This window comes from Pan troglodytes, chromosome 9 (genome assembly GCF_028858775.2).
Source record: "Pan troglodytes isolate AG18354 chromosome 9, NHGRI_mPanTro3-v2.0_pri, whole genome shotgun sequence".
In the NCBI taxonomy this organism is placed as follows: Eukaryota; Metazoa; Chordata; class Mammalia; order Primates; family Hominidae; genus Pan; species Pan troglodytes.
Window position 1 is genome coordinate 62,366,604 of NC_072407.2, and position 135,517 is coordinate 62,502,120.

General features: G+C 38.3%; 2 protein-coding genes across 7 annotated transcripts; both read right to left on the bottom strand.

The window, feature by feature from the left end:
- Positions 1-30,822: 30,822 nt before the first annotated feature.
- On the bottom strand, positions 30,823-42,178 carry MS4A6A (membrane spanning 4-domains A6A). 5 transcript variants are annotated; one of them, XM_016920958.3, is made up of 7 exons: positions 41,982-42,178; positions 40,427-40,587; positions 38,677-38,811; positions 37,075-37,131; positions 34,217-34,423; positions 31,837-31,938; positions 30,823-31,062 (listed from the first exon to the last, which is right to left on the bottom strand). In XM_016920958.3, exons 1-7 carry the CDS (start codon positions 42,049-42,051, stop codon positions 30,967-30,969), a joined length of 828 nt encoding a protein of 275 aa, XP_016776447.3. In that variant the 5' UTR covers positions 42,052-42,178; the 3' UTR covers positions 30,823-30,966. The 5 variants fall into 5 exon arrangements, with proteins under 5 accessions (XP_016776447.3, XP_009458696.3, XP_016776448.3 ...); XM_009460421.4 differs by having other exon boundaries at positions 41,824-42,178; XM_016920959.4 differs by lacking the exon at positions 37,075-37,131 and having other exon boundaries at positions 41,982-42,176.
- A 16,763-nt stretch (positions 42,179-58,941) lies between these two features.
- On the bottom strand, positions 58,942-99,918 carry MS4A4E (membrane spanning 4-domains A4E). Of its 2 annotated transcripts, XM_016920962.3 has the most exons (8): positions 99,830-99,918; positions 86,809-86,968; positions 85,489-85,624; positions 71,803-71,846; positions 65,808-65,909; positions 62,950-63,056; positions 62,118-62,186; positions 58,942-59,039 (listed from the first exon to the last, which is right to left on the bottom strand). In XM_016920962.3, exons 2-8 carry the CDS (start codon positions 86,950-86,952, stop codon positions 59,021-59,023), a joined length of 621 nt encoding a protein of 206 aa, XP_016776451.3. In that variant the 5' UTR covers positions 86,953-86,968; positions 99,830-99,918; the 3' UTR covers positions 58,942-59,020. The 2 variants fall into 2 exon arrangements, with proteins under 2 accessions (XP_016776451.3, XP_009458694.2); XM_009460419.4 differs by lacking the exon at positions 85,489-85,624 and having other exon boundaries at positions 71,803-71,859.
- Positions 99,919-135,517: the final 35,599 nt, after the last annotated feature.

Genomic DNA, 135,517 nt, shown 5'->3' on the forward strand with positions numbered 1-135,517 from the left:
TGACAAATTATAGCACTTCCTACCAGTGAGCATGGACTCTACACTGTTACTTCAAGCCATGAATATGGGGAAATGGCTTCCTAATCGATTAAACTGTTTATATTTCTCCTGAATGAGCTAATCATGCCTTTATTCTTTTTGTGTCCTTGACAGCATATCAGTATTTATATTTTTTAAAAGGTCTTGGATATGCTCACTAACAATAACAGCCATTTTCTTGGTTAATATTAATTGTATCAAGACTTTCCTACTTCATCCCTTAATCAATATCAATGGTCATTAAAGATTTACCTCTAAGTATGCGGAATAGATATAAGATGCACCTGCATCAAAGATGATATAATCTCATGAAAGAGACATCGGGGTTTCTATGAGAGTTACTGTACTTAAATATTTACAGTTATAATGGCATTATAATGAATTCCTAGGCATGTTCGTTATTTTTCTGTAGTTGACATTATCATTCTTAATTGATGAAGGCTAAGACAGTAACTTGTAAGTCAAAATAAAATTTCAAAATCAAATGAGTTAAAATATATAGTTACAAACATCAGAGAACACAAATAAGAGCAGGACAGAAAATACTGGTCATAGAGTAGAGTTAATTGGTAGATTTTCCTAATCAAAGAAGGTAGATTGCTGTGAGTTGATGGAATTAAGAAAGAAAAGAGAGAAAGCAAGAGTCAAGTATTTTATGATAGCATATGTAAAACTGATAGTTTAAACAGACAGACAAATAGAAAATATTTTGAGACAAGGAAAGGTAGTTGTGGGTACATCACACTAGAACACTATAAAAATATTGAATAAATAAGGATTTTAAGACAACATTAACCAGTTGGCCAAGCTTAAAAAACAGGAACATTTTCAGCCTCTTGCAAACTTTAAGTTTAGTAACAGTCAAAAATCTTCATAGATTATTTTCAAATAAGATTTTTTGTTTTTAAACGGAGTCTTGCTCTGTTGCCCAGGCTGGAGTGCAGTGGCGATCTCAGCTCACTGCAACCTCCACCTCCTGGGTTCAAGCGATTCTCCTGCCTTAGACTCCCGAGTAGCAGGGATTACAGGCACAAGCCACTGCCCCTGGCTAATTTTGGTATTTTTAGTAGAGACAAGGTGTCACCATGTTGGCCAGGATGGTCTTGAACTCCTGACCTCAAGTGATCCACCCGCCTCGGCCTCCCAGAGTGCTGGGATTATTGGAGTGAGCCACCAGCCCCGGCCTCAAATAAGATTTAATTCTGTTTTGATTAGATGTATGAAGAACCCCCAAATTACTGCCAAACCCATAACTGATTAAAAATGACCATTTTTAGTTAGCTGCCCTGGCAGCACGCTTAGATTGGGAGGGACTTGTTAGATTATCAAGCACTACTCAGAGAAGGAAGAGTAGTTGCTATAAACATGGATAGTAGGTTGATGGGAAAAGAAAGAGCAACAAGGATAAGAATGAGAGATGAAATATTCCACTAGTTACTGAAAGTTGATTCTCATGTGAAGAAGGGGAATAGATTATTGTCTCATGATAGAGTGGCACACTGTTTACATCACTAATACATTTCTATTAAGTAGGATGAATGAAAGCAGCAAGCCTAAGGTTGGGTAAAAGTGATCAGGCTAATTGCCCTCCCACACAGCAAAACAACTTCCTTTCTTGGTAAAACAAACAAAAGACACCAACTAAGTGGGATTGCTAGGATTCACTGAGATTTTACTGCCATACTCTCTTAGGCGGTTCTTTAAAGGTTCATGGATTAATAGATGTATGACCTTGGTTCTGGGTTTAGATGTAGCTGGCGCTAATAGGATTCTTCCCCTGAAGATGGTTATGATTATAGGAAAGCTGGAACATTAGGGAAGGTGGAAAGAGGGGCTTAGCCTGGCAATGGAGACTGAATTAGGATCTCAGAGCTGAAGATATTAAATTGTGGCATAGTCATCAGTTATAGATAGTCATATAAAAACAAAATGGCATTCAGTGAAGTGCAGCAAGTGCAGCATATATAATGTTAATATTAATACAAAATTTATATTAAGATTATTCTTGTTTATGTCCATAGTGCTTAATATAATTATTTTTTCATTTTTAGTTTTTCTTGATTTTTATAATAGTTTGAAACGAGAGGCACAATATGTTCTATCCCCTAGATGAAAAATCTAATATGCAAATGTCTCAAATCATATGGTATAAAGTAGTAGAGCCAAGAGGAAATGTAAGCTATTTTCAAAATTAGTTTAAGGAACTTTACATCAAAGATATTGTTAATCAAAAGAATACTTTCAGAAACTTAGAGAGGGAATACAATGTCACATAAGTACATATGAATATTCTAAGAAATATCAGTAAATTGGCCTAGTAAAAATTAGAAGAAAATTATTTCCATGGAATTTTCCTGTTGGAATCGGCTCCTGGAAAGGATGCCTGTGACAGAGATAATATTGCTCCTCATATACTTCACCTTTTCTGCTATGTATCCCAGTCTCCATGTGGTTAAGTGGGGCCAGGTGGTTAATTTTGGTGACTCAGTTGTGATCAGAAGTGATATATGTGGCCTCCAGGTCAAAGCACTTAGTTGAAAATGTGCCAGTATCCCACTCTCTCTTCCACTGCATTAAACCTGGATTATGCTATTCAAAATAGTGGTGTCAGAGATGGTGGAATCCAGTTGGTTTGAGTCTCAGTGTGATTATATGAAATAGAGCCACTTGAAGACTTACTGGGTTATATGGAATTTGTGACTAATATAACTATGTTCTGAGAAACATTGATGTTTCAGGACTTAGATTTTACTATGGCTTAATCTAGACTATGCTGATTAGGATAAAAGTAGCCACCAAAAAAGGATCTGAACAAGCTTTTGATTTCGTATTTTTTATTTTATTTTTTTCCAGTTGCCATCGCTATGTAACTACGTGACAGAGGTGTATTCTTATGTCTGTGCATCTGTCTTAGAGATTGTAGTTTAAGAGGATGAGTCTCTCTGCTTGAGGTTTTGGTAAAATGAAGTTTGATGCAAGTCTTGATAAGAACCTTCTGAAGCTGGTTTCAGGAAAAATAATGCAGAAATCTGTAAATAAACCAAACTATCATTAGAATAATTTTACCTACATCCTCAGAGTTTTATTATAATCCTGTCCTTTAAGACATACCCTGACTTACAAAGCCTACCTCCAAAATATGCTGAGCTGGTGTTACTTAATACATATTATCCAGATAGTGTATGGTAGAGTCAACTTCAGTCACGACTGATGCTACTAGACTACTCAGTGATTCAGAGATGTGTGTCAGGCAAACATGTTTCCATGTGCATCCGAGTACTCACAGGATTTGTAGAAAAGGAAGACAAAAGAATGTTTATCCATCAGGAGATATTCTAGATGACACAAATAGGGATATTTATGAGGTCATTCAGCCTGGTAATTTCTGGAAATCATGGAAATACGGGATATTTATGAGGGCCAGGAAAATTAATTTATGTCTATTAGAAGTGTGATATATTTGTGTGTGTATGCATGTGTATATGTGTGTGTAATTTCATATCTATCTCTATGCGTATGTGTAAAGAACATATCATAAACAAATATATGTAAGATTTTCTCAGGTATAAGAGAACATTTGTGTTTTCAATAACATTAAATTTATTCTTTTAAAGACACATGAGGTTAAGGCTATGTTTCCTCTCTTAGTCTTTAAAAAAATAACTTGTATATATCTGGACAAATGGCTGTCAATCTGTGGCTATGTTTTTAATTTTTATTTTCATCTCATTATGGTCAGATTCGAAGACCTGACTGATTGACTGTAAGAAGAATTACATTCACAGGACAATTTCTGAATTAAACACTTAAAATAAGTGGATGCTTCTTTCTTCTCTTCCTTTTTCCTGCTGACATGATTGGAGGCACAGTGGCTGAAACTGGAACCACCTCACTGAATCCAGACACGAATTCTACAGATTGATGAGAATAAGGCTGTTCTACCATTCCTGATTTTTGAAGATATCTTATTTTGACAGATTCAAAGATCTAGATTGCAAAAACCTGGAACCATTTGTCATGTAATGCAATCTCCAGTTCCCCTGCACCATCAGGAAGTGGATGGAACAATGGGGCAAAATTCCCATTACTCAGTGGGTAATAAGTAAAGGGCCAGAATGAGCAGAGATGAAAACCATATTATAAGCAGATCTTGCTCTATTTCTTGGGGAGCAAATCTCAATTCCTGCCTAAGAGAATCAAATAAAGTCTATGAATAGGTAACTCCAGGATTACTAATTATTTCTTTGTCCAACTAGATGTTTTTATTCTTTTTAATTCTCCTAATCGATCATGGTATTTTAACTGTGAGTGTGGGAAAGTGCAGACAACATGATTCCCCAAATAACAAGGAAGTGGTTCCAGAATTGTAGGAAAAAATAATGTTAAATCACTAAAAATTTCCTGAGATTGTGCTAAGTATAACAAATGTCTGAGACTCTGGATTTTCTACCTTGATGAGAAAATAAGTGCATTTCCTTTTTGGGGAGAAAGTTGAACATTTGGGTGGCCAGAGAAAAGACTGTGTTAGGGCCAGAGAATGTGGATCGTCTAGCAATTTTTATTCTGATCTTGCTTCCTTGAATAGAGCTCCTGGGTTTAACCTAGACATACAACTGCTCAGTCAATAGCTAGATTGCGTCACCGCTCATAACTGTGTGTGGTTATATGACAAAGATCTGTCCATATGATGCAGACATAAAGGAAAAAGCTTTAGTTACAACTTTCATACGTTAAAAGAAGCCACACAAGGAAGAAAGCAAAGCTATACTCCCGGGTATGGACTACCTACTCCTGAGCTGTTGCAGAACAGGAAAGTAAAATGACAATTTCTTTAAATCACTTTGTATAGAGTCCTAGTTCACAGCATGTTAAATGTACTGGATCACAGTAGTATAATTTATCTCTTTCTTTTTGTCACCCAAGGTGAAGTGCACTGTTCAATCAACACTCACTGTAATCTCAGTCTCCTGGGCTCAAACAGTTCTACCACCTCGGTCTCCCAAGTAGCTAGTACTACAGGCATGTGCCACACATCTGGCCAATGTTTTATTTTCTGTAGAGATGGGGTCTCACTCTGTTGCCCAGCTTTGTCTTGAACTCCTGGACTCAAGCGATCCTCTCACCTCGGCTTCCCAAAGTACTAAGATTACAGGCATGAGCCACTACACCAGGGCCAATTTATTTCTTCATTGGGCAATTGACTTTATATACTTTGAGTGTTTTGTTTTGTTTTGTTTTTTGAGACACAATTTCCTTCTGTCACCCAGGTTGGAGTGCAGTGGTATAATCTCAGCTCACTGCAAACTCCGCCTCCCAGGTTCAAGTGACTCTTGTGCCTCAGCCTCCTGAGCAGCTGCGATTACAGACGTGCACTGCCACGCCCAACTAATTTTTGTATTTATAGTAGAGATGGGGTTTCTCCATGTTGGTCAAGCTGGTCTCAAGCTCCTGGCCTCATGTGATCTACCTGCCTCCGCCTCCCAAAGTGCTAGGATTACAAGTGTGAGCTACTGCGCCCAGCCTACTTTGAGTTTTTTTGAAGTGAATGGCTTACTTTCATATCCTTACCATGCACACAGTGTATCAAGCAAATAAGTGTTCAATAGATATTAAATCAACTAATGAATCAATTAACAAATAATGTTGAATTACTTGGTGTTACCGTTGAGAGTTTCTGAGTATCCTAGGTGTTTATAAATGTAGGGCAAATATGACCAAAATACTGTTTGAGAAGTGGTCCTCAAAAACTATACACGAACAACAGCTGTGCCTCTCTTCCTCTTAACAAATATTTGAAAAATTATATGCAAGATTACTAAATAAAATAATCAATTGCATCCTCATTCTCTCAACTGTTACTCACCCAACTGATTTTACTGCCATCTGCAGTATAGGTGAGTGTGCAGAGAGCAAAAGTAATTGAAAGTTGCAAGCAGTTTAGCATCATCAGTACAATCACAAGGCCCTGTTAAAGAGAACAGAATTCCGTTGGCTGGGATTCCACCTCATGGTCGTATCAAGACTTGTATCCCAAAGCTTCATCTCAGGCCTTTGGAGTCCCCTCCACTTTGCATTAAACAAAATGATGACACGAGTTTGAATCTCAATTCAAAAATATATGTTCTGCTTTTGAAGAAGAAGTGGATTTCAAAAAAATAAAACAAAACACCAACACAAAACAAAACAAAGCAAACAATAACAACAAAAAGCCAGCGTTACTTTGAATTTTAACGCAACAGTGCCTGTATTAAAAAATAGTCTTGGTAACTTTCCAGTATTCCCAACGATCATTTTGCTGAGGGCTTTCAGAGGTTGGAGGGTGGGAGCAGGGAGAGGATCAGGAAAAATAACTAATGGGTACTAGGCTTAATACCTGGGTGATGAAATAGTCTGTACAGCACATTCCAATGCCACAAGTTTATCTATATAAGAAACCTGCACTTGTACCCATGAACTTAAAATAAAAGGTAAAGAAAAAGGCCCGAAGACAGTCCAATGGATAAGGGTCTAGGGAGAAAGTTCAAAAGTTCCTGATTAATAAACACTTTCATGTGCAAAAAAAAAAAAAAATAGGATCTCTTCTCAGACATCAGAAAAAAATGCAGTATCTGCACATTTTTTCAATGGATAGGGAATTCATGGAGAAATGGTAATGGACCCAGATCTCCCTACCGAATCTAGTCTCCTAAATAAAACTAAGAAGTCTCCAAAAGTTAGATGTTTCTGGAAATAAATGATTCATCTGACAGATGTGAAAGTATCTAGAGTCAAGCCAATACTGATTCTCATAGGTAAAGCATGTTAGTTCTTTTCGTTTTGCTTCATGTTTCATAGCACCTAATTGTAGTTTTTAATCTGCATTTTCCTAATGACTAACGGCATCTTTTCATGTGCTTATTCATCATGTGTATATCTTCTTTACTGAAGTGTCTCTTCAAATCTATTTTACATTTTTCCACTTTTATATCAAATGATTATAGATTCACAGGAAGTTGCTAAAGTAGAACAAAAGATGTCATGTGTCCTTCATCTGTTTCTTCCAATGGTTACATCTTATGTATCTATAGAATTGACATTGGTATAAAATGTATGTATAGTTTTATGAGATTTTACAATATGCATAGATTTGTGTAACAATCACCACTATTGAGCATCATTCCATTGTCACAAAATTCTCCTTGTTACTCCCTCTCAATTATACATGAAAAAAAAAGAAGAAAGTGGGCTGACTAATTCTACTGATTTCAACACATATATATTTATAGTAATTAACACTGGTTGGAGTTGTTGGGGCAATAAGCATATTAACGGTGTATGATGAAGAACCCAGATAGAGTTCCACACAAGTATGGCCAGCTGATTTTTTTTTTTTTTTTTTTTTTTTTTGAGATGGAGTCTCGCTGTGTTGCCCAGGCTGGAGTGCAGTGGCGTGATCTTGGCTCATTGCAAGCTCTGCCTCCCGGATTCATGCCATTCTCCTGCTTCAACCTCCCAAGTAGCTGGGACTACAGGTGCCCGCCACCACACCTGGCTAATCAGTAGAGACGGGGTTTCACCGTGTTAGCCAGGATGGTCTCGATCTCCTGACCTCGTGATCCACCCGCCTCGGCCTCCCAAAGTGCTGGGATTACAGGCGTGAGCCACCGTGCCCGGCCTGGCCAGCTGATTTTTAACAAAGGTGCAAAAGCAATTCAATGAAGAAAGAATAGTCTTTTTCAACAAATGGTGCTGGGGAAATTGTATATCCGTATGAAAAATATTGAAACTTAGCCTAAATCTTGCACTTTATAAAAAAATTAACACAAAGTAAATCATGAATTTAAAGTGACAGGTAAAAGCATAAAACTTTTAGAAAAAGACAAGGTAAAAATCTTTGGGTCATAGAGCTTTGGAGGAATTTTTAGATAAGACATCAAAAATATAATCCATAAAATTTTATGATATATTGAACTTTATAAAAATTAACAATGTATGCTCTGATAATAATATTCTGGTAAGGGAATGGAAAGAGAAGCTACAGACTGGGGAAAAAAATGTTCACAAACCATGTATCTATCAAATAGCTAGCATCAAGAGTCTGTATCTGGAATACATAAAGAATTCTCAACTCAACAGTAAAACACCAACATTCCAATTTAAAAGTTGGCAAAAGATATGACATTGATATGCGTATTGCTCCACCAACTCCAACCAGTTTTAATTACTGTAAGTATTTATGTATTGAAATCAGTAGAGTTATTCAGCCCACTTTCTTCTTCTTTTTCAAAATTTGTTTCAGATATTCTAATTCTTTTCATTTCCACATACATTTCTCAATAATCCTATCTATAGCTACAAAAATTTTGCTGAGACTTTGATAGAAATTGCATTAAACTGGACCACTCGTGGTCCATGGCACTCTGAATATATTAAATTGAAAATTCTAGATACGAACAATTAATAAGTTTTAAATTGCTACATTTGAATTTATTTATATCTTTTGGGGGAGACAATATCTTTACTATGCTGGGTGCTCCAATTTATGAACACTGAATGTCTCTTTATTTGTTTTAATCTTATTTGATTTATTTAATCAGCATTTTGCAGTTTTTAGCATACTGTGCTTATGTTGTTAGATTTAGACTTAGGTATTTTTGAACAATTGCACTTGGCTATTATTAATTTCTGTTTACATATTCATTGTTCGTATATAAGAATACACTTTTAAATCTTAATTGTGTATCCTGCAACCACCCTTAACTCACTTAGTCTAGGGATATTTTTGTAGATTCCCTGAGATTTTCCAAATAGACCATCATCTCATATGTAAATACAGTTTTATTTATTTACTTTTTTCCAACTTATATGCCTTTTATTTCATTTTCTTGCCATATCGTGCTAGCTAGAAGTTCAAGTACTAAGTTAAAGAGCAGTGGTGAAAGTAGACATCCTTGTCTTGTTTCTGATCTTAGGGAAAAATCAGTCTTCCATAATTAATTATATTAGATGTAGATATTCTGTATATGCTCTTTATCAAGTTGAGAAAGTTCTCTCCTAGATTTAATTTTCTTAGGGTTTTCAATCATAAATGTGTGTGGAGTTGTGTTAAATTCTTTCTTCGTACACCAATTGATATAATCCTGTCATTTTTCTTCAGATTATTAATATGATAGTTTTTACTGATTGATTTTTGAATACTGAGCCAGCCTTGCATTTTTGAAATAAATCAACTTGGTCATGATGTATAATTCTGTTTGTATAGAGTAGTAACCCCCTTTTCAGCAGTTTCACTTCCCATGGTTTCAACCACTTGTGGTCCATGGCAGTCTGAATATATTAAATTGAAAATTCTAGATATGAACAATTAATAAGTTTTAAATTGCTACATTTGAATTTATAAATGTATTTATATTATTTCTATTTTATTTTTAGTTATTGTTGTAATCTTGTACTGTGTCTAAATTGAAAATTAAAGTTTATTATAGGTATATGAAAAACATTGTATATAGGATCTAGTACTATCTGTGGTTTCAAGCATCCACTGGAGGTCTTGAAACTTCTACCCCATAAGAATAAGGGGGACTATTATTGCTGAATTCTATTTGTGAATATTTTGTTAAGAATATTTGCTTCTATTTCTTTAAAATAATATTTGCATGTGTACTTATAAAGACTACTGGTCTGAAGTTCAGTGTTTTTGTACTGTCTGTGACTAGCTTTGTTATCAGGGTCATATTAGCTTTATACAATTATTGTGAGGTTCTCCTTTGCCTTTAATTTCCTGGAAAATATTGCATATATTGGTGTTCATTCTTTAATAAATTTTTGGTAGAATTCTCCAGTGACATAATCCAGGCCTGGAGATTTCTTTTTGGGGAGATTATTATTATTATTGTTGTTGTTATTAATTCAGTTTCTATTTTGTTACATTTTTTTCTAATAAGAAGATCTCCTTTATTCCTAGTTATACTCTTTGTTCTGAAATCTAATTTGATAGCACTGCAGACATTTCAACTTTCATTTCACACTGTATCTTTTTTTTTCTCCTTTTACTCAAAACCTATCTGTCTCTTTGTACTTAAAGTGTATTTCTTTTAAGCAGCATAGAGTTTGGTCTTTTTATTTCCTTTAATCCAATCTGTCAATCCCTGGTTTTAAACTGAGTTGTTTATATCATTTGCATTTACTGTGATTACTTACATGGCTATATTTAAATATTTTACCTTGCCATTTGCTTTAGATTTGTCCTAACCACTTTTGTCCCCCTTTTCACTATTTACTGCCTTCTTTGGACTAATTACATATTTTTATGATCATATGTTATCTTCTATTTTTGCTCATTAGTTATAATTGTTTGTTAAGCTATTATCATGTGTTTTAAGGTTTATATTGTACATGTTTAAGTTATCATAGTCTATAATCAATTGGTATTATAATACTTTATCTGTAGTTTAAGAATCTTATAATGGTACTCCCATGTCTACCCTCCTGGACTTGATGCTTTTGTTGCCTTACATATCACTTACACATGTGTATTAATCGTAAAAATACATTGTTACTATTCTTGTTTAAAAAGTCACTTATCTTTTAAAGATATACAGAAATGATTAAAACTTCTCGTTTTTCTCCTGATGTTTTCATTTATGGTGTCCTTCATTCCTCATTTGCATCTGGTACTCTTCTGAAAGTTTTAGCATTTTCTTTTTGTAAGGCAAGGCTTCTAGTAATGGGTTCTTTTAGTGTTTGTGTATCTAAAACCATCTTTATTGTGTCTTCATTTTGAAAGATGTTTTCACTGGGGATGGAATTCTACAATGACAATTTTTTTCTCAGCATTTTGAAATTTTGTTATTGTATATTGTCACTTACATTGTTTCTGATTTTAAAAATCTACTGTCATTCTCTGTGTGTAAAATGTGTTTTCACCTTCTGGCTACTTTTAAGATTTTCTTTGGATCACTGGTTTTGAGAAATTTTATTTTTATGTGCTTTGATATAGTTTTCTTCACATATTTTATACTTGGATTCATTAAGCTTCTTGGATCATGTGAGTGTATTGGTTTTATAAAGTTTGGAAAATTCCAAATAAATGAGTACCCAGTACTTCTTCATTTTTTTTTTCTGCCCCATACTGTCTGTAGAGATTTCAATTTCTCTTTTCTCCATTCCTGTAATATCATATCACCTGATTCTGGGCCTCATTTTTGTTAGGGTCAGTAATTTTTGTATTTTTTGTAGAGACGGGGTTTCTCCATGTTGCCCAGGCTGGTCTTGAACTCCTGGGCTCAAGAAATTCACATGTCTCAGCCTCCCAAAGTGCTAGGATTGTAGATGTGAGCCACTGAGTCTGGCCAGATCACTAGATAAGTTCTAAAATGTTGGTTTTAACTCTAAGTAGGCAGCTCAAGACAGGTACCTCAAAGGCCAATCTGCATTAAAGTAGCGAGAGAATACTATGAAGGAACTTATCTTAGAATGCTAAACTTGTCAAAGGGTAACTGTTTCTAACGTATCCTAACAATTATGGAGGAATTGAAAAAGATACATTTATTGTAGTTGGTAAATGCAAAAAAATGCACTCCATATTCAAATGGCTCCTTTTCTTCCTAAAACAATATGAAAAAAGAACAGCATCAGAATACATTAAAATAAATTTAGCAGGAGAGAAGCAAAGTCAAGATGCCCAAATAATTTTTATTTTTTTATTTTTATTTTTTTGAAATCATGTAAATATTTATTTATTTATTTATTTATTTTTTATTTTATTATTATTATACTTTAAGTTTTAGGGTACATGTGCACAACGTGCAGTTTTGTTACATATGTATACATGTGCCATGCTGGTGTGCTGCACCCATTAACTCATCATTTAGCATTAGGTATATCTCCTAATGCTATCCCTCCCCCCTCCTCCCACCCCACAACAGTCCCCAGAGTGTGATGTTCCCCTTCCTGTGTCCATGTGTTCTCATTGTTCAGTTCCCGCCTATGAGTGAGAATATGCGGTGTTTGGTTTTTTGTTCTTGCGATAGTTTACTGAGAATGATGATTTCCAATTTCATCCATGTCCCTACAAAGGACATGAACTCATCATTTTTTATGGCTGCATAGTATTCCATGGTGTATATGTGCCACATTTTCTTAATCCAGTCTATCATTGTCGGACATTTGGCTTGGTTCCAAGTCTTTGCTATTGTGAATAGTGCCGCAATAAACATACGTGTGCATGTGTCTTTATAGCAGCATGATTTATAGTCCTTTGGGTATATACCCAGTAATGGGATGGCTGGGTCAAATGGTATTTCTAGTTCTAGATCCCTGAGGAATCGCCACACTGACTTCCACAATGATTGAACTAGTTTACAGTCCCACCAACAGTGTAAAAGTGTTCCTATTTCTCCATATCCTCTCCAGCACCTGTTGTTTCCTGACTTTTTAATGATTACCATTGTAACTGGTGTGAGATGGTATCTCATTGTGGTTTTGATTTGCATTTCTCTGATGGCCTGTGATGGTGAGCATTTTTTCATGTGTTTTTTGGCTGCATAAATGTCTTCTTTTGAGAAGTGTCTGTTCATGTCCTTCGCCCACTTTTTGATGGGGTTGTTTGTTTTTTTCTTGTAAATTTGTTTGAGTTCATTGTAGATTCTGGATATTAGCCCTTTGTCAGATGAGCAGGTTGTGAAAATTTTCTCCCATTTTGTAGGTTGCCTGTTCACTCTGATGGTAGTTTCTTTTGCTGTGCAGAAGCTCTTTAGTTTAATGAGATCCCATTTGTCAATTTTGTCTTCTGTTGCCATTGCTTTTGCTGTTTTAGACATGAAGTCCTTGCCCATGCCTATGTCCTGAATGGTAATGCCTAGGTGTTCTTCTAAGGTTTTTATGGTTTTATGTCAAATGTTTAAGTCTTTAATCCATCTTGAATTAATTTTTGTATAAGGTGTAAGGAAGGGATCCAGTTTCAGCTTTCTACATATGGCTAGCCAGTTTTCCCAGCACCATTTATTAAATAGGGAATCCTTTCCCCATTGCTTGTTTTTCTCAGGTTTGTCAAAGATCAGATAGTTGTAGATATGCGGCGTTATTTCTGAGGGCTCCGTTCTGTTCCACTGATCTATATCTCTGTTTTGGTACCAGTACCATGCTGTTTTGGTTACTGTAGCCTTGTAGTATAGTTTGAAGTCAGGTAGCATGATGCCTCCAGCTTTGTTCTTTTGGCTTAGGATTGACTTGACAATGCAGGCTCTTTTTTGGTTCCATATGAACTTTAAAGTAGTTTTTTCCAGTTCTGTGAAGAAAGTCATTGGTAGCTTGATGGGGATGGCATTGAATCTATCAATTACCTTGGGCAGTATGGCCATTTTCTCTGAAATTGTGGCAATAATCAATAGCTTACTAACCAAAAAGAGTCCAGGACCAGATGGATTCACAGCCAAATTCTACCAGAGGTACAAGGAGGAACTGGTACCATTCCTTCTGAAACTATTCCAATCAATAGAAAAAGAGGGAATCCTCCCTAACTCATTTTATGAGGCCAGCATCATCCTGATACCAAAGCTGGTCAGAGACACAACCAAAAAAGAGAATTTTAGACCAATATCCTTGATGAACATTGACGCAAAAATCCTCAATAAAATACTGGCAAACTGAATCCAGCAGCACATCAAAAAGCTTATCCACCATGATCAAGTGGGCTTCATCCCTGGGATGCAAGGCTGGTTCAATATACACAAATCAATAAATGTAATCCAGCATATAAACAGAACCAAAGACAAAAACCACATGATTATCTCAATAGATGCAGAAAAGGCCTTTGACAAAATTCAACAACCCTGCATGCTAAAAACTCTCAATAAATTAGGTATTGATGTGACATATTTCAAAATAATAAGAGCTATCTATGACAAATCCACAGCCAATATCATACTGAATGGGCAAAAACTGGAAGCATTCCCTTGGAAAACTGGCACAAGACAGGGATGCCCTCTCTCACCACTCCTATTCAACATAGTGTTGGAAGTTCTGGCCAGGGCAATTAGGCAGGAGAAGGAAATAAGGGGTATTCAATTAGGAAAAGAGGAAGTCAAATTGTCCCTGTTTGCAGATGACATGATTGTATATCTAGAAAACCCCATTGTCTCAGCCCAAAATCTCCTTAAGCTGATCAGCAACTTCAGCAAAGTCTCAGGATACAAAATCAATGTACAAAAATCACAAGCATTCTTATACACCAATAACAGACAAACAGAGAGCCAAATCATGAGTGAACTCCCATTCACAATTGCTTCAAAGAGAATAAAATACCTAGGAATCCAACTTACAAGGGACGCGAAGGACCTCTTCAAGGAGAACTACAAACCACTGCTCAATGAAATAAAAGAGGATACAAACAAATGGAAGAACATTCCATGCTCATGAGTAGGAAGAATCAATATCGTGAAAATGGCCATACTGCCTAAATAATTTTTAAAATGCCCAGAATATGTCAGCAAAAACACACTTTCTAAAGAAATCTTCTATAAATAACTAGAACAATAAAATCCTACTCATTCCAAGAATAGTTACAAATAAAAGCTGGAAAAACAATTTATAAAAATAGCCTATAAAATAAAGAGATAAAAAGGAGGAAAATGCACCAGAAATAGGGCTTTACCTCTGTGAAATTTATCACAGAGCAGCATTCTGACTAGTTGAAACAACTTGTGCAGGCTGGTGGATAGGAGAGGCCACTATTGAGAAATCCTTTAAAGGAACAACAATTTGAACAACAGGTGTTTCTTTAAAAATAAAGAAAATGGAACATTTGTGAAGTGATTTTTTAAAACTAAAATTCCACATGCAATTTTATTGTAGAAACTTACCACAAACTTAGTTGTCTAAAACAATATGTTTATTATGTCACAGTTCCTGTGGTTTGGAAGTCTGGGTGTGGCTTGACTAGGTCTTTTGAGAAGCTGAAATCTAGGTTTCAGCAAGGTTTGCAATCTCATCACAGCATAGATAGCTTTGTAGTAACTAATCTTCCAGTCAACAAACATAATGTATTTCTCCACTTTCTCTAAAAAGAGTCTGGCGCCTCTTCCCCCTTGCTTCCACGGTTCCCTTGTGATCTCTGTGCATGCTAGCTCTTCTTCACTTTCCACAATGAGTGCAAGCAGCCTGAGACTCTCACCGGATGCAGATGCCTAATCTTGAACTTTCCAGTCCTTGGAAGCATGAGCCAAATACACCTTATTTCTTTATAAGTTGCCAAGCCTTAGGAATTCCTTGATAAAAACACAAAAGGGACTAAGACACTTAATATATCTATTGCTATTGATAATATAATTATTTTAAGTCATGTAGTCCTACTTTTTTTATTGTCCTACAGTTATACAAGTGATTTTAATATTTCCTCCATATACATCCTCCTTGCTAAATTCTCATTTTATATCTAATTTTTTTTCTATAAATACATTTAAATTTTCTACACAAAAAATTCATTATCTGCAACTAATGACAGTTTGGTTCTTCTCTAACAATTTATATTTAATTATGAATTGTCTTACTTTACTACATAAAGGACCCAGAATAATCCTGAATAAATGTAGGAAGTGTGTATAATTGTTGTGTTGCTGACAATAATGTAACACTTTTCAGGTTTTATCACTAATAATGCTATTCACTGTAGGTTTAAAATAATTTTCTTGTTAGCTTAGGAAGTTTTCCTTTATCCTTATTTTTAAGAGTTTGCTCTAAAACCATGAATACTTGCTTTTTCGTTCCAAAGATTTGTTGTCATGCATCTATTGAGATTATTATACTATTATACTTTAAACAATCTGCTTCTGTGGTAAATGTGGTATTTAAAGATTAGAATGTTAAAATATATTTGAATATCTGGAATGAGTTCATCTTGATCATGATACATTGTCATATTTTTTCTTTTCATATATTATAACATTTTATTTGAAAAATTATTTCTGGCCCCTTACATTTCATTCATAGTGAGATATGCATATTATTTCCCTGCCTGTATTGAACTTTTATTGTTCTTTTTTGAAGGATCCAAGGACGAATCCACCTCTTTGCATTTTTCAGCTTCCAGAGGTTGATCACAGTTCTTGGTCCCTTCAAAGCCAGCAATGGTGAGTTAAGTCCTTCTCACAAGGAAGGAGAAGAACTCTTCTGCCATTGTCACATCACTCACTATGACTATAAGCAGAAAAGGTTTTCCACTGTTAAGAATCCATGTGATTATACTGGACATGGGAGTGCATCCAGGATAATCTCCATATTTTAAAGTCAGAGTCTACCAATCTTAATTCTGCAACCTTTGACACCCATGTGCCATATAATGTATTCAAAGGTTCTGGGGATCAGGATGTGGACATCTTTGTGGGGCTATTATTCTAAATACCACGTTATTCTTGTCTAAGGATATTGTCAAGGAAGGTGGAAAATAATAACAGGTTATATTCCGGCTGAGGATTCATTGGCAGTAGAAATATCCTGTAACTTCAGTTATAGGGGAAGAATATATTAAAAAGTGAGACAAATAGAGTTGTTGGGATGAGAAACAACCAACATGGATTTCTTTTTCTCCTTTGAAATACTTGTTGTGACATGGAATGATACAAAAATAACCAAACCAAAATAACCCAAACCAACTACCAACTTATTTCTATTATGGGTCTCATAACTTTGAAATGATATTCTGTGTCCTGGTTCTTGGAGAAGTAGGAGAAAGGAATGGCACAGAATCAAAACAATAATCAGCATTATAAAATAAGATGTCTTTATTATACTATATTTTGTCATCAGAGGATTCTTAATGTGTAAACTCCCAAATAGTCAGCTATATATAGTCTCACAGTTGTACATGGTGATTACCCAATAGTGTGAGAATAGGACAAATGTTTTGGAAACCTCAAACCACTGGGATCTGTGGAAATGCCACATCATCATAGATATGTTCAGGAGAGACTACAGATCGTTCGTTCTTGTTATTTGGTACAAAAAACACAACCTGTGAAGAAATAAGAAAATTCTAATTTTCTTATTTCTAATTATCTTATAGTTAGATAAGTAGGAAACTTATCTAAGTATACCAACAGGTATATGTGAAAGTACTGAAATCACTAACCATCAGGTAAATGAAAATCAAAACCGCAGTAAAATATTATCTCACACCTGTCAGGCTGGCAACTATAGAACAAAGCAAGTGTTGGTGAGGTTGTAAAGAAGTTGGTACCTTTGCACACTGTTGGTGGTAATGTAAAATGGTACTGCCGCTATGGAAAGACATATAATTTTTTCAAAAACTTAAATAAGAACTCCCATATGATCCAACAATCCCACTTCTGGGTATTAATCCCAAAACAGTAAAATCGGGATCTTCAAGAGATACTAGCACTCCTATGTTCATTTAATCACTATTCATGGTAGCCAAAATATGAAAATGTGGTATATGCCAACCTAATACATAAATAAAGATAATGTTTTGCTTTTTTTCTTCCAATAATGAAGAAAGGCCTTTTTAAGGCTTTAGAAAGAAGGAAATTCTGCAATATACTGCAACATAAATGAACCTTGAGGCCATGATGCACATGATAAAAACCAGTCACAGAAAGACAAATACTGCATGATTCCAATCATACGAGGTATCTAAAATAGTGTGACTCATAGAATCAGAGGCTGAAATGCTGGTTACCAGGATCTGAGGATAGCAAAAGTGGGGAGTTGCTAATCAACAGATATAAAGCTTCAGTCAAGCAAGATGAGTAAGCTCTGGAGATCCTGTGTACACTATTGTACCTATAGTCAACAATAATATCTTGTACACAAAAATGCTTTAGGTTGCTAATCTCATGTTAAATGTTCTTACCACAGTAAGATATACTATAGATATAGATATACTATTATTACATATATATACACACGTATATATATAAATATATATGTATATTTAAAAAGAGCGGCAGATTAGACAAAGTGTCTAAACTGATTTTGTTTGTTTGTTTTAGCCATCCCTACACCTCATAGTATTTTGTTTGTTTTGTTTTGCTTTTGTTTAGCTTAGAAGTATCTTTTGGTCTTCAAAACCAGTTGCTTCTTATGACACAACAGCCTGCATTTAACCCCCTGAACTTCTCACTCACTGTGGATGCCATTGAGGAAAATGAACGTATATGACCCAGTCATCTTAGCTTGTTGCTCAGAATCCTTGGAAATTATGGTGTAGCTACAGCTGTCAGTTTTCTGTTTTCTCTTCAGCTAGTGTTTCAAATCAAGAGGGAAGTGCTCCCCGGACTCTGAGTCCTTACAACATTTTCCATTGTCCAAGCACACAACATCAGAGTGGTCAGAGAGAAGAGGTTATTTTTTTTTCGGTACATTACTCCTGGCATGGTTCAAAAGCCCAAATCCTGTAAATTTCAAGAGATAGTCCAATATGTATAAGTCCAATGACTCCAGTTAGCTCCATGTTGAGAATTCACAAGGATATATTTATATTCACCTGAATATAAAACCTATTTATATTATTGTATTAGTGCAACAGTACTTACTACAGAAAAAAATGTGTTATAAGTAGAGATACAAATTCTTCTTAAAAAGATATGTATTACTTCCACAGCCATCAGAACTGTGCCTGTTCCTGCTGTGGTGGCACTGACTGTATTCATCCCCAGGCTGCCTTGGATCTGAAAAGGAGAGAAAAAGATTTTTGGAAATATACAGTCTCATGTTCTTTCTGTCTCTGAGAGTCCACAAAATGACACTCAACTCAGCTGATTTGAATTTGGAAATCAACTTGGACAGTGCTCCCACTCTGAAAAAAAAAGGGGGGGGGGCAGGAAGCATCTGGTATAGAGGAAGCCTTGATTACATCAGGCTCCAATGCAGGGATTGTGTTGCACATGGAATGTCACAGCACAGAGCTAAGTCTATCATTCTTGCCTAATTGTCACAGGGGAAAAATTTATTAGGATTACATGAGAACATTTCGAGGGAGCCTCTTTAGAGAACCAGCCAGGTTTGATGTGTCTTATCCTTGCAGCTCAGGAAATGTCTCTTGCTAGAACTCTCAGGCTTAACCAAAAGACACTTACCAGACCCTTGGTCGCTTTCCTTCCAGCAGCAAAGCCCCTGTTACAGACTTGTCCACTGACTCTCAAAGACACTAGCTTTCATATCCAGCATTCAGCAGTTCTTCCTAAATGAGGATACAAACCCAGTGTTGATGATGGTTACGCTTCTGTGTACTAATTATTCAATTCATTTATACCTCTATCGTTTTTCCTGGCTGATTTGCTGCTATTTCCACAGTGCTCCAGACAGAAAGAACTGATTAAAGAGAATCAACTCAGAGCTTCCATCGGCACTCCCTTTCCTAAAATAATCTCCTACCTTCTCCCACTCTTTTGTCAATATTATTTACCCAAACAATTGTCCAAGTTTGGTATCTAAAATTAATGCATAGATTTTCAAGAGAAAATGATGAAGTCATTTGCAGATACCTGAAATTAGAAGTAGTAGAACAATGACTAGTACTCACTGAGAAGGATCCCCGTAAATGATAGTTCATATTAATTATATGGAGAACTCCAACTGTATAAACAGTTGAAACAAAAAGCGCCATTGTGAGACCCAGGCATCGTGTCATCAGCCCAATCAGGATCTGAGCCTCCTGGAGAGTAAAAAACATCCTGTGAGGAGGTGCATCTTCTCAGGGTGAAGGCCTTTCTAACATCATTGCACATTAATTTCTTCCCCACCTCTGAGACTCCAAACTTGAGATATCTTGCAGGAAGATAAAAATGTACGCATTGTCTGTTCTCTTGTCCAACACAGGATACTGCAATTAATCTTACTATTATTTATTTCTATATTTGCCATTACTTTTAATGGCAAAAACCGCAGTGACTTTTGCACCAACCTAATACATAAGTAATGATAACATTTTTGTGTTTTTTTTCCTTCCAATAATGAACAGCTTTATTCAGTCCCTTTTCATTTTGTCAATTTGTAAGGTTTGTTTAGTTCAGGAAGGTTCAGATAGTTTTCTACCATACTCAGTGGCCTGGAAAATGTGGATATCTTGAGGAAATCTCAGTCCTGTCTCAGGAAATGATGCTTTTCCCCTAAGCCTGTGCTCTGGTCTCATGTTCACTCACCCCTAGGACCTGGGGCTGCCTTTTCAGAAAAAGCCTCAAATCCTTCAGTTGCTGTTAGGGCAAGATCCAAGCCCCCAACTAGCTTGGTAGTAAGATGGTCTCTTTCCAAAGAAAGTTTATGATCATTCCCTTGACTGCATCTGCCTCTGATGTCCAGGTATTGCTGTTGGCACCAGGAGAGAAAACGCTTAGTGGAGAGCCACTTTTAAATATTTTCCTTGATCAATATCAAAACGTAGTGGCAAGAGATTTTGTGTCTCTGGAAAATAATATTCATAATAATATAATGATATTTGATTGAAATAATCAAATAATATTCATAATATTTTATTTCCACAACTTTGATTAGGGCAGAGCTGGATTTTTTACTTACATCCTCATTCTCGTATTGACCCAGGCAGTCAGCTAGGACAAATCTGCACTGAACTATAGCTGCCTAATCCTCGGCAAGGGAACACAGTGTTACTGACTTTATGCAAAGTATCTAAGCCTTGATGAACGAAATTTGGACATTTACCTTCCTGCTCAGATTCCAGAAAGAAAGAGAACTGACTATTTGCAGCAAAATTTCAGGCAATATTTTTCCATACCCAAGTTTCCTGTAGCTCAGTTTACAGTGACCCCCATAGGCCTGGCGTTCACATTATCTCCACTTAGACTCCTTCTAAGATCAAACACGGGACTACCATAAGGCACGGTCTCTTCCTACCTTTGCATCTCTTCAGGGCACACCAATGGAAGTTATTGTCCTTTCTGGTGTGTGGACTCTAATTCACAGTCCTCAAAGAGGATGAATACCTGTCTGATGTGTAATTTGTGATGAAACTTTGTCTTAGACCCATGGGCCACTAGTTTCCTGTGATTTATCTCACTCTCCTTGCCAGATAGGTATCTGCAATGTTTTTAAGTTTTGTAATATATCCCTGATATAATAATCTAACTTCACTTCTCACATGCTAACACAGTATCAATGTAAGAGCATATTGTCAATGCTAGCTCCCCTCCATTGCCGTGTCTCCTCAATAGTATGCATGTCTTGCTTGCCAGATTCACTGTTAATAGGACTCATGTTTCTCTGGCTTCACGTAATAAAAACTAACTATAAATTACGAGTGCTTCTGAATTAGGGATCTTCTTAAAAACATGATTTTATTTAATAATATTGTATTTTATAAAATCCTTATTGTGTATCTTATCACATAACAGTTGTAATTATTTAATATACTTTCCCTACTATTACTTCTGTTTTTTTGAAAAACTCTCCTCCCAGTTCATGTGATTTCATTAGACTTGTAACCCCAGGTATGACAAAGTTTTTTCTTATGCCACCGTAACTGGACTGCTCTATTTTTCCATCCTTGTAAAATGGTAACTCCTTAGTGAATGCTTCAGAAGTTTCCAAAAATTCAAGAAAAATATCATATTGTTGGCAAATGTTAATTTATTGTGTATCATATTTAAGGCGTAGGAGAAATGTTTCATAGAACCAAAAGATTGACATCATGTAAACAAACAAACAAAAATCAGTTTGCTACTAACACTTTCCCAATCCACTCTCTCATCTTGGTATTTTTTTCTTTTTCTTTTTTTTTTGCCAAGGACTTCTTAAAATCTTTTCAGGATTTTTCTTATAAAATATTTTGTAATATTTGGAACAAAACAATAAGCCTAATAACATCCTGACATCCACTAACACTTAAACAATTCAACTTGGACTCTAAATTCCCTCTACAAATCATGTTAATTCTATGATTCCTCCACAAGAATTTACATAGGTGAATATCTATACACATATGCATGTTTACATATATATGCACATATCTATATACATATATATGTGTCTTTTAACCTACTGATTTTTTTCTCCATTGTAAGCACTTATTTGGATGTTCAAGACACATGATAATAGAAACATTAACTTCCAAGTTTAATTTTGTAAGGCAAAATTCTCATTTTGTTTCTGGACAAAAATATCTTTTGGGCCTTTATATCAGCCTCCTCATATATTTTCTCATTCCAGGGGAGAAACTGGTTTTCATTTGGTTCTGTCGATCAACCAGAAAACCCTTGGATATCCCATTTCAGAGTCAAAGATATTAACATAATGTTCATTACACTATTGTGTGTGTAATTGGTTAAATTATAGCATAATTTTCTCTTTCTTTGCAACGGAATTGTGTTTTTGCCATGGAAAACATGTTCCCAATTAAGTGTGGTGACTGGAAGCCACTCATTGGTAAATTACAGATGTCACTTTATACCTGGATATATATGTGTGTGTGTGTGTGTGTGTGCATGCATGTGTATATATACATATATATGTGTATCTTTATGTGTGTGTGTGTGTGTGTATATATATATGTATATATCTCCCAGATATCACTAGATAGGCTTTTACCAAAAACAAAACAAAACAAAACAACTGCAGGATGTCATTTTGCAGCACTTTCAACTATCTCCATGGATACAATATGATGTTGTTTCTCTGTCCAGTCCCAGCCAGATGCAACACAAGGAAAACTAGTTATCCATGGCACATGGACCATTAAAGAACACCACTTTCCACAATACCCTTCCGTGAGTTAGTCTCACTGTCACTTTTGCATAGATGCATGCCCCTGTTACAGACTTGTCCACTGACTCTCAAAGACATTAGCTTTCATATCCAGCATTCAGCAGTTCTTCTGAAATGAGGATACAAGGCAAGTGTTGATGATGGTTATGCTCTAGTGTACTAATTATTCCCTTCGTTTACAACTCTATTGTTTTTCCTGGCTGACTTGCTGCTATTTCCACTTCCCTGGAGTAGTGCTAGCTCTACACCTATTTAGGTTAGCAAGTCCTGTTCACTCTTATAAGGTGTCATTGGGGATAGATTTGTTAGGGTGTAACTCAGCATAGTAACCCCACAGAGGGTTCTAATTTCCCCTCAGATATGTGGTCCTGTGGTATTTCTATAATGTGTTATATTTCTAGATTTTTATGTGTATTTCCAGAAAAAAACCCCCGTCTCTACTAAAAATACAAAAACAAGTTAGCCGGGCATGGTGGCGGGCACCTGTGGTCCCAGCTACTCAGGAGGCTGAGGCAGAAGAATGGTGCAAACCCAGGAGGCAGAGCTCGCAGTGAGCGGAGATCATGCCACTGCACTCCAGCCTGGGTGACAGAGCAAGACTCCGTCTCAAAAAAAAAAAACAAAAAACAAAAAAAGAAATTACCAGTAAACAGAGAGCCTAAGAATGAGAAAAAGTACTCACAAACTATACATCTGCCAAAAGTCGAATATCCAGCTTCTACAAGGATCTTTAGCAAAAACCAAAAAAAAAAAAAAAAAAAAAAATCCAATTAAAAATGGGAAAAGGACATGCACAGACACTTCTCAAAAGAAGACATACGAGCAACCAACAAATATGAAAAAATGTTCAACATCATGAATCATCAGAGAAATGCAAATCAAAACCACAATAAGATACCATCTTACACCAGTCAGAAAGGCTATCACTAAAAAGTCACAGAACAACAGATGCCGACAAGGCTGTGGAGAAAAGGGAACACTTACACACTGTTGGTGGGAATGGAAACTGGTTCAGCCACTTTGGAAAGCAGTGTGGTGATTCCTAGAAGACCTAAAAACACAACTACCATTTGACTCAGCAATCCTGTTACTGGGTTTTCCCAAAGGAAAATAATTCATTCTATCAAAAAGACACATGCACACATATGTTCATTGCAGTGCTACTCATGATAGCAAAGACATGGAATCAACCTAGGGGCCTGTCCACAGTGGATTGGATAAAGGAATTGTGGTACATATAAAACATGGAATACTATGCGATCATAAAAAACAATGAAAGCTTGTCCTTGGCAGCAACATGGATGGAACTGGAGGCCATTATCCTAAGCAAATGAACGGAAGAACAGAAAACCAAATACTGCATTGTTTTCACTAGCAAGTGGGAGCTAAATATTGAATACATATGAATGTAAAGATGGGAACAATAGACATTGAGGACCACTCACTCGATGGGGAAGGGAGGGAGAGGGGCACAGGTTGAAGAGCCCCTGTTGGGTACTATGCTTACTGCCTGGGTGATGGGATTTTTGGGACCTCAAGCCTCAGCATCACGTAATGTACCCATGTAACAAACCTGCACGTGTACTCTTTAATGTAATGCTGATGCTGATTATGCATTTGATTTCCCACCATTCAACCCCACAACTTCTCAAGGAACCAGGAAACAGGGTACCATTTTAAAACTTCCAAATTTGTGAAAATAGAAATAAATTTATTACTTGAACTAAGTTCTTTTTCATCAGCTCATGTCACACCAAATCTTTCATGGGACAAAAAGAAACCCACGTTGGTTATGACTCATTGCCTCACCACATATCTACTGACAATGAGCTCCCAGCCAGTGTCAGCCAGGACACAATTGTTATTTTTCTTCTATTTTCTGCAATAACAACATCAAAAAAGGCAGTATGTTACCAAGAATAATAGTACCCAAAGTTATCCACATCCTACTCCCTGGAATCTGAGAGTATGCTATGATATCTGGCAAATGATTTTAAAAGTTGCAGATAGAATCAAGTTTGCTAAGCAGTTGATCTTAACACAGAGTTTATCCTGGAGAATTATGGTGATTCTAATGTAATAATAAGAGTCCTTATAAGTGGAGAACCTTTCCCAGGTAAGTCGAAGAGAGAGTTGAGGATAGAAGAATAGTCAGAGGTGCAACATGAGAAGGACGTGATCTGCCACTGCCAGCCTTGAAAAAGCCCATGAGTCAATGAATGAGACAGCCTCAAGGAGCTAGAAAAGGCAAGGTCATGGATTTTTTCCCTAGAAGCTCCAGAGAGGAAAGTAGTTCTGTAGATAACTTGATTTTTAGCCCAGTGAGACCAGTGTTGTATCCTGACCCACAGAACTCTAAGATAAAATTGTATTGTTTTAAGTCACAAAGCTTGTGGTAATTTGTTACAGGCACAATAGAAAACTAATATAAGCAGTGTGATAATGAGAAATTATAAATCACTCTCCCTCATATATATAGATGTAAGAAACTGAAAAATAAAAGTGGCAAATAGAATAGGAAGATGTATTTTTAAAACATTTGGTCATGGCCAAATTGAACTCATTCCAGTTATTCATATATAATTGGACAATAGAAAATCTTCGAAAATCACTTACTGCAGAAACACATCAAATAAGAAAAAAAGACTTTGTTAATCTCAACAGAGGTATGCAGACAAAGCTTTTGATAAAAATCGATATATACAATTTTTAAAAGAAATTCATGGAGCAGTATGGCCATTTTAACAATATTGATTATTTCTAACCATGAGCATGAACTGTTTTTTCATTTGTTCATGTCGTCTCTGATTTCTTTCAGCAGTGTTTTGTAGTTCTTATTGTAAAGATCTTTCACCTACTTGGTTAGCTCTACTCTTGGTATTTTATGCTTTTTGTAGCATTGTAAATGAGATTGCATTCTTAATTTGGCTTTCAGCTTGAACATTATTGGTATATAGAAATGCTAGTAATGGTTCTACATTGATTTTGTATCTTGAAACTTTACTGAAGTTGTTAATGATTTCTAGGAGCCTTTTGCTGGAGTCTTTAGGATTTTATAAGTATAGAATCATGTTGTCTGTGAAGAGAGACAATTTGACTTCCTTCCTCTCTTTCTATTTGGATGCCTTTTATTTCTTTCTCTTGCCTGACTGCTCTGGCTAGAACTTCCAGTACTATGCTAAGTAGGAGTGATGAGAATGATCATCCATGCCTTTTTCCAGTTCTCAGGGGGAATGCTGCCTGCTTTTGCCAGTTCAGTATGATGCTGGCTGTTAGCTGTGGGTTTGTCATAGATGGCTCTTATTATTTTGAGTTATGTTCCTTTGATGCCTAATTTGTTGAGGGATTTTTAACATGAAGGATGGTGAATTTTATCAAAAGCCTTTTCCACGTCTATTGAGATGTCATATGGTTTTTGCTTTTAATTCTGTTTATGTGGTGAATCATATTTATTGATTTGTATATGTTGAACCAACCTCACATCCCAGAAATAAACGCTACCAAAAATAATAAAATTAAACTTCTGAAAGCAATAAGAAAATGTATTTTAAATGTACAGTAAATAGTCTAATTGGTATTGAGATATTAAATTTTTTAAATAATCAAGAACAGCCTGGGTGTGGTGGCTCACACCTGTAATCCCAGCACTTTGGGAGGCCGAGATGGGCGGATCACGAGGTCAGGAGATTGAGACCATCCTGGCTAACACGGTGAAACCCCGTCTCTACTAAAAATACAAAAAATTAGCTGGGCGCAGTGGCAGATGCCTGTAGTCCCAGCTACTCGGGAGGCTGAGGAAGGAGAATGGTGTGAACCTGGGAGGCAGAGCTTGCAGTGAGCCGAGATCACACCATTGCACTCCAGCCTGGGTGACAGAGCGAGACTCCGTCTCGAAAAAAAAAAAAAAGGCTTTATACTTCCACCCATCTTCTAGTAGTCCTTGAGCTGGAGTGTCTGGGTGGGACACTCTGTCCCTGCAGGATGCATCATCCTTCTCCCTCTTAGGCATTTTCCAGAATTGCTGCTCTGGGGACAATTGCCTCCACAAAGTTAACAGTACTTCACGGAGTTGCTTATCAATTTTCTTTCACGCAACCCCAGCCAAAATCAAATCAATCTACATCTGTGTGCAGGTCACCTACTGGGGATGCATTTTGTCCCAAGAGGTAGCCCCCTGGAGAAGGGAAACTTTCCCCTTTTTTATGGCACAGACTCTCTGGTCTTACCTACAGCCCTCTGCTTCCCTGAGGGCCACCATGGAAGTAGTCATCTTATGTATGTGGCACCCCACATAGAGTTAGGACAGTGGCCAGGGAACCAAAGGCACTCAGGGGCACAGAGCCCAACACAAGGTCCCTCATGTGGGAGGTAAAGTGTTCATCATCTGGCCCTTGGGTAGTCAGATGGAACAGCCTGCCACACACCCATCTCCCAAATTACTCGCACTAAATCTAGATACAACTGCCATTTACTCACAGTTTCTGGTATTTCTTTGGCATCTTTCCATATCATTCAAATGGCCACCATCAGCCGTTCAATTAGGGTGTGGTCGCCTTGCCCTGTGCTAACCACCTGCTCACCTGCAATCACTGATGGAGGGAGGGATGAGTCGTAATGGAAGCCAACTTTTCCATTTCAGAGGCAGAGCAGACGATGCTGTTGGCTCCCTCATCCCAAAGATGAGGCATCGAGGCAGGTAGGGGTTCCCCCAAGCACTGCTGACACTGTTTATCTAATTCCCACAATATAATTGGGGTATAGGCACTGTAAGACATCTGCTCTGTCATGGTAGGGGGTCCCCAAGCCCAACCCTGGGGCCCCAATGACTGTTCCTGCTCTATTTTCTGATGGACCACTGGGCAAACTCGCAACTGATGTTCTTCTTCCTCAGTATCAGACTGAGCAGGAGTCTCTGACTGGGATAGTGGGCCCAAGCCCACACTAATGGCAGACTCTAATTCTCATTCCAAGCTGTGTGTCTGGGCCTCCGGGTTTCTGTTTGTGCCTGGAGGTCCCCTACCTTTGCTGCATCCTGCAGGGACTGAGTGTGCACTTACCGTAGTACAGTCAAAAATGCCCATTGAACTATGCCAGCAAAGGTATTGTCCTCTCATTGCTCTGTGCTTACAGGTACTTCAGTGCCTTCTCCATGCTCACAGGAGACCTGTCCACCACCACCCATGTTTCCACCAAGGCCCATCCTAGCAGCACGGCTGCCATCAGGTACCACAACCCATGCTGGGGCCACATGGCTGACCTGGGATTATTGAGGCCAAGGGCTCACTCATCTTGGGATCCTACTGACTATGCCAATTGACAGGTTCCAACCTGAGCTGGGTTCTGAGGGGAGCTGGTGGACAGGTGGTGGGTAGCTGAAAGAACACTTGGATTGTAGGCAGTTGGGACATGGCTTTATTCTCTCTCCTGTCCTACAGAGTCAGCAGTGCAGTTATATTACTCACAGACAGAGTGGTTCAAAGCCAGGTATGAGCTCACACAAACAGGTTATAGTAAATGGTTACATAATGCATGGGGTTGTGCACCTGCGCTCCAAACCCGCTGTGTCGTACCATACCGGATGTTTACCTTGGCCTACTCCTGACTGAAGCACAGCCACTTTCCTTACAATAATAAATAATTTTTGAAAAATGCATAGTTTCCCCTCACTGATGACATGTGGAGACACTGTAAAGGACAAAGGTAGCAAGTGTGATTTCCTGTGGTCAAGTCAGATACTTCCAGTGAATTCCAGATACCTTGGTTTGCCTTTTTCTATTTCTCTTGGGAGAAAAGTTGTTCCTCGTTATCACCATAAGGTGTCAGTAGAGTCAACTGTGCAGAAATTGGGAAAGGCCAATAATTTTAAAATCTTTCTCCTGCAAAGGGAAGAGAAAACATGTTTCCTACACAGTCTGAGTCATCCTATTTAGAGCATTCTACAACTTTCTTTCTCTCTTTTTTTTCCTTTCTTTCTTTTTTTTTTTTTTTCAAGGTCTTGCTCTGTCCACCAAGCTAGAGTGCAGTGGCAAGATCATGGCTCAATGAGCCTCAACCTCTCAGTTTCAGGTGATTTTCCTGCCTCAGCCTCTTGAGTAGCTGGGACTACAGGCATGTGTCACCACACCTGGCTAATTTTTTTTTTTTTTTTTTTTTTTTTAGAGATAGGGTTTGGTCATGGTCTCCAGGCTCTTCTCGAACTCCTGAACTCAAGCAATCTGCCCACCTCAACCGCCCAAAGTGCTGGGGTTACAGGCAAGAGCCACTGTGCCTGGCCCAGACTTTGTTGAAGAAATGAAAGATTTCATGAGTATAATCAGGTTCCAAATCCCAGCGATGTATTGGGGTTGAAGTTAATTTTAGACATAGAGGGTGGAAGTGGAAGGGGAAGGAAAGTTGGACTATGGAAGTGAAAGCAAAGGGAAGTAAACACACAATAAAACTCAAGTTCACTGAGCATCTTTCATGTGTCAGCTATATTGGTAACTGCTTTACAAAGGTTATCTCAATACATCTTCTATCTCAAGGTAGGCATCATTCTCACTTGACTTGGGCTGAAGGGGCATTGCTACTTGAAAGAAAAGATATCAGTGGATGACATGGCAGTGAGGTTGAGCCTAGGATAAAAAGTGGTTTTGAGTGTTGCCTAAAGGGCTGGATGCCTTCTCTGATAAACAAGTCAAAGCTGAAGAGAGACCCGGGGGGAACTTTGAAGACCAGAAGTTTGAGTGGGTAATCAGTAAGACTTCTAGTATCCAGAGTGCTGTGGTGGTGGTGAAGACATGGTGGCAGGGGGTGAGGAACAAAGCTGGAGTGTGAGTACAGTAGATGAATATACCAATTGTGGACTCTGAGTCATAGTCCTCTCCTGTAGCAGAAGGTGGCACAATGTGATTGATATGGGGGATGTAGATTTTCAAAGGAAGGACTCTCTCTCACACATACACATACACACACACACACACACACACACACATGTTTATCCCCTACATTCTTTTAGGCAGAAGAAGGTATGCTTTATTCTGTGTTCAAATAATAGTTAGTGCCCTGTATATATCCCTAATTTCACTGTCATCTCTGTTTCTCTTATTTGACATAGTGTCTGCTATCCAATAAGTGTCAATAAAAGTTGAATGTCCACAGTAGGTAAATAAATAAAAGAAATGGTGTGTGTCAGTGGGGGGTGCAACGGACAGGGAGAAGACATAATGAATGAGAGTTTGAAGATAAAGCTAAAATCAAAGAATCTGACAGTCCAGTTTCAGCCTGGAAAAAAAACAGCAGAAAAGCTGAGTATCAGGATATCTGATACAGTGGGTATGACCCCTGCTACAGTGGGTAAAAGCAAGAGAAACATGACCAGTTCTTTCAACGAAATGGAGCTCATGTAAAATTGAAATACTTTTCTACGTGTGTGTGTGTGTCCACACATGCTGAAACTTAATATTTACACACAAACAATTGATCTTTCTTGCAATAAGAAAATAAGTATGAACTGGTCAATGCTTCATAAAAAATGAGTATTCCTGGTTAGCTTTTGTTTGCTCATTAGTTTTGTTTGAATATTTGATGGGGAGAAAATGGAGTTCCAATTTGGGTTTATGTCTGTCATTGTTGACTTATTCTGTGTTTAAGGGAAAAAACAACAAAATGAGTGTTAAAACAAAATATGCACTCAAAAATTTTATTTTGAAGCCAGCTACTTTCATATACCCTGAGACTTCATTATATGGGGCTTGCCTTTATGCACTAATGAGTTAAAATACATAGGATAAAACACTAGCACCTGTATAAAAAAGTCTGAGCACCACAACAAATCAGTTAACTCCTGTTGACAATTAAGGGGTACAATAAAAAGTTGTGTCCTTTGCTTCACTGTGATCCATTGAATGATCATTCTGTCTAGTTTTCTGGGAAACATTTTCTAGGAAATGTTTCTGGGAATGATCATTCTGCCTGGTTTTCTGGAAATTCAGGCTATTTGGCTAGTCTAGTAAATGGTAATTTACAGCCCGTGCTTTTGCTGAAGTCAATGTCAGGCAAATCAAGAGATCCCCAATGAACACATATCTTAAATGACAGTGAAATAATGTTTTTTTTTAATGTTCATTACTTTAAAAGCTTACATTTGGGAAACTCAAGCTTTGCTTTTCTATAATGGTTAACTTTTCCATATTATCATAAGAATCAACTTTCTGATTAATATTTCTCCCTTTTTTCTTAAGAAGTCAATAGTTCTTCATATCCACGGTTCTGAGTCATTTTTGAGGACATGCCAGAATTACCGATGTAACTGTGAGGCAGGAAAAGTACACTCTAGAAGAAACAAAATATGTTAGGTCTTCAGACTTCAATCAGGTTCAAGATAGATGTGTATATGCCATTTTTCCAACTGTATACAGAGAATTCTTAGCTAATCCAAGATAAGTAGAGCATATCACCAGGTTCTTCAAATAATTGCAATTTATCACCCTAGTATTCATTCTACACTCTATAATACAATTTTGGATAAATCAAGGCTTTTTAATTCAGTTAAATAAAGCCATAAGTCCATAGGGGTTTGATTCAACAATACATTTTTAATATAGCTTTAAAAAGGCAAAAGAATTTTAAGATCACCAGGGGCAAATGCAGAGCATAAGACATTCACTGGATCCAGTTACGTGTGTAAATGCCCTTTACCAAGTCAATACTATTAAAGAGACTAGTGGTTGTGGCAGAAATTGTTTCTGCTTATAAGGGAGGCAAGCCAGGTTCTAGTGTCCTCAGCAAAGGCACAAACTCATAGCATAATGCCAGGCCAGTCATTTAACTTCCCAGAATCTCATTCCCTTCGCTGACAAAATGGGAAGATTGAACCAGTTGATTTCTCATGATTAACTATTTTCATATCCAGTGAATTTTCAGCTTGTCAGCTACTCAATTGCCGTCTGCTTTTCTTCTCTGTCTTCCATCACAATGCAAATGCCCTCCCATGTGTATCTCGTTATTGGCTGGTTGTTCCTTCTACCACTCTTGGTGACATACTCAACACAGTGCAGGGATAAGATACACTAGGCAAGGTTAAGTGAAGCCGGCCAGCACACTCACCCCAGGGAAGTCAGAGTAAGCCTGTTTCCACCGCAGCACAGCAGTGAGCACAGCTAGGCAGAATTCCAGCAGAGTGCAAATCAACATCAGAGAGAGAGTTCCCTGAAAGTCAAGAAATAAAAGATTGATGTTGCTTAGGTCAGCTGAAGCCTTCATGCCTAGTTGAGAGGTGACCATAGAGATGAAGACCACCTCAACCATTAGAGAATGAAGAAAGGACACCATCAGGAAGATAAAACTGCTCCTCCCACACCTCACAATTGTCTTAATTCAACCCCTTAACTCATTTCCTTGAGAGGAGAAAGGGAGATGAATAGTAACTAAATCAACTAATCTACTTCATACACTTATTTCTTACTTCTTTGAGACATCCATAGTTCTGATGACATTGTTCACTTGGTAAGAAAGCAGAATGGCGTAATAACTCCCAGGACTGAGAATCAGCAGCTCCGTTCCAGTCTCACCTTTACTGCTTAGTAGCTGTGTAAGCCTGGACAAGTCTCTCTCTTTCTCTAGCTCCTGTTTCCTCATGTATCAAACATGCATACTAACATTTCTTTCTCAGAGATTTGTAAGGATCAAGGACTTGACTGTGCAAGTCCTTTGTAAAATTTAGTATTGACATCCCTGTCTATGTATCTGAACCCCTTTGGATTTCTTCTTGATTTTTGTTGTTGTTTCTTTATTGTTTTTTCTTTTTTTTCTTTTTTTTGGGGGGGGGGTGACTGTAAGGCTTAGAAAAAAACAGTGAAGGTAGTAAACTGTCAGAGTTGCTAATCACCAACACCAACTCACAAGGATGAATTCTACCATTTCTGTCCTGAGACATTCTTTGTGCAGAACTGGCCATCTGATAATAAACGGAGATAATTTGATCACATGAAACTTTGGTTTGTGGTATTTACACACAGTTAAAGAGAAGACATAACTTTTTCCATTACTGGAAATTGTTCCAGCAAGCAAACTCGACAGAATCTCTCTTATTTCCAATGTAAAATCGTCCCATCATGAATTTATACTTTATCACTACCAAATTTCTCTGAAATTTCTCTTCAGAATTTTTCCCAAGGTGGAATTGGCTGTGCCAGGTGTTAATCTGTGCCAATTATTGTCAGCCTCATTTACTTGTACTTTTTTTCATTATACCATTACCTTGGGAGCAAGGCCCTCTTTATAATGAGTGCTATACAAACATGACTTTGACCAGAACTTTCTATCTGTCCATCTTCCAGCTGAGTTCTTGGCTTATCTTGTTTTCATGATTGCAGGACAACAAATATTCTGCAATCTCTTTATTCTTTTTTTTTTTTTTTTTTTTTTGAGACGGAGTCTCGCTCTGTCACCCAGGCTGGAGTGCAGTGGCGTGATCTCAGCTCACTGCAACCTCCGCCACCTCCCAGGCTCAGGTAATTCTCCGCCTCAGCCTCCCAAGTAGCTGGGATTACGGCTGCCCGCCACCACACCTGGCTAGTTTTTGTACTTTTAGTAGAGATGGGGTTTCACCGTCATGGCCAGGCTCATCTTGAACACCTGACCTCGTGATCCATGCACCACGGCCTCCCAAAATGCTTGTATTATAAGCGTGAGCCACTGACCCAGCCGTCTCTTTACTCTTATGTTGCCTGTTTTTCTCTCAGTGTGTTGCTGACCATGCACATGCCCCTTAATCTTTCAACTTCAGACATATTATTTCTGTTAGCCAAACTTCATTATTTTTCTTCTTCCAAAGAGATAGAATTCTCCTGCAATCATTCTCAATTACACTCTCCATCTCCCTATATTTCTTATCTCCTGATTTAATATATCACACTTCTTTCAGCTATAACAAAAAGCAACAATAATGTTGCATTCTCACCTGATCAGTATTATTCATTATTGTGATCATTAGAAGAAGAAGCCCTTATCTTCTCATCCCATATTTCCTATCCTCTTTTTCTTAGTACTGAATCTGATGTCTTCTCAAACCAAATTAACTCCTTACCATGCACACATACTGTTTCCTTGTTGGCCTATTCTGATCTCCTGGGTCTTTCTGCTCTGTTTCCATTCTTAATTCACCACTCCATGTACCAAGATTCTCATTTTGATAAACTCATAATTTATGCCTCCAAAATTGGATTAGTTTGATAATTAAGAACCTCTACAAACAGTAAGTTTTAGTTTTTCATCATCAACCTTATTTAACATTTTCAATTCCACTCTATTAGTATGTAATCCCCTTAATCTCATCCCTGTAGTCCCCTTTGATTTACATAAACCTGGCTTTCCCCCAGATGCCCAAACAAGAACCAATAGAGAGATTTTCAAAAGAAAGAATAACAAGAAATCAAGGCTTTTGAATACCTCATAAGATTAGAACATCCCATCTAAAAATACTTACAGCCAGACTGGCTTTGGCTGTATAGCAGTCCGTGGTATAAAGTGAATCATAATAGTAAGAAACATAACTTCTTGTTGGTATATTATTTTTGTCCAACTCACACTGCAGTGAGGCAGGATTTAAGGTGGCCAGTTTGACAGACAGGATAATGAAACCCACCAGGGCAGACAGAGCACTCAGAATGCTTCCAACCAGGCTGCTATGCACCTGAAAGAGAAATGCTGGGTAAGGATCATTGCTAATGACTCATGAATCTCTTATACGTCTTTGCCATTAAATTGTAAGTTATTCCCTTATCTGTCCCCTCAGGAGGTCTGGGATTGATCATTTATTGCTGTATGCCTCTCCAGTGTCCAGCAAAAATCTCTCAATCTCCAGGGTAAATCTTGGCTGAATGAATGACTATACGAACTGGTTCACCTTAAGCAGGACCTCAGTGGTGTGGTAGAGAATGTTACTCTCCTAAATTCTTTCCCCAGGACAGATAGCAGGGCTTTCATGAGGCTTTACCTGCAACATTACCAAGAGAGCGTGACCCAAAGCGAAGGTGGCAACGTACCAGATGCAGTTTCTCTCTCGCTCAACTCAAAAACCCCTGGTGGAAGCATCAGCCACATGGAAAAGATAGATCATGTATTAGCATGGTGCAAAAGTAATAGTGGTTTTTGCCATAAAACCACAATTATGTTTGCACCAACCTAATAGCTCACTCTTGCCTGCCCATTGCTTCTCTCAAAAGCACACCTCTCAAAGATGAGTGAGGGGGTGGTTCTGAGTCTCAGGCAGGCCCTGGAACCTGGGCAGGCATATGATTGGCCACACTGAGTGCAGTATGGGGTGGCTGTGGGCAGAGGTCTAGGTGCAGGCCCAAGGATGGTGTAATGTGTGGGAGGCAGTGGGAAGTACGAGAAAAAGGTCTGAACTGGAGGTCAGAATATTGAGGTCACAGTACTAGACTTGCCTTGGTTTATTCCCTTGGGTAATCAGTTCCTTGGTTTTATTTCCCACTCTGGTTCTCATTTATACATTTATGAAGTGAAGGGAATAGATAAACTGACCTCAGAAGTAACTTCTTTTGTACTCCAACTCACACAGAAAAGAGAATTGAGCTAAGAGTACTCTGAAAGCTATAGTTACAAGTAGGTAGGCTCCAGGGCACACCCCACAGTGGTACAGTAGAATGTTACGTAATCCCACATGGGCACTTCTTCTTTTAGGAACTCACTAGTTGATGCTCTGGGACCCCAATTTCCCAACATAATGACTGAAGTGTACACTCCTCGGCCTCCTAGTAGCCAGTAGTAGTCTTGATGCCTAGAGTCTATATTTCTTAGAATAAGCTAGATTTGTCTTGAGATGGCACTCTTCTTCAGTCTCAAAAAGGGCTGGTGCAATGTGTGACAAGAGTAGAACTCACTAAAGCCTCGATGTCTCTGGTAAGTCTGAGCCCACCCCGAGACCACATCCTGCATCCTTGAGCTTCCTGCATGTTCACTGTGGGACTGTTCTCTGGAGTAACAGGCCCATATATTTCCTCCTAAAAGTTTGAAAGCGCTACCCTTGTGCCAAGCTACTCAGTATGGTTGCCAATAGCCACATAGACTATCTGTATTTAAAGTAAAATTAAGAGAAATTTTTATGCAGTTGCACTATCTATATTTCACATCATCGATAGCCACATGTGACTGCCATATTGTACAGTACAGCTGTAGTGCATTTCCATCATCATAGAAAGTTACATTTCATTTCTATCATCATAGAAAGTTACATTTCATTTCCATCCTCAAAGAAAGTTAAATTAAACAGCACAGATCAGTTAGTAGTTCCGAGTCTAACTGAGGGTTCCAAATAATAATCTCTAAATACCGATGAGAAAAAGAATTGGCATTTTTCTGGACGCCGTTTCTCACTTCCTTGCTGGCTTTGGGAGATTTTTGTAGCCAGAGCTTCCAAATTGAGTCTCGGTGCAATTGCATGGTATGACATTCTCTCACATAATCTCCAACATCAACCCCTTGAGGGATAATGGATTGAGCGAAGACTTAATGAAACTTTAAAGACAAGAGAAGATTCTCCCTATAATCCAGGCTTTGTCTCCCTGCCACTTCCAACTCTAGTTTTTGCTGGAATAAGGGATAAAGATGGGTAAAGCTTTGTTTTTTATTGTTGTTGTTTTGTTTTTTTGTTAGCCAATACAAATGACTAAGGACAACTTTTTAGGGTGCAAGAATTTATACTCAAACAAAATAAAAGTATTATACTTCTGGTGAGATAGATGAAAGGATACAGTCAGCCAGCACTACCCAAAACTATTGAAGTCCTCAAGGAAAAGGAAAATCTGAGAAAGTCTAAAGGAACCTGAGGAGACATCAAGCCTAAATGTAATGTAGTATACTGTAGTAGCCTCTGTGTCTACTTTGGATACCTCACATGAACAACACTTTGACTCATTTTTTTTTCAAGGGTTGTAACACCTGGGCTTAAAGAATGGACCCCAACCAATAGACTGCTTTATAACACTGTCAGCTTCCTTGCCACTGAAAACCTGAATTTGAAGGCCAGTTATCACCGAAAGAACATCATAAACAGGCACAATTTCTCTGTGATAGATTCTTCGGCATGGGCAGAGGGAATATTATAATCCCCTGAATGCAGACTTTGATGTAGGGTACAATAATTGGAGAAATGTGCTCTGAACAAGGATACAGAGGATCCAGGCCCGGCTCCTAATTCTAACAACAACCAGCTGCTCTGGAACTGAGTTTTCAACTTTTCAAAGTAGAAAGACTAGCCTTAAAGAGTTCTGTCTAAGTTTTATTTTGATCCATTGGGTTGTGGGTTATAGCTCTCTTACTCACCAAAAGCTTGGTTAACCTTTTCTCTGTGGCGATTGATAGAGAGCCAGAGATGATAAACTAAGATAAAAGAGAAAATGGTCAGGTCAGGTTCCATGTATGGAGTAACTTCGACGTCACTATCACAATGTTTATAGACAACTCTCATGGGAAAATCCCTGAGAAACCAGTGATCAATGAGGTAAGTTCCATTTAAAGACATAGATTTGTCCCTTTGTCCATATAACATTCAGATAACATCAGAAAAAAAAAAGATAGCAGAAATATATCCTAATAAACAAAAAATATCCCACTAAACAAAAAAAGATCTTAAAAGCCAGGAAATAATTTTTGTTTTTTTAATAAAATGAGACAGTTTTGGTGTAAGATGTTCTCTAGGGAAGGACATAAAAGCAATGGTTAAAAAAAAAAAAGTAGTAATTTTACTGAGGAGAAATCTGGAAAATACTACCCCAACCACATAATCAAGGTTAATTGTGTCAGTGACATTATGTTGGTAGCATGACCCTTGATACGACTTGATGAAAATGCTGCTTTACCTCATCATCATCACCCAAAAATTCATCACCATACTCTAAACATCAAAAAAAGAATCAGACAAACCCAAATTTAGGAACATTCTATAAAATCTCAGCCAGCGCTACCCAAAACTATCAAAGTTCTCAAGGAAAAGGAAAATCTTAGACAGCCTAGAGGACCCTGAGGAGACATCATGACAAAATGTAATGTAGTGTAATGTAGTAGCTTGGCATGGATCTTGGAACAGAAAAAGGTCATTTGGGGAAAACCAATGAAATCCAAATCCAAGTGTAACTTTAGTTAATAAGACAAGAAAAATGGACAAGATACACAAAAAGGTGGACTTCTTGGTGCATCAAATACACAAATGTAAGAAAAACAAATAGCTACTGAATTGCAGGAAGTTGAAGGAAAAAACATCTATGAAAGGGAAACTTACCTATGAGAAAGCCTCCATCTTAGAGAAAGCAGTTCTCTGAGGAAAGGACTACTAAGTCCTTTTGAAACTCCAGACTTGCAGCTATTTCAGAGGAATTTCCTGTCAATCACTGGGCATAGATATCTGCTCAGCCTTACCTGGGAATCAGTCAATGCAGTAAAAGTATTTTCAAAATGCTCAGAGGTGTAAGTTCTCCTTCCTCCATGATCCCCACAAGCATTGGGGGGATAACAGTGTGGTTTCTCTGTGAGTGTGTGATGTCTTCCATTTATGCTCTTTTTTTTTTTTTTGTATAAAATGTTCCTTCCCAACTTTATCCTAATTCATGGATTTTTTTTTTTTTTGCCTAAACCTGGAGAGAAGTCACTAGCTTCATCATAGCTCAAGATGATAACGTGAAAAATAAGATGATCTTCAAAAGAAATGTTTATTTGAGTCTGATAAGAAATTGATCTAAAATCAGGCAACCCCTGTCATCCTACCTGACTCAATCCTCCCTGAACTACACACACAGGAGAACAAGATTCACCGTTGACTCCTTGCTCCTGGCAGATCAAACATAGCAAGGTGGCAGGTGGGAAGTCTAAGCTATTGGCATCTTACTCCCCTCTTTGCCCCATCCTGCCCTCCTCAGAAACTCTACTCACAAAAAAGGGTCCTATGAATGGGTAAGCAGAGTTCAACAGTGTAGAAGTCACTTGGGTAAAATTTGGAGAGAAGGAAGCAGATGCCAAAATGATCCCCAAGCTCAATACCATCATGCCACACAAGATCTGGATAGTCTGTGGGAAGAGAAAGCGAGATTGAGGATGAAAACCAGCATTTGTAAAGACAGGGCCTTTTTGCCGCTCCCATGGCACTAATGCATTATCGCCTTCTGCAAGATCCTAATGAGGATACAAACCCTGTGGAAACTCTGGAGTGAGAAATATGAAAAGACATCCTGGAGGGTGTGCAGCTCTGCCACAGAAGCCACAGTCTCGGGTGTCTGGCAGGTGCTCAGGAAGGCTTCTGCATTTCTGCCTCTCAGGCCCTGGTCTGCTCATGACACTTGCTTCCAGCTCACAGCAAGTGCTGGGATTTGCTTTCCCAGCTCTCAGGACCTCTAAGTCCATGACTAGTTAACTCTCTTTCTATCTCTCTGAAAACAGGGGGCACCTGAAAGCCCCCACATTCTCTGCAGCATTGGCAGTGCAGAAGACCCTCCCCTCATCTCCCAGACTCCACTGGACATGGAGTTTGCCCCTTTGGTCACCTCCTTGGAAACTGCAGTTCACAACCCTATAGCTGAAGTTCTGGAAGCTCTTTTATTTTTAGCTTTTATTTTAAGTTCAAGGGTACAATTGCATGTCTGTTACATAGATAAACTTGTGTCATGGGGGTTTGCTGTACAGATTATTTCATCACCCAGGTATTAAGCCTAGTATCCATTAGTTATTTTTCCTGATCCTCTCTCTCCTCCCACCCTCCACCCTCTGAAAGACCTCAGTGTGCATTGTTCTGTTCTACGTGTCCATGTGTTCTCATCATTTAGAGGCCATCCCCCTTAGCAGACTAACACAGGGACAGAAACCAAATACTGCATGTTCTCATGTATAACTGAAGCTCTGTCTTAGGAGGTAGTTTTCCTTCCTGGCATCCACCTCAGAGATTCACAGCTCTATTATCATTTACCAAAAAGTTTTCTAGACCTTATGTCACATGAGCCTCATAGAAACCCATGTGATTGTACATGAGGCAAGGAAACCAGTCCCACCAGGTCCTGAAATCCAGTCAAACAGAGTGCCTCACCTCAGATCACATAAGTGCAGAGGCAAGTCTAGAAACCAAAACTCTGTGTTTCCCTCCCAATCCAAGATAGATCCCTTCTTTCTCTCCTCCCTTCATGCAATACAGCTTCTTTAATAAATTCTGGGTGAGAGGAGAAACAGACAAACAAAAGGTGAATATCATTTCCATTCTCAAAAACGTTAGGAGAAAAGAGGAAAATGAGTTGAATATTTCCTCTAATTTGCAGTGAGGGAAAAATTATTTGCAAAAAGTCAGTGTGGATTATTAAGCATGCAATTGTGAAATATATACACATACACACAATATGTCATTATTTACCACCATTACTTTTGTAAAAGAAAATATAGAAAAGCACTGTATTGTAAAAATACAAAGACAACAATAGAAAATCAATTCCTCATATTCAGAATAAGGGAAAATATATTTTTAAGACAACCTCTTGCGGAAAAGTTCTGGGACAGTTTTCTCCAAGTGGCTTCTACCCTAAAGTCCCTCTGGCAAAACTTTAGGGTCTCCACACTCACGACAGATGTCCAGAACCAAGACATACATCATCTCTTGGCACTTCCCCCAACCCCTCTCCAACACGTTCTGAATTAGATTTACCCCAATAACTTTGATTTCTGTGTGTAGATGTTTCTTCAGGCTATCCTGCCCCTGGTTGGTGGGTTCAGATTTCTCTGCTTGGGAGAAGTTGATGACATTTGATGGGAGCACTATGATGGTCTCATTGGGAACAGGTTGTGATGTCATGATGGTGTTGCCAACTATGTAAGAAAAAATAGATTTAGCTCTTAAAAAGTACAGAGCTCCCAGGTTCTGGCTCCAAAAACAGTAACTCAGTCTTTGCCAATTAGTCCAGGCTTGGCCGGTCCGTTAGAGAAAGAAACTGATAGTATGGAACAGTGAAAACCACACAATCTTGGTTTCATGAGGATTTTTCCATAATGTTTGACACAGTCCATTATAGATAATAAACACATCACAGGGTGGCAGCAACATGAATCTTGAGAGGTCTCAATGTCCAGAGGCAAATGGTCACACAAAATTTGCAATATGCAACAACCTCCCTTTCCCCTAGTCCTACTGACAACAACTGTATTGCCATATATTTGATGAGTTTTCAGACTAATAAATGAACTCTGCTTACTTATTTCTTGTTTAATAATACTATTTATTAGCACTCAGATATGTTTATCATATTTTACTAGACACATTCTTAATTTTTACCCTGCAGTGCTTTTAATCCTTACAACAGCTCTGCATGTTAGTAAGTTAGTAAAAACATGAAATAAATAAGAAAATGCAAAATAAAGTTTAAGTTATGAATGCAAATAATATACCTGTTGCATATATGTGTGGCCCAGAGTTAATGCTGAAGAAATATTTGCAGTTACCCTTATTGTTCACCCTGGTTCACACAGCTGGGAAGCTGTAAAACCAGTCTTGGATCTCAGCTTTCCTGGAGTCTGAAGCCTTTGCATAAATCTCTAGATCATTCTACCTCTTCCTAATTTCCCACCTGGCATTGCCAGCCTGTGTCTGGGTTTACTCAGGCTAGAGAAACAGCTGCATGCAGTGGTATGAGAACAAGTCTTGGACTCATAACACATAGGCTCGCGTCCTTGGTCCTCCCCACTTTTTAGCATAAAGACCAAGTAGGTTGTGGTATTTGTTGCTAAGCTCAGCTTGGATCCCTTTTCACGGCACCATTCTCAGTGCAGAGACTGCCCAGTTTACAAATGGTCTAAACACATTTGAAGAGACAAGAGCTCTGCTCCCATTAATTACACAACCTTAGGTAAGTGACTCACTGAGTTTATGCAATTAGAATACAGCAGACACAGAGTTAAAAACAGATACTCCTTCCATTTGCCCACTCTATTTCCAAAAGGCCCTAGTGTCTCTTAACTGCTGTCAAGGAGTTTCAAGTTAAATTACTCGTCTAATGAGGTCACGGCAAGGGAATGGTGAGATGAGAAAAGTCTTCCAGCATTACCTACCTGTGCCCGTTGGTTCCAGCTGAGTCCTCAGAAGCTCCCAAGAGGTTTTAACTCTGGTTTCTCAGTCCCATCAACGGTTTCTACTTACCTTCATCTTCTGAAAGTCATCAGCCCTTCCTTATTCCAGTGTTTAGAGCTATACAGGATGTGATACTTACAGATTGGAGATTTGTGAAATGTTCCTGCACTTCCTTTTCTGTAAACTTCTAGCAACTTCAGAAAAACCATGAAAAGAGCCAACTAATAATTGTGAGAGTTCAGGAGTCATGGAGCCTTATGTGTGAATTGCCACTTCGAGACATACAAGTTCCCTGTTGTTAGGCAAGTCTGTTCTTGGAGCTTCAGTTTTCTAATCTGTTAAATAGAGGAGCAATACCAACACTGGAGAATTGTCATAAAGATGAGCAAAAATATTTATAAAAAGCCTATGCTGCTTTGAAGCTTTCAATAACATGTAACTAATAACAGTAATAGTGCTAGTAATCATAATATAGAGAAAGAACAATATTCCATTGTCTATAACTAACCATAATAATAATAATAATAGCAATAATGACTACACTGCTTTAAAGGAACATTCATTAATATATAGCTAATAGTAATATAGAACATAAAAAAAACTTTTAAAAAATTGTTTTTTATATATATAGTTTGTTTGTTTGTTTTGTTTTATCTTGCTTTTCTAATTCCCCAAGTCTTGGCAGGCTGAAAGCAACCTTTCAATACTGATTGCCCAACTGCTGCCTACCCTCAAGTTATCTTCCTCCTCTGGCTGCTCTTTTTCTCTAACAACAGATCTTTGCCCTCCAGAAAGGTTGGGCCCCTCCAGGGAAGCATTGAAATATCGAAACGGAGAAGGAACAAATGGGAAAGATTCAGCAGGACCTAAATGAATTCAGTAAACTCATATGCAGGCTGGTTTTGTGAGGACAGAGGCACTGTGCCCTTTCAAAACCTTGGGTGGCATTCTTTGGAAGCTGACTTCAATGTATCAGGCAAGGAAACCAGAGCCAGTCAGGGCAATGGCAAAGCCCCACCCTGCAAGCTTCCTTCCTCCTTTCCTTGGGGGAGCTTCCAGAATGAACCCAGAAACACAACCTGAACCATCACCGTCACCACAGATGGCCATGGATTCTGCACTTAATTCCACACATTAACTCTCCCGTTGAAGAAAGGAGTTAAGAAGCACCATTTAGAAGGCTGGATTAGTTCTCAGCGTCTGAATGACACAGACATTATGAAATGTAATTGGCTTGTCTTAAGTTCTAACAATAAATCTGAGAGGAGGAATGGACTCACACAGAAAGCCTGGGGAGAGGGTCAGAGTCACCTCCAACCTCGCTCACCCAAGCTCCTGGCGCCCCTTCCTCTTTCGCAAAGTGCCGTCTGTGTTTCCAATGGGTGCCCTGCATCTTTGTCACCCTCACAGCATCTGTGAAACAGTGGAATGCAGCTCTCCTCCTGAGCTTTGATTAAAAAGGAGCCCAGTCTCTTTGGTCTCTTCAGGAGCAATCACACCCCCTTTCCCTTCAGGGGAATGTGCTAATAAACCAGTTAAAGTTGCCTACCTAAGCAAAGGCTCCCTCTCCAGTCTGTTTTCCTCTCTGTGCTATTTAATTTAAAATCATTTCTGAGTTTTAAGGATTATGTGAGACAACACATGTAAGGTGCCTAGCACAGAACCCTTCGGAATGATGGCCTAAAAGTGGTCTGCTGACTGTCTTCCCCACCCCCCAATCCTCCCCCCTCTTTTTTTTCCATTTTGGCTTTAGTAAGCTTCAAACAAGTCTCCTTTCTCTTGTCTTTCAGCTTACACTCATTCAGCCTTTTACATTCCCAGTTTTTTCCGAAGTCTGAATTCTACCAACCTAACTACAAGGGAGAAGACTGATATATCAATAACACATTCTGATTAATGATTTGGGACAGGTTTCTCAAACAAGCTACTAATCCCACTTTGGACTGGGTAATTCTTTATAGTAGGTGGCTATCCTGCACACTGTAGGATGCTTAGCAGACTCCCTGGCCTATGCCAGCACAATCCCACCCTACGTGTAACAACCAGAAACAGTATCTGATATTGTCAAATGTCTCCTGATGGAGGGAGAACAAAATCCCCTCACATTCATGTTGAGAACTACTGACCTAGGAGCAAAAGGGTTTTTGTGTGTTCTGTGTAAAGGCAGGTGTGCTGGAAACAAAACAATATTTTCTTTAAATCAATTTCTCAACTTTCATTTTTAAACTTTTAAATTGTGGTACAAAACACATATAATTCATTATTTTAACCACTTTTTAGTGTACAGACCACTAGTATTAATTTTGTTCACATTGTTGTGTAACAGACCTCTAGAACTTTTTCATCTTGCAGAACTGAAACTCTATACCCATTGAACAACCACCCCTTTCCTTCCTATTCCTAGCCCCTAGTAACCACCATCCTACTTTCTGTTCCATGTTTGCTCTGTCTCTAAGGGAGGAGACCACCCCTCATATTGTCTTATGCACAGTTTCTGCCTCCAAAGAAAGAAGAAGTAAAAACTAAAAGGCAGAAATGAAATCTACAGGCAGACAGCCCTGCGCTGCACCTTGGGCCTCGTTAAAGATTGACCCCTGACCTAACCGGTTATGTTATCTATAGATTCCAGACATTGTATGGAAAAGCACTGTGAAAATCCCTGTCCTGTTCTGTTCTGTTCTGATTACTGGTGCATGCAGCCCCCAGTCACATACCCCCTGCTTGCTCAATCGATCAAGACCCTCTCACGGGGACCCCCTTAGAGTTGTAGGCCCTTAAAAGGGACAGGAATTGCTCACTTGGGGAGCTCGGTTTTTAGAGATGTGAGTCTTGCCAAAGCTCCTGGCCGAATAAAGCCCTTCCTTCTTTAACTCGGTGTCTGAGGGGTTTTGTCTGTGGCTTGTCCTGCTACATTTCTTGGTTCCCTGACCAGGAAACAAGGTGATTAATGGATGGTCGAGACAGCTCCTTAGGTGGCTTAGGCCTGCCCTGTGGAGCATACCTGAGGGGGACTCCAGCCAGCTTGAGTGAAGCAGATCCTGAGAGCACTCCCAGGTAGGCAATTGCCCCAGTCAGAGCAGTGCACAGCAGGCCCTTGTGGAGGATCAATGCAGTGGCTGAACACCATGAAGGAACTGGCACTTGGAGTCCGGACATCTAAAACTTGGTAAGACTGGTCTTTAAAACTTGCCCACTCCATTTAAGTGGAAGCATGGCCTGATCACCCATGGTGTGCCTGTACCAGCACTTTGGTTTTTGTTTTTGACTTGACTTGGATTGCTTGATACTTTGGTTTTGGTTTTGACCTGGCTTGGATTTCCTGACACTCTGATTTTGGTTTTGATTCTGGTTTGGTGTAAACTGCAAAAGTGTGTGTGTGCCCTTTTTACCCATTTTTGTTTTGCAATGTGAGCATGGTGTTTTGTCTTCGGGAAGCATGGGTCAGGCACAAAGTAAGACCACTAGGAGCTATGTTGAAAAATTTCAAGAAAGGATTTAAGGGAGATTACAGTGTTACTATGACACCAGGAAAAATTAGAACTTTGTGTGAAATAGACTGGCCAGTATTAGAGGTGGGTTGGCCATCAGAAGGAAGCCTGGACAGGTCCCTTGTTTCAAAGGTGTGGCACAAGGTAACTTGTAAGCCAGGGCACCCAGACCAGTTCCCGTATATAGACACTTGGTTACAGCTGGTTTTAGACCCCACCCACTCACAGTGGTTGAGAGAACAGCAGCATAAGCAGCTGGCAGAGGCAAGGAAAGACCAGCAGAGAGAGAGAGAGGAAGAGACAGAGAGACAAAGAGGGAGTCAAGGAGAGAGAGAGAGAAAGAAAGAGGCAGACAGAGAGAGAGAAAGATACAGAGGCCAAAGGAAAGTCAAAGAGAAAGACACAGAAAGTCAAAGACAGAAAGAAAGAGATATACAAGTAGTTAAGAAAAAAACAGTGTACCCTATTCCTTTAAAAGACAGGGTAAATTTAAAACCTACAACTGATAATTGAAGGTCTTCTCTGTGACCCTACAACACTCCAATACCACCTTGCTGTAAGTGTAAACAAGTGCGTAGCCTGAAAGCACTGAGGCCACTGACAACCTGTAGACTTCCTATCAAAAATCTTTAACCTAGTAATCTGCGGATGGCACAAATGCATTCACTCTGTAGCGGCAACTGCTTTGCTAACAGAAGAAAGTAGAAAAATAACTTTTAGAGGAAACCTCATTGTGAGCACACCTCACCAGTTCAGAAGTATCCTAAGGGGGAAAAAAAAAAGATGATTTAACACTAACCACTAAAAATTCCCTTAACCCAGCAGGTTTCCTAACAGGGGATCTAAATCTTAATTGCCATACAAAGGTCTGATCAGACCTAGGAGGAACTCCCTTCAGGACTGGATGATAGACGGTTCCTCCCGGGTAATGGAAGGAAAAGAAAAAGCCGTCTATACCAGTTCTAAGTTAATTTGGACTAAACAAAGTCTTACTAATAGCAAAGGATAATTGAAATCCCAAACGTACAAGGTTTTCAACAAAAGTAAAATTTGCTCAAAGTTAACAGTGTAACATGTATAATAGTAACTTCTAATCTTGTGGCCTTAGACAGTCTAATCCACAGACATAAAGGAAGTTTGCTTTGGAAAAGAATGGTTATCCCCCCAAAAAAAGGGGGAAAAAGGGGGGGGCAGAATTTATGTAAAAAGAATCTTATATAGTAAATTCTTGTCCTGAAATAAATTAACTGGTTGTTTAAAGAAAGAAATGTTTGTAATAAGTCAGAAAGTTGAGGCATGTTGAAGAATTGTCTACAAAAGTCATGAAAAAGAAAAAAAAGTTATAAAAAAAGAATTTATGCAAGAAATGCGGTATAATTTAAAAGTAACTAGGCCTCCTGAATGTAAAACTACTGAGAAAATAGTTTATGTGCAAGGTGTGTAAGAAAAGTAAAATACACCTCTGGTAAAAGCATTATAAGGAGGCATAAGAATGTGGATTTTTACCTACATTAAAAGATTTTAAAAATTGTTTTGAAGGTTTAAGCAAGTTTTAAAACGTCAATTGTAAAGGAAATTCTGTGTGTAAACATATTGGCTAAAGTTAAAGGGGTATCATCCAGTTTTTCTGTGAACTGAACATTAAAATAAAAACACAATGGGTTTCTCTTAAAGCATTAACCTGCTCTTTAACAAAGATTATAAAAGGTTAAAAAGAGTCTATAAAAATCTTACCTTATGATCTGACATTAAAAATTAAATAAATATGCCTACTAAGTTTTATTAAAACTAAGTTTAACATTAATAGCACACTAATATAAGGGTGACATTTAGCTTATCTGGTATAAAAATCATACAGGAAGCGTCAAATATAAAAAGCTGTTTGGCTTCTTTGGTCTAAAAACTAATAAAAAATAGGTGCTAAAGGAAATTTCTCAGTAGAAAGGCACCAAGGACTATAAAGTCCACTGTTGACATCCCCACATTTAAAACAAAAGGTCAATTTCTTAAAAATTATATACTTGGTTTATCTCCCACTTTCCTTTCCCTCAAAACTAAAAGTCTTTTAACACATGTGCCACCCCTACAATTTCTGGTAAACCAGCACCAGTCTGAAGATTACATTCTCATCAAAAAGTGAAAAAAAAAGAGGAAATTCGAGCCAGCCTAGGAAGGACCCTACCCTGTGCTGCTAACCACCGAGACTGCTGTTTGTACAGTGGAAAAAGGATGGACTCATCACACCAGTCAAGAAAGCTCCACCCCCTCCAGAGTCGTGGGCCATAGTCCCAGGGGAAAACCCTACCAAACTAAAGCTGAGAAAAATTTAACTCTTTTATCTATTCTATTACTCTTTCTTCTTTCCTCGCTCTATTGCTGACCATCTAGTTATTAACATAACCAAGTCAATTTTGCCTCAAACTATTGCATTTAATGCTTGCCTTATTATACCCTGTGGGGACTTGCCAAGTCAAAGACAGCTCTCTACTTCAGAAAAGTACCTCTGTCCCTCCTGACTCTCCTCAGACTGGGCATTAGTAAATTAGGACTATTTGACTGGGGGAAACTTTGGTAAAGACTCCAGTGTCAACCAGGAGTCTTGCCCCCCAATGTAGAGCTTTTATGCCATAGTTGGTCCAACGTTCTGTGGACCACTAAAGAGCAAGGATGGACTGCCCCAACTGGTTTTTATAATTTCCTAAAATCATACATTCATTTTACTAGAGGATCATAGAAGTTAAAGACTTAAAACAAACTTTGGCAGTTAAGACAAGATACCAAGATGCAAATGCCTGGTTAAAATGGATCAAATATTCCATCTGCACGTTAAACAAAAGCAATTGTTATGCTTGTGCACATGGCAGGCCAGAGGCCCAGACAGTTCCCTTTCCACTAAGGTGGTCCTCCAGTGGACCGTGGGCTGCATGGTATCTCTTTTCCAGGATTCTACAGCCTGGAGTAATAAGTCATGCCAAGCTCTCTCTGCTATATCCCAAAGTCTGGCACCCTGAAGTTCAGCCCCCGAGGGCCATCCAGCTGCCATCTCCCAACACTAAGTTCATTTTGTGTCTCTCACAATAGGAAGGAAACTTAGCGTTCCTTGGAGACCTGAAGGGATGTAGTGAACTTAAGAATTTTCAAGAGCTTATCAATCAGTCAGCCCTTATTCATCCCAGAGCAGATGTGTGGTGGTATTGTGGTGGACCTTTACTGGGCACTCTGCTGAATAACTGGAGTGGCACTTGTACTTTAGTCCAATTGGCTATCCCTTTCACCCTGGCATTTCATCAGCCAGAGGGAGGAAAAATAAGACATTGTAAAGTGAGAGAAGCCCCTTGTGGGTCTTTTGACTCTCACGTCTATTTAGATGCAATTGGATTCCCATGGGGAATACCAGATCACTTTAAAGCTTGAAATCAAATAGCTGCAAGATTAAAGTCAACATTTTAGTAGATAACAGTAAATAAATATGTAGATTAGATGAACTACATCTATTACAACCAACAGCAATCAACTTTTCATGAGTTAAAAGAAAAACTCATGTTGGCCTCAGCCCTGGGCCTACCTGACCTGACAAAACCCTTTACACTCTATGTGTCAGGAAGAGAAAAAATGGCAGTTGGAGTTTTAACCCAGACTGTCGGGCCCTGGCCAAGGACAGTGGCCTATCTCTCAAAACAACTAGCTGGAGTTTCCAAAGGCTGGCCCCCATGTCTAAGGGCCCTGGCAGTGACAGCCCTGTTAGCACAAGAAGCAGATAAACTAACGCTTAGGCAAAACCTGAATATAAAGCCCTTCCATGCTGTGGTAACTTTGATGAATACCAAAGGACATCATTGGCTAACAAATGCTAGATTAACCAAGTATCAAAGCTTGCTATGTGAAAATCCCCCATAACCACTGAAGTTTGCAACACCCTAAACCCTGCCACCTTGTTCCCGGTATCAGAGAGCTCAGCTGAACATAAATATGTAGAGGTATTGGACTAGTTTATTCTAGCAGGCCCAACCTCCAAGACCATCCTTGAACATCAGTAGACTGTGAGCTGTTTGTGGACAGTAGCAGTTTCACCAACCCCTGCAAAGTGACTCTGAAGAGGACGACAAGCCCTGCTCCAGTCACATCCAGAAGCTGACTGGTCCACACATGGCCAAAGCATAAGAAAACTCATCATGGGACTCATTTTCCTTAAAATTTGGACTTGTACAGTAAGGACTTCAACTGACCTTCCTCAGACTGAGGACTGTTCCCAGTGTATACACCAAGTCACTGAGGTAGGACAAAAAGTTGCTATGGTCCTATTATTTTATGGTTATTATAAGTGTACTGGAACTCTGAAAATAACTTGTTTGTATAATGTTATTCTATACAAGGTATGTAACCCAGGAAATGACCTGCGTTATGTGTGTTATGACCCATCTGAGCTTCCCATGACCACAATTTTTGAAATAAGATTAAGGACTGAGGACTCGTGGGGGCTCATAAATGACATGATTAAAGTGTTAGCCAAAACAGAAGAAAAAGGGGTGCCCAAAACAGTCACCTTGAAATTTGATGCCTGTGCTGTCATTAATAGTAATAAGTTAGAAATAGGATGTGGTTCTCTTAATTAAAAAAGAGGCTATATGACAAAAAATAAGTACATTTGTCATGAATTAGGACTGTGTGAAAATAAATGTGGATACTGGTCTTGTGTCATTTAGGCTACTTGGATAAAAAATGAAAAAAAATCCTGTCCACCTTCAGAAAAGGAAAAGTGGCCCTTCCTATACCAGGGATCTGTGTAACCCCTTAGAACTGGTAATAACCAACCCCCTTGATCCTCCCTGGAAAAAAGGGGAGCATGTAACCCTAGAAATTGATGGGGCTGGACTGGATCCTCGAGTAAATATCATAGTTTGAGAAGAAGTTTATAAACCCTCTCCTGAGCCAGTATTTCAAACTTCTATGATGAACTGAATGTGCCAGTGCCAGAAATTCCAGGAAAAACAAGAAATTTGTTTTTGCAATTAGCCAAGCATGTAGCCCAGTCTCTCAATGTCACTTCATGTTATTTATGCGGAGGAACTATACTGGGAGATCAATGGCCATGGGAAGCCTGAGAATTAGTACCTACAGACCCAGTTCCTGATAAATTCCTGGCTCAAGAGAATCACCCTGATAACTTCTGGGTCTTGAAAGCCTCAATCATTAGACAATACTGTATAGCAAGAGTGGGGAAGGACTTCACCCTTCCTGTGGGAAGACCCAGCTGCCTTGGGCAAAAACTGTATAATAGTACTACAAAAACAGCCACCGTGGAGTTCAAACCACACTAAGAAAAATCCATTTAGTAAATTCCCAAAGTTGTAAACCATGTGAACCCACCCAGAGTACCACCGGGACTGGACATCCCCCACTGGATTATACTGGATATGTGGGCATAGACCTTATGCCAAATTACCTGACCAGTGGGAAAGTAGTTGTGTTATTGGCACTATTAAATCATCTTTCTTCCTACTGCCCATAAAGACAGGTGAACTCCTGGGCTTCCCTGTCTATGCTTCCCATGAAAAGAGAAACATAGCCATAAGAAATTGGAAAGATAATAAATGGTCCCCTGAAAGAATCATACAATATTATGGGCCTGCTACTTGGGCAAAAGACAGCTCATGGGGATACTGGGTCCCCATTTACATGCTCAACCGAATCATATGGTTACAAGCTGTCTTAGAAATAATCACTAATAAGACCAGCAGAGCCTTGACTATTCTGGCCCGGCAAGAAACTCAGATGAGAAATGCTATCTATCAAAATAGATTGGCTCTCAACTACTTGCTGGCAGCTGAAGGAGGGGTCTGTAGGACATTTAACCTTACTAATTGCTATCTACACATAGATGACCAAGGGGAAGTAGTTGAAGACATAGTTAGAAATATGACAAAACTGGCACATGTGCCCGTGCAAGTGTGGCATGGATATGATCCTGGGGCCATGTTTGGAAAATGGTTCCCAGTGCTAGGAGGATTTAAAACTCTTATAATAGGAGTTATAATAGTAATAGAAACCTGCTTACTGCTCTCTTGTTTGCTACCTATACTTCTTCAAATGATAAAAAGCTTCATCGCTACCTTAGTTCACCAAAATGCTTCAGCACAAATGTACTATATGAATCACTATTGATCTGTCTTGCAAGAAGACATGGGTAGTGAAAATGAAAGTGAGAACTCCCACTAATGAGTGAGATTCTCAAAGGGGGGGACTAAAGGAGGAGACCACCCCTCATATTGTCTTATGCCCATTTCTGCCTCCAAAGAAAGAAGAAGTAAAAACTAAAAGGTGGAATGAAATCCACAGGCAGACAGCCCAGTGCCACACCCTGGGCCTGGTTAAAGATCGACCCCTGAGCTAACCAGTTATGTTATCTATGGATCCCAGACATTGTATGGAAAAGCACTGTGAAAATCCCTGTCCTGTTCCATTCTGATTACCGGTGCATGCAGCCCCCAGTCACATAACCCCTGCTTGCTCAATTGATCATGACCCTCTCACATGGACCCACTTAGAGTTGTAAGCCCTTAAAAGGGACAGGAATTGCTCACTCTGGGAACTTGGTTTTTGGAGACGTGAGTCTTGCTGAAGCTCCTGGCCGAATAAAGCCCTTCCTTCTTTAACTTGGTGTCTGAGGGGTTCTGTCTGCAGCTTGTCCTGCTATGTGTTTACTTTGGATACCTCATATGAGAGGAACCACAGAGTATTTGTTTTTTTCTGATGGCTTCTTTTTTTTTTTTTTGTGATGGCTTCTTTTACTTAGCATGAGATCTCCAAGTCTCATTCTTGTTGTAGCATATGATAGGATTTCCTTCTTTTGTAAGGTTGATTAATGTTTCATTGTATGTATATACCACATTTGCTTTATTCATCCATTAATGTACATTTCGGTTGCTTCCACCTCTTGGCTATTATTAATAATGCTGCAATAAATGTGTGTACAAATATCTTTACAAGATCATGTAACTCATAGATATTTATTTCTTTAAAGTTAGTTTCTGGAGATTTATTGTGTTCCTTTAGTTGGGCCATGTTGTCTTGCTTCTCTGTATGCCTTGTGATCTTTTATTGAGATTTGTGCATTTGAAAACAACATCAATCTTTTCCAGTCATTACAAACTGACTTTATGTAGTGGAAGACCTTTACCAGTTAGCATAGCTAGAGATTCTGGGGGCCTTTCAAACTTCTTTGGGACGTGTATGTGTAATTTCCTAGTAAAAGAGTTTTGCCTGCTTCTTCCTCTTTCTCCCCCTGGTGTCTGCCTGCAGTACTACAATCTCCCTAGTGGTGAAATAGTGTGCCTGCCTTTGTTCTCCGAGGCTCACAACGTGCTATTCAACTCTGAACTCTGAGTCAGGCAAGACAGAAACCAGTACCTTGGGTAACCCCCACAAAACCCAGAATGCTGGACTCATGGTCTACTCCTCTTGCCTCTTTAAGGGAGAATCTGGTGCAGCGGGATAATTAAGTAATCAGAAAGACAGAGAGGTTGGGGAGGAATTATTTAATTTTTTAGGTGCACCAAACCAGTCAGATTAACATCCAAAGGAATGAGCCCTGAACAAAGAGTGTGGTTACCTTTTAAGCATTTTGTGGGGCGGGGGGAGATCTGTGCAGGAGGAAGCATATTACAGAAGTGAGAAATAAAGACAGTTATTTAATTAAGACATGCATTACATCATTTCTTCCTTTTCAAGAAACAACATGTTTTATGACTTGAGATTATCTGTCTAGTGACCTCGCAGCTGCACAGCTAGAAAAACAATGCTTCACAATGCCTGGGAAAGACAGAGATAAGGCTCACTAGCCTCAGAAAGAAAAACAGGCAGTTAATTTTAAAGGACTCCAGCCCTTTCTCTTCCTTAAGGGAAATTGGGTTTTTTTTTTTTTTTTTTTACATAAAACTGAGTTTTTGCTTACACAGTTTTTAATTTCTTTTAATTCCTGTTCCACTGGAACTTTAATGTTTTCTGTAGTTCAAGTCGCATTGTGCCAGGGTGAAAGAGTGGCTGGAATGAGTAAAATGCGACAACAATTTCTCCTCATTTTGATGCATCTTTTCCTGGCTTTGCATTCACCTAAGGTGCTGCAACCTCTTAAATAGTTTCTAGAGTTCTCACAAAGGCATTGTAGCTCATACATTGTTGTCAAGTCAGTCTCTCCATGGGGAAATGAGGGCCTGAGGCTTCCTATTCCACCACCTTGCTGATGACACTCAAGTCAATTTCCTATTGCTAGAGCCTATTGTGCTGAGAGGTCATCTAGTTATCCCAAGTTTCTGTGTCAGAGCTCAAAAACAGATGCTTATGTTTGACAACAAGGGGTTGGAGAGAAATTTTGGAATTCCTCTAAGCATACGTACAACTCCCTGTGCACATTCTCCATAAAATATCTCTTCTTCCTGCAGGTCCATGAGCAAGTCTGTCTCTCTGGCCTTTCTAGTTCCAAGGATCTCTCCTTAGAGAATAAGGAGGCCTTAACTCTTTGGACCCAAAACAATTATTTGTGCTTTTGTTTCCTAGCTAGCCCTGTTTCCCAGGTCCCATCTGCATCTCAGTTTTCGTTATCCACTTTCCAACTCCTCTCCTTCAGGACCAGAAAATCTTCTATTCCCTAAAGACATCTGTGCTTCTCTTAATTATCATGTTATCCCTTCCATTCCATGATACCTCTCGTACCCCATACACTAGGAACTCTTGTCTTTCTACACATCTTTCTGAAGCACATATAAAATCTCTAGTGAGATATTATTCTTTGGATTGCTGGAAAACAAAAGCTAGAAGCTAGTAAGCAGCATCTCCTTTTCCTTTCTCCATTGGTATATTCCTCTGTCTCCTTCACTTATCTCTCCCTTTGCATATATTATGTTTTTAAAAACATGCCTTTATATGTAATATACAAATATTTATATATACAATTATTTATATATTTAAATGTATTTAAATATACAATTATTTATATATTTAAATGTATTTTCAAATAACATATTTGTGTGTGATACACAAATTATTTATGTATTTAAATATATTTTCAAGTAACTTAAAAATGTATATATATATTCCATGTATATGTGTGTGCATGTGTGTGTGTGTGTATATATATATATGCATGTATGTTATTTAGACAATTTGGTGACCCTGTTAGTGGCACAGTGTCTGTGGCTTCAGAGCTGGAGGTAAGGTGGAAATATTTTCATTTTTTTCCAAATATGAGGGAATACTAAGTAGAAAAAAATTAAGATAAAAAATAAATTACTGGAAGTAAACAGCAAGGGTTGAAGCACTTTGCTGCTGGCATAAGGGAAAAAGAATCAACCTAGATGATAGCTAGCTAATACAGCACTATGTGATTCCTGAGCCCCATCCAGATGGCGACTTTCCTCCTCTTGATGTCCAGCCCCTCCTGGCCAAGCTGAAAGCATCCATTTAAGAGATGAGAGCAAGTTACCCACTGTGTCTGGTGAAACTGTAGCTAGAGTCTGAGAAGGATTAAAACAAGCTATCTTGACCTTTTACTGGGGGAAAATACCACCCTTTGCTGAAATTGACGATGAAAAGATTCAGAAGGGAAACCATAAGGAACTTTCTGAACTGCTTCTTCTGCTAGAAAGAGTGTACTTATTGAAGATGAATTGTTTTCTTAATCTAGTATTATCAGCCTGACAGAGTTATTCACAAGTAGTTAAGTTCCTGGGAATCACATGAGCAGTAGCAATCCCAAGAAACCTGAGTCAGTAAAAAAATAAATTGCTGATCTTGAAGAGATTCAAAGAGGAAGGCAAAAGCATTGTCAGCTTTGTTCAAACTGTATCTCAAATTTAGTTGTTTTTTGTTTTTCTATCCACCAGGCAATCAAAAGGATGTCGCTTTATACATCTTTTCTGTGTTTTTCATACAGTAAACTCAAAATTTAAACCAAGGGACATATTTTAATTAATTAAAAGATTTAAATATTTTCCCTGGAATGTGTACAACTTTGTCTTATTATATTTCTTGTATTTTTTGTTGTGTGAAGAAAAGACATTTGAGCATATATTAAAACTGTCTGGATATTACTATATAAAACATTGGAAAATATCACAAATTAACTTAAATATAAAATAACTGGAATGTGTAGGGTCTTTTAATAGCTACTTCATGAAACTTAAATAAGGTGACTAAAAATAACAGCATATAAAAATGATAATACTTCAATTTTCTGCTTGGATATTTTAAATTAGAAGTATTGATTTAATTAAGTTACATATGTTGACATGCTTAAGTAAATTTTAAATATAAAGAAAGAAATAAAAATGCTAATATTTACATTCATGAGCATCTTTTTAAAGTTGAAGCTCAGCTCTTCCAATTATGATAGAACCAGACTTAATCTTCCACTCTGTACAGTTAAAAAACTGGGTTGGGCCCAGTGGCTCATGCCTCTAATCCCAGCACTTTGGGAGGCTGAAGTGGAAGGATCCTTTGAGCCCAGGATTTCAAGGCTGCAGTGACCTATGATTGCACCACTGCACTCGAACCTGGATGATCTTGTCTCAATAAAATTTTTTAAATCATAAAGAAAACTGGAAAAAAAATAAGCACAACTCTTTCCGGGCATTGGACAAAGTTAGTGCAGGACTTTCAACATTGACAAGTGAAAAAACAAAGTGAATATAATAATTGCTCTGGTTTTATGCCTGAAGAAACTTTCCATACCATGGTAGGGAGAGAGATTTATTCTGATATTGCTGAATTCATAAGACAAAAACCAGAATTTGAGGGCACTGAGACAGCTGGAATTAATGAGAAGAGAACAATAAAGGGGATAGCTCTCCAGAGACAGAGTTCCAGAAATCTGCAAGTATCCTAAATTTGTTGTCCAATACAAAGCTATACCTTTATAGGTTGAAATTTTAAAAGTACAGTCAAGGACTAGCCAGGTAGTTGTAAGCTGTATGATTACCAGGGCTCACACAATGCTGGGAGACATTCAAGTTCCAGTCAGCTGGAATGCAGAGACTTCCATGAATACTTGGGGGATAGAATAGAGAACTCCAGAAAGGTTATTAATAAGTCAATTATTATTAATGCTTTAATAATTAATCTGTTAATAAACAAATTATTAGTAAAGCATACCCCAATTAATAACAACTATAAACCTTCTCATACTGTTTGGCTCTGTGTTCCCACTCAAGTCTCATGTCGAATTGTAATCCCTAATGATGGGGGAGGGACCTGGTGGGAGGTGATTGGATCATGGGAGTGGACTCTCCTTTTGCTGTTCACATAATAGTGAGTTCTCACGAGATCTGGTTGTTCGAAAGTGTGTAGCACTTCCCCCTTCACTCTCTCCTCCTCCTGCTTCCACTGCATAAGACATGCTGGCTTCCCCTTCACCTTCTGCCATGATTGTAAGTTTCCTGAGGCCTCCCCAGCCATGCCTCTTGTAGAGCCTGTGAAACTGTGAGTCAATTAAACCTATTTTCTTTATAAACTACCCAGTGTCAGGTAGTTCTTTATAGCAATGTGAAAAGGGACTAATACACCCTCCCTATCATGCCTTTGTAAAAGTCTCAAAAGAATCAAATTGGTCTTTAAGTTTAATTTCCTGCAAGAAATAAAATGGAATATCTTGTGAAAAAAGAAAAATTTGAGTACTCAATCAAATAAAAATCATAATATCCAGCATCTAATCCCAAATTACTATACATGGCAAGAAACAGAAAAATCACAATAACAAATAGCCAGGAGAAAAATTAATAAAAAAGACCTGTAAATTATAGAGATTACAATAAAAGAGAAGTGCTTTAGAATATGCATTATAAATGTGCATAAGAATTTCAAGAAATACTTGGACACAAAGAGTATAAAAATATAAAAGAGAATCAAATAGAACTTCTAGAGATAAAAGCTACAATATATGAAATGAATAAATCACTGCCTATGAGTAACAACACATTAAGTTTTCCAGAAGAAAATGTTAGTGAACTGGAAGGTGGAAATAGAATCTCTATAATCTGAAGCAAAGAGTAGGAAAAAAGTCTGGAAACATTAATAAAGCATCAGTGGGACAGTATGAAGTAGTCTAACATGTAATCTGAGTCCAAGAAGAAGAGAGCATGAATTTAAAACATATTTGTATAAATCATTGGAATTTCCAAATTTGATAAAAGTATAAACCCACAGATCCAAATAGCCTAACTAGCCACAAGCTGGATGAAGAAAAATCAAACTACACCAAAGCATAACTTAATTAGGTTGCTAAAAATGAGTAAGAAGGAGAACATTTTAACAGCAGAGGGGGAAAAGGACTCATTATCACAAAGATAAGGATAATTGCAGACTTCTCATAAGACATTATGTAAGCCAGAAGACAGTCATAAGACATCATTAGAGTACTTGAAGGCAAAAGCTGTCAACATGGGATTCACATCCTTTGAAAATATTAATCAAAACTTAAGGTAAAATAAAGATGTATTCAGACAACAGACAAAAAGATCTGAGAAAATTTAGTACCAGAAAAATCAATACAATGAATGTCAAAGGAACTTCTTCATGTTAACAGAAAATGAAAAAACCTTGCTGAGACATATTAATGAAGGCCTAAATAAATTAAAAGGTATGTTCTGTTAATGGATTAGAATACTTAATATTGTTAAGCTAGCAATTCTTCCCTTATAGACCTATAAATTCAATACCCTCCTAATCAAAATTCAAGAAGGTCTTTTAGGATTGGATATGTTGACATGCTAATTCTAAAATTTACATGAAATAAAGACTTAGAATGGCCAAATCAATTTTGGTAATGAAGAAAAATAATATAGATATGCGCTACTATAAAGCTATTATACATTTTAATGATAAAAATTAATAACAAGATACAAACCAAAGAAACAGGAAATTTCCAGTCAAGTATTAAGATAAAATGCATCAATTATTTCAGTAGCCACAGCAGTGGCCTGCAACTCGTTTCCTTTCTCCTGGTTTAATTCCTGTTCTTATTAAAGATAAAAGTATATCTCTCTTGAAATCCTTTCCACAGAGTATTGCAAGTTTACAGGATCAGGACTCAGAATCAAGAAAAATAAGAGTTGTGGAAAATGGCAAATTTTGAAAACAGTTAATTTAAACTTAGTTCAACTACAGATTTTTAATGGTCATTGCGAACACCCGAGATGATTCTTCCTGAATCTGTTTCATGCTCTATGATCCAATTTACTGTGTAATGTAAGAATGACACATCACTGTTAGACTGTTAGAACTGTTGATTTGCTCCTGACTTTGCATATAGTATTCAGTATTATTATTTTACAACCTCAAATATAGAAATACCTCTTATAACTGTTATAACAATGACTGAAGCCCTTTGAGGCTTCTCTTACAAGTGGATTTAATTTGATTTTATAAATATAAATTACCTTTAATAGTTGGATGCATGTTTTCTCAATAGACAGCAGTTTTTGCAGCAATTCTATTATAGTACACTTACAAATTGCTCATTATTGATTACCCATTTCTTTATCATTGACTGAAAAAATCACGTCTGAATATTCTTTAATCTTTTATTATCATTACTTTTCTTATACTATTTGATATATAGGATGAGTGAAGAGAAATTAGATTTTAGAGGATAAAGGGGACAGAAATATATGATACACAAATTTAGCTTAGTGTGAAGTCTTCATTTTGCTTCAGTAAGTCTAAGGAAAAACACAAAAATACTGGATCAATACTTTTTAAAAAAATAAACCATTTTTAGTCCCAAGTATAATGACTCTACCTGAATAGCTTGGACTACTTACAGTTAGAAGTTATCAGTAATATCACCTTATATACTCAAGACCTTATGACTTGTTTTTATTCTTCTTATTCACAGAGCAAATTGATGGTTAACCACTGTCACTAATTGCCAGAGCCCTTGCACTCAGACATGTACATACCAGCCAATACAAAGGCAATTCTTGGCCTAACTTCAACCCAGCAGAGCAGCCACTTGCAATCACTAAGCAGACAGAGAATCAAATTGCCTCTACGTCTTATTAATACAAGTTGAGATGATCTAAAGGAAAGGAATTGGTGTAGGTGAGGACCTATCTCTTGAAGATTTGAAGAAGATTTATGGTGTGTGCTGTTGGTAAATTGTTGCTATATTTCCACAACAAACCTATCCTTTGGTGCTATGAATGTGTTTACAATGAAGATTAATGACAGAGTACACATTTTTAAATAACTTTCTGATGTTTTTGTATATAGAATGTATGGGAGCTTGCCATTCAATCTGGTCAGTGGCATTCTAAAATTATCTGAATGCATACACCTGTGTTACACTACATTGGCTTAGATTATAGTCTTTTTCTTGTTCCCTACTATGTTTCTTCTGTCCTAAAAATCCTCTCAGATAGCCAACTGAGAGCTATTACCCAAACCGAAAACAGTTCTAGTTTCCAAATATACATCAAAGCCACTAAGTGACCCACACTGAGTTTTTCCTAAACACAAAATTGATTTATATCATATGCGTGCCCAGCTGATTACTTGTAGGATTATCCTTTCCACCTGACTCCAGGTGCCTGTTCTGCCATGTCATTCTCAATATGACATCTGTAGAAGTTAAATACTCCTCTCTTAGAGAAAAAGATCCACTACTTTATCCCAATTGCACATTACTATTGACAGTGGAAAACTGTCCTACAGTTGGAATCTCATTTTACCTAACTCACAATGACTGGAAAATAGGTTTGAGGGAAGATGACTCCATTTTTAGAGAATCTTAGATTATTCTGGTATTAAATTTGAAACAGTAATATTATAAATTCCCACTTCTAAAACTTCACTGAAGTTAATGAAAATTACCGATTTTCAGGGTAGTGCAGCTTCTTTGTGTCCCATATGGACATTACTCTTATACTTAGTACAGTTATTTAAAAATCAGAATTCTGTGGACTCGCTTATCTGTTTCTTTTCCTGCACATTTAAAAGTATAATAACTGCTTATGTGCTCAAATTAAGACTTATGTTAATCTTTGGCTTATTTTATTATTTTATTTTTACTTTGTTATTTGCTTTTATATTGTTTAATAATTCTTTATATGTCACCTATCAGTATCACTCACCATTCCTTTTATATCATCTACCAGTGTCAATCTTCATTCTGTGATTACAAGTATTAATAATACCTGTAGTCTTTGTAAGAGTACAGGTAAGGTAAGTACTACAGGTAAGGTAAGAGTACAGGTAAGGTAAGTACTATTGTAAATTTTATAGATGAAGAAACTGAAGAAACACAATGATAAGCTACCCACAGCTAGTAAGTTGTGGGGAATTTAATCATGTATGTAAAGAATAATTATCTTGGCCAGGTGCAGTGGCTCAAACCTGTACTCCCAGCACTTTGGGAGGCCAAAGTGGGTGGATCGCCTGAGCTCATGAGTTCAAGACCATCCTGAGCAACATGGCGAAACCTTGTCTCTACAAAAAATACAAAAATAAGCCAGGTGTGGTGGTGTATGCCTGTAAGCCCAGCTACTTGGGAGGCTGAGGTGGGAGGATGGCTTAAGCCAAGGAGGTGGAGGTTGCATTGAGCCAAGATCATACCCCTGCATTCCAGCCTGGGTGACAGAGCCAGACCCTGTCTCAAAAATTAGATAAATAAATAAAAAGAATAACTATTTTTCTTGTAAATGTAGCAAAAGAAGGCAAAGTATTCATGGACATTTTCCTACTGCTTTACATCCTAATCACTTATAGATAGAACCTAGAATAACCAAATAAAGAATAAATTTAAAATTGCATGATATGAAATAAATGAGGCAGCCTTCTCTACAAGTTGAAATCATAATATTTTGCATGAATTGCCTAAAATACTTGCATTAGCTTTTTACAACTAAAAATGTACTAATCTTAGGTTGCTTATGTAAGTGTTAACCTTAAAAAGTTTATGTATGTGCTAATTTAAACCAACAGAAGGCATTCTCAGGCCACTTAAAATAATCTCAAGGCAATATATCAGGATATAAGTTAGGATATTTTACAAAATCCAAGACAGAACAAAGAATCAGGAGATGTAAGGACTTCTAGGATTTAGTATGAGTTCTGGCTTTTATTATGAGTTAGAGAGGAAGCCATTGAAGGATTTTGCCCAGTTATAGCAGTTAATTCTCTTCCCTTGCCTTTATATATTTAAAACGTCAGGGATTGGCCCAACTTGAGGTAAACTTTGACTTGGAGATGCAAAGGATTTTGCTAGGATCTGATCCTTCACTTGGTGCTTCTCAGTTCTGCTCTTGTCTGTGAGCAAATTACATCAACTCAACTAGAGTGAAGTTCTGTGGTAGCTTTGTGACCTAGGAAAAATTAATTGTGTGAATGACTGACACATTTCCAATCAAATTAATCTCATCATTTTCACTTCACTGTCCAAGAAATGATCTCCCTCTCTTTCCTCTTTCCTGTTGGGCTTGAAGCTGTGAAGAGGTAAGTTTGCTGCAATCAGCAGCCATCATGCTACTCTATGAACCCTCTGACAGATAGATGCTCATCCATGAAATCAAGCATTCATTTCATTTCCATTTATTGCTATTTCTGCTTATTTGACTTTCTTTTAAACATACTTCCTTTACAGACACACAGGTATGCCAGTAATAAAGTAGGCTACATGTATTCTCACTGATGTCCCATAAGAGACACAGAACATCTGTGCAATAGTATTAAGGTTCTATATACTACATAATAGTAAGCAACAGTATTAAGGTTCTATTTGGTGGTTCTTGCTAGATTACCTTTCAATCCTCAACCAAGAAGATAGAATGTCGTAATTGACTTTTTCCAGATACTGTCCATCTCTGGAGCTGGAGAAAGTAGACAGGTTAGTGTTGAAAGAAGGAGGGCCTCACATTCCCATGAAAAGCGTGCATGGAGAAAGGTGGATACAATAGATATGTGAGTGTAGGGCAGAATGAGAAATCCTATATACTGAGTTGGAAAATATGAATGTCCATGCAAATTCAATACTTTTTATCTTATCATAATGAAAATATCGCTTCCTCAAAAAGAACTTTCCTGGTTACTCTCTAATGACTCATATTTCACAACCACTACCAACAACCACTCTCCAGCACATTAATTCTTACAGTTAGCTTCTAACAGCATATAAAAATGTTTTGATTAATTGTTTTATGTTAATCTGTGTCCTGTCCCATAAAAGTTTAACCTACAAGAGGAAGGATATTATCTCTCTTATTCACTGCTATTTTCTTATATGCTTAAAACAATGTCTGCCCCATTGTAGATACTTTACAAATATATGCTGAATAAAATGATGAACTGACAAATATAAATAATACGTATATATGTACATATATATGTATATGTATTAATTAAAGCTTTTGAGGCTCCGTATGTACCAGAGTACTAATTGCTCTATCTTTATTACACCAAGAAATTATCATAGGTCTATGGGCCAGACAATATTATTACTATTTTGCTGAAGAGAAATGTGAAGCACAGAGAAATTTTGTGGCATGTTCATAGCTACATAGGTAGTACACAACAAAGATGGGATAGCAAGATGAAAACCCAGGGTCGTCTGATTAGAAAGTCCACATTATTTACCACCATACAGTACTGTCGACATCAACATTTAGTCTCTTTCCATCATATTGCATCTGAATAGAAAGGAGGTAGCACATGAAAGTATTGCTTCTAATTTTATTTTTCCTCTGCAATAAAAAAGCAAATGTAATTAACAAACATTAGCAAATACCATATGTTGCACATTTCCATATGTGACACAGGATACACATTTGATTAAGATATAATTCTGCCCAGCAGAAGGTGGGGGAAAGAAGAGGAAGAAGAAGAAATAGAAAATATAAGTTGAATCTGATCCTTCATATGATTTTTACTCCATGTATACTTTTACTGAAATGATAGCTTGTGCACATGCAAGGACTGACTATGCTATTCCAAGGTACTTTCTATGGGTGAAGGAAAGCAGAAGGAAAAGGAGGGGGGAGAAGGGCATGAATCTCCACTTCATGAAGGAAAAAGCACTTTGGTCCCCAAATATCGCAGAAAAAAAGTCAAGTAAGTGGGAGGAATGTTATACAGGGGAGCAGAAGTATGTGTTTTGCATGGAGACCTCGTTTTAGCAATACCTTTTTGCCCTTCTGCTTCCAAATCTTATTTGCCAGTTTAATGCCTTTATATAAAGTCCTAATGATGAATGAAAATCTTTCAAGTGCTGTTGCCTCATTAAATGCATTATTTATTAATTTAACTTCTAGTACTCTCGATAAAGAGCCAGTGAAATGAGTTGTTGAGTTCCAGGGGAAAAATGAGAACATAATTTTGAATATATATACACACACACATATATATATATATATACACACACACACACAGAGATCATAACTGGATTACATATAATAATGATATCAATATGTCTATCAGTATTGGAGTTGGATTCTGGTACTTTCTCTTGTGGGGTTCTTGTGTTACAGTCAGCATAGATTTCTGGAGCATTCTTCTGTTGATCTTTTGGTGGCATCAAACTGTCTTAAGTGGTGTGGGAGATGCTATTTCTGCCATGTGAGAATTTGATGGTGTAATTAGCACAAACAATCAGAATGCCATAGGTGAGTCACCCAAATCACCACAGAGTGCCCCTTTCCTGCCCACATAAAGTCATCATTATCAGAGTTTACTCTTTTCTTCTCTGATTCATTCTCAATATCAGTCATGTGGGGCTTCTCAGTCATTCTTTAGATCAGGCTAGATTTAGGACGCAACATTCAGTGATAGCTCTTGACCTGAGCTGCTGATGACCACTGCCCTGGTCTCGCAAGAGGACCAATCTTACATGTGGATGACAGTGCACAATACGATGGGCAAACCACGGTATCATGAAAAATATCGGGCTCTTCTTCCAAACCAGGTTGTTCACGCTGATGACATCAACATACCCAAATCATGATTTGCTGGTTACGAATAAAGCATTGCAAAAACCACACTGGCCCGGAATAGCAGGGATCTTCACAAAACTAAGAAAAGTTCTGGTTATTCTTCCACAAATTCAGTGCAACATTCGGTTGGTAGGGCACGGTGGGGGACCAGGAAGAAATAGAGATTTAGCCAAGATATGCCCCAAAGCCACTGCTTTTCTGGACTCAAACCAGGGGATTAGGGAAACAACATTCCCCAGCTTCTATGCAAAGAGCTAAAGGGAACACAGACTTAAATATTATGACATGAAAGTTACTTCACTTGATGAAATTACAAAATCATTGGTAATTGCTGAGAATCTCTCACCTCTAGGGTTTTACAATGCAAAACCCCACTACTAGAGTTAATGCGCTATAGTCAATCTCTCTTCTATGAGGGAGGGTTGTCAGGGAGTGGGATATGGTGTTGCCTGGGAATCCCTAAAGAAGACAGACAGGCACAAAATGATGGAGAAGGGCACCAGAGAAACAATCTCATCAAACTACAATTACTTTATTCTTTGGCTGATGGTTTTGTCTGCCTTTCAGACTTTGGGTAATGAAGCTAATGAGTAGCTGTTGGGGTTTTACTATCCATTTCCTCATTCTGGAACCCTCAATTCTAGGAGGATATCCCACCCCATTATTCTTAGAGCCTCTTTCTTGATTTCTTCTCTCCTTCCATTCCTCACTTTCCTCTCTCTGTGTGATGTTCTTTTGGCTTAACTGCCAGGAGCATCTGCTGCAGGTCTCAGGGTAAGAGAGTGGGCAGGTGGGCACAGACTGATAGAGAAGTCTGAGATCATGACATTCCTTCCGTATTCCAGGAAAAGTTGTTGTAATAGGATAATAGAATAAAACCAAGTACTTTTGGGGACCTCTTCGTTGTGAAATATTTTCTTATCTGGATTCAGAGGTTATGCCCTTTGAGTGAGAAAGGAAGGGGGAAAAGAGCTTTTATTTAGCTCTTGTGCTAGGCAGAGTTCTAAGGTGACACTCACTGACCCCTTGTGATTCCCTTCTCTCAAGTGTGGATGAAACCTGTGTATAAGATGGGATACAAGTCCCGTGTGTAGGACTGATTTGTTGACTTTCAGTTTATAAAAAAACTCATTATTCTGGATGGACCTCACCTCTTCATGTGAATGCTTTATGAGAGGATTAAAGCACTAGAGACTCTGGCTCTCCTGCTGGTCTCAAAGAAAAAGTACATTGTCATGAGTCCTCAACTTAAAGGAAATTAATTCTGCCACATTCACATGAAAGAGAATCAGAAGCTTTAGACAAGGCCACAGCCCCGGCCAACTCCCTGATGACACAGTCATAAGATCCTGAACCAAGGACCCACATCCACTGGGCCCAGACTCTTGATCCATGGAAACTGAAATATAATGAATGTGTACTGTGTTAAGACTATAAGTTTGTTTAACTGATTATACAGCAATACAAAAGTAATACAGATACCTTCAAATGAAGGCCAATACTGACCTCACTGGGGCTACAACAAAGCACTTTACATCCAAAGGCAGAGAGGGACACAGCAATGCAGAATTCCAGCACACTTAAGAGGAGCACCATGCCATCCGTACCCTAGGAGAAAACTCATAACAAGGGAATGTGAGAAATGGAGATGACAAGTGAAAACATTTACCAGTAACCACAATGTCATAAGAGAAAAAGCACTGGCTGGGAGTCAGGAAACCTGCCTCCCAGTGGCAGCCATTCCCTTGACCAATTCTTGATCTGCTGAAGTAACTTCTCACTTTTTTCACTAATAAAATAATCACAGACATTTATTCCCTAGTTCAGTACCTCCCAGTGCTATTGTGGGCACGGAAGATGAAAGTGCTTTAAAATGTTAGGAAGGTAGTATAAAGATAATTGTCATCATATCCTATTGAGTACTAGAAATTCATATCATTGAGAAAATACTATGATTCCATATCTTAGTGATTGTAAGCAGAGTAATGGTCCCCCAGGGAGGTCTGCATCCTAGTCCCCTAATCCTCAGCTTCTGGGGATTTGAATGCAGACCTCCCTGGGGGGACCATTGTTCTTTTTGCACAACAAAAAGAATTAAATTTGCAGCTGAAATCAAGGTTGCTTATTAGCTGGAATGAGAGAATTTTCCTGGATTATTCAGGTGGGTTCAAAGTAATGACAGAATCCTTATAAGTGGAAGCAAGAGGCAGAATAGAGTTCAAGAGAGTTTTGAAGATGCTGCATTGCTTGATTTGAAGATAGAGGATGGGATGACAAACCAAGAAATGTAGGCAGCCTAAAGAAGCCAGAAAAGGCAGTAAAACTTATTGTTGCCTAAGCCTTCAGAAAGGAGTACGGCCTTGCCCACACTGATTTTAGCCCAGTGAGATCCACTTTGAACTTCTGACCTCCAGAAACAGAAGATAACCAAACTGTATTGTCTTGAGACACTAAATGATTTTATATGGTTCTGCCTAATGATTTGTAGTAATTTGTTACAGTAACAATAAGAAGCTAATACAACAATGAACATCAAGTAGGTCAGTCTTTAATCCATCTCCCCAGAGCACTGGCTTTAGGGCTAGTCTTCAGCCAAGAAACATAGTCAAAATTTGGAGAACAATTGGGCAGTACACTTATTTCTATTAATTTTACCCCGGATTGATGCAGGGATTATCTGGTTTAAATATTCTCTCTTTTTCTCTCCATGGTTAGGGATAGTCCCTCTGTTGCGGAAGAGCCAATAGACCAAGAGCTCAGGATATGAGTGAGGCAGACTTAAGGAGACCTTGAGAATATTTGCATTCATTGCTTTTTTATTTTCTTGTGCCTTCAACAGCTGTGGCGGCCTCTGTGTTTCAAACATTGTTGTAGGCACAGAAGATAGAACAGCAAACAAAACAGACAATTCCCCTGTCTTCAAGGATTTTACCATCTAGAAGTGTAGACTAGAAGATGGCAAGCTTTCCGTAAAGGCCAGATAATGTACATTTTAGGTTTTGCAGACCGTAAGGTCTCTGGCACACACATTCAAACCTGTTATTATACACAAAAGCAGCAATACACAATATGTAAATAAATGGGTTCGTTACATTTCAATAAAACTTTATTTACAAAAACAAATACAGGGCTGGACTTCCAAAAAACATAGCATGTATATAGACCTGTGGACTGATTGTGCAGGTGCCCAGGCAAGAATAGACCCGTTGCTTCAAATCCCAGGAAGCCCTTATGGAGGTCCCCTGCTATAAAAACAGGCATAAAAATGTTTACACAATTAACAGGAATTCATCATGGACTCTGGGAAAGGTGATTGAAATGAACGCAGGACCAGCTATGTAATTTATAGACTCTCTTATTAAAATTACATATATATCTTAGCTTGAGCTATACGAAACTGCTGTCTTTCTAGGTTAAGTATAGTTGATCATTGGCAATTTCACATGGTTCTGCCTAATGATTCCAGGTGGTAGACTCTAACTACTTTTTTCTAGAGCTCAACTTTTTCTGGCCTCTTTAATAATTATATGCTTTCCAGCATTTCTATCTTTTTCTTCCAGGAGAACCCAAGTTCCTTTGTGGTAGGGAACTATTCTCTTTCTTATGTCTACCGGGGTGCCAACCCTGTGATGAGGCATACACTATGGGCTCATAGACCTGTGGACTGAACATAAAGGTGCCCAGGCAAGAAGAGACTCATTGCTTCAAATTCCAGAAAGCTCTTATGGAAGTCCTCTGCTATAAGAACAGGCATAAAAATGTTCACATAGTTAATAGGAATTCATCATGGCCTCTGGGAAAGGTGATTGAGATGGATGCAGAACCAGCTACATAATTTACAGAGTGTCTTGTTTAAAATTTTTAAAAATAATTTCAAGATAGCAACAGCAGAGCATTAGACCAAGCACAGGGCTCTTCTAACTCTGAGGTCCTGAGTAACTGCACAGGTCCCATGCCCACAAAATCAGCCCTATGAACCTGGCCAATTCCAGATTTTGTCTCTATCATTGTGCCATTAAAGTCTATGAATGAAGAGAGCCTCATAAACTAAAAGTAAGGTTCTTCTTCGGGATAGCAATAGCAAATAAGAGGGAAATTAGAGACAAGAAGTTCTACAATTGAATCTTGCTTTTGCCAATTTCTAACTGAGTGACATTGGGAAAATCTGTCAAATTCTCAAAAGAAACTTTGTTTTCTTATCTTGAGTGAGTGGCAAGAAATAAAATTACTTACTATAAAAAGCATTAGATATCTCAAGGGAAGTAAATTAGTTTCGCAAAGACACCTCAAGCGGTTATTTTGGTGTGACTACGTAGCCCTCAAGACTATGTGGGATTAGCTAGAAATGAAGTAAACAGAATGCAGTTGATTCTATCTAGTAAGTTAGGAAGAGTGTTGAGTTTCCACATACACATGAGGGAAGGGCACAGTGAGGAAAAGAACTAAGCAGCAAGGCGAAAGGCTGAAAGTTCATAGAGAGGAAAAGTAACCAAAAATTTGGTGGTGTTGAAAATGACCAATAGGCTTTTTAATAATAAAGATTTGGCTGGGCACAGTGGCTCACACCTGTAATCCCAGCACTTTAGGAGGCCGAGGTGGGTGGATCACCTGAGGTCAGGAGTTCAAGACCAGCCTGGCCAACATGGAGAAACCCCGTCTCCACTAAAAATACAAAAATTAGCCAGGCGTGGTGGCACATGCCTGTAATTCCAGCTACTTGGGATGCTGAGGCAGGAGAATCACTCGAACCCAGGAGGTGGAGTTTGCAATGAGCAGAGATTGTGCCACCACGTGCATTGTGAACTGCACTGCACTCCAGCCTGGGCGACAAGAGTGAAACTCCATCTCTAACAACAATAATAATAATTATTATAAAGATAAAATTGTGCATTTTAGTCTGCTGTGATGTGCTGCAAGAACTCTTCCCCCCACACTTACCCAATGGCCCAAAACATCAAGAAGTTTTATTACTTACAAAATATTGTGTAAGTGGCAATTTTCAGAATAAAGCAATTGAGATAGCATTGAAATAAGGACAACTGGTACAAAAAAAGTAGTAAAATTCAGAATGGAGATTGAGAATTTTTCAGCTGCCACATGTTGAGGATAAAAGTGGTTAATGTTGCAAGAACATCCAAAGATGTGGGAAAGGATACTGAGTTACCACTTATAAAATACTGTTCAAGACAATTTTACTTTATTATTTGAGAATAGGTACTGACATCTTTTTTTTTTTTTTTTTTTTTTGAGACGGAGTCTCACTCTTTTGCCCAGGTCAGACTGCAGTGGCACTATCTCGGCTCACTGCAAGCTCCACCTCCTGGGTTCACGCCATTCTCCTGCCTCAGCCTCCCGAGTAGCTGGAACTACAGGTGCCCGCCACCACGCCTGGCTAATTTTTTGTATTTTTAGTAGATATGGGGTTTCACCGTGTTAGCCAGGATGGTCTCGATCTCCTGACCTCGTGATCCGCCCACCTCGGCCTCCCAAAGTGCTGGGATTACAGGCGTGAGCCACCGTGCCTGGCCGGGACTGACTTTTTGACCCCATTTTTAGAGGGGTCTGGAGGAGATAACAGTAGACACTGCATCAATGTTTTAAAATTAAACAGAAAAATTTATGCAAAATGCCCAGCACAGTAACTATTAAGGAGTAGGTGTTCTATAACTATAAGCTTTCTTCCCATTTTGCCTCATCACATATAGAGGAAAAATAAAGACAGAGATGAGATGTGTACCTGACTCCTAAATGAAAGATTATTCTATTTCTCAATCACTTCCAACTTCCAAAGTCATTCAGCAATTAGGGAATGTTAATTATTGTTGTTGCCAGAGCCAGCACTCCCCCAAACTTGCTTCTATGATAATATCTCATGAAAAGGGAAAACACTCACCATTAAAATGGACATAGTCATGTAACAATTACTTGACAACTGATCGTGGTTACAGTAATGGTAACGGAATGAATAAAACGTCAAGCTTATTGCATTGATTAAGATCCCTGATATAGCCAAGACTGAACTGGTGATATTCATTCCTAGACTACCTCCAAACTAGAAAGAAATGAAAATTAATTAAGCAATCCAGCATCATCCTCAGATATATCTCTATTAATTACTTTACACTGCTGTCTACCTTTATCTTGACTATTGCAATAGTCTTCTAACTTGTCTCCTCATAGTGGTTTCAACTCTGATCTCTCGCCAAAACACAAATATGATCCCATTATTCTCCAGCTTAAATTCTTCAGATAATTCCTGTGAGCAGATGAGATAATCTCCAAATCATTTATCAGGGTTTTCAATGATTTTTTACATATTAGCTTGACAGTCATGTCTGTGTCCTTCCCTGCTATTCCTTGCTTCTGGTGCCCGATCTCTTATCATTGTTCTAAACACTGCTTGCCTCTCATGCCTCTCTACCTTTTAAGTTATTTTTCTCGGTTGTGTATTCCTTTTCATACCTTCTCTTCTCATGGGTAAGGTAAGAAGGCTTTTTATAAGTACTAAAATTACACAGGAAAGTGTGAAGAGTGTAGTGTGGCTGCAGGTCCCGGCAGACACTAGGAAGTTGGGTTAGGCCAGATTTGGAAAACCCATATTGATCATGCTCCAGAGTTTGATATTTATCTTTTGAGTGAAGAAAACTCAAATACAGTGTTTAGCCAGAAAAACCCTTGTTGAGATCTTGGCTTTTGCATTTTATTGGCTTTATGAAAGGCTTCTTGACATGAGAGTTACATTTTAAATTTGCTGGTTCTTATGTAATAATTTTATTGTGAATTTCTTATATTGAAAATTCAAAATCGCTTTTGGATACAGTTGGAATTTACTTTTTTATTTTTTTCCTTTTTGAGACGGAGTCTTGCTCTGTTGCCAGGCTGAAGTGCAGTGGCACGATCTCAGCTCACTGCAACCTCCGCCTCCAGGGTTCAAGCAATTCTCCTGTCTCAGCCTCCTGAGTAGCTGGGATTACAGGCACCCGCCACCATGCCCAGCTAATTTTTTTGTATTGTTAGTAAAGAAGGGGTTTCACCATGTTGGCCAGGCTGGTTTCAAACTCCTGACTTCAAATGATCCACTTGCCTTGGCCTCCCAAAGTCCCAGGTTTACAGGTGTGAGCCATGGCGCCCGGCCAGAATCTACATTTTAATCAATCGGTCAATAAACATTATGCCACACCAATACTTTATGTGACTGTTATGGGCTGAATCCCAAGCTGCAGAGTTTTTCTGAGTGATCCCACTTCATACTTGTTCTCAATAATTCTCTACATCTTCATAAAGATTCCCTCATTGACTACCTTGACAAAATATCCATTATTATGTCAGTAATTCTATCATTAGCCTGATTACAATTTTTGAAAGACAGATTCTGCTAAGTAAAATGCAAAATCGCTCCTGATTTTTTAAAAACAAACAAACAAAACCTGTTTTATACCCTGGCAGAATACATTATTGATGAATCCTTTCCTTTTGACACCCCCCAAAAAATATTACTCACCAGAACTTTTGTTGTTCTAATTCCTGCTGCAACTGATAAAGATCCTGAAATAATAAACTAAGAATGAGAGAAAAAAATGGAGATAAAAAGCTTTAAACAAGTATTGGAAATCACAATTTAGTAAACTTTATTCCAAATTAGATAGATATGTATAAACAGGTCAATTATCTTTTCTCTTTTCCCATAAAGAACGAGAAATTCTGCCAGATGAGTCCATCGGATAATTTATCAAGCCTTTCAAATAACAGCTAACTGGAATAGCAAACTATTAAAACTGTTTGAAGACACTGAAAGATAAAGCTTCCAAATTCCTAATAAGAAGTAATTCATATATGGTATTAATATTGAATACAATAAACAAAAAATGTACTAAAATAATTCTCATTGAAAATATGTTTAAAAAGTTATAAAATAAAATAGTAGCACATAAAATTTAGTTCCCAATTATTTGATAAATAGAATATACTACTTCATCTGAATCCATCAATGGGGCAATTATTTTTCATTTAGCCAAAATAGCTAGTCAATTTGTTTGGACTCTCTACCTTATAATATTCCATTATTAGAGTTTTTTTTATTTCCTTTACAAATTTGATCTCAGATGATTCAAAAATTATATCTTAATATAAATAAACTGGACTAATAAAATAGCTCAATAAACTTCTTTAGTTTCCAAATACCCAGACATAGAGATGATTCTTGTTATCTAAATCACCATTGGAAAAAAAAAAAACAGTGGAGCAAATCATCCATCATGTAACATAAAATGCATCATGAACATTTGGGATGTTCCTTCAACTCTACAAAGGTTTTTAATATTGAAATATTCTAATATATGTAATAAATAAATTTAAGAAAAACATGTGTTAATTGCTATTCATGTTTACAGTGTTGATAGGGTAGGACGTTTAATACAATCCAACATTATTAGTGACTTAAACATTATTGGTAAAATATAAATAATTATACTTTCTGTAACATGATAGAACATCTGCCTCAGTCTACAAGTCTTTATCATGTTTAATGATTAAAAAAAGGTAGGACCATTTTATTAAAGTCAAAATCAAGGTAAACATGTAGACTATTAGGTATTACTATTTGGGGTATATTAACCAAAATAATTATATAAGAAAAATAGTTGAAACAAATGGCTAAAACTACTGTTATTTAAGTATGAATAACATATATTGCAAACATCCAAGAATATAAACTAAAAAGTACCATAAACTATTTAAAAAATTCAGTAAAGCACCTTGGAAAAACGTTATATACAGAAATTAGATATACATATTAGAAGTGTGTATGTATGTTTGTGTATTTGAAGATAGGATTGAATAAAGAGACTTCATTTACCACAGGAAAAAATATGTATATAGTATCTCAGAGGAAAAAACTTAACAAAGAATGTCAAACATAAATAGGAATAGAACTGAAGAGGCCAAGGATAATAGAAACTTACAGCTGGCTCTTGGTACTGGTACTTATACTGTAAAAGGGAGAAAAGAGAGGCACTTTGCAGGTGAAGTTCGGAAAAAAAGGTTGAAAGAATAATGGAAGGTAGCAGCAAAAAAAGGTTTTACCAATTTACTGCATTTACCAATCTGGTTCAATGCCTACAAGAGTCTGAGTGATGACTCAGTGGACAAACACAGCTCCTGCAGTTCTTGGTAATCTACTGAACACGTGTGGAAGGCTAAAACCATGTAAGCTGGTTTTCAATGTGATCTTGAAAAGAAAATGGACATGAAAGCAGAAACCTAGGTAGTTACATGGATGTGATTCTGATAATAGAGTGACCCTATTTGAACCCTGATCCTGTACCAAACAGTCGCGATCTTGAGCAAGTTACTTAACCTCTCTTCATCCATAAAATGAAGATAATGAGAAATCCTCCCTCAAAAGTTTGTGGTGATGATGTTAAATAAAAAGTACACATAAAAAGCACTTAGCAGAATGTCCAGATCATAGTAAGAGTTTAATAAAAAGCTATTATTGACATTGGTAATATATATATTATATATATAGGTTATATATCATATGTATATATATATATATATATATATATATAGCAACTTTCCAGAGATGGAACAGCGTTTGCTGTCTGTTATGGTTAATATTGAATGTCAACTTGATTGAATTGAAGGATGCAAAGTATTATTCCTGGGTGTGTCTGTGAGGGTGTTGACAAAGGAGAATAACATTTGAGTTGGTGGACTAGGAAAGGGAGACCCATCCTCAATCAATCAGCTGCCAGCATAGCCAGAATAAAAGGAGGCAGAAAAACATGGAAAGACTAGACTCATTTAGTCTTCTGGTCTTAATAAACTGCCCTTTATGTATATATCTATCCTATTAGTTCTATCCCTCTAGAGAACCCTGACTATCCTATTAGTTCTATTCCTCTAGGGAACCCTGACTAATACAGATTTTGGTACCAGGAGAGGATCTAGAAAAACAGAATATTAAGGATGGAGTTCTTTTTCTGGTTTTGCTCCTAAGTTCACTGGACAAAGTGATGAAATAAAATTATGAACTCAGGGATTCTAACTCTAAGCTTCAGAAGCAGATACTGAGCCTTAAATCTTCTAAGATTGCCCGGAGTAAGAGTCTTATCTTCTGTAGAGAAAGAGCTGAAATTGTGGACAATCAGACATAAGCTTTTATCATGCGATTTGCTGACCTGCAACAAAAGGTGCATGCATAGACTCACCAGGTGTCTACTGTTAAAGCGAGAGCACTGATTGAAAAAGAATGGGACCCTGCAACTTGGAATGGGGATGTGCAGTAGGACCTTGATGAAGCTGGGGACACTGAGCTTGTAAACTCTCAGGGGCCTTTTTTTTGCCAGAAAAAACAGCTTCCCCATCACCAGTAGTGGCAACACCCCCTCCCTAACCCACACTGCCATCAGCCTTTTCACCTTTGTCTAAGGAGATAAACCCTGCACTGCCTAATGCAACAGTGATGTGTTGTGGGAAGTCAGGGACCCCAAACGGAGGGACCGGCTGAAGCCATGGCAGAAGAACGTGGATTGTGAAGATTTCATGGACATTTATTAGTTCCCCAAATTAATACTTTCATAATTTCTTATGCCTGCCTTTACTGCAATCTCTAAACATAAATTGTAAAGATTTCATGGACACTTATCACTTCCTCAATCAATACCCCTGTGATTTCCTATGCCCATCTTTACTTTCATCTCTTAATCCTGTCAGCTGAGGAAGACGTAAGTCACCTCAGGACCCTGTAATAATTGCATTAACTGCACAAATTGTACAGCATGTGTGTTTAAACAATATGAAATCTGGGCACCTTGAAAAAAGAACAGGATAACAGCAATTGTTCAGGGAATAAGAGAGATAACCTTAAACTCTGACCGCCGATGAGCCGGGAGGAACAGAGCCATATTTCTCTTCTTAAAAGCAAATGGGAGAAATATCACTGAATTCTTTTTCTCAGCAAGGAACACCCCTGGGAAAGAGAATATGCGCCTGGGGGTATAGGCCTATAAATGGCCCCCCTAGGTGTGCCCGTCTCTTATGGTTGAGGCTGTAGGGGTGAAATAGACCCCAGTCTCCCATAGCACTCCCAGGCTTATTAGGAAGAGGAAATTCCCACCTAATAAATTTTTGGTCAGACCAGTTGCTCTCAAAACCCTGTCTCCTGATAAGATGTTATCAATGACCATGGTGCCTGAAACTTCATTAGCAATTTTAATTTCGCCCCAGTACTGTGGTCCTGTGATCTCACCCTGCCTCCACTTGCCTTGTGATATTCTATTACCTTGTAAAGTACTTGATGTCTGTGACCCACACCTATTCGCATACTCCCTCCCTTTTTGAAACTCCCTCATAAAAACTTACTGGTTTTTGCAGCTTGTGGGGCGTCACGGAACCTACCGACATGTGATGTCTACCCCAGATGCCCAGCTTTAAAATTTCTCTCTTTTGTGTACTCTGTCCCTTTATTTCTCAAGCCAGCCGACGCTTAGGGAAAACAGAAAAGAACCTATGTGACTATCGGTGCAGGTTCCCTGATAGTGATGGCCTCTCCTCAGGCATTGCCAAGCAAGACAATGTTGATTCTCCTTAGGACCCACCCCCAAGGCCCCTGTTTGCTTCTAGACCTATAACTAAAGTCCCAGCAGGCCCCTAGAGGTGAGGTTCAGAATGCGATACAGAAGAAAGTGTGCTACACTTGAAAAGAACTGCTTGAGTTTTCTAATTTATATAAGCAGAAATCTGGAAAACAGGCATGGGAATGAATATTAAGGGTGTGGGATAATGGTGGAAGAACATAGAGTTGGATCAGGCTGAATTTATTGATTTGGGCCCTCTAAGCAGGGATTCTGCATTTAATGTTGCAGCTTGCAGAGTTAAAAAAGTTCTAGTTTATTTGCTTGGTTAGCTGAAATATGGATTAAAAGATGGCCCACTGTGGGTGAGCTGAAAATGCCTGATCTCCTTGGTTTAATGTAGAGGAAGGGATCCAAAGGCTTATGCAGATTGTGATGAAGGAGTGGATTAGTCACTTTAAGCCTATTCATCCCTGCTGGGAGGGTTCAGAAGATATACCCTTGACCAGTACTTTGTGAAATAGATTTGAGAGGGCAGCACTTGCATCCTTGAAGAGCTCTGTGATTGCCCTTCTCTGTATGCCAGATCTTACAGTAGAAACTGTAGTCACTCAACTACAAAATTTAAATACAATAAAAATAATTGGATCTAGAGACAGCAGGGGCCAAATGGCAGCACTCAGCCATCAAAGGAAAGGTAGGCATAGCTACCATAATGGACAGAAGAGGCAAAGCAGCAATCAGAATAGTCTGACTTGTGTAGAGCTCTGGTATTGGCTAATTAATTACAGTGTTCCTAGAAGTGAAATTGACAGGAAGCTTACCGAATTCTTACTTAATTTACATAAGCAGAAAACTTCCAGGTCGAGTGGACAAAACACTAATTTGAATTATAAAAACAGAGAATCGCAGCCCTACTATCAATTTCCAGACATATGCCATTTTACAGACCCAGAACCCCTTGAATGAAAAGGAGGCCAGGTCCTCTTAAAGAAGGATCCCACTACACTACTGACAATTTATGTTGTTAATCTTTCTCCCATCCTTCCTCAAGGAGACCTCTGGCCTTTTACCAGGTAACTGGATTGGGGAAAGAAAGAAAAAATGATCAGACCTTTTGGGAACTACTGGACACTGACTCTGAGCTGACATTGATTCCAGGGGACCCAAAAAGTCACTGTGATCCTCCAGTTATAGTAGGGGCTTATGGAGGTCATGTAATTAATGGAGCTTTAGCTCAGGTTCAACTTACAGTGGCTCCAGTGGGTCCCCACACTCATCCTGCATTCATTTCCCCAGTGCCAGAATGCATAATTGACATAGACATGCTTAGCAGCTGTCAGGACCCCCACACTGGCCCCTGACTCATAGAGAGAAGGCTACTATGGAGGAAAAGGCCAAATGGAAGCCATTAGAGCTGCCTCTACCTAGAAAAGCAGTAAATCAACAACAATATCCCATCCCTGAAGGGACTGCAGACATTAGTGCCACCATCAAGGACTTAAAAGATGCAAGGGTGATGATTCCCACCACATCCCCATTCAACTCTCCCATTTGGCCAGTGCAGAAGACAGATGGATCTTGGAGAATGACAGTGGATTATCATGAGCTTAACCAAGTAGTGACTCCAGTTGCAGCTGCTGTACCAGTTGTGGTTTCATTGCTTGAGCAAATTAACCCATCTTCTGGTACCTGGTAAGCAGCCATTGATTTGGTAAATGCCTTTTTCTCCATTCCTGTCTATAAGGCCCACCAGAAGCAATTTACCTTCAGCTGGCAAGACCAGCAATGTACTTTTACTGTCCTACCTCGGGGGTATATCAACTCTCCTCTGGCTTTGTGTCATAACCTTGTTCAGGGAGATCTTGATCACTTTTCCCTTCCACAAAATACCACACTGGTCCATTATATTGATGCAATTATACTAATGGGATCCAGTGAGCAAGAAGTAGCAAGCACACTGGACTTATTGGTAAGACATTTGCATGCCAGAGGATGGGAAATAAATATGACTAAAATTCAGGGACCTTCTACCTCAGTAACATTTCTAGGGGTTCAGTGGTGTGGGGCCTGTCGAGATATTCTTTCTAAGGTGAAGGATAAGTTGCTGTATTTGCCCCCACCCCCTACAACCAAGAAAGAGTCACAATGCCTAGTGGGCTTATTTGGGTTTTGGAGGCCACACATTCCTTACCTGGGTGTGTTACCCAGCCCATTATTCAAGATACCTGAAAGGCTTCCAGTTTTGAGTGGGGTCCAGGACAGGAGAAGGCTCTGCAACAGGTTCAAGCTGCTATGCAAGTTGCTCTGTCACTTGGGCCATAGAACCGAGCAGATCTAATTGTGCTTGAGGTGTCAGTGGCAGAGAGGGATGCTGTTAGAAGCCTTTGGAAGTCCCCCATAGAGGAATCACAGCAGAGGCCTCTAGGATTTTGGAGGAAGGCCCTGCCATCTTCTGTAGATAACTACTTTCCTTTTTAGAAACAGCTCTTTCCCTATTACTGGACTTTGGTAGAAACTGAATGGTTGGCTATGGGTCATCAAGTCACCATGCGACCTAAACTACCTATCATGAACTGAGTGCTTTCTAACTTGTCTAGCCATAAAGTGGGGCATGCACAGCAGCATTCCATCATCAAATGGAAGTGGCATATATGTGATCGGGCTTGAGCAACTCCTGAGGGCACAAGTAAGTTATATGAGGAAGTGGCTCAAATGCTCATGATCCCCATTCCTGCCACACTGCCTTCTCTCCCCCAGCCTGCACCGATGGTCTCATGGGGAGTTCCCCAGGATCAATTAACAGAGGAAGAGAAGACAAGGGCCCTGTTTACAGATGGCTTTGCACGATATGCAGGCACCACCTCAAAGTGGACAGCTGCAGCACTACAGCCCCTTCCTAGGACATACCTGAAGGACAACGGTGAAGGAAAATCTTCCCAGTGGGCAGAATGTTGAGCACCTCATTGTGCACTTTGCTTGGACGGAGAAATGGCCAGATGTGCAATTATATACTGATTCATGGGATGTAGCCAATGGTTTGGCTGGGTGGTCAGGGACTTGGAAGAAGCATAATAGGAAAATTGGTGACAAATAAATTTTGGGAAGAGGTATGTGAATGGACATCTCCGAGTGGTCAAAAACTGTGAAGATATTTGTATTTCATGTGAGTGCTTACTGAAGGGTGACCTCAGCAGAGGAGGATTTTAATAATCAAGTGAACAGGATGACTCGTTCTGTGGACACCAGTCAGCCTCTTTCTCCAGCCATCCCTGTCATCGCCCAATGAGTCCATGAACGAAGTGGCCATGGTGGCAGGGATGGAGGATATGCTTGGGCTCAGCAACATGGACTTCCATTCACTGACCTGGCTATGGCCACTGCTGAGCGCCTAATTTGCCAGCAGCAAAGACCAGCACTGAGCCCTCAATATAGCACCATTCCTCGGAGTGATCAGCCAGCTACTTGGTGGCAATTTGATTATATTAGACCTCTTCCATCATGGAAAGGGCAGCGGTTTTTCCTCACCAGAATAGACATTTACTTTGGATATGGGTTTGCCTATCCTGCACACAATGCTTCTGGCAAGACTACCATCCAAGGACTCATGGAATGCCTTAACCACCGTCATGGTATCCCACATAGCATTGCCTCTGACCAAGGCACTCACTTGTTGGCTAAAGAAATGCGGCAGTGGGCTCATTCTCATGGAATTCACTGGTCTTACCATGTTTCCCATCATCCTGAAGCAGCTGGATTGACAGAATGGTGGAATGTCCTTTTGAAGTCACAATTACAACACCAACTAGGTGACAATACTTTCAGGGCTGGGGCAATGTTCTCCAGAAGGCTGTGCATGCTCTGAATCAGCGTCTAATATAAGGTACTGTTTCTCCTATAGCCAAGATTTGTGGGTCTAGAAATCAAGGTGTATAAGTGGAAGTGGCACCACTTACCATCACCCCTAGTGACCTACCAGCAAAATTTTTGCTTCCTGTTTCCACAACACTATGTTCTGCTGGCCTAGAGGTCTTAGTTCCAGAGGAAGGAACGTTGCCACCAGGAGACACAACAATGATTTCATTAAGCTGGAAGTTAAGATTGCCACCTGGCCACTTTGGGCTCCTCTTACCTCTAAGTCAACCAGCTAAGAAGGGAGTTACTGTGTTGGCTAGGGTGACTGACCTGGACTATCAAGATAAAATTAGTCTACTACTCCACAATGGAGGTAAGGAAGTATGTGTGGAATACAGGAGATCCCTTAGGGTGTCTCTTAGTATTACCATGCCCTATGATTAAGGTCAATGGGAAACTACAACAACCCAATGTGGGCCGGACTACAAATGGCCCAGACTAGACCTTCTGGAATGAAGGTTTTGGTCACTCCACCAGGAAAAAAAAACACAGCCTGCTGAGATGCTTACTGAAGGCAAAGGGAATACAGAATGGGTGGTAGAAGAAGGCTGTCATCAATACCAGCTACAACCATGTGATCAGTTGCAGAAATGAAGACCGTAATTGTCATGAGTATTTCCTCCTTCTTTTGTTAAGAACATGTTTGTGCATGTATACATTTGTACTAAGAAAATATCTTCATTTTATTTTCTTTCTTTTTTCTTTACCATGTGACATAAGACTTATTAACTTCATATCGGCATTTAAGTGTTGTTAACTTTAGGTAATAGCATTTGGATTGGGGATTGGTGCATTTTGGGTTGTACAAAAAATAGCTGCATTATGTTAGGCATAATTTTGGCCTTTTGTCTTTATTTTCTTTATTTGAAAATCATGTATGACTTCAGGAGATGTGTGTGGGTTCAGGTTGACAAGGGGTGGACTCTTGATGGTTAATATTGAATGTTAACTTGATTGGATTGAAGGATGCAAAATATCATTCCTGGGTGTGACTATGAAGGGGTTGCCAAGGGAGATTAACATTTGAGTCAGTGGACTGGGAAAGGCAGACCCACCCTCAATCTGGGAGGGCACAATCTACTCAGCTGCCAGTGTGGCCAGAATAAAAGTAGGCAGAAGAACGTAGAAACACTAGACTGGTTTAGTCTCTGGCCTACATCTTTCTCCCATGCTGCATGTTTCCTACCCTCAAACATCAGATTTCAAGTTCTTCAGCTTTGGGACTCAGACTGGCTTCCTTGCCCCTCAGCTTGCAGATGGCCTATTGTGGGACCTCTCCTTGTGATTGTGTGACTCAATACTCCCTAATAAACTTCCTTTTATATATATACACATCTATCCTATTAGTTATGTCCCTCTAGAGAACCCTGACTAATACACTCTCCTTCAAATCTTTCACTTCCGCTGTACACGAGTGAAGGGGAGCAAAAATTAAGCTCTAATATAAAACTCTAAACTGTCTCATTCTCAGTTTTGGAAATAAATGGAAACCCTATAATGCTAGAATAGATTCCTTGATTCTAACATAAACCCGCCTCATAAATTTTATTTTTCTTTTGTCGATAGGTAAAACTTGGTATTTTATTCTCAATTTTACTTTCAATTTGCATCAAAACTCTCTTGTGTTTTCTCTTGGGAAAAGGTTTTTAAACTTAAATTCCAATTCTAATTTTAATTTAATATTAATCATAGTCACTGTTATTAAACTTATGAAACAAAATGTATCAAATAACAATTTAATTTTCTAAGGTAACAGTTTCCTGAGATTTGATAGTCAATAGACTCTATATTAGAAACTGCCTGTTTACCAGCCACATCTCTTTTTCCTTGCTAACTAAACCATCATTTTCTTCAGTTTTTCCTGAGCTAAAAGGTAGTGTAGACTCCTCCCAGCTACAGAGGTAAATCTTAATTAGTCTAAGCCAGTAATGGCAAGTCCATTACCCTTACTGATAGTTGATTTGGGCATATGTATATAAAATATTTATCAAAAATGAGATGTGTCTACCATCTCCCCTCTGATATAGTCTGCTAGCAGTCCTTGATGAAATCCTTACACCACCAAATTAAACAATTCTGGAAATGATAAGCCCCTAATCTTGTTGTGAAACAATCAGTGCTTTCATTGCTTAAGTCATTCCAGTTTGGGTCTTTGGCAATGTGTTGCTGTAATATATCCTAACTGACTTATATAAAGTATTTAATCTGCCTAGCTTTAAGTTTTATATTATTATTACTATTTTAAATATGAGAAAATTGAGTTTAAAAAGGTTAGATACCATTCTCAAATTTACAGAATTACAAGATAGAGTTAGAATAAAATTGTAAAGATCAGGGTATTTACACCTCTATTATGTTATCTCCAATTACATCAAAAAATACCCTGCTCACCATCACTGACCCCCAAATTGTGTACCCAGCATACACAAAAATGGGACGTTCTTCATAAGACTAAATGCAACACGTATCATTTTTATTCCCATGCTAAGGCTCATCAAGGCAATCAGAATCTGCACAACCTAGAAATGATGAAAGCAAAAACTGATTATCCACCACAAAAATGGTGCTTATGCCACTCCCTTTCCAATCACTAAGCTATCCTTATTCTTTTTCATTTGATATAGTCATATGACCTTGATATTCTGTTGTCACTCTTTTTTTCACATAAAGAACCATAAATATTATCTTACCAATATTATCTCTCAGGATCTCTACCACTGTCAATCATTTCACGGTTAAAAGGAGTATGCCAGAACCAGCCCAGAGGTGCTTTTCTGATACCTAGGATGCTACTTCTACCGCAATTGTTTCTATCTTTTGTCACACACTCAGAGAAAAGTGGCCAAGGAATTAGAAAGCAATTATTGTAGCAAGGGGAAGTAACCTGAAGAAAAAGGAGTGTATACAAGGGAAGAAAAAAGGAAGAGCAAATCTGATATTTTCTTGACGTCTGGGGCCTGAGGACATGAACATGAGTAAACAGCGTTCTTAAAATAGGAGAGCTGGAGTACAATTATCTCATGGCATTAAAAATGGGTCAAAAAATTAAAACAACTTATCAAAATTTATGGGATGTAGTGAAAGCAGTGCTTAGAAAAAATTTATAACACTGAATGAATATATTAGAAAATAATGATCAAAATCAATCACCTGAGAGTCTACCTTAAGAAACCAGAAAAAGAAAAGCAAATTAAACTCCAAGCAAGCAGAAGAAAAAAAAGTAATAGTAATTAGAGCAGAAATCATAAAATTAAAAACAGAAAATTAATAGACAAACTCAATGAAATCCAATGTTTTTTTTAAAAAAAGAAAAATACATAAATAAAATCAATAAGCCTTTAGCCAGTCTATGAGAAAGAGAGAGAGGACACAAATTACTCATAAGTGAAAGGGGGAATATCACTGCAGTTCCCATAGAAACTAAAAGGATAATAAAATAATGCTACGAACAATTCTGTGCCCACAATTTGATAACCTTGAGCCAATGAATTCCTCCTTAAAGACAATTTGTCAAAACTCACACAAGAAGAAATAGGCACTCTGAATAAGCCTATAATTATTAAATAAATAAAATAAATAATTAATTAATTTTCAAAACAGAAAGCACCAGGCCTGGAAAGGTTTGGAATTCTACCAAATACTTAAAAATGAAATTATACCAATTCTTTACAGAAAACAGAAAAAGAGGAAATACTCCCTAACTCATTCTATGGAGCTAGCACTATTATCTACCAAAAAAAAAAAAAAAAGTCAAAAACATTACACGAAAAGAAAACTGCAGACCAATATCTCTGGTGAACAAAGATGCAAAAATTCCCAACAAAACATATGCAAACTAAATCTAATAGTGTATCAAGAGAATTATATACCATAACCATATGGGATTTATCCCAGATATGCAAGGCTGACTAGACATTCAAAAATCAATGAATGTAACTAATGACATCAACAAGCTAAAAGGAAGAAAAATCACATGATTATATCAACAGATGCAGGAAAAATATTGAACAAAATCCAATGCCTGTTTATTATAAAAACGTTTGAAAAACTATTAATAGAAGAGAACTTGTTTAGGTTGATAAAGAATATTTATTAATAAAACTACAGCTAACTTCATACTTAATGGAGAAATTCAAAGCTTTCTCACTAAGATCAGGAACAAGGCAGGGATAAGCCCGTCACTACTCCTTTTACCATTTACTGGAAGTCATAGCTGAAATGGTAAGACAAGAAAAGGAAATAAAAGTATACAATTGGTAAGGAAAAAAATAAAACTGCTTTTATTCACAGATGACATAATTGTCTGTGTAGAATATCTGAAAGAATCAACCAAAAACTCCTGGAATTAACAAATGATTATATTAAGGTTGTAGGATACAAGCTTAATACACAAGAGTCAATTACTTTCTTATGTACTTATAGTAAATAAGTGAAATTTGAAATTTAAATTAGCACCCCTAAAAATTAAATATTTAGGTATTGGTATTTGGTGTTTGTTAGGCATAAATCTAACAAACTATGTACAAAATCTATAAGAAAAACTTAAAAAAATAAGTTGAATAACTAAATAAATGGAGAGATATTCCATGTCCATGGAAAGGAAGACTCAACATTGTCAAGACGTCAGTTCTTCCCAATTTAATCTGTAGATTTAATGCAATCTACCTCAAAATATTAGCAAACTATTTGTGTATGTTGATAAACTGACTCTAAAGTTTATAGGGAAAGGCAAAAGACTTAGAATAGCAAAAAGAATCTTGAAGGAGTTGTAGGAGTAACACTACCCAACTTTAGGACAAACTCTAAAGTGATAGTAATCAGGACTGTGTGATATTGGCAAAGAAATAGACAAATAGATCAAGGGAATAGAATAGAAAGCCTAGAAATAGACACAGAAGTATAGTCAAGTGATCTTTGATAAAGAGCTAAGGTAATACAATTAGAATAGTCTTTCCAAAAAAAAAATACTACTTAAAAAACTGGACCTCCATAGGCAAAAATTGAACTTAGACACATACCTTTTATCCTTCACAAAAATTAACTCAAAGTAAATCACAGACCCAAATGTTAAACTCAAAACTCTGAAACTCTTAACAGATGACGTACGCCAACATCTAGATAACCTTGGTTTTGGTGATGAGTTTGTCATTACAATACCAAAGGCACAACCCATGAAATACAGAATTAATCATCTTGATTTTATTAAAATTAAAAAATTCTGCTCTGCAGAAGACACTGTCAGGACATGAAAAGATAAACCACAGAGTGACAGAAGATATTTGCAAAAAACATACCTGACAAAGGATTGTTATTCAACATATACAATGAACTTCAAACTCAACGTTAAGAATACTAACATCCCAGTTAAAAAAAAAATGTGCCAAAAACTTTAATAAGACACCTCAAGAAAGAAGATATGGAGATGGTAAATAAACATATAAAAAGATGCTCCACATCTTATGTCACCAGGGAAATGAAAATTAAAATGGTAATGAGATTGGACTACACACCTATTAGAATGGTAAAAAATCCAGAACATTGAGGAAATCAAATGCTGGCAATTATGTAGAACAGCGGGAACTCTCCTTCATTGCTGACTGAAATCTTCAAAATTGCAAAGTAACAGGGAAGACAGTTTGGCAGTTTCTTACAAAACTAAACATACTCTTACAATACAATATAGTAATCATACTTACCCGAATAAGTTGAAAACTTATGTCCACACAAAACTTGCACACAGATATTTATAGCAACGTTACTCCTAATTGCCAAAGTTTGGAAGCCATCAAGATGTCCTTCCGTAGGTGAATGCATAAACAAACTGTGGTACCTCTAGACAATGAAATATTATTCAGTACTAAAAATAAATGAGCTATTAAGCCATAAGAAAACATAGAGGAAATTTAAATGCATGTTATTAGGTGAAGGAAGGCAGTCTTTAAAAACTACCTAATTTATAATGTTAACTGTATGACTTTCTGGAAAAGGCAAACTATGAAGACGATAGAAGATTAGTGATTGCCAGGGATTGGTGGGATACTGTATGATACTATAAAGGTAGATTCATATCACTATGCCTTTGTTAAAGCCCATAGAACACACAACACAGAGAATGAACCCCATTGTGATTTGTGTACTTTGAGTAATGATGTGTCAACATAGGTTCATCAGTTGGAACAAATGTCCCACTCTGGTAGGGAAAGTTGATAATTAAAAAGCTATGCATGTGTCGGGGCAAGGGGCATATGGGATATACCTGTACTTTGCTCTCAATTGTTCTTTAAGCCTAAAACTGCTCTAAAACCTACAGTATATTTTAAAATAATTATCCATACATTAAAAAATTGAACCTAGTATGTGCCAACATAAATAACATATTTTATGAGAAGTAACTATATTTCTCTCCAAAAAAAATGAATAATGCAAAAAAAGAGAAGGAATCCAAAGAATCCACAGTGACATTTTCTCAGTGGTTTGAAGCTTGGGCTAGTGATAAACCTATATTTAAATGTTCTTTCACCTTCCCTAACCTGTCACTCTTTTAATTCTATATTGTTTTTAGACACGTTCGCCTGAGACTCCAGATGGAAATGCTCAGAGAATAGCAGATTTTTCATCCTCTGAGCAGTAGGCTAAGAAAAGCTGCAAGAAAGAAAGAGTAGCAATATACATCTATCAGCTGTCAGGAAGGCCTGTGGAGGGGGAGTCAGCTAGTGGACAGGTGGGCCTTTTCTTTTGCCGTTCTTCTATACTGAAGTTAAATATAATTATCATGGCTGACCCACAACCCTAGAATAGATCTGAAGTCAATATATTTTAAATATAATTAATTTGGAAGCAGGATGTGATAGAATATTATATATTTTTTCAAAGAAACGGCCTGAAATTAAATACTGATGTTGCTAGGGCTGGTTGATGTATTATGAGGCTGGCAGGACAGTGTATTGGGCATTAGCTCTGATCAAACATGAGTTTACAACACTATTGGTCTTCTCCCAGATTTGCAATTGACTTACCCCAAGGACTTTGGGTTTCCTCTTGAAGAACTTCTCTTGCAATCCTTTACACAGATATGAATGTATGACATCTATGTTTCCCAGCTGGGGCACATCAGGGCCAGCCCCTGGAGTGGTCTGTTCCATTCCTTGCATGCTTGTCATGGCAGCAGAAAAGGTGCTACAATAAGAAATGTAATTTAAGATGAGGTCCTGGAAATGACAAAAGAAAGTCTTGACACTTTGGGGCAGATTCCTCCCTAAGGACAAAACCTGGTCTACATTCCCCTCCAATATTATAACAGTTGTTAGATCTAGGGAACTGGAAGAGGCAACACATTAAGTGGGGGGTGGAGAGAGAGAGAGAGAGACTTAAATGTTATATGATATCAATAATACGCTAGGAGAGAGGACATGTTGACAGAAGTGAGGTAAATTAGAGAAACTTCTTCAACTTCAAATCCCAAGTCTGCTCAGATTTTATTTCTATCCCTTTTAATGCCTAGTCCCTTGATTACAGCCACTTCCCCATGAAGGATTACTTTTATAATAGTAATAAGCTACACAAATTCATCTGCCTTCCAATTTATTGTACAGTATTGTATAGTTCCTCCTTTTATAACCAAAGCACAGCTAAATTCTCAGGGCTGAAAATCTTCCCATGTAACCTTGTATTTTGTCCCATAAGCTCTGAACTCTGGGAATGAAACTTATGGCTCTGAGTCATATTCTTGGCACCACAAATTTAATTCTCTTTTCCTGTTACAGTGCTTTAAATTCTAATTTGCTGGTGCATAGCAAGAATACATAAAGCCATTTTTTGAAATTCCAAGCACAAAGATATTACTTTTATGCCTCTGTCTCTCCTCAGTATAATGATTCCAACCAAGTAATGTGGAGATAGGCTAAAGCCACATGGAAATTTTTACCTATGTGTTTGAATTGATATTCAGATGTTTCATGGCCCACTTCCATAAAATTTTAGGGAAGTGAAGCTTGCTAATATCCTTCAAGTCATAGTTGATTTCAATGGAGCATATTTGCTAAAAAGTCTCAGGTTTGGAGATGTGTGCCCGTTTATTGGTAACATAAATGAAAAAAAGTTATTGTAGTCCAAATTTGCTATGTACAGAAAAAATTCAGATTTCTGTGGAAATAATTGTCATCGTGTATTTATCTTTGATAGATCAATGAAAACACATTATTAGCTATCTAGCAATAAAATTGATTAAAGTTGGGAGAAGGAGGGTGAATTTCAGAGAAAGCTAGAGGGGAAAAGTTAAAATGAAAATAAAAGATTAATCATTTAGAGCATTAATTTTAGTAATGTATACATTCAAAATTATGAAAAGCAGTAAAATAAAAAGTACAAAATTACAAATTATAAAATAAGAAGTTAAGTATTTTTAAAAGAAAGATAAATATAATTAATAATTAATAAGAAATATATAATGTAAATGTGATTGAAGTAGTTAAGATAAGGACTTAAATGTAAGAATGTAACCAAAAAGTCAATGTTCTTATTCTTATCTCATCTAGAAAAGTTCCAAAAACAATTTGGACAAACAGAATTAGAACTCCATTTTGTTATGAAAGTGGGAAACAACGAAAATCTCTATAAGTCAGGTGAAATGAGTGTTAAAAACAAAGATTGCATAAGGATAAATTTGGGGGAAAATGTAGAAAAAGTATCAAAGAAACAGGACACTATGGCCACAGATTTCAGATTATACTTATCAAAGATAAGAGTCTCCTTGAGGTGTACAGCATAAATTATTGATCATAATCCTAGAAATTAAATGCATCAGCTGATACCTATCACTTTCCTGGAGAATTATAGTTCTGAGAACTATCAAAGTTAGTAGTAAAGGAGAAATCCCAACAAAAAGACATGCTTAGAAAGCAGTTAGTCTCTGAATAAGTCTTACATTGGATTCCATAAAGAAGGAAGTAGATATGCTTGATACAAGCCTCCAAGAAGTCCCACAGATTAGGAGCATCTGGATATATATCACATATAGAATATGTAAAAAGTATGGATAATTTATTCAATTGAAAATGAAATCACAAAAATGAAAAGTTAAAGTGCAAAAAGTGACACAATATGTTTGCAACATGGTCTCAAACAAATTTCAAATATAAAATAATGTTGACAGAAAAAATTTTGCCAATGTGTTAAATAACAAGGAATAGCTGAAAATAGAATTAGTCAACTGGAAAAAAATTGAAGAAATCACCAAGAATTCTACAGAAAAACAAGAAAATGATCACAATAGAAGAAAGGTTAAAAGATTAGAAGTTGAGAATTAAAAGGTCTATAATATGTCTTATCAGAATTCTAGAGAATGTCAGCAAGATGGCCAATTAGAAGTTACTAACCTCATCGCCATCAACACACACACACACACACCCCAAAAATGAATAAACAACTACATTCCAACCAAAATAACTAAAGAAGAGCTCCAGAAAACAGCAAAGGAGTAGCAGAAATCTTGTAGAGCACAGAAACCCAGAATGGCTGTAGGAAGAAGGAGAGAAAACACCTTTCTTCCATCACCCCTTCCCCCAGTTAGAACCAGCTCTGAGTCAGGAGGGCCTTCTTCCTACAGGGAAAAGTTAGTGACAGGATCCCAGCAGCTCCCATCACCGCCATAGACACCTGCAGTCTTAACTACTGGAGACACATAGAGTCTTCACAGGCTCTGAGCTCAGCTGACAGAGCTACCTGAAGTCCACATGTCTGTTCTATCCCAGAGGAGGAGCTGACACTGTGCCCTGGCCCCCATGGCCTGAGTTGCTACTGTGCTGCCCCTTCTTGGAACTGAATCACTGGCTAGAGTGCATTCTGCTTCAGGAGTGAGTAGCCATTGCACCCTCCATCTCTGAGACTTAACCACCACTACACTATGCACACGCGGAAGCCATACCTGAGCCAAACTGCTGCTATCTACTCTCTACTCCCTGAGGCCAGGCTCCCATGGAACTGCTCCATGCCCCCATCTTAGTCGCTGGTGCACCCTGCCCCTCCAAACTCAAGTTGAAACTGTGCTCCACTCTCTGGGCACCCATAGCTTTGATTGAGCTATGTCACCCCACCATCCAGGCAAAATAGCTCCAGTGCCCCACCTCCCTGGAACTGACCAGTCCCCTGGAGTCCAAGCTTCTGAGAAATCCTTACTCCCCAGGGGGTCATTTCTGCACTGCTCCAAGAAACCCAAGGAAAAAGCTACAGACAGGCCTAGTCATTCCTGAGGCCTTGCTGCTGCTACATCCAGCCTTACACAGCCTGGCATATTGCCATGCCCCATCATCCCAGGGTCTAGAGTTACCACTATGTGGCACTCCATCCCCCAGGGTTGGAATTGCTGCTATGCCCGATTGTCTCTGGAACCAAAATTTCAACAGTAACCTGCTCCCCAGAGCTCAAGCCTCCAAAGCACCCCTCTTTCCCTGGAGCCTTGATGATGTTGTGCACTGACCCCAGAATCAGTCTCAATTTCATCCCTGCTCCATGGACTTGAGTTACTGAGGTGTACTTTAGAGTTACAGCCTTAGCTTTGTGGGTAACCTGCATCCACCCACAACTGGGTGAGTGAACCTGTGCCATATGCCACAGCAGTTTTGCAAGACCCTGAGCCTAGGACCTCAGCTCGCACTGCCACATTGCCTGGAATACCTGTGCCTGGAAGGCACAAGCTGTAAACCTTGGTGGAATCCATGTGTACAGGCTCACAGACTGCAAGAGATGTAGGGGCATGGCTTTCTCCACCTAGGATCAAAGAATATCACATATAGCTATGGGAGTGGAGCCACTTCTAAGAGCCTCTATTAGGGCAAAGCTGAGTGGGAATGCGGAGTCAGAGCCAACACAGGGAGTCCCAATTAGGGATATGCCTAGTGGAGCCATGGGAGTGGGGCTACCTTTGAGATCTCAGAACTATAGGGCCACTAGCATGCAACTCCAACCTAACAGAGCTGAAGCACGGACTGAGTCCAGCAAAGATATGGGAGCAGGGTCATGTCTGAGGGCCCCAATCAGCACTCCCAGGATTCAGGACATGGAGTCAAAGGAAATTATTCTCCAGATTTAAAACATAATTCTGTTTTCTCTGTTGGATTTTGGACTCACTTGAAACCAGTTATGCCTTTTTCTTGCCTGGCTCTCTCTTTTGAACTGAGACAGTCTATTCTATACCTATCTCACCATTATATTTTGGAAACAAATCACTGGTTTTGATTTCACAGGCTCACAGCTGGAAACATTTGCCTCCAGATAAGTCACACCTTGAATCTCATCCATATCTGCTTCTGATGACTCTGGACTTAGAACTTTAGACTTGATGCTAGAATGGGTAAAAACTTTTGAGGCTATTGAGACAGAATTATTGTATTTTGTATGTGAGAAGAACATGAGTTTTGGAGGGTCGTGGATGAAATGCTATGGTTTCACTGTCCCCTCTAAAACTCATGTGAAAACTTAATTGCCATTGTAACAGTTTTAAGAGGTGTGACCTTCCAGAGGTAATTACATCCAGAGACCTTCATCCTCGTGAATGGATAAATGTCATTATCATGGGAGAGGGTTAGCTATGGCAGGAGTGGACTCCTGATAAAGAATATATTTGGCCCCATCTCTCTCTCTTTGCTTTGTGCACTCACTTCCATCTTTTTCCATGGGATCACCCTCACCAGAGGTTTATGTCATACATGCCCTTAGACTTCCCAGCCTCTAGAGCTATAAGAACTATAGAACTGCAGCAGATACATGAAAGATAAAAAAAATTAAAAGCTTAGTACTTCATAAAATTACCTAACCGCAAAGGGAGACAAGAGATGAAGAAATAAACAAATATCTACAAAAACAACCCCCTCCCCACAAAATAACAAAATGGCACTACTAACTACTTACCTATTAATAATAACCTTAAATATAAAGGAATTAAATTCTTCAATCATAGAGTGGCTGAATTAAAAAAAAACAAGATCTATATGCTATAAGAGTCTCACTTTAGCTTTAAGAAAAAACACAGGCTGAAAGTGAAGGGATGAAATACTCTATGCAAATAGTAGTCAAAGGAGAAGGATTGACTATACTTAGATCAGATAAAATAAGCTTCTAATCAAAAACTGTCAAAAGAGGCAAAGAAGGTCGTCATTTAATGAGCGATTGAGCATACAGTGTAGGTAACAGAAGGCATTAATGACAAACTACCAGAAGTTTTTGAGACAGGGTCTCACTCTATCACCCAAGCTGGAGTGCAGTGGCGTTATCATGACTCACTGCAGCCTCGACCTCAGCCTCCAAAGTAGCTGGGATTACAGGTGCACACCAGCACACCCAGCTAATTTTTGTGCTTTTTGTAGAGACAGAGTTTTGCCATGTTGCCCAGGCTGTTCTCAAATTCACAGGGTCAAGCAATCTTCTTACCTCAGCCTCCCATAGTGCTTGGATTATAGGTGTGAGCCACAGTGACTGATCTTAAACCTCCAGATTTTTAACACGGACAAAGTAATTAATTGTTGGGCTTTCAACAGGGAAAGGACACTTGCAGTTTCATAGCCTTCTTAGGGTTCCTGTTCCCTTTAGATCTTCCCACTGTTGATTAGCGACTACTTGTAGGGTTGTGAAATAATCTCCACATACTGTCCCTTGCACCACCTTACTTTTTTGAAAGAGAAATTTTGAGGAAGACTGGATATCTTCTATTTAGGTATTCAAATGTTTGAAATAAATTGTCTCCCTTCCGGGACAAGTTGGTAAATGAGTCAAACTATGGGCTTTTTTGTAATGACTTTAAGCCCAGAGGAGGACAATTCTCCCAAGTTTAACAAAATTGGAGGGTATGTATTAAATTTAAGACCAAAAATAAGGCCTGCTATTTTATTTTATCTCTTTGCTCCATATCTAAAATTTGTGTTCTGCTCACAGGATGCTAAAGTCTACATATAGGTCTCAATATACCTAAATAGAAGGGTATTAGTTACATTTAGGTCTTACATTTTGGTTTTTGCTCCACTTTGAGCTGTTTTGTTTGGTGTAAGAAAGTGTCCAACTTCATTCTTTTGCATGTGAATCTGAAGTTGTTGAAACGTGATTTGCTAAACAGACTATTCTTTTCTCACTTAGTAGTTGTGTTATCCTTGTCAAAAATCAACTAGTCATAAATATAGAGGTTTATTTCTAGACTATTCTATTCCACCCCATTTTTATTTTTAGACAATTTTATTCAATTCTATTCCATTGTTCTATATGTCTGTGCTTATGCCAATACCACACTGTCTTAAAATTATAGCTTCGTAGTAAGTTTTGAATTGGAAAGTGTAAGTGCACCAAACTATTTTTCTTTTTCAAAATTGTTTGGACTATTCTGAGTCCCTTGTATTTCCATATGATTTTAGAATTAGCTTGCAAATTTCTGAATAAGGTTGCTTGAATTTTTTATAAAGATTGTGTTGAATCTGTAGGTCAATTTGAATAATATTACCATCTTACCAATATTAAGCCTTCCAGTTCCTGAATATGAGTTTTTTTCATTTGTTTAAATTTTCTTTAGTTTCTTTTAACATTTTGTAGTATTCGGTGTATAAGTCTTGTGCTTATTTTGATAAATTTATTCCCGAGAATTTTGTTCTATTTGAAACTATTGTAAAGGAGATTGTTGTCTTAATTTCATTTTTAAATTCTTCAGTGCTAGCATATAGAACTCCAATTTATTTTTGTATGTATATATATTTAATTTAACTTTTATTTTAACTTCAGGGGTATATGTGCAGGTTGGTCATATAGGTATTGTGTCATAGGGTTTGATTTACAGATTATTTTATCATCCAGGTTTTTTTTTTTTTTAATTTTGAAACCGAGTCTTGCTCTGTCACCCAGGCTGGAGTGCAGTGGTGTGATCTCAGCTCGCTACAACCTCCGCCTCCAGGGTTCAAGCAATTCTCCTGCCTCAGCCTCCCGAGTACCTGGGACTACAGGCGTGCACCACCACGCCCGGCTAATTTTTGTATTTTTAGTAGAGATGGGTTTCACCATGTTGGCCAGGCTGGTCCTGAACTCCTGACCTCAGGTGATCCATCCACCCCAGCCTTCCAAAGTTCTGGGATTACAGGCATGAGCCACTGCGCCCAACCATATCACCCATGTTTTAAGCCTAGTACCTATAATTTATTTTTTCTGCTCCTCTCCCTTTTCCCAGCCTCCACCCTCTAATAAGCCCCAGTGTGTGTTGTTCCCCTTTATGTGCCCATGTGTTCTCATCATCTAGCTCCACTTATAAGTGAGAACATGCAGTATTTGGTTTTCTGTTCCCGTGTTAGTTTACTAAGGATAATGGCCTCCAGCTCTATCCATGTTCCTGCAATGAACATGATCTTGTTCTTTTTTTATGGCTGCACAGCATTTCATGGTGTATATGTACCACATTTTCTTTATCCAGCCTACTATTGATGGGCATTTAAGTTGATTCCATGTCTTTGCTACTGTGAATAGTGCAGCAATGAACATATGTGTGCGTGTGTCTTTAAAATAGAATGATTTCTATTCCTTTGGGTATATACCCACAGTGGGATTGATGGGTTGAATGGTATTTCTGTTTTTAGGTTTTTGAGGAATCACCACAGTGTTCCACAGTGGTTGAACTAATTTACACTCATACCAACAGTGTATTAATATTTCTTTTTCTCCACAACCTCGTTAGTATCTGTTATTTTTATTTTTTTGACTTTTTGTTAATAGTCATTCTGATTGGTGTAAGGGGGCATTTCATTATGGTTTTCACTTGTATTTGTCTAATGATCAGTGATGTTGAGTATTTTTTCATATGACTGTTGGCCGCATGTACATCTTATTTTGAAGTGTCTGTTCATTTGTATATATTATTTGTATCCTTCGAGTTTGCTTAACTCATTCATTAATTCTAATAGCTTTTTATTTGGTGGGGGAATGATTCCATTCTATTCGTCATTGGATGAGTATTTTTATCATAAAAAGTATTGGATTTTGTTAATTTTTTAATCTATTGAGGCATTCGTGTGACTTTTTGCGGTTTTTGTCTTTTATTCTATTAATGCATTATATAACACTGATTTTTTGAATGCTAAATTTTATATTCTTGAGATTAATCTGACTTTGTCCTCATATATAATCTTTTTTACATGTTGCTGAATTCTGCTTGCTAATTTTTTTGAGTATTTGTGTCTGTATTCATGAGAGACATTCATATGTAGTTTTGTTCGCTTATGTTGTCTTTTCTTGATTTTGGTGTCAAAATAATACTAGCCTTATGTAATAAGTTTGGAATTGTTCCCTTCTCTTCTAGTTTTTGATGGAAGGGTATTAATTCTTTTTGAAATGTTTAGTAAAATTCACCAGTGAAATCACAGGAGCCTGGGCTTTCCTTTATAAAAGTTTTTTAAATTCCTCATTTAATCTCTTATTACAGATCTATTCAGATTTTGTATTTCTTTTTATTTTTGTATTTCTTCTTCAGTCAGTTTTAGTAGTATCTTCATAAAAATTTGACCATTTCATATGTTATCTGATTTATTTGGATATAATTTTATAGTATCCCTTATAATTTCTTTAATTCTGTAAGTTTGGTAATTATGCTGCCTCTTTCATTCCTGATTTTAGTGATTTCTTCTTGTAATTTTTGTCATTCAATATAGCTAAAGGTTTTTCAAATTTGTTGATCGTTGCAAGAATGAACTTTGGGTTTTGTTGATTTACTCTAATGTGTTTCTACTCTATTATTTTCACTCTAGTCTTTATTATTTCTTTTCTACAAGTTGTTTCCATTTAGTTTGTTCTTCTTTTTCCAGTTTATTAAGGTGGAAGATTAGATTATTGAGCCCTATAGATTCACATCCAAATTCTAACACATGTACAAAGAAGTGTTTATACCACAGAAGAGCTAATAAATACCAAAGAGATAATCCTACTGAAACTGTTCCTAAAACATAAGGAGGATTCCTCCCTAACTGATTCTTTGCAAAATGTCAACCATGAACCAGCCTTACGACCTATCCCTTCCATTCCCAGATACATGCAAAGAGAAATAAAAACATATGTCCACACAAAAACTTGTAAAATGAATTTTCCTAGCAGTATTACCTATAATAGTCAAAAGGTGCAAACAACCCAAATGTTCAACAACTGAGGAATGAATAAATGTGCAAATAAAAGAGTTCTTCTATTCGCCAGACTAGTGTAGTGGATCCTCTTAAGCAAACAAGTTCTAGAATTAAATTACCTGGATTTAAATTTTGGCCCTGCCACTCCTTACTCAAGTTAATTAATCTTGTGTTTCTGTAACTCTACCCTGTGAATAATACAGCGTATCTCGTAGAGAAATTTAATGATGAAATAGCACATGTAAACATTTAAACCAGTTCATGTCACTTAATAAATACTAACTACCTATTGACTATTATTATTGGTCTTCCTACTATCACTTACTCATTTCTGGCTTGAAGTATAAAACATAAATTTCCTCTAACACTTCCTACCACTCAAGGACATGCTAAAGAGGGGCTTTATTCCTGGCATGACCCTGCTCCAACCTGTCCTGTCTTGGGGGAAGTGAAAAAGCAAAGAGGAGGGGTCTATATAACTGGTGAGAGCATGTTATTCATGGTACCGTGTTGTCAGAGGTTGACTCTTCCTCTCTTTTGCAGTTTGTCTCAAAGATTGGTCAGAAGAGTCAGGGTTGTGCTTGTTTTTGCTCTCATGGACTAGTTAGATACAAGACTATGTAGAGGTGGGCCAAGAGGCCCTCCTCTTCCTCTTGTAATCTCTGTTCTAATGATAATGGAGTTTATGAGGTGACTTACATTTACATTTTATTGAGTAGGTATAATCAAACCTATAAGTAGACTTCAGCATCCCCTGAACAGAATACAAAATTTAGATTTGGAGCAAACGAATAAAATAAAATAGCAGGCCTTATTTTTGGTCTTAAACTGAATCCATACCCTCAAATTTTGCTGAACTTGAGAGAATTGTCCCCCTCTGGGGTTAATTTTGAAGTCATTATAATAAAGCCCATAATTTGATCATTTATCAAATTGTTCCAGCATAGAGAAGAAGTAATTTTTATTTCAAACATTAGAAGACCAAAGTAGAAGATATTCAGTCTTCCTCAAAATTTATCCTTCAGATAAAGGAAGGTGGCACAAGGAATATTATGTGATTACTTCAGAACACTACAAGCAGTCCCTAATCAAGAGAGGCAAGAGCTAAAGGTAACAGGAACGCTAAGAGGGCTATGCGACTGCAAATGTCCTTTCTTGGTAGAAGGCCCAACAATTAGCTCAGTTGTCTGTGTTAAATGTCTGGTAGTTTGTCATTGATACCTTCTGTTACATACCTTCTATGCTCCATCAATCATATTCTAATCCTACGCAACCATTTTTTAACTCTGTATTTCTCCCATCTCCTCATGCCAAGCCATCATCCTATTTTTATCAGGAGTATTGCTTACAGCCTCTGAATGTTCCCCAGTGTCCATTTGTGGCCTTGGATGTTCAACCCACCCCTGACTTTGTAGCCAAATGATCAAATGCAAAGACAACTGTGTCACCCTCCCCTTTAAAGTCCTTTCTTTGCATTTCACCACCTTTAGTATAAAGATAAAAATTTAATGTTGTTGATATTGCTGCTACTTCAACCCATATCTATTATCGTAGCCTTACCTTGAATTTCTCCTTTTTATTTTTTAAAGCCCCAAGTATATTTGACTTATTTAAGTTGTTCTAAAGTAATTTCATTCCTATATTGAGACATTTGCATATGTTGAGCCCGTTTGCAGGAATGTTCCACTCCCCCGGCCATGACCACCTTACAAGAATAGCAACAAACCCACCACAGCATCTAATCTTCTCACACACTAACAGTTTTGCATAGTTTCTGTCTTCTCTCAGACACCATTCTCCTACAGCCCCCATTTCCCGCATGTGGATTACTCAACCTCTAGTGGTAACTAAGGATTTAAGAAATCTATGTTATTTTCCTTTTACACCACAGAAACCAAAGTTATTTTGAAAGAAACTGAAGATAATTCTTCTTAGTCCATCTAAATGTGTACTTTTTATTTATTTATTTATTTATTTACTTACTTACTTATTTATTTATTTTGAGGCGGAGTCTCGCTCTGTTGCCCAGGCTGGCGTGCCGTGGCGCGATCTCGGCTCACTGCAAGCTCCGCCTCCCGGGTTCACGCCATTCTCCTGCCTCAGCCTCCAGAGTAGCTGGGGCTACCGGCGCCTGCCACCACGCCTGGCTAATTTTTTTGTGTTTTTAGTAGAGAAGGGATTTCACCGTGTTAGCCAGGATGGTCTCGATCTTCTGACCTCGTGATCCACCCGCCTGGGCCTCCCAAAGTGCTGGAATTACAGGCGTGAGCCACCGCACCCGGCCTATTCTTTAATGTAAGGGAAACTCGGCCTCAATCTCTCACGCACACCTTCAGACTGAGAATTTAGGACATGTTGGGTCTGTCTTATCAAACACACTTGGTAGTTCTCCCTCTGTGTTTAGTGCCTCTCTGGTAAGGCTGTAAGCTTCCCGAGGGCCGAGCCATTATATCAAATTAAGGCTTATAATTGACTCTTATGATTTTCCACAATTCTTTGGTAACATAGGTCAGGTTCTGGTCATTCAAGGCTGGTGCTCTGTCTTTATAAGACATTCTTGACATAAATTTATATAACTGCCTCCTATCTTTACACCACAGAAATCCATGTGTTAATTATCTAGGGTAGATAAGGTCCCCAAGGAAAGAAAGCGTGTGTTTACAAGACTCCACTTCTCTACAATCAAAATATATATTTTTTAACTGCAGAGAATATTGGATACATATGAGGGAGGGACATTTCTTTCAGGTTGGAGAAGAATCTAAACCTTGGTTTTGCCACATCACCTATATGCATCAGGTTCTTGACAACTACAATGTCTTCCCCGCCCCTCCTCCCCACCCCAGATAAAGAGGTGGGGTAACCTAGACCACCCTTCCCTCTTCTATTGGCCCCAGTCTCCTTGCGGATCAGCAGCACCACCAGTCTCTTGTTTCCTCGTTTTTATGTCACCATCCCCCTTATGGGTCACAACACGAGAGAGCATGAGGAGAGTGGTATACACGGTCATCCCCTTTTTCTTGGCAGAGTTATCAAATAGATTAGAAACCCAAAATGAGGCCTGAATCTGGATGGTTTTTAGGAGGATGATGGGGATGCAGAAATGGTGGCATGGGAAGGGAAAAGGCCTGGACTAGGAACCAAGAATTCTGGGTTTTTTGCTCCTTGCCCTTTTGTTAACTTGTGTGATTCTGGGTACATTATTTCCCTTTTCTGGGTTTCATTTACTTCATCTGGGGAAAGATTACAATGACTACGACTGCTTACAAGCTTCTTTCTTATCCTAAGAATGCTAAAAGTCTACAAGATGTTTTTCATTTGCAGATTTTATCATGAGCCGCCTCAGTTTACTGCCTGGGTGCCACATGAATAGTGCCAAAGACCACTGGAGAACTAGGTCAGGCCACAGCCCATCTAAATGTACAAGGCTGGGGACCCTGCCTGTGCCCTACTCCATGTACACCAAATTCTGCACGTGCTAGATCTTTTCTTAAGTCTTGAATTATAAAAATAACCAGTCAGAGACAAAGAATAAAGACCATGGAAGAAGTGCATTCACAGTAGATGAGGTAACTAATCAAAGTTTAAAATGTTGCTTACAGTGTTTTGGTATCCTGAGAACTTACAGAACAAAAGTAACTAAAACAACTTCATCCAGCCTCCAGTGTCAGCCTTTAGGAGGCTTTTCTAACTCCCATCAACTGTAGCGAAGACTGTTCCTCAACCACCCACAACCCTCACCAAATGCACATTTGGTGCACTCAATCCACCCCAACCCTGACTACCAGCTTGGGTCATGGGAAGTGACCTCATTTTTTTTTCTCACTCCACTCCCAGAAAGCCTAAACCCAGGAAATGAAACAAACTATCAGTCCGAGAGCCTAGGAAGGCAAGTCCCTGGACCTACCTTTCTTCAGGCCTGCAATGTCTGCTGCAGGTCTGATGAGTGCAGGGCTCTGGGCAAGTTCCTCAAAGTTCTTTGTTCCAGACACAGTCAGCTTCCCCCACTCCACACCTCACTCAGTTTAAATCTGCATTCCTTTTCTAGTAGATGTTTGGAACCTTAAAGGATGTGTTGAGAACTTCTGAGACACAAAACTAGTTCCTCTTTTTTATCGGAAGCATTAACTGATTTTGCGTTCCCAATATGGGTGTGGACGTTTATTTTGAAATTTGCTGAAAAAGCAGTGGCTGCCTGATACAGTCTTTCCTATGAAAATAATAGTGCTAATTACTGTGGGTATCAGTGGTGGAGGATTTTCTGTTTGCCAGACTCTGCTCAAAGATTGTTATATACACAACTAAGTAAATGGTAATTTATAAATGCCCCCTTTCACAATTTCACACATTTCCACAGTACTCTTTTCTTCCCAGAGAACTACTGTTACTATTGTATTAGGTTGGTGAAAAAGTAATTGTGCCTTAACATACACAACTTAAATATCTTATTTTCATGATATTTCACCTTTGGAGGTTCAACATGAATAGCCATAAAATGGGAACAAGTTGGTTGTACAGCAATAATTAATACAACACCTTTCTAAGTCAAAGAAGCAGCTGGTATCGTAGAACAAGCTGGTCTTTGACTAAGACAAACCCAATGGCAATCATTTCTTGTATGACCTTGTTAATCCCCTGAACCTGATTCATTTGTAAAATAAAATAATGCCTTCTTTACATGGAGGAAAGCAAAGTGGCATGCAATTTTCATTCACTCAGCATTTTCTTAGAGAAAAGCTACTATAAGCCAAGCAGAGTGCCATGTGCTTCAGATAAAATGGTGAAAAATGATTTTCGCTCAAGGATTTTATAGGCTACTTGACAATATAGACAAGTAAATAAATCACCCATTATAATCAGTTACCTGCAAGGTAAAGTGGCAATGCTGATGAATAAATAAATCATTACAACCCATTATAATCAGTGATCTGCAAGGTAAAATTGGGTATCCTGAGAGAGCTCATAGGAGAATCAAAGAACTCAACGTTGGGTAGGCAGAGGAGACTTCCTAGATAAAGGGACATCTAATTGGAGACCTGATGAATAAGCAAAAGACACACAAATGGAAGAAGGATGGAGCTAGGTAACATTATTATTCCCATTTTCCAGAAGATGGAACTGAAACTCAGAGATATTCATATAGCTGGTATAGATGAGATTGAAATCCAGTTTTGCCTAATCCCAAAAACTTTGTTGTCTATAATCTGAAATTATTTTAATTCTCAGAATTAAAATGGGTTATATTTCAGAAATATTGTCCTGGTTTTCATGTAAAGCAACAATAGGAATAAATAATACTGAAATCAGGGAGTTAGGGTTAAGAAAGAGGCAGTTCTCTAGGGAAGGGATGATGGTTACTGAACTACCTGTGATGCTAGTGAAGTTGGAGAGAATGAATGGATTTGAAAGATGTTTAGGAACGAGAAATGACAGTACTTGTTGATATAATGGATGTGTAAATCAGGAGAGAAAACAGGAAAGGATGGTGCTCAGATTCTGGGTTAGGAAACTGAATGAGTGATAGAGCCATTCAGTAAGGCAATAGACATGGACCAGGACAGAACTGCAGGAACAAAGAGTAAGACTTGGAGCATATTTAATTTGAATTGTGTGGGCACCTTCAAATAAGGTTCACAAAAGTTGGATAACTGGCAGGAGCTAGGGAATGAGAACATGGCTGTAGAGGTAAACCCAACAGCTCTTCACCCAGAGGGATGAGGTTACCCAGGCTTGTTGGAGGAGGCAGAAAAAATCAGACCCTTTTTGCTAGAGAATAGAAACAGTATTATCAGAAATAAGGGTTTCCAGAGGATGGCAAAAAGAGATTAAAGAAGATAACAGGCAAACCAAGAAAATGTGGCATTACAGAAGACAAAGGTGCAGAGTTTCATGACTTTATAAGAGAGGTTGAAATTCTAGACTAAGAACAGATGTCAATCTTTCCTCCTCTTCCATATAGTGTGAAGTGAGATATTATTAGTGTTATTCTTAGCAGACAAGTGATTGAGGATTTATGGTGATATAAAGAACAATAAAATTGAAATTTGACAGAGAAACATAAATAGAATCACCCTACCTCTAAATAAGCATAGGACAAAACTAACTACTATACAAATAAAAGCAAATAAAAAAGAGCTCAAGTTCAGTGTCAAAACAACAAGCAGCAGAGTAGGTCAGAGCCCAGAGCAGTTGTTAATTAATTTTTAAAATTATATTGGAAAAGCGGGGTCAGTTGTTCCTCTGTCCCTCACGCAGGCATCACCTAACAAGGTAGTTTATCCCCAAACCAAAATATGAGAACTGTTCTATGAGCAAAAAACCAAACCAAAAAACTGTTTTATGGTTCTGCTCTAGACAAGTATATAGAATGTGAGTGCCAGCTCTGAATAAAAAACAGGAAAGAGACAAGAATTAAGGTCTAAGCTTCCATTCACAGGGTATAAAGGAAAAGCAAAAAGCAGAGAATATTATGGAATTGATTCCCAAATGAAAGTCCTGCGCTCACTCTTTAGAGCTGGGATCCTGATGATGAAGACACAGAGGTCACCTTAGTCTGGAGAAGGAAGGGGCTTTCTCTCAACTACATCACAACCAATCTGTATGTATAACCTGGCTTTATGCCTCCTCTTCTCTCACAGTCACCAGATGTAAGCTATGGTAAGCAAGACCTACATTCCCTGACATGATAGGAGAAATTACCAAATGAAAGTGTAAATGAACACTGAATATTTAAGAAAATCAATATCGTAAAACAGAGAAACCAAATACAACAAACAAATGAACAAACGAAAAGTGTTTTCTATTTTTTTGATTGAAGGTTCTATATGCCCCTTTATTGCATTATTTCTCCCTCTAATTAATTTTAGTACTTATAAAGTCTTTTATTGTGTGTTCTTGTAATCCTAAAAATTAAAGCATGTGTATTTGATTTATCAAATTCTAATAACATTTAGAACATTTATTTCCTCCAGGAAAGTCAATAGTGTGATGGTAGATTTAATCCCAAATATATAAATAAATATGTCATATGTAATAAAATACAAATATTTCAGATAAAATTTTAAAAGGTCAAAACTGAACTAATTACTGTTAAAAAGAAGTAAATTTTAATGCATGCAAAAACTGTAAAGTACAAGGATGAGAAATGATATATCGAGCAAACCTTAACCCAAAAAAAACTGATCAGAGAAAATTGACCTTAGAGCAAAATATGTTACTGATGAGCAAAGGGATTAATTTTTAATTATAAAAATACTACAATCTTCAGAAAGATGTAATCATTTTAAGTGTGTATATATTTAATAACAGAACCTCTAAATATACATAGCAAAAATTGACAACCCACAGAATATTAGATAATATTTTAATACATGTAATTAAGAAGGATATATATCCAGAATACACAAAAAACCAGGGAACATTCAGAGGCTGTAAGCAATACTCTTGATAAAAATAAGATGATGGCTTGGCTTGAGGAGGTGGGAGAAATACAGAGTTAAAAAATGGTTGTGTAGGATTAGAATACGATTGATGGAGCATAGAGGGTATGTAACAGAAGGTATCAATGACAAACTACCAGACATTTAACACAGACAATTGAGCTAACTGTTGGGCCTTCTACCAAGAAAGGACACTTGCAGTCCCATAGCCCTCCTAGGGTTCCTGTTTCCTTTAGCTCTTGCCTCTCTTGATTAGGGACTGTTGTAGGGTTCTGAAATAATCTCCACATAATATTCCTTGTGCCACCTTCCTACCCAGCATTTCCACTTCTGCCTGGACTTGGCCAGTAGCCATAGCCTACTCTTGTCCCAGAAAGCACCCAGACAAGAAGGACAGGCAATGCACCCACCCCCCGACACTGGTAGCCGGGCAGGCAATGCTTGCTAGAGCTTCCAGACCAGTAGTCCTTCTTATATGTGAACTCAGCCAGAAATTGCAGTCTTTAGGTGTGCCAGAGGGCGCAGCCTCCTGTAATCACAGAAAACACCCTGACAGCAGGGCAGGTGATGCAACCCAACCCTGCCACTGGTAGCCTGGTGGGCAATGCCTGCTAGAGTTCTGGCCTAGTGGTCCTACTTCTCTGTGAACTGAGCCAGCAGGTGCAGCCTCCTGTTTCCCTGGGAAGCATCCAGATGCCAGAGAGGGCAGTCCTACCCACTCCTACCACTGGTAGACAGGTGAGCCACATCTACTGGAGCTTCCAGCTCAGCAGTCCTACTTCTTTCTGCCTGAAATTACCAAGAAGTGCAGCCTTCTCTTGCCCCAGAAACACCCAGATGATAGGGTGGGTAACTCCACCAATCTTTGCCTTTTGTAACCAGACACCCCAGCTTATAGCCCAGTGGTCCTGTTTCTACCTAAACTCCATAGGTAGGGACAACACTGTGTTACCCTGGAAAGCATTCAGACAGCAGATTAGCGCTAAGCTGTAAGGATACTATTTGTCCGCTAACTGTGGCCCCTGCCTAAGGGAGTTCTGTGGACCAGAATGCCCAACATAATAAATGTGAGCAGAGAGACAGTAATCAGGGAAGCCTCATCCAATACCCAGGAACCGACTAGAATCAAAGCCAGTCTACTGACTAGAATCAAAGCCAATCAACTAAACCCAACTTATACCACAATCAAACCCCCAAGGGCATCAAAGGCAATAAAAGAAAAAAAAAAGCCCATCTAAAAGATAGCAACTTCAAAGACTGAAGGAACATCAGCACAAACAGATGACTGAGAGCTGTGCAAGAACTGGCAACTCAAAAAGCTAGAGTCTCTTCTTATCTACAAATGACTCCACTAGTTCTCCAGCAATGGTTTTTAACCAGGCTGAAAGGCTGAAATGTCAGACGTAGAATACAGAACATGGATAGGAACAAAGATCATCAACAGCAGAAAGTCTACACCTAATCCAATGAATCTAAGGAATACAATAAAATAGTACAGTAGATAAAACATGAAATTGCTATTTTTAAGAAAGAACCAAACTGAACTGATGGAGCTAAAAACACTCATTTCATTAATTTCATAATCACGCGTAGTTTTTATCTATCTTATTTTTATTTCTTATCTGTCTTAAAAATCCACTTTATTGAGGTATAATTGGCATACAAAAAGCCGTATATATTTAATGTATACAACTTGATCATTTGGTAGATAAATATATACTCATGAAACCATCACCACTTTCTGTCTTTTTCTTCTGGAAAATTTAAAACACACACAAAAGTAGGGAGGTTAGTATAATGAATTACCATACATCCACCAGTCTGCTTCAACAATTATCGATAGTTTGCCAATGTTTTCTCATCTCTCTCCACCCTGCATATATTTGTAAGAGTATTTTAAAGTAAATCTCACATTTAATATCACCTCACTAGTTTATACCTTGGTATGGATCATTAACAGATGACACTTATTCCATAACATTTTCTAATATCATTATCACATTTTACAGCATTGTCAATAATTCCTTAGTATCATCGAATATAGAGTTCATATTCAAATTTTATTATTTTCTCATACATATTTGTTCATTTTCTTAAGTCAAGAACACCCCAGCCCCATCCACCCAAAGGCCAGACATTGCATTTTGTTGATATGTTTATTAAGTCTCCTTCAATCTATATTTTCCCCTTCCCACTCTTTTTTATTCACGTCATTTATCTATTAAAGAAACCATGTCACTTTTCCTATAGAATATCTACATTTCAGGTTTCTTATTTAAAAATTTCTTAATTTTTTTTATACTTTAAGTTCTGGGATAAATGTGCAGAAAGTGCAGGTTTGTTACATAGGTATACACGGTTACATAGGTGCCATGATGGTTTGCTGCACCCATCAACCTGTCATCTATATTAGGTATTTTTCCTAATATTATCCCTCCCCTAGCCCCCGACCCCCCAGCAGGCCCCTGTTGTGTGATATTCCCCTCCTTGTGTCTATGTGTTCTCATTGTTCAACTCCCACTTCTGAGTGAGAACATGCAGTGTTTGGTTTTCTGTTCCTATGTTTGTTTGCTGAGAATGATGGTTTCCAGCTTCATCCATGTCCCCGCAAAGGATATGAAGTCATCCTTTTTTATGGCTGCATAGTATTCCATGGTGTATATGTGCCGCATTTTCTTTATCCAGTCTATCATTGATAGGCATTTGGGTTGGTTCCAAGTCTTCGCTATTGTGAACAGTGCTGCAATAAACATACATGTGCATGTGTTTTTATAGTAGCATGATTTATAATCCTTTGGGTATATACCCAGTAATGGGATTGCTGGGTCAAATGGTATTTCTGGTTCTAGATCCTTGAGGAATTGCCACACTGTCTTCCACAATGGTTGAACTAATTTACACTCCCAGCAACAGTGTAAAGGCATTCCTATTTCTCCACATCCTTTCCAGCATCTGTTGTTTCCTGACTTTTTAATGATCACCATTCTAACTAGCATGAGATGGCATCTCACTGTGGTTTTGATTTGCATTTCTCTAATGATAAGTGATGAGGAGCTTTTTTTCATACGTTTGTTGGCCACATAAATGTCTTCTTTTGAGAAGTGTCTGTTCATATCCTTTGACCACTTTTTGATGGGGTTGTTTGTTTTTTCTTGTAAATTTGTTTAAGTTCTTTGTAGATTCTGGATATTAGCCCTTTGTCATATGCATAGATTGCAAAAATTTTCCCCCATTTGTAGGTTGCCTGTTCACTCTGATGATAGTTTCTTTTGCTGTGCAGAAGCTCTTTAGTTTAATTAGATCCAATTTGTTAATTTTGGCTTTTGTTGCCATTGCTTTTGGTGTTTTAGTCATGAAGTCTTTGACCATGCCTATGTCCTGAGTGGTATTACCGAGGTTTTCTTCTAGGGTTTTTATGGTTTTAGATCTTAGGTTTAAGTCTTTAATCTATCTTGAGTTAATTTTTGTATAAGGTGTAAGGAAGGGGTCCAGTTTCAGTTTTCTGCATACAGCTAGCCAGCTTTCCCAACACCATTTATTAAATAGGGAATCCTTTCCACATTGTTGTTTTTATCAGGTTTGTCAAAGGTCAGATAGTTGTAGACATGTGGTGCTATTTCTGAGGTCTCTGTTCTGTTCCATTGGTCTAATATCTGTTTTGGTACCATACTGTAGCCTTGTAGCATAGTTTGAAGTCAGGCAGTGTGATGTCTCCAGCTTTGTTCCTTTTGCTTAGGATTGTCTTGGCTATATGGGCTCTTTTTTGGTTCCATATGAAATTTGGTAGTTTTTTCTAATTCTTTGAAGAAAGTCATTGGTAGCTTGATGGGGATAGTATTGAATCTATAAATTACTTTGGGCAGTATGGCCACTTTCACCATATTAATTCTTCCTATCCATGAGCATGAAATGTTTTTCCATTTGTTTGTGTCTTCTTTTATTTCCTTCAGCAGTGGTTTGTAGTTCTCCTTGAAGAGGTCCTTTACATCCCTTGTAAGTTATATTGCTTGGTATTTTATTCTCTTTGTAGCAATCATGAATGGGAGTTCAATCGTGATTTGGCTCTCTGTCTATTATTGGTCTATAGGAATTCTTGTGATTTTTGCACATTGATTTTGTATCCCGAGACTTTGCTGAATTTGCTTATCAGCTTAAGGAGATTTTGGGCTGAGACAATGGGGTTTTCTAAATATACAATCAGGTCATCTACAAACAGAGATAATTTGACTTCCTTTCTTCCCATTTGAATACCCTTTATTTCTTTCTCTTGTCTAACTGTGGTGAGAGAGGGCTTCCTTGTCTTGTGCTGGTTTTCAGAGGGAATGTTTCCAGCTTTTGCTCATTCAGTATGATATTGGCTGTGGGTTTGTCATAAATAGCTTTATTATTTTGAGATACATTTCATTAATACCTACTTTACTGAGAGTTTTTAGCATGAGGGGCTGTTGAATTTTGTTGAAGGCCGTTTCTGCATCTATTGAGATATTCCTGTGGTTTTTGTCATTGGTTCTGTTTATGTGATGAATTACATTTATTAAATTGCGTATGTTGAACCAGCCTTACATCCCAGGGATGAAGCCGCCTTGATCGTGGTAGATAAGCTTTTTGATTCACTGCTGGATTCAGTTTGCCAGTAGTTTATTGAGGATATTTGCATCGATGTTCATCAGGAATATTGGCCTGAAATTTTCTTTTTTTGTGTGTGTGTCTCTGCCAGATTTTGGTATCAGGATGATGCTGGCCTCATAAAATGAGTTAGAGAGGAGTCCTTCTTTTTCTTTTATTTGGAATAGTTTCAGAAAGAATGGTATCAGCTCCTCTTTGCACCTCTAGTAGAATTCGGCTGTGAATCCGTCTGGTCCTGGGCTTTTTTTACAACAATAACAAACTGTCATCTGCTTTTTATCACCTACTTGTAAGAAATTCTACACAATATTGATAACAGAATACTCCTCTCATGAAAAAAAAGTTGATTTCAATTCTATCTGAATAATTACCTGCTTCAGAGGCTGCCCTTGGCATGACTCTGTGTCATCTGTTCTCTTCAGGCCTCAGAGGAAACTGAACAGAAAGCGACTCCTGCCTATGTCCTGTTGTGTATCTAGAGGGACAATTTAGCCTCCAGCTTTACACTGCCTCCAGAGCTCAATTACATAGAAAAACCCAACCTTCCTCAGGACACTTTGCTGCCATCTGCTGGGCAATTGTGAAAAGTACACAAAAAGTAGTTGGAGCCTCAGATTTGCCTAGCGTTCCCCCTGCACACTCACATGGGACGGTACTTTGTGTGTGCATGTGATTGTATAAATGCATGCACACTTAACTATCAGAAAGCATATGGACCATTTAGCATTATCTAAGCTATAAAGAGTTGAGATGCAAAATTTCCTTCCATATTACTTTTTTCTGTTGTCTAGCAAGAGTGGTACCCGAAAATCACTGGAGTGGTCTTGAGGATTTTAGGTGTCTCTGTGTGCAAGTGCTGGAAGGAGGAAATAAAGAAGGTGCCAGTATATGGAAGTGTAGAGAAGCTGTATCATTTAAGAAAGTGAGATAGGAAAAGATGTAAGAGGAAGAAAAAGAAGCTCAGAAGTCCTGATGAAATTACATTACACTGTGTCGGGCTTTGTTCTAAGTGCTGGATGTATATATTTTCTCATCCTGTGATCATGGAGTATTATTATGTTTAACTATCTCCATTCTGCAAACAGAGAAGGAGACACCAAGAAGTTATAAAAGTTGCTCAATATAATGTTTGTGTGTTTTAAGAAGTAAATAGGTTTCTGGAGGGAAAGTGCTCATACATCTGTCTGGTCTGCTGGGTTAGATGCCAGTGACCTCTCTGAGCCTATGCTGACCCTGAGTTTCAGATCCGTAAGGGCAGTGGCAATCTGTTGTGAAAGGGACTCATGTTAGTGCCGAGGTCAGTGGCCCTAAGCTCCAAGACCAGGCTTGCCCATGCCAGCAGCCTCTCTACTGTGGCTCTTGGGGCTGCAGCAAAAACAAATGCAGATGGGCAATAGTTATTTTCAGTGAGTGAACCTGGGGGCTTCCTTTGCTTCTGCCCTTATAAATAAAAATAAATTTTCCAAGCCAGCTGCAACTCTGCCATCAGCAGTTGCCCTGAAGACTGCAGTAGAATGTCACCAATGGGTCATTGCAGGAAACTGAAACTTAGGTCTTTGTTTCCAAAGTTTGGGAAATACTCATAGTGTCTGAACATGGGGTGAGAAGGGAAAGGAAAACTGGGTTGTTTATAACTGTTGGGAAACAAAAATGTGCTGTGTTTTTATGAGGTTTCTCTTCAGTTGCTTTTCATTTGTTTGAGAGGAAATCTACTGCTTGGTTAATATAAAGTATCTATTAGGCAGAAAGTTGCCCATACCACTGTTCTGGAGGGTGTAGTTCCTCTGTACTTTATGACTTGTGCATGACATTTTGTCCTGAAAAGAGTACTCATTGTTTGAGGGGCTACAGTGAAACACAAAGAAAAGAAGAAGACAGAAGGTCAAACAAGGGGAAAATATTTATATATATATTTGGCACTCAGGGACTTTTATAAATTGCTGAGCTGTATAAAAATGGTACATTAAGTAAAAATAAAACAACTTTGAGGTTCCTAGGAAACTTATATTTTCCTCTTTTTCTTTTTTTGGTATTCCTTCAGAAAGGATCAGCTTTATAAAAAGGTGAGATGATAAATGTTTCAGAATAACTTGTAATGTTTATATGCTAATCGTGAAACTTTATAAACATAGATAAAAGAGTAGAAAATGATAAAACAGATATCTACATATCTTCCCCGAGATTCAGGTGACATGATCATTTTCTGTATTTAGATACATCGTTTTCCACCTTACAGAAATAAAATGCTGCAGGTAGCCCCAAAACTCTCCCTGTCTCCTCCCCCTGCCTCCTTCCCCAGAGGTATTCACAGTTAGGAGGGAACTTCCTCTGTCTCTAGCCTCACATTTCCTTCCAGCAGAACTTCCTATAGAGAAACACACCTGTCTATTTCCTCTCCTTAACCTGATTCTCTTCAGGGAAGGAGGAATGCTGCACAAAGTTGCAGAGTTTGGAAGGAGGGCTTGGGCTTGTGTGGTTCAGCCCCTCTGTGTTTGGAAGGAGGGCTTGGGTTTGTGTGGCTCAGCCCCTCTGTGTTTCTTCATTTGTTTGGGAGACAGTCTTCCTACTAGACAGCATCATCACCTGCTCTTCCCTTCCCTTGCTAGGGTTTGGAGGTGCCTTTTCTTACAGAGGAGGCCTGGCATGACCCAGCTCTGCCAGTGACTGGTTTGGCACATTAATTGAATTTCATTTGGCCTTGAGTTGAAGGAATTCTTTTCTTATTTTGCAAGTCACTCTAAAGAGAGGACTAGAAGAAAGGGGTATTGTGTATAGGCCCTAGTTCCCCAAAAAACCTATGTTCAGAGACTAGGAGCTTTGAAAAATATATTTAAAAAAGCACTTGGGGAGATTGATGCATCTGATAGCAGTAGGAGGTAGACAAATCCTAGGCAAACAGGGGCAGGTGTCTGGTGAACCCCATCTTCAAATCAAAGACAGTTTAAAGCCTGAAAGCCAAGCTACAAGTCCTGACAAATCCACAGACCAGATTGAGAACCTATCTTCCTGTTTGGCATGCTTTCCTCTGATTGATTCTTACCTTTCACCTGTTTTACATGTACCTACCCTTCCCTAATTGGTCTTTTACATTGTCATGCCCACCTTTGAGTGTTGCCTTTGTTTTAGCCTTTTTTGCATACTCACAAGCCAATCAGCACTCACTCTGCCATTCTGAGCCCATAAAAGCCCCAGACTCAGCCATACTTGGGAACTGCCCACCTCCGGGTGAGGGAGAACACCCAACTTTGGTTGGGGGACCACCCTTGCATCCCCTCTCTGCCAAGAGCTGTTCAGTCTCTCAATAAAATCCTCCTCCACTCTCCTCACCTTTCAATTATCAGCATAACCTCATTCTTCTGGGACGTGGGACAAGAACTCAGAACCCACCGAATGTGGGTACAAAGAAGGCCGTAACACTGTGGCCCTCTGCCCTATGACAGTGGTGGGAGCCACCCCATGCAATGAGAAGCAGTGGCGGGAACAAGCCAGCCCTGGAGCTGCAGGCTGGAGTGAGGCTATGGGACTGACAGAGCTGTTTACACACTACCATCCATCAAGCTGCAGACGGTGTAACTAAAATTGCTATTAGTGTGCTGCAACACCCCCTCTGGGGTTTCAGCATTGTGGACACTTCTGCCTGGGTGCCACCGTGTTCCCCTCATCTGGATGCTGGAGTCCACTGTGGGAGTCACTTGTGACATGCCTGGTCAAGCCCTGCATGAAGCCTGCTCCTGTGTCAGTGCTTGGAATGGCTGGCCCGATCCCTCACTCTCTCACTCATACACCTCCTCCCACTAGGGGATGAGGGCACTGTTTTAGTGTACATGGGATCCATGCTGGAGTGCAAACCAGGCATGGCCTGGCAGGCTGAGTAGATGGGGCATCTCCTACAGTGAGCCCAGAACCGAGCAAGGCCTGGGTAGGGGCCATCACCAGCCAGAGGTCTCCAGCTGGCAAAGTGGTCAAGAAAAATCCTGTGTCACATCTGTGGTAGCCTTGATTGGGTGGTTTCAAGTCAACAATGAAGTCCAGTGTTGGTTCTACATTGGTAACACAGTAGTATGTCACTTAGGGGCGTCATGGGACACTGGGAGATGAGGTGGACAAGCCTTGTTTGAACAATGGATGCTTTTGGAACACTAAGAGTCTTGAAGACTCAATGAAAGGGGTATGTTAGGAAGACAAAAATGTCCAGAGCAGTAAGAAAAAAAAAGACAAAAGAAAGAGAAAAGAAAATAGAATATACTATAATCAATTAACGTCATCAATCTTACAACGTTACATCAACAGATATGGAACTGGATCCAATTAAGGAGCAGATGAATTGTTAGGAGCTCAGTCACGCATTCCAAAATGTGGGAACACTTCAGAAGGATGCAGAATTCGAGGGTCACACATAAATCATGCAGAAACAAAATGCTGTGGATAAAAGAAACATTTCCATTTCTTTGAGGTACCACAGTATTTTAGGATGAAGCACCACACACAAGGCCTGAAAGATCAAAGGCTGAAGAGATGCTAGACTCTGGAGTGGAGCACATTGGTGGAGGGACTGGCTGTCCTGAGCCTCCAAGGGCCACCGGCTCCCTAGGCCTACATAGCAGCTTTGGTTCACCCTTTCTCTCAGAGCTGTTCTTTGGCTGAAATTACAATGAGGACAAGGGGAAAATTGTGCCTGTAAGGTTTGCTTTAGAAGCCTAAGTGATTCCATTGAAAGAAACAGTGGCCATAGCTACTGTGGCAAAGGACTTTTGTCACTAGAGACAGATCTCACTTGATGCGACATGAGGATGCCAGGAACACAGAGACCAGAGAGGAAATGAACATCAGGAGGTTTTGAATAAGGCCAATGGGACAGAAGCGCCTCAAGAGTGACTTTGGAACCTGGGGCCATCACCAAATTTGTAAACTTTGCAAAGGTACCATAATGTAAACCAAAAATAAAATTCTAAGGCCCCAACCATCTGAGTGGACTTCCTCCTCAGCCAGGGCTCTTTTAAAATTTAACCCAAAAGACTGGTTCAGGCCTTGATGGGAAGTGGGGGTCGAGCATGCTTCCTTATACCTCTCTGGCATTAACATCAACACAGACTTTAGATCTGATAAAAAAAAAACATTTTACAGCCTATTGCCTCTGAAGCCTGCTACCTAGAGGCTTCATCTTTATCATAAAACTTTGGTCTCCACAACCACTTATCACAAACCAGATATTCCTTTCTATTGATTCCAGGTCTTTGAATAAACTCAACCAGTTATCAACCAGAAAATGTTTACATTTACCTATGGCCTGGAAGCCCCCCCAACCTGCCTCTTGCTTCGAGTTGTCTCACCTTTCTGGAAAAAAGCAATATCTTTCTTAAATGTATTTGATTGATGTCTCGTGACTCCCTAGAATGTATAAAACCAAGCTGCACCCTGACCACCTTGGGCACGTGTTCCGAGGATCTCCTGATGGCTGTGTCACAGGCCATGGTCACTCATATTTGGTTCAGAATAAATCTCTTCAAATATTTTAGAGTTTGACTCTTTTCATTGACAATAATGTCTCAAAGGCCATGCTCTGAAAGAGAATATAATATGCACACACTGATTTCTCCGTCCTCCACTGATGGCAGCATGAAAAGGTGCCTGAATTCAGTGTTAATTGATTTTAACACAAATCATTGACTCTGAAAATCTGGAGTTGATTGTCATCCTTGAGATTGAAAATCAAGGTTTCTTTTTCTCCGTCTACCCTCCTTCCTTCAGATACTCCTGAGTTATTGCTTTGGTGTTTGGAAATAATATCATGGGTATAGATTAAGTATTGGGTCTGGTACATAATTTTCCCTGGGCTAACTGTTTAAGAAGCTTGATATTACTGTCATCGTCTATATTTTGCAAATGTGAAGCTGGTACTAAGAAAAGTTGGAATACTGCTAAAAAAGAAAACCATCCTTAACGCCATGCAGAATTTGAGGGAGATATCACTGAATGAAAAGTAGCAAAACCAAAAACTGAAGCAGGATGATTTTGGGAGTGTTTTTTTTAACTCCCAGGGTAAAGGAGTTTATTTTATTTTTTAAATTTTTTTATTTTATTTTATTTTATTATTTTATTTTATTTTTTATTTTATTCTATTTTATTTATTTTTGAGACAGAGTCTTGTCTGTTGCCCAGGTTGGAGTGCAGTGACTTGATCTTGGCCCACTGTGACTTCCACTTCCCAGGTTCAAGCAGTTCTCCTGCCTCAGCCTCCAAAGTAGCTGAGAGTACAGGTGCACATCACCACACCCAGTTAATTTTTATATTTTTAGTAGAGCTTGGGTTTTACCATGTTGGCCTGGCTGGTCTCAAACTTCTGACCTCAGGTGAGCTACCTGCTTTGGCCTCCCAAAGTGCTGGGATTACAGGGCTGAGTCACTGTGTCCAGCGTAATATTTTGTTTTATTTCTTCCTGGGAACCTGGTAATGAAAGAGAATTTACACCAAACTGTGTAGCATAATTATATTGTTTATAATGTAGAATTGGAAAGTTTTGTCTTATTTTAGTGAACTATGTTGGACAACATGGTTTAGCAGAACAGAGTGAAAAAACAAAAGAAAAATTAAAATATCTTAAATAAACCTTTCTGTTAGAAAAGTTTTAGACTTACAGAAGACTTATGAAGGGAGCAGAGAGTTCTCCTGTGCCCCACACCCAGTTTCTCCAATTATGAACATCTTACTAATGTATGATACACCATTAATGAACCAATATTGAACATTATTGCTAACTGAAGTCCACAGTTTCTTATCAAGATTTCCTTAGATTCTGATCTAATGTTCTTTTCTGTTCCAGGATCCCATCCAAGGTGCAGCATTCCACTTAGGTGTCCATCTCCTTAGGCCCCTCTAGACTGTGACAGTTTTTCGTACTTTCTTTGTGTTTTATAACTTTGAGAGTTTTGAGGAGTACTGGTGACGTGTTTTGTAGAAACTCCCTCAACTGGAAGTTACCTGATATTTTTCTCATGATTAGACTGGTGTTTGGGTTTTGTGGAAGGAGATCACAGATATAAAGAGCCAGTATCATCACATCCCATCAATAGCCCACACTATCAACATGACTTACCACTGTTACTCTTAGTCACTTGGTTGAGGTAGTCATGTCAGGCTTCTTCACTGTAAATTTACTCTTTTTATTCCCCTTTACATTCTGTATTCTTTGGAAGGAAGTCACTATTCACAGCCCAGACTTAAGGGGTGGGGAGTTACGTTTATGAATCCAAAGCCCGATGGCCTGTGTGTTCTTTTGCCATAGGCTCCACTCAGTGAACTGAAGGTTGCTGAGACCTGTGATTCAAACAGCAAATGGAGTCAGTGGGGTCCAGGAGAAGAGTGGGGTGGGTGGCCCTTTAGAGGTCCTCCTGAGTGTCCTGTTGGTCGGGGTCCAACTCCACGGTAACAGTCTTTACGGTAAGCCAGTAGATGAGTATATTCAAGAGATCTACATCAGGTATTGTAGGAGTGATACCAGTAGCCAAATAGGTCTACCAATTGCTGGGGGGTTTTTTGTGGTTTTTGGTGGGGAGGAACAGAGAAGTTCAAAATCTTGACAATCATCTTTGCAATGAGAGCCTTTTCTGCTTTCTGAATTATGCCCAGGAGTTTTATTAGTTTCATTTGGATATTATTAGGTCTTTTTATCTTGTCTGTGTTAATGGCCCAGCTGGGTTGCTGCAAGTGGATCAACAGGGTGTCTAGTCCTTGTTGGGCAGTCCCTTCATCTGAGCCCACCAGGAAGAGACAATCAATATAGCAGAAGGGCAGAGCTTTCTCCAGGAGTGAGACTGTGTGTAACTCATGGCCCATCACTCCATGGCAGATACCTGGGAGCTTAGGTGGCCTTGCCTGTGCATGTGCTCTGCTGTATTGGTGGTGGCTATTCTCAGGGCACTGCGAGGGACAGTGTCTGGAGTGACATGGCCGCATGGTGCCCCTCTCCCTCACTAAGTTCTACAAGATTGCTTTCTTTATCATGCTTACCTCTGAAGTCTGCAGTGAAATATTATTAAACCACCCACGCATTCTCAGTATAATTACAACTTGGTAATGATATATGTTACACCGGGATTATATTTCCTTGTGTTTTAAATATGATTTTTCAGAGACTGAAAAATATCTGAAAACTTCTCCATCTCTTAGTGCTCTGGTTGGGTTTAGATCAAGATCTTTTAAAATGAATTTGTGAGCATTCCCTTTTTTAAAAAATCTTCTGAATATTTTGAATAATATTTCCATTGTCTATTATTTTTAGTATCATATAACTCACTTCTCAGGACATGGTGTTTTATTTATTTAATTATTTATTTAATTTGCATATGTATATTTTAAATTACTTCTAATTTTCAGGGTATTTAATATTTATTTTAAATAGTAAGTATAGTGTATTCATTTTTATTTAGATTACTAATATATCAGATTTTAAATGTATAACATCTTATATTTTCCTTTCTATTTACCATGATTTAATTGTTTTTATTTTTCCAATTTCTTTTTTTCCATTAGACTGCCAAAATTTTGTTTAATTTTCTTCTTCTTATTTGATGGAAGACCCAAGAATTGCCCTATGGATTAAACAATCACAGACAATCACCATGTAGGCCCTCAAAGTTGTACCATATATTAAGTTGGCTTCGCATTTTCTCAGTTTTCATGCTGGATATGGTTGAAGAGAGAAAAGGCAGTATTCCTGGAAAACAGAACTGGAAGTGGCTGAACAGTCAGGCCAAGAAACACATATTACTATTTAGGCAGAGTTCCCTATTAAGACAGAGCTCCCTTAATATTTTAATGAAGTGTTAAGTGCATGGGGCTTTTGGTTTGACATTCACTTGGGAAAAGCTGAATGCATATCAATTAGCTGTGATCATTGTTGGAAGAATGGATCAGAAGAAAGTGTCCTTGGGCATAGGGCAGACAAAGGAGTGACCTGTAGTATGCACTTGTTGCCTGCCCAGAATCCATCTTCCACTTTCCTCTTCCCAGCAATCTGTGACTTCTGACTGGGGATCCATGTAATTCTGAGGACTGACTCCACCCCTGCCTCCACTGTGCTCTGGCTCTAGGCCCAGTCAATGTGCTTTTCACCCCCCCTTTCCACTGCAATGATTGAATCAGCATGGACATGTAACCTTACATGGTCTCATCAGAATGATTCTCAATCGTCTTGTTTTGAAACTCTAGACTATTCTAAAAACACTATTCTTCCAAACTACAGAGTGATATATGGATGTAAGGCCTAGACTTGATGTAGACATTTTTGCTAAGCGGTGGGAAATCAGCCTAAGCATGAAGCCAACACACAGAAGAGGGTAGAGCTAATACACTACACAAAGGTACACAAGAGTTGGGGCTGGAGCCTCCATGACATCTAAACATCTAAACCAGTAGCTCCAATCTTATCTGAAGTTCGCCTCAACTCTGTAGTCTTCAGATACATTAGCCTACATTTTTTGTTTTGACTTTCTCTATATGATAAATAATGTACTCCTCCCTCCTCCCATCCTTTGCATTTAGAAACACAAAAAATGATTTGTTTAATGTCACAAAGACCACTATTTCTCCAATTCAGATTGTAATTTAGATAAGTAAAAAATCAAAATCCTTTACTCTGAGCCCTGGAAATGAAGGATGAAAATTGAGGAGAGAAAAACAAAGAAACCAGGGCATTCATGGTGTTAGATACAGTTAGGTTCCCACTTCAAACAGCTTATCCAGTTTCCCCGTTCTCTATCCTATAATTCCACATACCCCCTTGCCTTTGCTGCACCCCAACTTGTCTGAACATGCCTAGGCATGCCTGAACTTGCTACAACCCCAGTCCACATTCCTTTCCTTATTAGGGAATAGGTTACCTTCCTAATGTCCCCATAAATGACCCCTCATCTCTCTCTTCTCACCTCCCTTACATGTCTACCTTATCTAAGAAAGTTTAAATGTTTAGCCAGTCAGGACTAGTTAGACTGTGCTGTCCAACCCTAGCCAATAGAGGAAACACACAGAAGCAGAAGCTGCATTAGAGATAATAAAAACCCCTGCTTTCCTTTGTTCTGTGTGCTCTCGACATTGCTCCATATGCGAGACACAACCTTCTGCAGAAGTAAATTTGCCTTGCTGAGAGACCCTTTGTCCTTTGTCTCAGTGCTAGTTCTTTTTTGTGACACTGAGCATGTGTTTCCAACAATGGGGACAGGAATGGAAAAACGAGTTGGAGAGAGGCAATAAAAATCTTTCTTCTCTTGACTAATGTATGAAAAACACTGGCACCACCAAGTAAAAAAGATAAGATCCCTTCCCACCAGGAATTTAGGCTCCTCCTTATGGGTACTTAGACAAACAGTTTTTCTAAGCTGTAGGAAACTGATACTAAATTGACAAATCTTGATGAACACCTCACAGGCTGTGGCATTCAATGCTACTTGCAAAAGAAATACATTAATACACTGCCCAACATTCATATCAAGTAATTACACTGTCTACTATTGCTACATTGTCTTATTTTGCTCCTGTTCCAAATTCACATAATTTTCCCTGTTGTTATTACTCTCTTTTCATGAATGAAGAGGTTTTTGAAAACAGGTTTGCTACAGCAACAATTCTCTGCTTCACACAGGAGGGACTCCTAAGTGCCAGCCTCTGTATATGTGAACAGGGCTGCCATTTTGGTCTCACCAGTCTAGATTTATCCTAGGTTCCTATTCCAAATGAGCTACCACTCACAGTTATTTTATTCAGCCAGTATTTATTAAGTATCTGGCCCATACAGCCCTATGCAAGAGATCGGTAATACCTGTGGAAGATAATGTCCCTGCCCTTGAACACAGTACATAGGGAGCATCACAAGAGCACAAAAAGTTCAGATATGTTGGCTAAAATTTCCCTTGGGAAGAGGAGGATTCATTGAAAATTAACATTCAAATAATGCTTTCAAAGAAGAGCAGGTGCTTGCAGCCATATGCATTTTAGGTAGGGGAATCAGTGTGCACAGAGGCTAGAGCCCTGAAACAGTTTGGCTTACTGGGGGGAACTGCAAACACTTTGTTATGATTCTGTCACAGTGGGAGAAGTGACAGTTTCATTTGGGTGAGAGGTAAGATCCTGGACGTGCAAAATGTGGAATTCACAGGACTTCAAATGCTTACTGGAGACATTGGGCTTTGTCATGCAGTCAATGTGCAGACACAGAAAGATTCAAGCAGCACAGTGACAAAATCCCATTTCTATTCCAAAAGTTCCTATTATAGTAGTGAATGTAAGGGTACGGAAAGGCAAATGAAGGTCAGAAAATCCAAAACAATAAGACATGGGATAGAATATTAATATTAGGCAATAAAAGATCTAAGGAAAATTCTCAAGTATGACAAAGGAGGGCATTTATAATGATATGTTGTTTAGAATCTTATGATCAAATAACATATAATATTCTACTAATAAAAAAATGCCTAGGAGTGTGAGAAACTAACAAAAACACAGTACTCATGAGAATTTTTAACATATGTAAGTTTTGAGGAATGTAAGCCAAAAAAGATGATTTGAATTACAAAATACTTGAATGAATCAACACTAAAGAAAGCATGCTTTTTAAGAACCCTTGGTACATTGGCAACAACTGACCAAATATTCATCCCAAATAAAACCTCACTAAATTAAAACAAAAAATCCAGCCCACATTAACTAATCAACAAAGCTAGAGGTAAGTAATACAAATATTTGTTACCAAAATAAGATTAATTTCAAGCCCAATGAATATTTATAGATTTTTAATTGTTAATAACCAGATTAAATGCCTAAAGTGAATATATTTTGGTCATACTAAAACAAAAATATAAAGTGTTCAGTAATTCACTTAAGTGGAAACATGAAGAACTTTTGTGAGGAAAGACATACGCCTTTTATTTAGAAACATAGAGACTTGACTGTATTGACTTATTTCTGGTTGTCAGTTATTCCACATTTTTTTCAGATGTAATATAATATACTTTCAAATAAATCTCTTGTGGAAATTGACTTAATGTTCTTTATGTCCATGTGGAATGAGTATGACTAGCCAAAAGTATTTTAATAAAGACTAACGTTGAAGTAAAGACAGTACTATCAGAAATTAAAATGGAGTATACAATAACTAATACAAGTGATGCGTTGTGTTAAAAAAGACTGAATGGCAAGAAAATGAGAATAGAATGCCCACATAGTAATCATAGAAAAAATATAAATGGATGAAGTGCAGGACCAGACAATTTAACTAAAGAAATAGAAATGGCCATGCACTTATGCATGAAAAAATGGATTTGAAAGCAAATAATTTGTATAATGAAATAAACAAAAAGTGATGTGTTTTGAAATGCAAAAAGAAAAAAAAGTGGTCGGTGGAGAAAAGCTCTGAGAGCACCACAAGAGGAACAGTTAAGATATGAAAGTCCCTGGAAAAGAGGAAGCTGGGACAGGACATGCAACATTGCACTTTTCACAGGATCAGCGCCAAGAGCTTGGAGTTCAAGTTCCCAGGTACTTTAGTTCAGTAAGACTATGTGATAGCTGTTATGCGGTCATCTGGGGGCTGGTGGTGAAACTCAAGCCCTGCCGTCTTCTGATTGTGTTTAGTCGGAATGTAAAACAATTATGCCCATGAGGCAATTTCATGGCATGGCATTGGTATATTTCCTTCAGGGCTAGAGAGACAGTCAAGTGAGGAAGACTGAAGCCGAAGACTGAACATCAGAGTTATACGTCTGGACATCCTTTGTCCTTACTTGTATTTTAAAAACCCAGGCCCAGATAACTCCAACACTAGGTTTCTCCTATACCTGACATTTGGAATCTTGTATTATTAGTTCAGAAGAAGTACTGAAGAGGCCTCAGTGCACAGGCTCGGGACTGATCCTGTAACAAAGGTGATCAGATGACACCCAGGCCCAGCTGGTCTCAGCCAATGGCTCAGGGTTGACCCTAAATATGGAAAACCAGAGAATCAGGACTATGGCTGCCTACCATGCCCTGAATAACCAGTTATATGGATTGTATCTGGTAGAAATCCTATGCAGGGGGTGTTAATGTCATCCTTTGTGGAGTCTCTTGGTTGGATCTTCAACCACTTAATATTTTCATCAAGAATTTAGTTGCTGATCCTATTTGCAAATGATCCAAAAACAAGAAGTATAATTTATAAAGTGAGAGTGTCCAGATTGAAGATACAAAAGTCTGGAACATGAGCGTTGGAATACAGATCAAATTTAATCAGGTAAAATTAAAGTCCCAAGCTTATGTTTAAAAACAAAATCACCTGCACAAACCTGAGATGGGTCTAGAACTTGCTTAACAGAAGTTAATGTGAGAAAGGCCTGGGCCTTTCTACTAGTTAGCTGAAAGGATGGAGACAGAAGCAAAAGACTCTCCAAGAAGTCTGCCTTTGCCTCTAGAGCAATGGATCTCAATCTTGTCTGAGCATTGGGATAACTTGGGAAACTTTAACACGTACTAACACATGAGCCCCATTGCCAGGTATTCTGATTTAATTAATATGGATTATGGTTGGAGAGTCAAAATTTTTTGTAGCTCTTTAGCTGATTCTACCGTATAGTCAATGTTGCCAATTACTGCTATAAGCCTGTAGATATCAAACTTGAGTGTGTATCAAAATCTGGAGGGCTTGTTAAAACGCAGAATGCACACCGAGACTGTCTGATTCAATAGGTCTGGGGTAGGGTATTTGCATGTCAACCACAATGTCAGGTGATACTGATGCTACTACTCTGGGAACCACATTTTAAGAGCTACTGCTCTAGACGAACCTGGAGTTCTCCAGGCACAACTAAAGGCTTTTTAAATTCTACCGCTGGTATTGAGCCAGAATGCATAGAACCTGGCCCTGTGCCTATCTTCTCCTCTGAGTAGGATTTATTCCATAAGCTTTGGCCTTCTCTTTACATCTTCATATCTGTGTCTGGAGGGTAGGGCCAAGTTGGACTTCGGGATACTAAACTGAGGCCTTTTATTGTAAGGACAGAGAGTAGGATGTGATGTCTTGATGCTGCTTCAGGTTACTAGAGGAGACAATGATCTCAGTTCAGAACCAAGCTTAAAGTTATACATCTCTCGGGGACTATTTGTCTCAGGAATGCAAGCTAGGATTTACTTTTCAATCTTTCCCCAGTTTCTTTCCCAAAAGTAACATATCTTTGGGAAGAAATTAGGGTAAATGAGCAATGGTAAGCTCAAATCCTGGCATCAGGAAAATTCTCCTAGCACTCGTGGTATGGCCCGTTCACCATTGACCACAAAGACATGTAGAAGGTGGTGCACAATTTTCAGGAGTCCAGAAATACAAACAGTTCTCTTAATACTTGCTCTGTAGTCTCAATTGTTGTCATCTCTTTCCCTCTTTCCACACACACACGCACGCACACACACGCACACACATGCACACAGGCAGTTCTTACAATACTGAGATGCTTTGCTTAGACTGGGCTGTATATAAGAGACCTGATTTACATCTTATAAAAATAGAACATCAGAGTTAGAAGAGACGTGGAAATCTTTCTGCACTGAAATATGAGAAGTCTGTGGCCCAGGGAAAGAAAGTGATTCACGTGAGTCATGAAGGTAATGAATGTATAACCCAGTTTTTCTGCTTTTCCTATTATCCCCTTCATTTTGACATTGAGGTGTCATATTTAATTGAGCCACAAGAGGGAGGCAGTGGACAAGAAATTGTCCTACCTAATTTGAATTCCTACCTAATCTGGTGTCTTCTGGGAAGACCTTATGAAAAGTCAACTCCCAGCTCTGGTCTTGTAAAGTAGCGCTGGGTTGGGTCCCATTTCTATCCCATATTCTCTGGGAATCTAGTAGATACAGTAAGTCATCCCTCTGACCCTTAGCTTTTTCATCTGCTAAATGTAGGTATTATTTAGATATTATTACTTATATTGAAAGGTGTTAGTGAGGATATCTGAGAATGAATATTAAAAACATCACAAGTTGATTTTCAAGATAGTATTAAAGTGCTTTAATTTCAAAGGGTGCTTTTTGTACCATCCTAACTTTATACCACTTTTTTGTCCACTCCCACCCCATTCTCTGCACTCTGGTGAACTGAAAAATATATTTTAGATTTTATCTAATTGTTATTTACTCTAGTCTCCTCTCCCTTCTCCTGTCTTTCCCCACATTCTGTAAAATGTGAGCACATGCACGATGGAGGAGGGTGTGGATACAGCTAGAGGGAGAGGCTGAGACTGCACATCTCACCTGGTCTCATATTCTGAAAAATCTGGGTTATGAATGGCACACCAGAGACATTACCATGCCCTCCTCTCTGCTTTTTGGAACATGGGTCTTATTGCAGAAGGGGAGGGTTTGGGAAGGCTTCGGGATGAGTGGCCAGGTGGCAACATCTGTGCCTGGCTTCTTCCCTTCTTGGTGGAACAGCCACTGGCCTCTCATAAGGGAAATAACCTGAACCAGCCCGACCCTGAGAGCCTCCCTCATGGTGTTGGACTTATAGATCACACATTAAGGAAATACGTCCATGAGAGATTTTAGGATGACTCCTATGGTTTCATGGATCTAGAAGTGACTTTGAAAGTGAATGAACCAACCTAGTCGTTTCTAGTGAAGCTGACTGATGGAAATGAACCAAGCATTTATTTTCCAATGCCATAGAGTGGATCAGTGAAAGCTGGGTGGAGAGAGGATTAAAAGAAGTGAAATTAAGTTAGGACTTCTGAACGTTTCTCTAATACCCATTCCCATCATGGTTGGGCCAGTACCATTTTTGGAGTTTTTGTTTTTGTTTCTCTTTCCTTTATTTTACACAGTATAGAAATTCACTGACTACTCCTCAGATTTTTCCACTACTGCCTCCCCAGAGGAAATTTACTCACATCCCTTTTCATGGCAGTAACCACCTGGTGTTGCTCGAGCACCTCCTAGGATTCCCACTCGTTACTCAAAATGGATAATAAAGAAATTTTCTCAAACGCAATTTAGGTGAATAAAATTTAATCTAACAATATGTGTGAACTATTCTTCTGAAATAATAATGCTGAGATAGTGAGTGGAACCACGCATTTATTTTCTTGAACCTGATAATACAAATCCCTAGCAGTTATCTGGACCAACAAGTGGTAAGAGCAGAGGTCTTGAGGTGAGCATGTTCCGTGCTTCTGAGGAAACAGTACATCTGGAGACACATTGAGACTGGAATAGGGAGAGGAGAAGGCAATGTTGTCTGAGGTTTCTGGGGGGCTGGATTATAAAACGACTTATTAAGGGGATAAGGCTTATTTTGAGTGAGGTAGGAGGCATTGGAAGATTTTCAGCAAAGGGAAGACAGGATCTAACTTGCATCTTAACAGGACCACTCTGGCTGCCTGTCTTGGTAAGAACAGACTGAAGGGAGGCGAGGGAAGATGTGGGGAGAATAGCGAGGAGGCTCCGGCAGTAGTCCCAGAGAGAGGATGGTGGGTTGTGTTGTTGGAACACAGCATCACTGCTCATTCAAATCCTAGGAGGTGGGTGCCTATGCCTCTCTTTCTTTCACTCCCCACATTCAGTCATTTTGAAGGCTCAGGTATCAGTAAAAGTGTCCCCAAGAAACATAATTCATCCCATGTGACTTATTTAAGGGATTTTTATGAAGACCTCGCAGAATTTGGGCAGAGTTAAGGGAACGCAGAAGGAAAGGGAGGTCACTACAGACAAGAAAAGCAGGAAGGTATGAGAAGAGAACACAGTATTATGGGGACCAATAAAGAGCAGAAGTCTTGTTAAGAAGAGCTGCTTTGTAGTATAATTGTAGAAGAAGTAGCTACTTTCAAAAGCTGTGTCAATGCAGAGAGAATAGGAGAAGCAATGCTTTGTCCTTTCTCTCTTTCCAGCCTCTAATTCTCCAAACAAACCTGAATGGTTTGCTTTAGTGTCACACATTTATAGGGGATTTGTGGAGATTTTCCTAGAGTGACACAATTGGCAAATGGCTGAATTGTCCGGAGCTCAGACCTGCTGCTTTTTAGCCCTGTGGTCTTTCTATTACACTACCTGGTCCCCCTCCAGAGAGAAACAACTAAATGAGACTTGGCTTTGGCTCACAGAGACAATGAATAGGGAAAGTTGGAAGTCTAAGTGGGTGAGAAGATATATTGTCGGCTCATTCCCTTTTTTGCCCTCCCAAGAGAAAAAAGAGCTGGCATTTTTTTTTTTTTGGAATGAAATATATTTTCTTTTTCTGATAGTGTTCCCCTGCTCTTCCTGATGTTTTCTGTAGCTTTCTTTTTTTTTAAAACTTTTATTTTATGTTCAGGGTACATGTATAGTTTTTAAATAAATAATCTGTACACCAAACCCCTGTGACATGCAGTTTGAAAGACAAGTGTAGGTACCAACCTCCCAGGATTTTAGTGAGAAGCAACGCTGCATCCCAACAACCCAGCCCACCATCCTCTCTCTTGGACTACTGTCGGAGCCTCCTCACTATACTCCCTACGTCTTCCCTCATCTCCCTTCAGTCTGTTCTTATCATGGCAAGCAGCCAGAGTGATACTGTTAAGACACTAGTCAGATCCTGTGTTCCTTTTGCTGAAAATCTTCCAGTGCCTCTATTTCACTCAGAATAAACCTAAGTCCTTAATAAGACCTCAAGTTCTTTTATAATTGAGGCCCCGCAGACACCTCAGACAACATTGCCTTCTCTTCTCCCTATCCCAATTTCAATGTGTCTCCAGACACACTGCCCCCTCAGAAGCACAGGAACCTGCTCCCCTCAAGAGCTTTGCACTTTCCACTTCTTTGGTTCAAATAACTGCTAGTGAGCTCTAAGGATTTGCATTATGAGGTTCAAGAAAATAAATGCTTACATGCCACAGAGGTTTGGTGTACCGATTATTTTATCACCCATTTTATTTTATTTGAGTAATAAGCATAGTACTCAATAGATAGTTTTTTAATCCTTACCCTCTTCTCACCCTCTACCCTCCAGTAGGACCCAGTGTCTGTTTTTCCCTTCTTTGTGTCCATGTGTACTCAGTGTTTAGCTCTTACTCATAAGTGAGAATGTGTGATATTTAGTTTTCTGTTTCTGCATGAGTGTGCTTAGAATAAAGGAATCCAGCTCCATCCGTGTTTCTTCAAAGAACATGAACTCATTCTTTCTTATGGCTGTGTAGTTTTCCATGGTGTATACGTACCGTTTTTTCCAGTCTACCATTGATGGGCATTCAGCTTGATTTCATGTCTCTGCTATGAACATATGTGGACATGTATCTTTATGGTAAAATAATTTATGTTCCTTTGGGTATATACCTAATAATGGGATAGCTGGGTCGAATGGAACTTCTGTTTTAAGTTCTTTGAGAAATTGCCACACTACTTTGCACAAGGCTGAACTAATTTACATTCCCACAAGCAGTGTGTGGTGTTCTTTTTCCTCCACAACCTTTTTAGCATCTGTTATTTTTTGACATTTTAATAATAGCCACTCTGACTGGCATGAGATGGCCACAGTCTCCTTGTAGTTTTGATTTGTGATTCTCTAATGATTAGTGATGTTGAGAGTTTTTTAAGTATACTTGTTGGCTGTGTGTATGTCTTCTTTTAAAAAGTGTCTGTTCATGTCCTTTGCCCACGTTTTAATGGGGTTGATTGTTTTTCACTTGTTAATTTAATTTCCTTATAGATTCTTGATATTAGACCTTTGTCAGATGCATAGTTTGCAAATATTTTCTCCCATTCTGTAGGCTGTCTGTTTACTCTGTTGATAGTTTCTTTTGCTGTGGAGAAGCTCTTTAATTAGGTCCCACTTGTCCTTTTTTTTTTTTTTTTTTTTGTGCAATTGCTTTTGACATCTTTGACATGAAATCTTTTCCAGGGCCTATGTCCAGAATGGTATTTCCTAGGTTATCTTTCATGGTTTTTATAGGCTTAGATTTTACATTTAAATCTTTAATCCATCATTAGTTGATTTTTGTATATAGTGTAAGTTAGGGATCCAGCTTCAATCTTCTGTAGATGGCTAGCCAGTTATCCCATCACCATTTATTAAATAGGGATCCTTTCCACATTGCTTGTTTTTGCTGACTTTGTTAAGTATCAGATGGTTGTAGGCATGTCACTTTCTTTCTGGGATCTTTATTCTGTTCCCTTGGTCAATGTGTCTGTTTTTGTACCATTACCATGCTGTTTTGGTTACAGTAGCTTTGTAATATAGTTTGAAGTCAGGTACCATGATGCCTCCAGCTTTGTTCTTTTTGCTTAGGATTTCCATGGCTATTCAGGCTCTTTTCAGTTCCATATGAATTATAAAATAGTTTATTTTCTAATTCTGTGAAGAATGTCATTGGTAGTTTGATAGGAACAGCATTGAATCTGTAGATTGCTGTTAGCACAATGACTATTTTAATAATATTGATTCTTCCTATCCATGAGCATGGAATGCTTTTTTATTTGTCTGTGTCATCTCTGATTACTTTGAACACTGTTTTCTAATCCTCATTGTAGAGATCTTTCACCTCTCTCATTAACTAAATTCCTAGATATTTTATTCTTTTTTTTTTTTGGCCTATTGTGAATGATTTGGCTCTCAGCTTGGATGCTGTTGGTGTATAAAAATGCTACTGATTTATATACATTAATTTTATATCCTGAAACTTTGCTGAAGTTGTCTATCAGATGTAAGAGGTTTTGGGCAGACTATGGGGTTTTCCAGGTATAGAATTATATCATCTGCAATCAGAGATAGTTTGACTTCTTCTTTTCCTATTTGGATGCATTTTAGTTCTTTCTCTTGCCTGATTGCTTTGTTTAGAACTTCCAGTACTATGAAAAGGAGTGGTGAGAGTGGGCATCCTTGTCTTGTTTCAGTCATCCAGGAGAACTTTCCAGTTTTTGCCCATTCAATATGGTGTTGGCTGTTGGTTTGCCATAGATGGCTCTTATTATTTTATTATTTTGAGGTATATTCCTTCAATGCCTAGTTTGTTGAGGGTTTCTTAACATGAAGACATGTAGAATTTTATCAAAAGCCCTTTCCGCATCTATTGAGATGATCATGTTTTTAGTTCTGTTTACGTGGTGAATTACATTTATTGACTCACCTTACGTTAAACCAACCTTACATCCAAGAGATAAAGCCTACTTGATTATGGTGGATTAGATTTTTTATGTGCTGCTGGATTTGGTTTGCTAGTATTTTTTTTGAGTGTTTTTGAACCTCTGTTCATCAAGGATAGTGGCCTAAAGTTTTCGTGTGTGTGTGTGTGTGTGTGTGTGTGTGTGTGTGTGTGTCTGCCAGATTTTGGTATCAGAATGATGTTGGCCTCATAGAATGAGTTAGAGAAGATCCTTTCCTCCTGAATTTTTGGAATAGTTTCAGTAGGACGGTGTCAACTCTTCTTTATACATTTGGTAGAATTGGGCTATGAATGCATCTGGTCCTGAGCTTTTTTTAGTTGGTAGGCTTTTTGTTGTGATTTAATTTCAGAACTTGTTATTGGTTTGTTCAAGGTTTCAGTTTCTCACCGGTTTACTCTTGGGGGGTTGTATGTTTCCAGGAATTTATCTATTTCTTCTATGTTTTCTAGCTTGTGTTCATAGAGGTGTTCATAGTTGTCTCTGAACATTTTTTGTATTTCTGTGGGATTAGTGATAATGTTGCCATTTTCATTTCTGACTGTGTTTATGTGGGTTTTCTCTTTTTTTCTTTATTAGTCTAGCTACTGGTCTATCAATCTTATTTATTCTTTCGAGGAATCTCCTCCTGGATTTTTTAATCTTTTTATGGTTTTTCACATTTCAATATTGTTTAGTTTAGCTCTGGTACTGGTTACTTCTTGTCTTCTGCTAGCTTTGGGGTTTGTTAGCTCTTGTTTCTGTAGGTCCTCTGTGTGTGATGTTAGGTTATTCATTTGAGATCTTTCTAACTTTTTGATTTGGGCATTTAGCACTATACATTTTCCTCTTAATGCTGCTCTAGCTATGTCCCAGAGATTCTCGTATGTTATATCTTTGTTCTCATTAGTTTCGAAGAATTTCTTGATTTCTGACTGAATTTCATTGTTTACCCAACAGTCATTCAGGAACAGATTGTTTAATTTCCATTTAACTATGTAGTTTTGAAAGATATTCTTGGTATTTATTTCAGTTTTTATTGCACTGTGGTCTGATAGTGTGTTTGGTATGATTTTTTTTAACTGCTGAGGATTGTTTTATGCCCGGTTGCATGGTTGATTTTAGAGTATGTACCATGTGCACATGAGAAGAATGTTTAGTCTGCTGTTTGGGGGTGGAGAGTTCTGTAGTAGTCTGCTAAACCCATTTGGTGAAATGTTGAGTTCAGATCCTGAACATCTTTATTAGTTTTCTGCCTCTATGATCTGTCTAATACTACCAATGGGGTGTCAAAATCTCCTGCTATTATCGTGTGGTTATCTAAATCTCTTCATATGTATCTAAGAATTTCTTTTGTGAATCTGGGTGCTCTGGGGTTTGATGCATATGTATTTATGACAGTTAGGTCTTCTTGTTGAATTGAACCTTTACCATTATATAATGCCCTTCTTTATCTTTTAAAATCATTGTTAAAATCTGTTTTGTTTGAAATTAGAATAGCAACTGCTTCATTTTTCTGTTTTCTTTTGCTTGGTAGATTTTTCTCCATCCCTTTACTTTAAGTTGATGGGTGTCATTTCGTGTGAAATGGATCTTCTGTGGACAACACATAGTTGGGTCTTGCCTCTTTATCCAATTTGCCACTTTGTGCCTTTTAATTGGTGCATTTATCCCATTCATATTCAAGGTTAATATTGATATGTGCAGGTTTGATCTTGCCATCATGTTGTCAGTTGGTTATTATGCAGACTTGAATTTTTGTCCCAAAATTTGGACAGGAAGGCCCAAACAGAGCTTCCCAGCTTACCAGGAGCAGAAGCACAATAGGAACACATCAATTATAACCGATGAACTGCTGGATGTTCAATGTGGACTAACTTGGGAGCTGAAACTCCATGAGGCCCAGTCCTGGGGAGAGGTCAAACACTTGCATGGCTTTTACCTCAAAGTGTCCTAGCAGGTATTTAGTGTAAAGAACAGAGAAAAATCTTGTGCTTCTGATTAAGGAAGGTAATATAACCATTTTTTAAATACTCCAGGGCATTCTGTTGTCTTTAACAAAAAAAGTCTTCCCTCAAGGGAAACTATTTTTTCAGATTCTGATTGATTCTGATTGATTTGGATAATATCAAAACCTAACCAGTCTTGGAAAAGGTCAATACACAACTCCACCTTCCTCTATCCTTCCACATGGGGAAATTGAATATTCAGCTACATCTCTCTCTCGTATCCTGCCTGACTTAAGTTCAGGTAGGGGCTAAGAAGCATTTGTGAAGTTGATAACTGAGGAGCACAAGTTGCTAAAAGGCTGAGACCTAATTATGATACTAGAGGATGTTTCCCCTCACTCTACACTACCATCAGATGAATCAGGATCCTGTATGATAACAGGAGATTACAGTGAATGAACTGTAAACCTCAGACCCTATTTAAGAAGTGGTGTCTAGGGAGATCCAATAATAATAGGGGAGACCAAAACAAGGACATTACAGGACATTTCAGCCTTTGACCCAAATAGCTACAACAAACAATAAATGCAGCCTAACTTCCAGCCAGATAAACATAATACCTTACATAAAAGGCCTATTTACTTTACTTCCTTTTATGTCCAGCTATCAAAAAAAATTACAATGTATGTTAAAAGGTAAAAGACAAAGTGTGAAGAAACAAAGCAAGCAACAGAACAAGATGCAAATGCGGCAGAGATTTTGGAATTATCGGATCAGAAAATAACTATGATTAATATTATAAGGACTTTAACAGGAAAAGCATACAACATACATGAATAAACAGATATGATAAGCAGAGAGAAGAAATTTCTAGGAAAGAATGAAAAGGTAATGCTAGAAATGTAAAATACAGTAATAAAAATTTTAAAAATGTTTTTGATAATTTCATCAGTATACTAGGCATGTCAGAGGAAAGAGTCAGTGAGCTTGAAGATACGTCAATAAAAACTTCCGAAACTGAAGAGCAAAGGGAAAAAAAATGGAAAAAAAAAGAACAGAACTACCCCAAAGTGCAGGACAACTACAAAAAGAATAACATTACACATAATGGAAATACCATAAAAAGAAACAAGAAAGAAAGGAAGAGAAGAAATATTTGAAGTTTAAATAATGACTGAGATTTTTCCAAAATTAGTAACAAATGCCAAATCACAAATCCAGGAAGCTCAGAAAATACCATGCATAGTAAAGAGTAAAACATCTATACATGGGTATATAATATTCAAAAACAGAAAATCAAAGACAGAGAAAATTTTGAAAGAAGCAATAAAGGAGAAAAGGAAACTTAACTAGAGAGGAACAAGGATAAGTATTACATTAGTCTTCTTTTCAGAAACTATGCAAACAAGAAGGGGGTGAAATGAAGTATTTAAAATGTTGGAGGTTAAAGGTTCAGGCACCAGTCACACTTCCTTGTTACAGTAGACACTGGTTGAGATGTTAGGTCTTTCAGCCCTGGAGTTCTGCCTATGTGTGTTGCTATGCTGTACACAGGTCAACTCAAACTCTTCCATTTTAAGAGTGCCAGCATGTTCCATAGAGCTCAGTATATCTCAAGGCCTGGGATTTGTGAATTAATATCCTCATATTGGAAGAAAAATACTCATGAGATGTGGTGGTGATGAGATACACATGGTAGGCAGTATTTATGGCAAGAGTGGTGCTTAAAAAAGCTGGTTCATCTTGGCAATGAGATAATCAGATGGGAAGAACGAACCAGGTGTAGAATCACTGGAGATCAGGCCGGCTGGTCCTTAGAACGTACCTATTCTAACTCTGAGGATGAAGAAACAAATATTACTCTACATCGCATTGAGTTTAGTTTCTGAGTTGAGATTAAAACTTGGATCATCTCACTCCCAGCGATGTACCTTACTGTCTTCAGCCACTTTCTTTCTCAGACATTCTTCACAGTAAATATTTCTTGCACATGTGAGGAGACTTCATGTATTCTCTGTGTCCTGGTTTTCCCTTAGTATCATTGATCATCTGTGCTCCCTCTTAGCTCTTAATCTTATGGTTTTAATACTTTTTTCCTAGAAACCATAACAAGAGCCATAATCTTGTTGAATCAAAGTCCGTTGGCCTATCAAAATGTTTATAACATAGTTTTAATTCATCCACTGTTCATTAAAGCAAATTATAATGAGTGACTGCTGGAGAATAGTATTTGCTTGGATTTCTGAATATAGTACAGGTAGCCTGGAATAGCTAAGGAATCTGTGTTCATAATTCAAAGGAGAGACTGCAAAAAATATATCAAAACACTAAAGTTGGTTTTGAATAACTACTGGCATTTTTTTAGCTTTTTGTGGAATTTATTTTAACTGCCTCAAATTCACAAGATAAAATCCAGTGTATTAGAAACATGACTTTAGGACACTTGATAAAATGAAAATGTTGGGGAAATTACTTGCCAGAGATAGTTGGTGATTATTATCCTCTGTGAAACTCAATGTTCAAGGGAAGTGAGATTAGACATCTCTATAATTGTGGGCCTTTGGAAGGCATGTGATGAAATAAAAAAAAAGAAAGCTTTTGTTTCCTTTGATAACTTATATATTTGTTCAATTTGACTGACTTGATTGGCTATAAGTCATTTTCTAAGAGTTTCAGATTAAAACTTAATTTCATTAGTTGGCAAAAATGGTTGCAGAGCAGTAAATTGGTCAGAGCTAAGAGATCTTGTAATGATAAAGAAGAGAAGAATGTGATTTGTATACACTACTTTGGTGTCAGCATAGACGAGTTGGGCTATTGTCATTAAACAGACCCTGTCCTTAGGGGACACTGGCATTTATTTTGCATATTAATATACATAGGCACCAGTATCTGAGGTTAAGTGTTAAGAATTTTAAGAGTGTTTTCTTAAGAATAATACCTTTCTTTGCTACATATGTACTATTTGAAGAACCATTTCTTAAGCACAAAGGAAACCCATATGGGAAAAAAAAAAACATTTTGTGCTTTTAATTTAGAATTATATAGGCACTGGAAAAATATTTTTATTAAAAGGATACAAAATAATATTTTTTCTAGATTCAAAATGAGGAATTACAGTGCTTAGATCTATCACCTCAACTTTACATGACTCCTACTTCCTAATATATTTGTTTTCACATTTTCCCTCTGTTCTAATCTTTTATTCCAGATATCTCTAAGGCTTTTACCAATCTCTTCAGCTGCGATTGGAATATAATTTTCTCCGATACTGTATCTCAGTTCACTGCTGACTGATGTGCCACCTACATCCATTCTCTGCATTGTTTCTATTTTACCCACCCAATAGCATTCAACAGAAATGTTCCTACCTGGTGTCAGACATTGAGAAATGTTGAAATCAAAAAGATAAATAAGATACATTATCTGTCCTCAGAGATACAATGAACTGGTAAGAAAAACACTTATAAAAATATAATTTTCAAATAATGGCTAATCTTGGTGGATTAAACACATCTATTTCCTCATGAAACCCAACTAAATGACTATAAAGGGTCTGGGAGAAAGTCATAAATCCAAAAGTCCAAAAATAATATGAGAGAAATTGGATCATTTTTTTAAATGTTAGAAACCAGCTAGACAAGCAATAAATGACTTAGCAGCCTCCGGAAAGTGTAAACCTGACTGACGGAATTGGAAGCTTAGAAAAGATTTGATTCTCTTTGCAGAACCCCAGTAAGTCTCAAGAATTATAAGTGCTTTCAGTTGAATATGTCTGGGGATACAGCTAATTGTCTGAGAAGGTAGTTGTATTAGTATGTTCTCACATTGCTAAAAAAGACATAACCAAGACTGGGTAATTTATGAAGAAAAAGAGGTTTAATGGACTCACAGTTCCACATGGTTGGGGAGGCCTCAGAATCATGGTGGAAGGCAAAATGCACATCTTACATGGCGGCAGACAAGAGAGATTGAGAGCCAAGCAAAAGGGAAAACCACTTATAAAATCATCAGATCTGGTGAGACTTATTCATTACCACGAGAAAAGTATGGGGGAACACGCCCCCATGATTCAATTATCTCCCAGTGGTTCCCTCCCACAACATGTGGGAATGATGGTAGCTACAATTCAAGATGAAATTTGGTGGGGACACTGCCAAACCATATCAATAGTGAATACTTAAGTAAGTGAATTACCTGAGAATAGTGAATTAAGATCCCTGAAGGCCTAGAGTGTAACCAGTCCTAACTGGAATAGGAGAATATAAGGCTCCAGGAAGGCAGAATATATACAGAAAAATACTAATGAAACAGATCAATTACCCTGTGGGTCTATAGACACTGAGATTTACATTTATGGTGGAGTATTTAAAACAACTTATTTTCAGGTATGTAGAAAACAGCATATGAAACATGAGGCAGTTACTAACTTCAGAGAGAAAAATGGTCAAAAGGAAGTGTAATCATAACACTCATAATGAATTAGCCATTAATGATTTAAATACCATAAATTGAGTTAACTAAAAAATCATGATAAAACTATATAGGAGAATGAGGGAAAAGGAAGTGTTATGGTGGGAAGGTGTGTCCAGGGTAAAAATGAAGGATATAGGGGTTAGTCTATTGCCTTCAGTAGTAGGAGGTTAATGCATAATATATAAAACCAAAAATTAGAACAGTATGTAAAATCATTCACTGAGAAATATGGAGTCAACACAAAAAGAAACAATTAAAAATTAAATACTTGCTTCTGGAGAAAGAAAATTGATTGGGAACTGGGGAAGGGGGCACTAATGATTTCTTTCAGGCTAAATCCAGTGAACATTTTACTGTTGTTAGCTTGTCTCTCTGAAGTATTTAATAATAATTGAATGATTTCTTCCTACTGAAATATTTCTGTGCTCAAAAAATGATAAGTAATTTATTTATATTACCTAATATAACCCTTTCAACAACGCTATACATATTACTATCTATATTTTACAGATGAGTAAACTGAGGTGCAGAAAGCCTAAGCAACTTGCTCCAGCTCACATAGGGCATAGGATTCAAAATCCAGCTCAAGGCCGGGTGCAGTGGCTCACGCCTGTAATCCCAGCACTGTGGGAGGCCGAGGAGGGTATATTACTTGAGATCTGGAGTTCGAGAACAGCCTGGCCAAAATGGTGAAACCCAGTCTCTGTTAATATATAATATAACATATTATATAGAGATATATTCTATTATATATATAATATATTCTATTATAATATAATATATATTCTATTATATAATATATATATTTTATCTATTATATATAATATATCTCTATATAATATATAGATATTCTATTATATATAATAGGATATATAGTCTATATATATAGAATATATATATTTCTCTGTCAAATTTCATGTTATTGTTCTCTTGAAATTGTTATCTGCTAATAATAACCTGATACTGTCTCATTTCATGCCA

Coding starts and splice junctions, on each gene's coding strand:
- MS4A6A (XM_016920958.3), bottom strand. CDS start 42,051: ATGGTTTTTCTGAAGTTGCTAGAAGTTTACAGAAAAGGAAGTGCAGGA. Junction 40,588..41,981: donor ATTTCACAAATCTCCAATCT/GTAAGTATCACA, acceptor TTTCTTACATAG/TTGGCAACACCATCATGACA. Junction 34,424..37,074: donor AAAGGTTAACCAAGCTTTTG/GTGAGTAAGAGA, acceptor TTTCTCTTTCAG/GTGCATAGCAGCCTGGTTGG.
- MS4A4E (XM_016920962.3), bottom strand. CDS start 86,952: ATGACAAGCATGCAAGGAATGGAACAGACCACTCCAGGGGCTGGCCCT. Junction 85,625..86,808: donor GGAAACCCAAAGTCCTTGGG/GTAAGTCAATTG, acceptor TTCATTGTCTAG/AGGTACCACAGTTTGTTTAT. Junction 62,187..62,949: donor GTCGACAGTACTGTATGGTG/GTAAATAATGTG, acceptor TACTTTCTCCAG/CTCCAGAGATGGACAGTATC.